Below are 144179 nucleotides of genomic sequence, written 5' to 3'. Positions count from 1 at the left end.
TGCTGGGGTACGTTGTTGCGCTGCATTGCTGTGTTCCGTCGTTGCAATGCGTGGCTGCTGCGTTCTGCCGTTGCTGCATTCCATTCCGGCGTTGCTGCGTTCCGTTCCATTCCGGCGTTGCTGCGTTACGTGGCATGGCTGAGTCGTTCCGTGGCTGCGTCATTGCACTCCGTGGCTGCGTTGCTGCGGTCCGTTGCTGCGCTGTTGCGTTTCTGCGATTCGTTGCTGCGTTCTGTTCCTGTTGCTGCGTCCCGTTGCCTGCTGCGTTCGGTTGCTTCATTGTTGCGTGGCTGCGGTCAGTGGCTGCGATGCGTGGCTGCTGCGTTCTAGCGTTGCGGAGCATGGCTGAGTCATTGAGTGGCTGCGTCATTGTACTCCGTGGCTGCGTTGCTGCATTTCATTGTTGCTTGGTATCTGCATGGTGGAAAAGCGGAATGGGGGAGGGGGACAGAGGAGAGGGAACCTGGCAACCCGGTGCCAGGACTTAGGGGGGGACAGAGGCAAGAAGACCTGGCAGCCCGGTGCCTGGAATCTGCCTAGTGGGAAGAGTATGCGTAGTAGGAAAGCGGCATTAGGGGACAGAGGAAAGGGAACCTGGCAACCGGGGCGCTCTCGGAGGCGATCGGTGGCGTCTGGAAGCCCTGCCTCGGTGGAGTGCGGCCCCGGGCTGTGCGGCTGGGGAGGCGAACGGTTCGTCGTCATCGGGAGGCCCGGTTAGTAGCAGGTCCATGCTGGCGAGGTAAGGGGTTTATTTTCCTTTTCTGTTCGTTGTTTTGCGGTGCTGCAGGGCGTTCTTGCGGTTTGGTGCGAAAGGCGTAGCAGGCTGAGCTATGGTGGCCGTGGGTATTTGTAGGGTGTGGCCGGAAGTGGCCCCGTGGAGGTGTGGCCCTGCTCCTGAAATTCAGCTAAGGTTTATCTCCAATTAAATTTTCTTTCAGGGGAGATGGAGGAAGAGACGTTTCGTTTTTTCCTGTTATTTGACTCTTCAGTGTGGGCGTGCAATTTTTATATAAGTAAGATCAAAAAACTACAGAACATACAAACAGCATTTTCAAATTTACATGCTTTATTTGCTGCATGCAAAACTTGGATTTTGCTGACAGAAGTCACGAATTCGAATGAAGGGTTGAACAAGAGACTGGAGCCGTTGATCCACTGACCATCAGTGGCCCTGGTCAGAAGAGCAAGAGCAAGTTGTCCATGCAGCACAAGGCCATGTCTGCACTAAGATAGGGGATTTGAACCCTGTCTGCTACAAATGATGTTGAGCAGCAAAGCAGGAACAAGTGACTCTTGGCACTTTGTTCGTGCCACAAAAAGAGGAATATGTCAAAAACAGCAACTACATTTCTGTGTTTGGCTAAAGCAAACATGGAGCGCTTGAGGCAAAAGAGTAGAGGTTTAATCTGCTGAGACCAACCAGAGGAACCGCAGGCTTCGATGCACAAGCCTGTTGTTTGCTAACCAAATGAGGAAGAGATTTAGGTATTTTTGTACTATTTTGGTTCTGTTTTATTTTTTTTAATGTGCGTAGATGTTTTAAAGGGTTTGTTTTTTTCAGCTTTATGTGCTTTATTGTGAACATGGCCTCAGCCCTCTCTCTCTCTTTCCCTCTCTCTCTCTCTCTCTCCCTCTCTCTCTCCCCTGTTGTTAGCTCAGCCTGAGCTGGGGGCCCCAACACAGGCTTCCCGTGCCCCTGGCCAGGGCCAGCTCTCCTTGAAGCGAGCCTGCAGCAGTTCTCTGCTGTTTGTTGAGAGAAAGTAGAAAGGAGAACCTTGAACGTGACCCTCCAAAGGGATTTTATTCTCGGCTCACGCAGCACGGTTCACGTGAACTCCCTCCTTTATGTCCCACTCTTTATTTAACCCTGACTATTTGCAGAGTTTCTCCTAAAAATCCAATTAGGTTAATTTGAAACAGTCCTGGTGAGAGAACTTTATCCTTTTGGCGCACAGATAACTAACCTAATTAAGACTAGACCTCTACCTCTGTCCTCTTTGAGCCTGCAAATTAAGGAAAGAAAAAGAAAACTTGTCAGAGATTAGGGCTGAGATTAGATTGCTAAAACAAACAGTGGAGGGGAGGCTACATCTTGAAGTGCCCTTAAATTGTTTAGGGCTCTTTCAACACCAGGATTTTCACAGCCGACTAACTCCGCCTAAGGGAGATAAGGGGAGCAGGCCAAATGTAATATAACAAACGGACAATGATGAGAATAACAATACATGTCATGCCACATTCTGTGGAAGAGAAAGAGGAGCAGGGCACACAAACAGGGACGTGCATGAGACCACCTGTGAAAGTAGACCGTGATTGATTGTGTTTTTATAGAAACCTTTAAAGGTGCTGGAACATGTGAAGCAATAGAGGGGCTGTTCCGTTCAGCTGACGGAAACACACACACACACACACACTCATAGAGTAAACACAAACAACAGGCCTGCTGAGTTTAGTTTACTCCTATCAGCTGGCTCTGGCCAGCCACCCAGACCACCCCGACTCCTCACTCTCATCGGGACAGGAAGGGGGGCAGTGGGGTGGGTCGGGGGGAGATAGCGGGGATTTGGACTGAGGGGGGATGGGAGATGGGTGCAGCTTGGAGCATAGGATTTGAAGGGGGGCCCTCCACCAAATTAAAACCCAATCAATGTGAATCTCTCTCGCCCCGGTCAAAGCCCCTTTTCCAGCTAAAGCCCTTTCCCCCGCGCCCCCTCCTCGTCACCCTTTCCAGTCAGCCTCCACGTAAGCCCCCGCCCCCCCCCCCCTCCCCCTGACCCACACTCACCCAGCACTGTCCTGGGGCACTGACTCCAGGCACTGGCCTCCATTCCATTCCGGGCAAAGCGGGAGCAGCAGCCTCTGCTCAAAATCACTACACAGCGGGCTTTAATCCCTGGACAGCGGCATGCAAAAACGACCTGATTATAATAATTTACAGTTTTTTATTAGTATTTGTTGACACGTGTTGCATACATGCAGGAGAACTTTTTTAGGTTTCTTTGCAACCACTTATGTGCACATGCATTAAGAGCATTGATGTGTTTTTCATTGTGTTGTTTCTGTACATTTCATCTTTAAGGGTGTTTTCACCTATATTGGATCACGATGCCCCTTTTAGCCTTTGGGGGGACTACACATGATAAAGACAACATTTACTACTCAATCTGAAGTGGGTGTAAACCGTCTAAAATAACTATTTAACCTCACAGTGTCATCTCATTTCAAATCCAAAGGTCTGGAGTATGGCGCCAAAACCAAACTGTCTTAATATTTACAGGCTGCACTGTACAATTATGCACCCACAAGCATGCTTTCTCTCTCACACCCACACACACACACACACACGCACGCCACCTGCTGAAGTAGAGATGGAGAGAGTCCTACCTGGCTGAAGCCAAAGACCAGCCTTTGATCACTTGGTCATGTGAACATGACAGGTGACCATATGGCTGATAACATGGAAATGACAATTGGTGCTTCCTGGATGTGTGCTGCAACAAGACGAGGAAAAATAAAATTAATTGGAGATAAAACTTGAATTTCAGCTGAATTTCAGGAGCAGGACCACACCTCAGCCACTCGCCCACTTCCGGCCACACTCCTATAAATACCTACCCACTCTAAGCCTCGGCATGCTCGCGTTTTCTGCACGCGCAACCGGAACTTCACGCAGAGGACGCCGCCAACCGCATCGAGAGGGTCCGGGCAGCAAACCCGCGATCTCCACCTCGCCGACCAGCTGCATCCACCCGCCAGAATCTTACAATACGAAGAGTCGGACTCACGGCCGTCCTCCTTTAACTCACATCTCGGTGGCAGAGGGAGACCCGCTACCTCCAGACGTAGACAACGGAAACGTAAATCCAGCTCTCTTCTTCTTCGCTCGCTCCAGACCCAGCTCGGGAACGATCCTCCGACGACTCTGGCTGCCGGCACGCAGCGCTCAAAGACGCCGCCACCCCTCCACCCCTCCACCCCTCCACGCTCCAGCCAGGTCCCCCATCGAAGACGCACCAGCTGATCTCCAACTCGACCACAGTCCGCCTGCTAAGAGCATCGACGCAACAAAGCAAACCATGCCAACTCCTCACAACTTTCCCAAAGTCACGTTAGGGAAAAAAGAAAAACAAACAAACAAACGTACCTACTACGCATACTCTTCCCACTAGGCAGATTCCTGGTACCGGGTTGCCAGGTCTTCTTGCCTCTGTCCCCCTCTCTAAGCTGTCCCCCTCTCTAAGCGCAACAATGCGGAAAAAAAAGAAAAGGAGCGCATCCACGCATCTCGGCCACTGACCGCAACCACCGAACGCAGCCACACAACAACCCAGCAACTGAACGCAGCAGGCAACGGGACGCAGCAACAGGACCGGAACGCAGCAACGGAACGTAGCAACGCAGCCACGGAACGTGGCTACGGAACACAGCCACGCAGCCACTGAACGCAGCAACGAAACGCAACAACGCAGCAACGGACCACAGCAAGCAGCCACGCAGCCACGGAACGACTCAGCCATGCAACGTAACGCAGCAACGCCGGAATGGAACGGAACGCAGCAATGCCGGAACGGAACGCAGCAACGGCAGAACGCAGCGGCCACGCATCGCATCACGCATCGCAGCCACGCAGCCACCGAACGCAGCCACCGAAGGCAGCAATGCAACACCGCAGCCACTGAACGCTACAACTAATCGCAACAACGCAACGCAGCACGGAACGCAACAACGCAGCCACGGAACGCAGCAACGACGCCACGTAATGACGCATCGCAGCCACGCATCGCAGCAAGCAAACACGCAGTCACGCAACGACAGAACGCAGCGCAACAACGTACCCCAGCAACGTAGCACAGCAACGCAACGACGCAGCAAGCAACAACGGGATGCAGCAACGCAGTGCAACGGGCCGCAGCAACGTAACGACGCAGCAGCGACGCAGCAATGCAGCAAGCAGCAAGCAACAACGGATCACAGCAACGGATCACATCAAGCAACAACGGAACGCAGCAACGGAACGATGCAGCCACGCAACGCATCACAGCAACGTAACGCAGCAGGTAACGGGACGCAGCAAGCATGGAACGCAAAGCAACAACGGAACGCAGGACGCCAGTGCCCCCCGCCGCCTGCTTTCAGAAAACACAGCAAGTGACCATAACCGGGACATCTGGCACCGGGATGCCAGTGCCCCCACCCCGCCCACTTCCAGCGACGAACCCACACAATTGGCCAACAACGATGCCGCTCCCTCTGCCGTCTTTTGGGGGGGTTGTTCGCGGCGGACGACGTTGCCATAGACCAGCCTCGGATCTGGCAAGCAGATGCCAAGTCGTTTCCCCTCATGCTATGAAATCGGACCAATAGTAGCCACAGCCATCACGTGGGGCCGCGGATGGCCCAGAAAGTCCATCCCTTAAAACTCCTGACAACCTAGCAGTCGGTTACCCAATCATCAAATGATGCTGCGACACCCGTCCGCCAGGGCGCGTCCTCGATGCAGCTCACGTCTGGGCCACCGCAACGCCATGGCTTTCTCGTTTCCTATTCCAGAAGTTCAGCCCTCCTGCAGACACCCGTCCAACATCGGTTCGGCCATATCCAAACGCCGTCCTTAAACCCACAAATCCTCACTTGATCTTGCCGACCAGCGCACGGGCTTATTTTGGGGGTTCTGCAAGGCCCGGGAGCCGTAGTGGATCCTCAGCTAAGCCTCCCCCAAACCGCATCAGGCCAAATCTCCATCAACCATTCCTTAACACTCCAAACAACCGACGAAGGCTCGCTCCGGCCGAGGTGGGGGCCTAAGCTAGTGAAAGGGGCAATAAAGCAGAGATGCCTTTTAATGAAAACATCCTCATAGGTTGCTGGATTTTTCCATGCCCTAAGTGTTGCCAAGGTTAATTTTCAAGTAGTGAAAATGTCTGTTTTCCCTTCATAATCTGTTTCCATTCTCATCCAATTAAAGCAAAACTGCCCCTTATGTGGATGAAACCATCCCAAGTAGTGTGTATGTATACAACACACACACACACACAAAAAAAATCACACAAGATCATTAGACTTTTATAGCGGGACGGGCAGACAAGAAGGAAGGTAGGCTGAGCAACAGTCAGCCACCACAAACAATTGCTAGCAGATGCCGGAGCTGTTGTTACCGAGCGGCACACAGGGGTGAGAGAATGGAAGGTGAGGTCACATACATATTTGTGGCAGGATGCAGCAAAAGTGGACCCACTGTGTAATGTGATGTGATGGAGAGGTGGGTAATATGTGCGCGCTGGCTGGCACATGCATAAAAACGAGCATGCAAACTCTCTCTACACATGCACAGACATAGACACGTGCACACGTAAACACACACGCACACACAAAGAGGCCACAGAAGCAGTTTCCATATAGTAGCAGTAGGGGGAGCAGCTCCACTATTGTTCTGACTGGATCCAGGCCCAGAGCACTGTCCTGGGGAGTGTGTGCTCCAAATAGGTTTGTGTTTTTGGGCTTGTAAGCATGTGCATGTATGTTCAAGTGATGGTGGTGATGGTGGTGCAAGAATAAAATAGTCTTTGTCGCTTTTTCTTTTTTTCCCCTTTTTTTAAATGGCACCTTGAATTTTGGGCAAAAGGAGCACATCGTGAAAATGAAAGAGTGTTTTTCTTGCATTGCAATTTCTAGAAGAGGCGGAAGAAGTGGCTGTTAAACTCTGCAGACGCAATGAAAGTAGCGACTGTTTAAGGTAAATGAAAGGCAGGATTGTCTTTTTTATGTTTAACAGCAAATCTCCTCAAAAGCCCCAAACCAGCAATGAAGTTATTTATCCCACCAAGTGGTATTGTCTGTGCAGCGGTAGTCGTCCTCAAAAAAGAGTTGAGTTTCTCCATTACAATTTAGCACGGACAGTTATTATTATTATACTTCTTTTAATGTCGAGAGCAGCTCCACGTCGGGCGGATGTCACTGAGCATGCTCAGGTTCTGTGTTTACAAGCTGAGAGGAGGAAGCCACCCTGGCTGGGTTCTTTTATGTGTTTAGAATAGTTCTTTGGAATAAAAGCATAATGTCACATATATCGTCACATATATCTTGAACATGCACAGACACGTTTACATTATTTTTTCGCACACAACAAAATTTCATAAAAACATTTATTTTCAGGGTTTGTTTTATTCACTCATTGTTTCAGATGTCTGTCTCTGGGATTTCTGCAGCCACCTATCAACAGTTTTGGTGAGGGCTATTTCTTCAGTGGAATGTATTTCCAGTAAAAGTTTTTAACCTTGAGATTTTTGGATTATCCGAAAAGACGTGCTGCAGTGTTGCTGTTACATTTTTTGAAAGTTTATTTTGAATGCCACAAACAAAACTACATTCAAAAACTGGCCAAATTGAATTTAACTATTTGCATAAAGGTGAGTTGTTGTTCATTTGGGTAAAACAACCTTTCATCTAATGACCTACAGTTCAGTAACACGACACCAAACACGTGAACAAACTGGACATAACTTTGCTACAACACAACTTTACCCATTTTGTCTTTCTTTGTGTTGTTAACAGACGGCCCGTGAAAGATATCTACTGTGTATGACTACACTAACTCCCGTTTGCGCATGTGTGTGCGTGTGTGTGTGTGCATGTGTGCGTGCGTGCGTGCGCGTGTGTGTGTGTCTCACACGACCATCACCGGCCTGTGCTTGCGCTCTTTGTCTTTCCTTCACAGTTGTGTGAGGACACTCGTGGTCAATGGCTGTTAACAGCACAAGTGTCAGAGCATCCAAATGCGGACAATTAAAGAGCCGCTCTGCCAGAAAGGACAGATGACTGCTGTTGGTACAGAGAAGAGGGAGCTTTCATTCAGCAGCTCACACTTTCTTTTCTTATGCAACATCCAGAGCTGAAAATAGGGGGTTAACAGGCCACTTCACCTCAAGGGTGGCTCAGCTTACTGAAAACACACACACACACACACACACACACACAGTGTCAAAGACATTTTTACTACAGTTTGTAAAAGGCCTATACAGTGTTTTCTGTATTTTATTTTTTAAAGGATAGTTTTCAAAATAAAAGACCTTCACTTCTACTTTCACGCTCTTCTTACTCCTTGTGAAAATGGAAAGCAGAAAAAGTTAAAGAAAATAGTTTGAGTGACGAATAGATGGCAGTTGAGCAGCTGACGTCTGATTGAAACACACGGCGCCATCAATCTCTCTCTTCATTTTCACCATCGCTCTCACCTCCCTGCTGCTGCACAACACACCAGAGTCATTTGCCATTGGCTTCCTCCATGTGTGTTTGTGTGCGCGTGTGTGTGTGTGTGTGTGTGTGTGTCCCTTTGCCTCCAACAGGACCCATCACCTTGACCACTACAGCAAACCCAAGCCGGACTGACCTTGGCTTTCTCCATCAACCATTAATTCTGAGTCTTTCTGTCTATCTCTTCCTCAAAGCCTTCATCTCTCAACCTTGTCTCCCACGGTTTGAGTGGTATATGTACACACCGTGTGTCTGTGAGTGTGTGTTTGTGTGTCTGTGAGTGTGTGGTCTCCCATGGTTAGGGGAACGTGCACGTGTCAGGTCCAGTGAAGGTGACACCTTTATGCCTCGTGCCGAGATAATGAAGGCTTTAACTTTACAACTCAAGCATATCAGATTGCAGCGCCCCAGTCGCTCAGACACGCGCCCCGCAACATGATGACATGAGTGATCTGAAAGGGTCGCCACCCTCCATTTCGTGTGCACCGAGCAGCGCGCACTGTAAAAGAAATTTGCCAAAAGGCCTCATCATCATAACCACCGCTCGGTTCGGAGCGGGCTCGGGGATCGAGTTTATTGAGACAGATCGCGGTGCACGTGTAGAAAGGCACACCTTTTCGAGGAGGGCGGACACGGGGCAGCATACTGTTTACCAACTGTCACGGCAGCCGGAGGCAAAGAATACTTCTTCTTTTGTTTTAAATAGCAGCCCTGTGTGGACCTCAGAACATGAGAGAGTCAAGATGTCAAAAAATCATTCATGTACCTCACAACTGGGCTAATGCCGTGAATGGGGGACTCCAAAATTCTCTCACTGCCTCTCTTCTATCCTTTCTCCTCAACTCACCTTTTCCTCCCCCTTTTATTCAGGAAGGGTTCTTTCCATAATAAAAGGAACCTGTGGAACTAATCCTTGCAAATCTCCTGTGCTTTCTGTGCTATACCTCCAGCCAACACAGCACACTGAAATCCCCCATTTGCATGCCTAAACTGCACTAACTGTGAATAAACCCTTTTAGCTGCTAATGTAATAACATCTCCATTTCAGGAAAGGAGCAGGGGGTTCGCAAACGCACCCCCTCTCCCCCTATTGCCTACCCCTCTCTCTTTTTTTACCCCTCTCATCCCACTCCTCCTCTGCAGCACAATGGGCCCCGGCATACAGATGCATCTGGCAGGCCCGCCTTATCGGCCACATCTAGTTAGGGTCAGCTTTGGAAATGGAAGTAGGAGTCCTGATTACAAGCAGATAAGCAGGAACACACACACAGCAGCCTGCCGGCCCTCACTTCACCTTCACATTGTGTATCAGAGGATTAGAAGTGATGTTGAACATGATATTAATTTGGATGTGTGTATTTCCTTTTATTAACGGAAGGTGGGGGATCAGAAATGAGCGAGACTTCCCACTGTAATAGTATCTCAATCAAAACTTAATCAAAAAGTGAGATTCTATTGAAGCTCTGTTAACCGGATCATTCTCACAAGCCAGTACACAATTAAGGAACCGTAATCCTCGTGTCATGAATAAGAACAAAACTAGGAAATAATTTAGAAAAGGGAAACCCACTTGCAGTATTTCCATGCCATTTTACAGGATCTAACTGCCGCTCCTGTTCCTGTTTCTCTGCAACAATAACCCACAGAACCCCAACGCTGCCTTTCATCTCAAACTGAATTACATTAACACCGCAAAGTAGTTCAGAGGCCACATAACGCGCTCACTTCGCCACACACGGACAAACTTGCGCGCAGCCACGTAGAGTTACGTTGCACTATTTTCCACAGTCATATCGAGATGAGGGTGAGAATACATTACAAGCTCTCGTTTCCCCTGCCTCCGAGCAGGCAGCGAGAGATGCCAAGATATCCCTTTAATTGTCCAATTACATGGAATATAGCTGTTCCAGCATGCCCTGAACTAGGTACTCCTCCCCAAATCCTGGTTTGTTTTTTTTTGGGAGGGGGGGGGGGGGGGGGGGGTTGTTGCAGTGATTTTTCTTTTTTCCTTCTTCTTCTGTGAATTAGGACTTGAACGGCGAAGATAACTGAGACATCTCTCATGTTTCCCCCTCTGAGAGCTGGTGTTCACTACCTCACAGAGTTCACATGAATAATATTAAGATCAAAGAGAATTTCTTGGAAACCATCTGATCAAGCTGTATCATACATGGCTGTGACATGCCTGTAACACATCTCCTCTCTCTCTCTCTCTTTCTCTCTCTCCCTCTCATCTCCCTCTCTCACACACACACAACTGTATACGCTGACAAGCCTAACATACATTTGTATTCTTCCCGTGTAAGGGGGAGATCCAGTTACTTCAAAAGGACCCATTTCCACTACTACTACTACTACTACTACTACTACTACTACTACTACTACTACTACTACTACTACTACTACTACAGCTACTATTACTGATGCGGTAAGACATCGATGCTGAACACGAGTACTGCTGCCTTGCTGCGCTCAGAGTTAAAGCTCACACGGTACAGGACAAAACGGAGCAATAAAACCTATATTTTAAAACATTTGTCACAGGAATTGTTAGTAGCAAATGTATTCTGCTGACCCATTTTCCTTCCCTTCATGCATCTGATCGTCTTAGCTCACAAGCAGGAGCCTTGCACCAGCACCTACCACTGATTCCACCTGCTTCTCTAAGTTTAACTGTAATATATATATATATATATAGACACACATATATTTTTCTTTATATAAACAAATCGACATGGATGGAATCACACCTAGCTGGAAAATGATTATTCTCGGGGTTTGACGACTAAATAAATAAACACACGACTCCATGCAGAAGCGGGATGATGAGAAAACACTGAGGGGGAACAGCTTGCAGCTCTGCCACTCATCCAACCAACCAACCAAATGCCAAGCGAGCCCCGAAAAAACACACATGAAAAAGATGAACTTATTGAGGTCTCTATTTCCATGGCAACACAGAATAGTTTTGATGATGTTCCTTCCCAGTCGGCAGGCAGGGTTTGGCCGAATCACGGCATAGATTGGTGCTCCGTGCCTTGTTACTAAGGGCGGGTTTAAAACGTGCAGAGAGAGAGAGAGAGAGAGAGAGAGAGGCGCAGATGGTTGGAAGAATTGCCACTTTGAAGAAAACCCCAAACCACACTCACAACTGGGTTCTGCAATATTGATTTGAATAGATGGAAGGGAAGAAAACCTAGTGGCCTATGAATAAGTAAGTAATGGATAATATGGGCTAAATCAAAAGCCATTCAAACTGAATAGGATATACGTTGTCAATGATGCAGAAGTCCAGCGCGTCTGCTTCTCTACATGAGGGCACAGTGAACTATGGTGCTGAACAGCACTGTCAAGCCTCCTCATGTCTGGTTTCTAATATCCACCAACTATAAAGCACCAGAATAGAGACAGAACGGCAAGAGAGAGAGAGTCAAAAAAGATCAAGAATTGCTTCTGAATGAACCTCAGGCTCATGTAAATGGACTAAACCTCTTTGCTCAAATTGTGTAAAATATTAATCGTCATTTTACATCTCAAACGGTAGTGATGTGTATTTCAAACAAGATTCGGATGGACGTATCACAGCGCTCACGCCACCGCTACAACTTACTAGATTGCTGCAAACAACTGCCGGCTATTTTGTTTGGCTTTTTAAAATCGTACAATTACAAATTGTTTCACAGCACTTTGAGAGGCTCCGGTTCCTTTTGAATAAACAACACACAATCATCAAGGGTTTTAATTTACCCAGCAGGGGAAGTTGTGCTAAATACCATCTATTTGGGAAATAGCCCCCCCCCCCCCCCCCCGAAAACGTCCTCATCTCCCCCCTCTCTTTTATCTTTTTTAGAATTCGCTCCTCTCCTCTTTTCCCTCTGCGGAGAGCAGCACCATGAACTGCAGCAACCAGCGTAAGGAGCACAAGGCCCCGCCAGGCCCCGGCTAGCCGTGATCCGTGTTCAACACGACGACACTGCTGTTCAGACAGACGCGGCTGAAGATGCCGGGGTTGATAGCATGGCATCATTTACACGAGCACAAGCTCCCGCACGCCACCCCCTTCCTTCACCTTTTTCAGCAGCCCCCCCCCCGCACAACCCCGCCAACCCCCTTTTTCACTCCGACCCCACAACCCTAAATCCCCCTAGCACACAGCGACATGGCAGACAGGCAGCCACGCAGACAGGTGACCGTAAACAATTAATCAACATGGTGACACCTCTACATCTGCCAGGCCCAACACGGGGAGGGGAGCTGTCAGCTAGCAAAACAAAGCAGCCCCCAAACACACACACTGACACACACACACACACACACAGTTGTGTCGGTGAGTGGCTCACTAGCTCATAAAGAGTGTCACCCACAAAACGTAGCAGCTCTTGTGTATGAAACATTTACCTAACATGCTGGAGAGACACAACATGCAATTTTTAGCAAGTGATTTCTTTCATCGCCGTTTGGATGTCATTGGATGACACTTGACAGTCGTGACACAGCAAGGTACACTCATGTATGATATCTCACAAGAAGTCACTCCTCACTCTTTGTGCGTTTTCCTACGAAAGCCAGCAACACGTGTTAGTATCCAATCGTTACATGCATATGGTCTTTTCAAACAACGAACATCTTAGTTGGGTTGCGGAAAAGGTCTTGTAATACTTAGTTAGATTTAGACAACAAACTCCTTAGTTTGGTTTAGGAAAAGGTCGCGAAATACTTCATGTAGCAAACCGCCTTGGCTCCTATACCACAACACTAATGCAGGATAGCTTCGAGTATTTTTCAATATCATAAATAAAGACACGGTAGGCCGTCTGTTATTGTACGAACGTTTTTCAATAATAGGCTTTAGGCTTTAGGTTTTCAAGCATGATATCAACTGAACCAGGGACAGGTATAGATACTTGTGATACACAACTTTAAATACAGAATGAGAAAATATTATATAATAGGTAACATGCTGGGAATCTACTCCTTCAGATGACACACACAGCTAACTCTGTGGAGATGAACAACATGCAAAAGAAGATACTCTTCACTCAGGTGCCAGTAAATCATAACGCACCAGATCAGTTGCAACTTGTTTGAAAACCCTAAACCCTATGTGCTTTGGCTCAGGTTTACAAAAAGGAGCGGCAAATGTAGGAAATCTGTTATAATATGCGTTACAAAATAGAATACAAAGACAAAAGCGAGTTACCCAAAATGTATTTGTCGGCGGGACCCTTGTCTTGTCGGTTCAGCAGTCTCCCACAGTCTGGGACTGTTTGAACACATCACGATTGCCACTTCTTCATTGACAACCAACGGCTACAACTTCTGGCCTCGTCTATGCTAAATTGATTACGTGAGCAACAATTAAAGGCTGTGACTACTGCTATGAAATCAGTTTAAAGCCTACTAGTTTGAGTTGTTAAGTTTAAGCCCAACGGTAACATACCTGTCAAATGTCTTCATACCAGCATACACCAGAAACCAAGAAGTTTCTGTGGAGATTTACATCAATCATTCGTTACACCTGCCCTACTCAGGTCCCTGGTGGCTACATCAGGTTTAGGAAACAAACTGCTTCGTAAGGTTTCGGAAAAAATCGTCGTTTGGATTGAAATAGCTACGGAAGGGCTGTTACTGAAGTACGCAAGGTACGTGACAAATAAATCAATGTTGACTTCTCGTTTGAATTTGGGAACGAACAGCAGCCTCCTGGCAGCAAGATCGCTGTTTGTTTTGTTGCAGCCATCGACCTTTGTGTGCTTTAGCGGTCTTTATACTTCCTCGTTCATGATTACGTGGATTACATACAAAATCATTTTCTACAAATGAAGGCGTCGTAGGTGTACGAATGCTGGAAGAGACCAGCCTAGACACAACAATGTAAACTGGCAGAATTTAAAAATACATTTTCCAGTATTCATAGAATGTCGTGTCAAGTGGCTTTCACACTTTCCAAACATTGGCCATTCACATCCACCGATTACCATTTTCATCCTTTTGGAACTAGCGGTTAACAAAACACTGCTTTACCATCATCGTCTGTTCAAAAGGTCAGTTCAACCAAATCCCCCCCCCCCCCCAAAAAAAAAAGAATAATTGATTTGCAGTGCTTAAAAAATTAATAATCAAAGTAGCATCAGTGTGTCCCTGTTACACTGAGTAAGCCATCTGGCTGCCAAATGTTTTCAGAGGGACTACTTTTTTGGTAGAAAGTAGTCCGGTAGAAGTCTCAGTGACAGATGAACAAAATCTTAACGTCTAAAACTTATCAAACAAAAAATGTGATTCGAGATGGCTGTGGTTCAGGAGACAAAGTGGGTAAGACACCCAACCCCAACATTTCTCCAGATGATCTGGCCAGCACCATGAATGGTAGTTCGCTGCCATCAGTGAGTGAATGTGTGTGTGGGTGAATGAACTAGTGGCACATTTTAAGGCGCTTTCGATTCTTAGTTTTCGATTGATCCCAAATGTGGATGTGGCCCGTTATCGCTCACTGTTGCTTTCCAGTGTTCCAGGATGTTTTCCTTCATACGGCATTGTTTCAATCCATCCCCCATGCCCTGAAATCATCCTGCAGGCCAGAGAACTGGGGGCGAGTGGCATATTCATATGGGTGAGTGTAGCTAACAGGTGATGAATGTCAGAGCCGCTGGAGGCCTATTGTCACCGAGGACAAGGACAATATGAGGGGGAGATGTGGAGGGGTCACTGGGATGTCTGCTGCTAAAGTTTAAGCCATAGCTGACTTGTGTCATCCGTCAATGGAGACACATTAATACAGGGCAACAGCTCCCCAGGCTATGATGAATTCACTTATGTCTACACGTGTAGTAGGCTACTGCTCTTCAGACAGGACTTTACACATGCAGCAAAGCTTCATGGAACTTTTTGTTTTTAAAAGACAAGTTTTGATGGTATTTCTGCCACATTATTAGTATGTGATATTTCGCCGGATGCGTTATTTTTAGTTGGATCTTGTTGACATGAAGGGTAGAGTGTGCCGGTGCACAATCACTCCTGGGGTTTCTAATAACAATGCAGCGGTCCCGGGGAGCCACAGAGCTGCTAGAGCTGTCAGGCCCTTTTGTTTCAAGGGGCCACTCATTAAATTACAATCCCGAAGATAAGGCCACGGAGGAGGAGGTATTGTTCCTCACTCCATGCGCTCCAAACCTACAGGAAATGCAGTCCTCTAAGAGATGAGTTTAAAAAGAAAAGGAAAAAAGGATAAACGCTCACAATAAGAGGATGTAGGCAAATGGCACTGCTCACCTGGTGTGGGGAGGAAGGAGAGGAGAAAAGACGAGGATGAGAGGAGAAAGAAAAGAAACCCGGGTTTAATTTTAACCTGCCATTTTCGTAAAGGTGATCATTACGCTGCCAGTTGGAAACTTGTGGGATGAGAGATAAAGGCAAATACACAAAGCTCCCATTCGATTTGGTTTGGTCTTTACAGAATCAGTTTTCTGTTGGGGGAGGTGAAACGTACAGAGCTTATTGTTGGTGGGGGGCTTGTTTGTCGTTCGGGTTTGACTGCATCTCACACATCAAATTGAAGCAAAGTGTAACATGTGAATGTTGTGACAAATGAGCCACACATGACAGAAAGCAGACGTAGGTGAGAATTGGAAAGCAAAGGGAAGGCTTCCCTGGAGAATGTGTGTGTGTGTGTGTGTGTGTGTGTGTGTGTGTGTGTGTGTGTGTGTGTGTGTGTGTGTGTGTGTGTGTGTGTGTGTGTGTGTGTAGGTGTGGGAGGTTTCACAGCAGCTGAAATGTATAAAAGCAACAGTAATTTTTGAAGTAGCATTAGGGAGGCAATTTTAACATTTAAAAAGCCATTAAAGCACTCTTCCTTCTTTCTTCTTTCTGTTCTACATATTTGCCAAACACAGTTTGACAGGAATGCAGTTGCTGCATGGGTTATGTACATTGGCACTGATTTATTTTGTTTTTTTCAAGTGAAGTAAATGCTACAGCTTTGTACCCACGCAAGTCATCTGCTTACATTAAAATGTAGTCTGTTCCTTAATACAAAGTTACAATTCATTAGTAATGTAATCCATTGGATTACAGAATGTAATCTTGCCTGAATACGTTTGGATTGCTTTTTAAAATCAAAAACTGGAAATGGAAAAGAATGCAGGGACACATAAAAATGAGTTCCACGGACACTCATGTTTCTCTTTTAACATCTCAAAACATTTTAAATGCAACTTAAATGTCTTTTGCATTTTCAGCATTTACAGTCGGTCAAATCAAATTACCCTAAAAAACAAAATGGTACTATAATAAACTGCAGGTGTATGTGTTCTACAACATGTGGGATGCTGTTTCTGTAAGGTTTCGTTGCTGCTGTTGTTTTTTTATCACAGGCCACATGGAGGACTTTGTTCTGGGAACGAAAGAAGAGTGCTCACTCAAAATCTTCTATTTTCAATGCAATAAAAATAAAATAACACCAACTCCATCATCCACAAACTGTAATTAAGAGACCTGAGAGGAGTAACTTACTTTGATACACAGTAGAACATTTAGAAATGGTCAAATCAAATTTCTCATACAAAAACATGCTGGCATAAACAAAAACAATTTAACCATTATCTTACTACATACTTATGTCTAATCTGGTCTGATTATATTTACTTTTACGTAATCAGTTACAGCCCAACCCTGATCGTAGATGATCGAGTTGAGTGATGAGCATACAAAGAGCAGGACTGAGATACCTGAGACCGGGGTAAGCATCCCGGGTGCAGCGTGTGGTTAACGTTAGAGTTTCAGTTGAATGTCAATGAAGTTAATAATACACATTTGTTTTTACTTTTTCAATGTTTAAGACCACCATCTTCCCATGAGCTTAACGTTCTGTAAGTGCCTAAACATTACCTTGACAAAAACGTTAATTATGCTTTACAAAGAGCAAATACAAATGAAAAATGTTTGCTCTCCTTATGCCGATCAAATGCTAAAGGTGCTGATGGTGAGAGCAAGAAGGAAACGGAAAGTTTGTCATCAGACTGGAACTTTACACATGAATGCAGGCAAACGTAAAGCATAACTGTGCATACATGGTCAGATAGCAAAAAGGAGAAGCTAACTCAGCCATTTTGTTTCAACATGCTTCATTCAGGCTCATTCTCAACAAGTTCTACCTGCATCAGAAGCTTACAGGAGAGATCATTCATAAATCATGAATCCAAATTTAACAGAATTTGTAGGGTTTATATTTGCTCACCACTCGCTTTTGCGTCACCGCGTCAGTAGGAACGTTAGCGAGCTAACGGTGGCAAAACGTTTATCTCTACCTGATGTGTCATGCTTGTCGTGGTGATATCCATAACGTAACTGGTCATCAGGATGACGCGTTTCAACACGCATCTGATGTTTGTTTTTTATTTCGTAAAAAATAAAAAGCGTTTTGTTTTTTACTGAATCTAACCATTTGGCAGTGCCTCTATGGTCCACTAGATGGCGCTCTGAGGCTAGCCAGTGGGGCCCACTTGAGAATAGGCGCTATAGCGAGGCCCGTTAAAGCAGAAATATCAATGAAGCTTAAAACCGGAACATCAACATTATTTCACAAGAAAAATGGAATTATTGCAACAGCCTGTCCTGTTTGATTTATTCGTTTCTTTGAACTAAACTGGGATTACATGAAAAATGTAGCAAAATGACAAACTGATCAGCATTTAAAACACTGTGGTCATTAAAGTCCAAGACAAGTCTGTAAAGAAATGATCCCCCTTGCTTAGAAAAAAATCTGACTTCACTTTCATCAGCTCGTTGTCTCTTTCTTTCTGCAGTCCTTTAATGTTCCACAAATGCCACCAAGACCATCCTTAAAGCAAATATTAAAAATGAACATGGGTTGGAGAAATATTTGATACTTTGATCTATTTGTTTTGCATATCTGTGTAGGACTCAGTATGTGATATCTCCCTTGGCTGGAATAAAGCAACCAATACATATAATGAATGTCAAATACATTTCCTTGGGTGAAATTAACATAGTACCTAACCATTAGTGCATATCTAAATCATTATGAATGGATGAATAATGTACATCTAAATAAGTTATTAATCATTTACTCACACTTTATAAATGATCTTATTAATCATCTACAACTCCTTAATAATTGGTTTGTAAAATATATAACACTTAATTTACAAATGGGGAATCCATCATTTATAAAGTATGAAAACACAATCATGAAACACATAATAGACGAGCTTATTAATCAAGAATAAAAGATGTATAACTGTTGTTATGAACTGCATACTAATGAATTATTAATGTAGGAACAATGCTTTATAAATGATGAATTAAGTGTTTACTCATACTTAACTAATGCTTCATAGTGTGTAGTTAAAGTGTTACCAAACTTAACTTATATTGGTGTCTCTTTTAAGAACATTTGCCTTCCCATCTTGTGCCAAAGTGACGATGGATCAATGTTCTAATAACAGTAACTGGTGACGAGGAATGGCTTTTGCACTGGAACTTACTATTTCTTAGATTCATTACATATTCCAGAAAAATAAAAATGCCAATATGCTGTGCCATGGAAAACAATACTGTTTAATATATGCTTTATAAACACGTATTAATACTGAAATTCATGATTAATTCATGATTTATTAAGGTAGTTACTAGTCCTTAGTAAAGTATTTTGTGTGAGCTCATCTTATTATAAAGTGTTATTATAAAGTGTTATTATAAAGTGTTATTATAAAGTGTTACCTTAAGTTTTACTTCCTTACAGAGGGAGTTAGAATGCAGATCCAAGCTCAGAGCCTCGAGGCAGCTTCAGCGCCAACCAGCAGAGAAAGTCTGAGGGTGTCCACCTGAGAAAAAGGGCTGCTCTCCAAAATGTAGAATGTGCCCCCACAGAAAGAAAAATAAGTGTTGGCCTGACACCTCTCTCTCTCTCTCTCTCTCTCTCTCTCTCCACTCCTGCCCCACTCGGACGGCCATTTAAGTTGTTTAATTATCCATACAGAAATAATTGGCCCTCCTCCATGTACAATGACCCTTGTGTTTTGTGCATATATATATACGCGTGGCCAAGCACTCACGTGAAAATGCGTGTACATGTGCAAATCAAGTTTTCCCCCTGACAATCACAGCTTTAATTAAATTAAAGCAAAGGTGTTAAAGCTGTTGATTGTCAATGCGAGCGGGTGAGGAACCCGTAATACAATGCATATCAATGCAGCCGTGAGTGACTGCAGTCCCCCAGGTGTCAGCCAAATGAGTGTGAATATTCAGCTTTTTTCCCCTCCACTTAACTCTCATTTCACTCTGATGACATTTTATTAGCCTTCCCCTGGCATTGCTGTCGGGGGAAGCGACACGCAGAAAACAGCTCGTTCGTTCCATCCGGATACAGAAAGATGCAAACTGTGGAGGTTACCTCATTTGGTTTTTTATTTTGGGTCTTTTTCCGACCAGTTGAAGGCAAATACAATATATTTCAAATAACAAATGGAGCATGTTTAAGGCAACAGTTGCATAACTGATGGAAATGATTTTTACTTAACATACATGATGTGAAGAGATTTACTTTTCTCTCTCCGCCTCTTCCAGGCGTCCACGCTCAAGCCCACGTTCTTCATGTCAGGGCGGATCGGCGCTCGCCTCTAATGGCCACTCCCCTCCTCAGTCAACTCTCTCTTGTGTTTTTCCCCCTCCACGCTGCGCATCGATTCAAATGAAAACAAGTTGCTAATCCAAATAAACACCATGTCGAGGAGTCATCCGAGCAGACAAATATATCTGCCCAGCATGATACCATGGGGCAGAAAACCACAGGGGCGCCGGTGCTCCTGACCTCACAGGGGGTCCACAGAGGCTAGTGAGGTGTATGTGGACACATGCGTACATTCATGTGTGCATGGGTGCACATATGAGTGGCTAATCATGTGTGGGCTTGTGACTCTCTTCGAGACATTTATCTGGTCAATAAGTGCTTTCACTGTTATTGCGGCCCTGGCACTGTACTATAAGCAATTCCGAAAAAAAAGGCTCTTTATATATAGATTTGCTGATGTAACGACCACTGATCAACTTTTGCCTGCGGAGTATCTCTTAGTTGTCATGGCTCCCATTCAGACATGTTTATTTATCCCCTTTTATTGCGAGTAAGGACTTTTGGAGAGGCAAGCCAAAACAAGGCAAGTTTATTTGTATAGCACATTTCAACAACAAGGCAATTCAAAGTGCTTCACATTAAAAACATCAAAACATAAGGCAAAAGAAAAGGAGATTTAAAAAAAAATTCAGAACATTGATTGAAAGATTAAAAATAGTCAGTAGTAAACTGCAGAAATGCAGGGAATTGATTAATATCCTTGAATCTGGTTCAATTAAAGGCAGCAGTAAACAGAAAAGTCTTCAATCTTGATTTAAAGGAGCTGAGGGTCTCAGCAGACCTGCAGCTTTCTGGCACTTTGTTCCAGATATGTGGACCAGAAAAACTGAACGCTGCTTCTCCGTGTTTAGTTCTGACTCTGGGAACAGAAAGTAGACCGGTCCCAGACGACCTGAGGGGTCGGGATGGTTCATAAGGTAGCAGCAGATCAGAGATGTATTTTGGCCCTAAACCATTCAGTGCTTTATAAACCAACAGCAGGATTTTAAAGTAAATTATTTGTTGGACAGGAAGTCAGTGCAAAGACCTCAGAACTGGAATGATGTGATCTACTTTCTTGGTCTTCGTGGGGACTCAAGACCTGTAAACACACCGTTACAGTAGTCGAGTCTACTGAAGATAAATGCACAGACAAGTTTTTCCAAATCCTGTTATGACATAAATCCTCGAATCCTTGATATATTCTTCAGGTGATAGGAGGCTGATTTTGTAATTGTCTTGACATGGCTTTTCAGGTTGAGGTCTGAATCCATAACTACAGCTAGATTTCTGGCTTGGTTTTTGGTTTTTAACATCACTGATTGAAGCTGAGCGCTGACTTTCAATCGTTCGTTCTTGGTACCAAAAACAATTACCTCTGTTTTATCTTTGTTTAATTGAAGAAAATTTTGGCACATCCAGTTGTTGATGTGTTCAATGCATTTACCCAGCCCTTGTATGGGATTATAGTCCCCTGGTGACATAGTTATGTAGATTTGTGTGTTGTCTGCATAATTATGATAACACACTTTGTTGTTTTCCATAATCTGAGCTAGTGGAAGCATGTAGATGTTGAACAGAAGAGGCCCCAGTATTGAACCTTGGAGAACACCACATGTCATTTTAGTCAGCTCTGATGTGTAATTAGCTACAGACACAAAATATTATTGGTCCTTCAAGTAGGATTCGAACCAGTTAAGTGCTGTGCCAGAGAGTCCCACCAAGATTTTTGGTCTTTCTAGTAGTATGTCATCGTTAACCGTGTCGATTGCAGCACTGAGATCCAGTAATACTATGACTGAAATTCTGCCATTGTCTGTGTTTAGGTTTTGAGAGAGGTGATAAGCAATGGGATGTATAGATCAAAGGTGTTTTGCAGTTAAGGACTATTTTAAGCATGAATATTAATTCTTGACCTTAAACCCCAGCTACCACAAATTATGTTGATATACGACAAAGTTATTTTGCCAATTACATTTTTTGGGGGAAATATAAATGCTACCTGGATAATGTTCCCTGTTTTCTAGTGTAGGAACTGCTAGGTTTATGTACCTTACCAACGTAAGCTCACGTAAGCTCACAAATCAGTTCTTATGATATCTTACAGATACTTACTCCTCATTTTTCATGTGTTTTCCGACAAAAGTAGAGAACCCGTGTCAATTTACACTGGTTACATGCATACAGTCTTCACAAGAAATAAATTGCAACAAAAGTACTTGGTTAGGTTTAGAAAATTACCGTGAAATACTTAGCTAGGTTTATAATACTTAGCTAGGTTTATGAAAAGATTGTGAAATACTCAGTTAGGTTTAGGAAAAGATTGTCATTTACATTGAAATAACTATGAAAGTGTGGTTACTGAAATACGCAAGTCAAGTGACAAGAACATCAACGCCTTGTTTGACGTCCAGCTCCTCTCCCTCCCGCCCTGTGTGGGATTGTGGGGTCTGGTTCATGACTACATGGACAACAAACTATTTGACTTCTTGGTATACGTACAAATTACAACACGTTACATTTCGTAGGTCCAGCTACGATCGCTGGGTGAGAACAGTCTGACCTCACATAATGTGTAAAGGTCCTACAAAGCACGGGCGGTTTTGGCAATAAAAACGCTTCGGTTGAGTTTAGATTGTGGCCTCAATTTAACTGGACTGTTTTGAGCTTTCAGTCACTTTTGACTTTTCCAATAATATTTTCCAATAATGTCTTTCCCTCACCTTAAATGTGTTGGGCTGTGACACACAAAACAAAAAGTTGCATCATGCTTTATTTGCTGTGAGTTTGATGTTGTGTAGCAGGAGGGGAGATAGGCTACTGTAGTAAAACAAAAGAAATATGTCATCAGTAAACATTTTACTGATACGTTCAGAATCAACAAATTCAGCAATTAACAATGTTTCCTAATTATGTAAAAATAAAATGTACTAAAGCCGGCATTGATTTTCTTACAGCACATATACTGTATAAAGCAGCGGTGTGACCTTTGGAAACAATATGTTTAACAAAAGTTCAGATGTTTACTGACTGGCTTTTCAGAGCTTCGAGTGTAGATTATTCATTTCACAAGGATAATGTTTCTGTTCTGCGCTTACGAGCTGCAAGTATTCATTGCTATCAAGTCATTTTGGGGACGTCAGAGCAGGTTGTGGGTAGCCCTTTAGTGCTGCGAGATTTAATTGTCAAAATTTCTTCACGTGCCTCAAAGTGGAGCCATCCTTAGGGGCAACCATTTGAAACCAACAGCAGTCGCAGAACTCCCGTGCTCCCCATTTGAGTAATGATGATTTGGGGTTAGAACACAAGGCAGCTCCCTCGAGCAACCTAGGGGACCTATGACCTCTACCTGTGTCCTGATGCGGTCTCACAGGGGCCCTGTGGAGCAGAGGGGCCGAGATAATCGGTCAGACCCCACTGAGTGTAAGCACAGCCACGGCGCAACAGGGTCAGAGAGAAGGACAGGCAGAGCTAGTGGTCCACGGGGCAAAGGGTGGTGGGGGGGGGGGGGTGAGAGCCATGGCTCTCGTGGTGTTTTTAAGGTCATGCTAATTGCCACGGATGTACAGCGTGCCTTCAGTTAGAGCCGGCTCTGCCGAGGAGGAGGAGGGGCCGACAGTCAGGGGTTGAGGAGGTGGTGGTGCAGGTGTGGACCTTTAATTAAATACCACTGCAAAGGTTAATGCAGAGAACCAGGAACTGCAGCCAGTGAGTGGAGGACATTTACACGGCCGAGAATCTGCCCCACACTGTGAGTGTGCGTGTGTGCGTGCAAGACTACATGAGTGAAAGCAGAGATAGAAAGAATTCAAAAAAGAGCAAAATTCAATCCATTTTCCTTTGCAGGTGCAAGAAGTTGAGCCGCTGATGCTGCACTCTTGACAGCTGTTGCACAGAAATATATCTAAACTCAATCTATGGAGGGCCAGCAGTTGCAGACAATATCCGTCTCTGTAAAATTAACAAAAGACAGCTCACTGAAGCGCTCTCCGGAGCGTCATCAACGAACTTCATCCCTTGTTGCGTGTGAACTCTATCATAAGCAGGATTTTCACAAAATGGATGTCGAAAGCTATATTAGGAAGCATTGTCACCCCCTGAATACCGTTAAACACTTTGTGTGTGTGTGTGTGTGTGTGTGTGTGTGTGTGTGTGTGTGTGTGTGTGTGTGTGGGGTGCATGTGTGTGACCCTTGATAATTAGCACCATCTGCCATATTAGAACACCTCTGGAGAGACAGGTTATCTTCACGGAAGCAAGACGGACAATATGACAAGAATTTCCCTGCTGCTGACAAAGACAACGATGACGCCAACTGAACAGGAACGGGTCAACTGAAAAGGGTTAATTTTTTCATCCTTCTTTATTTAGTCTTCTTTCCATTTTCTGCTTAGAGATGGTTTTTTCGTGCAGGTATACAGACGACAAAAAAAACCTAAACGCTAAGAGGCAGGCAGCTGCATGTGGGAGCGCTTCAATGTTCAAATTAAAAACAAAGATGTCTGACCCCTATTACTATTTTGGCTGGAAATCAGCAGCAGAATTTAGAGCACACGCTCACACATACACACAATGACAGCAACACACAACTTGTTCCTCAGAGTCACCGCCAGGACACCGCGGACCGGAAAAAGAGCTTAGGGACCATCTCAGCACAACAAAGGTATTCGCAAAGCCAAAGAATAGACAGAGAGCCCGAATCCACCAATTCAAACATGTCCTCCTCGGAGAGAGAGAGAAACGCTCTTTCATGTCACATCTCAAATTAGACGAAACACACATCTTATTGTGTTGGTACAAACAGCCATCTTTTATATAAAACACAAAACTGTCTTTAGCGAAAAGTCCAAATTGCACCATGTGCGTTGTCGAAGTCTCCGCAGTGCGTAAAGCCACGGTGCACGATGAACTGCGATGAGGCCGTGGAGTGTGGCCAAGCTGTGGCTTCGGTAACTACAAACCAACCCGAAAAACGTGCTATTGGGCCTTCACTCAAAGCAAGAATTTGGGTATTCATGTGGTCTTTTGTTTGTTTATCACCGTGTTACCACCACGAGTCTCGGTTCAACACATCTCATTCTCATCCAACATGAAAGCCAGAGACAGTGGAATTTCTGCACTGTATTTTAGCCACACAGAATAATCTCAGTTAACACAAGCCGGTCCCAGCTCTCTTTTCTGCTTTGAATTACCACCCGCAGTGGTTTTGTTGTCCCTGCCCACCACCACCATCACCACCCTCCCCCATGTTTCGATAAATAATTTATTCTGCCTTTAAAATTCCCTCATAATATATACCTTTTTGTATGCAGAGGAGTGACGAGGAAGATGGCAAACGTGCTCACCGGTCTTTTGTGGCGAGTGGGTGGCAGTTGACACATGACTAAGCAGTAGGGATTTCCATGTGACTATTTTCTTCTTCTTTTTCGAAGCTTGTGCTCGCCTCTATACTCCTCCAACTCCTCCTTTCGCCTGCACCTCCTCTGCCGCCGCCTTATGGTTCTCCTCATTCTCCGCGTTGTTCCACGGCAGCCCACAAGAGGTTTTTTTGGGGGGGGGGGTTTGGGAGAAGGCCAATCCCAGCAATCATTGCCGCCATTTTGCCAACAACCAAACATGAAGTCCGTCATACATTATGTACGTGTCAAAACATGACGGGATTCTGTCGCAACTCGATTGCAAACTGATACTTGTCGTGTTCATGTTTGGAAGCATGCAGCTGCTGTAAGTACAAAAAAGCATGGGTGTGCAGAAACAAAAAGTCGACTCTTGTTTTCCTCAATCGTTTAGTCGTGATTCTGCTCACGCTTGAATAAGCACACCTGTCACCTTCACGTAATACTCCATCAAAAAGCGCGTACACCTAGGTTTTTTTAAACACGGGAAAACCTTTTGAAAATGGGCGACAGACTTCTTTCCCAGCGCCAGTAGACGAGAATGCCTTTCTGTTTTTTACTTTTCTAGTGTGACATGTTCGGCGTCACAACCGCAGATCAGAAAAAAGAGTTGGTAAACAGTGAAAAAGTTATGGGGTTTTTTTTTTACATATATCTGCTACTTATTCAGTCTATCTTCCCAAACTCTGAAAAACTAGAGTTGGCGATTGTTTATTTGTTGTTATTTTGTTATTTTGGCGAGTTTAAAATAAGTGTTCTATTTCATCCTTACTGACCGCCAGAGGCAGTGCTTAACACTGGATATCTTCCGTCTCGCGCATGCGCAGGTCGAATATTTATATCAACAAAGTCACTCGTGACCTCAGATGACTCCCTTCGTCTATAAGTTCCGGTGTCATCCTGAGTTCAGTCCTTTTTTTCTTCTCGCTACGCAGGTTGACTACCATGGTAGTAGAAAAAATATATATTTTGTCTACGAGCAAGATATGTTAGAGTTTGTTTGTTTGGGTTGCGGATCTTCGCCCTCCAAAGGCTGCGACAAGCGGTCCCTCTTGGGAGGGAATGGCGTCTGCGCCGTGCGGACCATCGAGCCCCAGTCTTGGTCTGGCGGAGCCAAATGGGCAGCAATCGGTGAGATCGACTGACATTGTTTGAACCATTGTTCGTTGTTGTTCCTCGGTTTGCAGAGTGTTCCGCTCTAGCTAATCGAGTGGCGTGCTAACGTGAGCGTTGAGTACGCTGTCGGGCCGCCCTTCACAGATTGATTGTTGTGAACATTACGGCCATATCAGTTAGCGGATATCACAGTTAGCGGAGTGCCCTCGCTCAGGCTAACGGGTAGCACACCAGGAGTTACAGCAACTGTCTATCGGCTATCCTAGTCCCCTCTCACTAGAGGGACTGTGTTTTTGACCCATCTCCAGTGGCAGAGTGCTCTCGCTCAAGCTAACGGGTGGGACACCAATATCTGCAGCAACCATCCTGGTGAAGAGTGTCCTCGCTCCCCTCTCACTAGAGGGACTGTGTTCTTGACCTGTTTCCACAGTGGCAGAGTGCTCTCGTTCAAGCTAACTGGTGGGACACCAATATCGGCAGCAACTATCTTAGTGAAGAGAGTGTCCTCGCTCCCCTCTCACTGACTGTTCCCGGCCGTTCTCAGACATTCAGCAGAGCATCCGCTCAGACTGGCCTAGAGAGTCGGCCATGTTTGACTTTCCCGGCTGTAGGACCTGTATGGCTCCTCTGCAGCCTGATGATGGCCATGACCTCTGCCCCGCTTGCCTTGGCCTCGAGCATCTGAGGGAGGGCCTCTCTGAGTCATGCCTCGAGCAGTAAGGACTGCTAGGCTCGCCGAGGCGGAACACCTGACGGGTATGGTCGACCTCCCCCTTTCGGGTCAGTTGAATCCAGCCCTACCTACCCGTTCCAAGCGCAGGGCCACAGAAACTGCAGGGGCTCCCTCCAAGAGGGCTAAACCCAGCGGGCTGTCTTCTAGAGTGGATCTGCTGACCTCCGAGCTAGCTCAGATGAAGTCGTTTTTACTGGCCCTCCAACCCAGTGTAGGGGGGGCTGAAGCACCAGATCCACCCGCGGCTGAGCTTTGCTCAGAGGAGGACGTGATGTCACTGGCGGCGTCAGCCACGCTCTTTACTGAGTACAGTGAAGAGCGGCCCTCCCATGCTTCTGGACCTGCCTCCCGTTCCTCGGCTCAGGGCTCTTCGGAAGGTGCAGTCGATAGCTCCATGGGGTCTGTCATTCGCAGCCTGCGAGTGCCTTCTTCTTGCGTGTTCTCGCCCCTACCACCTTTGCTGTTCCTGCCTCCGAGGAGTATCTGAGGGAGCTACATGCATGCTGGAGGGACACCGGGGCTCTATCCCATCTTACAGCAGAGGGCCGAACCCTGGCGGCCATGCAGGATGCGGCAAAGTTTGGCCTCACCCGTATGCCAGCTGTTGAGCCGACTATTGCGTCCCTCATAGTTTCCCCTGAGGAGACCCTGAGGCCCGATGCCAGGTGCCCTCGACCCCAATGTCGGGTCACGGATGACATGTTATCCAGGGCTTATGACACAGCAGCATGCATGGGTCGTATTGGCAACTCCCTCTCCCACCTCATGCTTGCCCTCTCAGCTTCTCTGCAGAAGGCTACTTCCGACGCCGGCGCAACCAGCCTCAGTGATGCCTCACTGCAGGCGTTTGCGCTCATGTCGAGGGAACTTGGACGGCTGATGTCCACCCTGGTCCAGACTCGCCGCCAGGTTTGGCTGGCGCAGTCACCCCTGTCTGAGGCATGTATCCCAGTGGAACCGGGTGAGCTGTTTGGGTCAGCTGCTATACAGGCGCTTCAGCGGACTGTTGAGGCTAGCCAGACTAGGCAGAAGTTTTCTGGTCTTCGCAGGGACATGCCCGCACCCCGCAGACGTAGGGGTCCTACTCTATCCCCCCGGGGCCATTTTCAGCCCCCAGCTCACCAGATCGCCAGCTGGGAGGCAGCTGGGAGGCCGGACCGCTACCCACAAAACCCTACCTACGTTCCCCCTAGACAACCTCCGGACTTGGGGACTACCAGGCCCCCCCCCCCCCCCCCAGAGCCTCGAGAGGCAGGGGGTACAGGAGATGATGTCTCCCGGCCGGCTGTCGGTTATTTCTCCCAGCAGCACATCAGCTACTGGGCAGCTCATGCTTCAGACCCCTGGGTGGTGTCCACCCTAACCCGGGGGTACAAGCTTCAGTTCCGACGCCGGCCACCAATCTCCAGCCGGGTCAGAATGACCAGTATCACCGATCCGGTAAAATCCCTAGCCCTGAACCAAGAGTTAGCCGCGCTCCTGGTCAAGGGTGCAATCGAGAGGGTGGACCCCCTGTCACAGCCCGGGGGGTTCTACTCAACTTACTTTCTTGTGAAAAAGAGAGGCGGCGGACTGCGCCCAATCCTGGACCTGAGGGGACTAAACAAGTTCCTGAGGGTCTTACCATTTCACATGCTGACCACAGCAGACGTCCTTCCAGGGGAGACTGGTTCACGTCTGTCGACCTGAAGGATGCCTATTTCCATGTTCCCATTGTACCTCACCACAGGCGGTTTCTTCGCTTCGCCTTTCAAGGCGGTCACTTCCAGTTCCACTTCCCATTCGGGCTCTCCCTCTCCCCACGGGTGTTCACAAGGTGTGTCGCTGCTGCCCTTTCCCCCTGCAATCACAGGGCATGAAAATACTGCCGTACTTGGACGATTGGCTGATCTGTGCGCCATCCCAGCTTCAGGCGGCGCAGGACACTGCTTGCCTTCTTTCTCATGCGGCCCGGTCGGGTGACCGAGAGGACCAGTCCTCTGGGTCAGGATGCCCTGGCTCACACGTGGCCACAGGGGCTTCTTTATGCCTTTCCACCGGTCCCTCTGATCTTGCCAACACTTCTCAGAGTCCTTCAACAGGGCCACAGACTCTTGTTAGTGGCCCCCTTATGGCCAGCCAGGATCTGGTTCTCCCTACTGCACAGACTCTGCTGCAGGACATCCTGGCGCCTACCCGACAGGAGGGATCTCCTGTCGCAACTAGGGGGTCGGATTTGGCATCCCAATCCCAGCCGCCTCCAACTATGGGTCTGGCCGCTGGAGGGCTCGGCCAGCTGCTGACTGGCTGCATAGAGCCAGTCAGAAGAACTATCCTGAATGCCAGGGCACCATCTACCCGGCTGCAGTACGAAAACAGGTGGAGGCTGTTTTCTGACTGGTGTGTGGTTCGGAACAAGGACCCGGTACAGTGCCCCGTACCTGTTGTACTTGAGTTTCTGCAGTCCCTGTTAGATAAGGGCCGGTCTCCCGCTACCCTGAGGGTGTACGTGGCCGCTCTTTCATGGCACCATGCTAGGGTCGACAATGGCACAGTAGGGAGCCACAGACTGGTGTCCCTCTTCCTAAAAGGAGCTCGGCGGTTGCGTCCCCCGAACGCCCCGAAGGCCCCGGCATGGGACCTACATTTGGTATTCGACACCCTGTGCTTGGCTCCTTTTGAACCCCTGGCACGGGCAGAGCCAAGATGGCTGGCAACCAAAACGGTGTTTCTCCTTGCCATCACTTCGGCTAAATGTGTAGGCGAGCTGCATGCCCTGTCGGTGAGTGAATCGTGTCTGAGGTGGAACTCAGATGGATCGGGGGTTACTTTGTGGCCTAATGCAGCGTTTCTCCCAAAGGTGCTGACACGCTCTCATATCAACCAGCCTATCCAGCTTGCGGAGTTTGACCCCCCATCGGGAGAGGAGAGGTCAAGGCTGCTGTGCCCAGTGCGGGCCCTCAGAGTTTATGTTTATTACCGCTTGCATACGGCGGTCGGAGCAGCTCTTTATCAGTTATGGTGGGCCTAAGAAGGGCTGTGCTCTTTCGAAACAGCGCCTGTCCCACTGGATAGTGGAGGCCATTGCCCATGCATACAAGGCGAGCGACCGTCCTCTACCATCCGGAGTGAGGGGCCACTCTACCAGGAGTGTCTCCACGTCATGGGCAGCTCTGAGAGGTGTGCCAGTGGATGATATATGTGCTGCGGCCTCATGGGCCTCACCGAGCACATTCACCAGACACTACAGAGTGAACGTTGCCACCCCTCACCCACTGGGGAGGGTTCTTTGGCCAGCTTCCTCTGCCTGAGCTATACAAGGTGGGTACTTGTGATTCCTCGTGACTCTTTTGGTATAAGTCATCCAGTGTTAAGCACTGCCTCTGGCGGTCAGTAAGGATGAAATAGAACGAAAGTTACGAATGTAACTACGGTTCTATGAATCCTGGATGACCGCCAGAGTTCTTGGTCACTCGGGATCCCGTGAACTCGCGAGAAGATTCCATAGAACTGAACTCAGGATGACACCGGAACTTATAGACGACGGGAGTCATCTGAGGTCACGAGTGACTTTGTTGATATAAATATTCGACCTGCGCATGCGCGAGACGGAAGATATCCAGTGTTAAGCACTGCCTCTGGCGGTCATCCAGGATTCATAGAACCGTAGTTACATTCGTAACTTTCGTTTTCACGATCAGCGATGTAAAACACCTTCTGTTTGCCTGGAGTCTGGTGGCTTTGAGGAGAGCTTATTAGTTGTATGTTTTGTGTGTTGATAAATTATAATAATTGTCCAAATCCTTGTTGATTTTAATTTATATATTCACTTGAATGCACATCACATAGCATGTCTTGTTTTCATCATTGCCAATCAGAGCTGGAGCTGATAAATGCGGAACGCATGTCACTTCAAAACGTGGATGATTAAGAGTTGCGCCTAAATTTACGAGTATTATAAAACAACAACACGGAGGCTCTCTAGTTCGAACCAGGATGTCAAACCTTATTTCAACCTCGTCAAAGGCAGCGCAGACCAGATCCACTCCTTCCATTCTTACCTTTCACAATAAAATACCTTGATGTATACACAAGGTAACTGTTTTCCAGAGGAAACTCAAATTGCTCAAAGTACTCAAAGTATTTTGCAAAAAGGAAACTGAATAAAATAGAGAATGATGATGAATCCATCCTTTCTTGAAGTAGAAGAAGAATGACTTGGCTAGAATCCATTCAAACCTTTTAATGCCGCAAATTTGCTTCGCTATCGGTATGAAACGTTTTGATGGCAAATATTTGCATGCAAGTATTTCGATTTAGGTGTTGCTTATTAATCGTGCAATCGGTGTGTGAAGGCCTTCACAGAGGGATAAAGCCAGAAACGTTAAGTATTCCATGTCTGAAAATGGCTGGACTGACTTTATTTCGCTGCACGTCAAGATCTGAACTTCGGAGCAGAAAAAGAACATATTTTAAGAAAAAGACAAACTCACTATTTTTCAGTCACTTAACCACCTCGCTTCGCATCCAGCACTCTTGCTGCTGCGACCTGTTAAAAAAAAAACCTTTCAAGACTTATTACCTATCTGATTTGTTTTGGTCGAGTTTAATTTGGTATAGGCACACATGTGAACTGCACTAAACAGCGGGAACACAGATGTGCGACACAGTCTACAGAGGAGGACGAGAAGAAGGAGTGTATGTTCTCACATATGTCACATCATGAAAGATGCTAGCATGAAAAAAAAAAATCTTGTCACTGATAAGTGTGAAAGCAATGTCTTTTACTACATCTAAAAAGAACACGGGGAGCCTTTTAATGGTTACACGCTCATCTCCTCTCCACACAAATCCCAACTGCTGTTTCCTCCCAATTAACAGAGTTTGTGGTGCAGAGGAGGCCTCTCGCCGTTTACTCCAGACGTGGATCAACTTAGTTCTCCAAGAAACTCTGCTGGCTCTCCTTGCACATGGGATAAAAAACACAAACACACATGCAATTGGTCATCGAGGCTCCTCCTGGCTGCTGACATTGTTTATACATGCAGATTGAAGGAGCAACATTCAGATGCTGCTTTGCGCTGGCACCCTGGGCAGAATGGCATAATTAAATGAATTGACTAAAAGGGATGCGATGAATATCCCAACACAGTTTCAGGTCAGCCTCGCTCGCAAATTAAAGCCAGGGGCCAAAGAGGGTAAACATGAATTTATCTGAAGCGAGAAAGCCGAAGAATTGCTCAGGCTACTTTTCCATTTTCTGCGTCTGTGATATTCACTCTCATGGATTAACTTTGATTTGATTCGGTCAGAAATCAACATGCCCCCTTGGTCTACCTTCCAATTTAAGCTCAAAATCTGCATATGTTATGTTTCACAATTAATTTTTATTTTTTTCAGTGCGATATATACACATGAGTTAATTGATTCAATTGCAATGTGCATGGTTATATAAGAAGACACGTGCTGCCGAAACTCTGCGGTCTCGCCTCCTTTTGACATAACAGTTATAATTTGCATAACAAACTAAACCTGTATTCGCTTTTCTCAGTTGCAAACGCACACAAACACAAACAAACGTACCTGATGAGCATGTGGTGCTAAAACTGGAGGCTAATTAAGTGACAGACAATGGCCTGAGGGAGGCATATTCCAATAACCAATTGCATCAGAACAGAAGCAGCATTATAGTGCAGAAGCTTTATGAGCCACTTGTTGTCAACTTGTCTTTTCGCTGAGCGCGGAAATATTAAAAAACTCCTCCTTTTTTAATTTACTTCAGAGAAGGACGTCATTTTTTTGTAAACCATGGCAAACTATCAATTTAATTGTTGAGATATTTCATTCTGGGCACAAGTGGTGGACCAACCAACCAACGTACATTGACATCCCTAGAGTCATTGCTCGTTGCACGGATGTACAAAGTTGAATCAGACAAAGACAGAAACAGGAAGCAATGCAGAATTAGACACATGACAAACTGGTGGCTCGACTAATGTGCTTGTTATCTGAAGAGTTCCTTAAATCAATTCCATCCATCCATTTTCCTCCGCTTATCCGGGGTCGGGTCGCGGTGGCAGCAGGCCAAGCAGGCCGACCGAGACTTCCCTCACCCCCGCAACATTTTCCAGCTCATACTGGGGGATCCCGAGGCGTTCCCAGGCCAGCTGGGAGATATAATCCCTCCAGCGTGTTCTGAGTCTTCCCCGGGGTCTCCTCCCAGTTGGACGTGCCTGGAAAACCTGCAGTGGGAGGCGTCCAGGAGGCATCCTAATTAGATGCCCGAACCACCTCAGCTGACTCCTTTTGACGAGAAAGAGTAGCGGCTCGACTCCAAGCTCCCTCCTGATGACCGAGCTCCTTACCCTATCTCAAAGGCTGAGCCCGGCCACCCTACGGAGGAAACTCATTACGGCCGCTTGTAGCCGCGACCTTGTCCTTTCGGTCACGACCCAGAGTTCGTGACCATAGGTGAGGGTAGTAACGTAGACCGACCAGTAAATTGAGAGCTTTGCCTTCCGGCTCAGCTCCCTCTTCACCAAGACGGTCCGGTGCAGTGCCTACTTTACTGCCGCACCGATCCACCTGTCGATCTCCCGCTCCATCTTACCCTAACTCGTGAACAAGACCCCGAGATACTTGAACTCCTTCGCTTGTGGTATATCCACCGGTTTCCGGCAGAGCACCATGGCCTCACAGGTGCTAACTCTCATCCCCGCCGCTTCACACTCGGCTGCAAACCGCCCCAGTGAATGCTGGAGGTCACGCTCTGAGGAGGCTAACAGGACCACATCTTCTGCAAACAGCAGAGAGGCGATCCCGAGACCCCCGAACCTGACATTCTCCACCCCCCGGCTGCGCTTAGATATCCTCTCGATGAAAGTCAGGAACAGCACCGGTAACAAAGTGCAGCCCTGGCGGAGGCCAACACCCACCGGGAACGTGTCTGACTTATGCAGACACAGCTCCTACTGCAGTCGTACAGAGACCGGATCGCCCGTTGTAATGGGTCCGGCACCCCATACTCCCGCAGCACCCCCCACAAGAACCCCAGAGGGACCCAAATGAAAGCCTTCTCCAAGTCCACAAATCACATGTAGACTGGTTGGTCAAACTCCCAGAACCCCTCCAGTAGTCTTGCGAGGGTAAAGAGCTGGTCCACTGTTCCACGGCCGGGATGGAATCCGCTCTGCTCCTCTTGAATCCGAGGTTCGACAAACGGTCGGAGCCTCCTTTCCAGCATAAGCCTTCCCCGGGAGGCTGAGTAGTGTGATACCCCGGTAATTCGAGCACACTTTCCGGTCCCCCTTTTTGAAGATGGGAACCACCACCCCGGTCTGCCAGTCCATGGGCACTGATCCCGACCCCCATGCGACATTGAAGAGGCGTGTCAGCCAAGACAGCCCAACCGTGTCCAGCGCCTTCAGCATCTCAGGGCGGATCTCATCCACCCCAGGTGGGTTTAGCTTGCGGGTGACACCTCGCATCTTGACACCAGGCCGGCTACAGACTTCAACCAAACAGTTGCTGTAGCTACATATAGTGACCAAACAACAATGTGATTAATAAAGACCCCTTCTGTGGGTAAACAGGTGCTCAGTCTGTAGCTGGGGGGGAATAGCAGAGCAATCCAACACTCCTCATCTCCATGCTCCAAGCAACAATAAATTTGCATTGTGGGTCCAATGATGGCTGTGTATTGTGATGTAAATGCTCTTGAGCATAGACATGCAACTAAATCCAACGACGAGCAAATTGTCCAATTCCAATGCTCTTACAGTTTTGCATAGCCGGGTGATTCAGAGAGCATCTGCATTAGAAATTCTTCGCAGTGCTCAGGTGAAGACACATTCGAAGCACCTCTGGATTACTGTCTATTGTTCAAGCCGCGCGCTTCCCCCACATTCAGCCTGAGTGTAGAGGTGTAGAAACACAACTCACTATCGAGCATCCCCACGCTAGACTTCTGAGCCCCCATACTGCAAGTGTCCCATTAACAGTTCCTCGAGGAGATTGCCGAGATTGACTCTCTAAAATCTTCCCTTTGTGCTTCTAATGAGAGATGCTTTTGTTGACTTAGCTAGAAGGTATACCACAAGACTGAACAGGGCAATCAAAACAATTAAGCATTCACACGAAATTAGGAAGTGGAAGAAAAAGCTTTTGATAAAGGAAGCAAATATTGTGGACAATCCAAAGAAGAAATTCAATCGGACAGGATATGGAAAATAAAGAAACTATTTAAAGCATGCACAGGTCTGACCAGAGGGTTGTTGTTTATACCATTAGACTGAAGAGGCCGGTAACAGGTCTGTTGTGCGTCAGGCATGCCTCTTATTGGCGAACAGAGCCCCTGCATGTCAGGCAGAGGTGGAGCACTGTCCCTCGAGTCCACTATCACAGCAGGTTAACCTGGCGCTGCTTTTCTAAGGACTGATTGCCAGGCCCCCCACAGCTCAAGGTAAACTGACAATTTTCCATCAGCAGGGAACATGGCTTTATTAGTAAAAGTAGGGGGATGGTGGGAGGTAAGAGGGAAAAGTGAAATCAAGTTCACAGAGTCGCCGTAATGTAGGAGAGCAAAAAAGTGCAGAACTGAATCCTTAAAGTAATTATGATGTCAGCGTCTAACGGGAAACAATGTATATTAAAGCCATTGCAGAACAAGATTCAATTCACACAACCTTTAAGCAAGAAAATAAAAGTGTAACTGACAATAAGGCATCTGTTCCAAAGCTTTAACACAGATTTCGGAGGAATTTTGCAAATAAGCTCTAGGGTATCTTTCATAGCAGTCAGATGAGACCACAAAAGACAAGTCTGCATCTAAAGACTTACTTTAATGTCAAGCGGGATCTCATCTTGAGTTGACTTTCTGACAGGTGGGGAAAACATTCACCTGAGTAAAAACTGCAGCCCTTGTATCAGAGATGAGACAGACTCTGAGAAACAGCAAATCAATATCATCCCTGGGCTGCATGTGAATTTAGAAGGGGCCAGCTCAGGCAAAGATATTACATTTCTCAACAAAACACCAGTAAATCTACAAACAAACACAAGGCCATGAAGCTATCTGGTTAAATAAAAAAAATAAAAAAGAACAACTTAGAGGGCATACAAGCGGTGCCTTATGGTTTTCAAGGTCTCCATTTGTTTTTCCGTGTTCCACTGTCAGGTACGGGGAGAGGAGATAGCAGTGGAGAGAATGGTGAGCCGTAGAGGGTTAAAAGGCCATGGCTGGGATTATAGCACAAGTAAGGACCCCATACTGTGGCCTGACATGCCTACCAGCTTACAGTGCATTTTTATCTGACAATGCAGGGTCACACACGGTCGGAAAAGCATGAAATGTTTTCACACGCATGTTGAAAGACGGGTGAAAATGCTCGACGAGCCTCCTTCCCAGAGGTTATCCGTTAGCGTTACGCTTTTTTAATAACAAAGTCATGTTGCAAAGTCAAAATCGAATTGTGAGAAAAGGCCTTTTTGTGAAGCTTGTGACGCGCGACCTCAGACAATCATTGGGCACTCGCTTTAAAATCATTGTGCACGACAACCACTATCCTATCCCTTCACTTTTAACGAGGGGCCGCGAGGACATGGCGAGGGCCGGGTGCTAGTTACTGATCAGCATGGGAGCCAGCTACCCCTACCACTGATGAACTCATACGTCTGTCCGTCCACTCCACCCTCAGACATGTGCGAACATGCATAATCGTCATAATTCCACTCTTGCCCTGGGCTCTGTTACCTTAGCCACCTGATTAAGGCCTGAGTCCCAATGGTATCAGTGTTAAAGCTTTAGTAATTCCACCCTTAGCTTCTCACCCGCCCTGTCTATAGCCTTTCCATAAAATATGGCATATCGGAGGCGGCAAGCGAGAGAGGGCTGTGTGTGTAGTGTTACAGCACACAGGGGTGGGGTGGGGGGTCTGTTATTCTCAGTGAAGCTCTCAATGTGCATGTGACAAAAACAAGGGCTGCTTCTCGACGTGTCATCGACGTTGCTCCCTGATGCAGCTCAGGATTATCTTTTATCAACAGCCAGCAATGACACTTTCCAAATGTTTAACACATGGGGGAATTTCTCATTCAATCTGAGTGTGTTTAAACAGCAAACTGTTTTCCCTTTAAAAAAACAAAAAGCCCTCTCCTCCAAATCTTATTTATTTCCACGAGCCGTGAAAAATGCCGCTCCTTTCATGTAATTCCCCATCCTCCTGCATCACTGTCAACAGTGCGTCTGATTTATGTCTCAAGTGTTGGTGGGACAGGGGCTCCCGCATGGCACTCCTGGACCAGGAGGAGTAGGGGGGGGGGGGGTTCCAGAGGGGCAAGCCTCAGTTCGCCCACGACTCGGGAGACTCTAGGTGGGAAGTAAACTTAGCCGACACTCCTGAAGCGGGGCATCGCACACCCATCAACACCTCCTTTGCAAGGTGAGCGGAGAAAACGGGAGACGGGAGGGGATGTCAGTCTGCTGCGGAGCACCGAAAGCAGCCGGCGCGTGTGAGGTGTTTTTTGGAGTCATGTTTATATTCATGTTCTGCAAGACAAATATGAATGCTTCAAATATAACAAAAGAAATAGCATAAAACTGACACTGAGAAGAGTAAAAATGGTTGCTACCCTGACACTTTCTTTTTTTTACCAGGCATATAGACAGACATAACTATCCATCAGTATGATGCCACTCTTTTGTTTTTGGTCTTTAGCTATTGTGACTGGCCTTTCTCTGTGAAACAAATATGGGATTATAACTTTCCCAAAATGGATTGCAACTTGTCTTACTGCTGAAGGTGCCTGTTTACATTGAATACCTCTCGAGCAAAGTGACAGGAGCATTTGAAAATAAATTTCCGAATGTCTGCTCAAAGAAACTTTTATCAACAGTTTTTGTATTCCTGGAGGGTATGGGGCAGGTCAGGTGAGTTTGTTTGGTTTTACATTTCAGGCCGAGATTAAACTGGAGGTGGATGTAGGAGAGACAACTGATTTTCAGGCAATCAGGGTCCCGAAGTTTTTATTGAACCTAACCTACCATCTTGAGGAGTACTGCACAATGTATAACACTGCCATAACCTGTTAGATTGCTGGCAAAGAAATTGATCCCATCAATGAGAAATACACAAAAAACACCAGGATCCACCGTGCATCGGGCATTGACATGTCAAGTGCTAACTGACTGCCAGTCAATACGCTCACTGACCAGAAAGGTCTCTCACTGCCAGGGGACTGTGAGGTATGCGGGAGGGGGAGAGAGAGTGAGAAAAATTGGAGGTGAAAGTCAATCAAATTAGTTCCTTCCAGCCCACTAAACCTGAGAAAACTGAGGCTGGCAACCAGAGACTCTTCTGAGAGGACTGACAATGTGTATGGGGTGCAATCTGAGCGTCACTGTGCAGAGAAAGGCTGATGAAGCTGGAAAAACAAAACACTGACCTCTTCAGATTTCCCGTCACATAATAATCAGGAATATATCAAAAAACACAATCAATGGCCTGTATCAATCTGGTGACCAAATGCTGGTTTTGATGGGAATGCTAAAAAAAAAGAAAGTTGAACGCAGCTGATTTGCATGTGACAAAGCCTACACCAGTGTACTATTTGTTTGTCTCTCCCCACGGTGAACGGAACCCTCTGGAGAGAAGCAGACAGTGGAAATGCTGTTAAGATCAGAGTGATAATGACTTACTGAATGAGAGTCTGTATCCCGGGGACCGCAACCGGTTTGATCCCTCTCCCCTTTCATTTTGGTCTCATTAGACAAAACCTGTGGAAGTCAGACAGCCTTTTACCACCGATGTGTCTTAAGACATTAAACATTCAACACATCACAAATTAAATCATCTCAAAGCGAAGGGAGATTCGCCAGGAAAAACTTCAACTTCGCTGCTTTTTCCTTTAGATCGAGCTCGTGTCGAGGAGCTGTCTTGTAAGATTTTTTAAGGAGAAATCAATAAACGGCTTCTGAAAGGAAGGGAAAACAGAGCAGGTGACAGATGGCTGGGAGGCTACTGTGTGTGTGTGTGTGTGTGTGTGTGTGTGTGTGTGTGTGTGTGTGTGTGTGTGTGTGTGTGTGTGTGTGTGTGTGTGTGTGTGTGTGTGTGTGTGTGTGTGTGTGTGTGTGTGTGTGTGTGTGTGTGCGTGTAAGGGGAGTAGGAGGGGGCATACTCAACTCATTCCTGTATCATGTCACATAAATGTGTTTGAATATGAGCGGTGACTCGTGTTATCTGATCACTCTCCGGTTGAACATGAGTGACAGCAGAAGGGAGTGCCACCTAGATTCACTGACATGAACAGTTGAACAAAAAGCAGCGCTTGTGAAACTTTCCCAAATGTGTCACAATGTATTTTCAGACTGGAGAGAGATCAAACGTGTGGGGGGGGGGGGGGGGGCTGATTTGCAGATTGCATTTTCACATCTCTGTAAACATTTTGTTGTCACTGTCGATAGAGTTGGGCCGTTCACCATGATCAAATTTTCACATAACACAGAATGGATAACGTGTTAAAGTATCGTGGCAGCTCGCGAAATAGTTACAGAATGCAATTTATTGGTTTCCTGCACAGGGACACTTATTGTCTGTCTTTTTTCATGTTGCTCAGGATGAAATGAATACCAATGGAAAGTCAGGTCCGATCCTTTTTCTTGGTGGACACACAAATGAAATGCATCCATGTGACCAAAGTACAGTGAAAGCAAGTTAACACAGCATCTTAAATGGAGATGGATGAGTCCAACAAACACAGGACTTTAAACCATGAGATCGATGTTTGACACCGCCTTGTGGTTTTGTGGTTGAGGTTTTGTTGCCTACAACTAACGTTCGTGAAAGTTTTCCAAAACCTAATGACGTGGTTTTGTTGCCCTTAACCTGACATTCGTTTTGCTGCCTCAACCAAACTTTACCTGTTATTTCAGGCCCAACCATGATGTTTTTTCAAAACCTAACTGAGCGGTTTTGTTGCCTAAACTTAACACTTGTTTTGTTGGCTAAACCTAAATGTACGTATTATTTGAAGCCCAACAATTATGTTTTCCAAAAAAACTAATATAGTGGTTTTGTTGCCTAAACGTAGTTGCTTTAAGCCCAACCATGATGTTTTTCCAAAACCTAACTAAAGTGGTTTAGTTGCCTGAACCTAACTTTTCTTTTCAACATAATGTCATCTCGCACTCTGTCTCACACTCACGCTAAAGCAGCACTTTGTAATAGTCTTCCACCGTGTTTGACCCATGCTAGTTCAGGCCTGATTTGGCCTCTCAAACTTGACTCTAAGTTGGGCCTGACGTCGGTCTTGTTCCAGCTGGTGGTCCATGATGAAGAACCTACGGCAGACTTTTCAAACACAAGCTCAAAATATGAAATGCAAAAAACGGCCAAGAGGTATGTTCCATTACTTGGCAGCATAGACCCTATAAAAGATTTTAAAAACCACACACTGACCAGTCACCTCTCTGCAGCGTGTTCCCCAGGGCACAGCTCTGGTCTGTTTGAAGATCAAAGCAGCTGCTAACACAGCATGTTTACAGGTGTTGGGAAATTGAAAATTTCCTCGGCTGAGTGTGGTTTTCCAATGGGAGAGCAAGTTTTTACGCTTGTACGTGTGTGTTGGCGTCGATGTGAAGGGGGGGGGGGGGCATGACAAGTTTGTTTTTATTCACAAGCACCTGCACCCTCACAGCAACTTGTTCCAGATACAGCATGCATACAGTTCATGCACACCAAAGATGTGCATGAACTCTGAAGACATTTTTGTCTTTTTAAATCCGAGCGGCGCTATTAGCCACTGTGGGCCTGCTTGGTTTTGTGTTCGGCTTTCCAGATAATTGGTCTTTGATGTCACACCTGCTCCCGTCTGTGGAAGAGCCTTGGCTGCAGCAGCAAAGAGTTACCTGAAAAACGTCTCGCATTAACAGCACATTACCCATTGTGGCGAATACAGAGAGTTGGCAAGGTGTTGTGTCGGAGCCATATTGAGAACCTCGCTGCAAAAGCAACAGCAGGGGAGGATGCTGAGTTTGTGAGGGATTAGTTGAATTCTAACACTTTTTTGGGGGGGGACCACAACAATGAGCACACCTCAGTCAAGCTGGAGTATGTCATTTACTCTGCACCGCTCCACTTTGTGTTCCTCTGTGTGCATGAGAGGACCAGTCATGCCAAGCTTTTCTGCATGAAAGGGAGAGTGTTAAGCTTTTTGAGGCTATTTGTGCTTCTGACTCTGTAGTGTTTGTGTCCGATGGGAGGCGCCTGCGCCAGCTTCCTTAAAGGAGTAGGGGGTTTTGTTTGTTTCTCCGCTGTGCCAGGAGAAGTGACAGCCATTCCGGCTCTTTCACAGAAAACACATTCATCTGTGTGAGAAAATGCGCCCGCTGAACTCAGATGAAAGGCCGCGGGGGCTGCGCTTGCACAGGAAGGCAGACTGTACATCGACTTCAGTACAAACACAAAACAGGCCATGTCACAGACAGACGGACAGACAGACAGAGGGAGGGAGGGAGATCCAGACAGAGAGATAAGAAAAAGAAAGGAAGAAAGAAAGATTACTTTCCTCAAGAAACAGAAGCTAACAATGCATTTAAGAAAGGAAAGTATGTAATTGCACTGAACTGGAGTTAATATGTTGATATTTTAATGATATGATTCACTTAGTAATAAGCTATACCATACTGGTCTACTGAACTGACCTCACCATTAACTGCAGAGTTAGAGACACACAGAGATACATATTATTACAAAGGCCCATGTCACTAACAGTATGCATGCAACCAGCCACTATAATTCATATCAGGCCATACAAATCAACATTTTATTTTAGGTTTCTATAGAAACTGCAAGGTAAGAAAACAGCTGCAATATGCCTACAACATTATACGATATGTTTTAGTATTATTTAATTAGCCGAATATTTATAAGTAATATGAATTCAACATTGTTGAATAGTTTTTTTTTTAAATATTTTATAAAATGTATTGTCCATATCAAAATATATTTAGTGCAAGCAGGCCCGCTGTATGAGGTGCTGCTTGTGTGACTATGATAACAAAGGCCGGCGAACGGACACATTCATTTCATTTCGGAACTTCGAATTCAATTAGAGGATATGGCGTTTCTTTTAAAAAGTTTTCTCTCAAAACACAGTGGCCGACAAACTCTTCATGCGCGTCTCTGTTGTTGAGGAGGCCCATTTGGGAAGTATCACATTGAGAAACGAATTTGTTTTAAAGGATACGAATTGTATGTGTCGAAACAAGGCAGGTTTGATTTGTGTATTCCTTAATTTAAATGTGGGTATTGACGGGTTTCACCACGACGCAGCCATTCACAAAAATAAAAGAACAGCGTATCGTCTGGAAACACTGAGCATACTCCACGTGTGATTTCCTCCATGTGAACGAGGACAAAGCGCGTTCAGGGGGAACCGGCGCAACTTTTATGTGCAATATTTATTTCATTATTTATTGCATGTGATTTTTTTTTGTTTGAAGTGGCAAAATTTGCTGTTGACTTGGGAACAATTAATTTTGGCATTTACAAACGTATGCATTTGTGTAAAAAGAAAGTAATGATAATATAAATCTCGTTTTTGGTTCGTTGTAGTTATGATAGAATTATAGGACAGGCCGTTTATTCATCTCTTCATTCATTCATTCATTTGCATTGTGATAATTCTGACACTGTGTAATTATACCTACAGACATTTTATATTATTATTTTACAACACTTCCTTGTAATTATTAAAGCTGTCTGTTATTTAAAGACATGTAAGCCACTTTTTTAGTCCTTAAATGCTGCATATCATTGCGACCTCCGTGTGCATCAAATGGCTTCACACAAGTCAAGTCAGTCTAGAAAAAGGTCAAACCTGTGTCACCGGGCTACAAAACATAAAAACAAACACAATATTTGCCTTTAGCAAACACATGAGGGGGGGAAATCATAATGTCCGCAGGATGATGAATTATGAATGACTGAGAGCAGTTTTCTATGATGGGGTAAGTTAGGCTGCTACTGTAGTATTATACCTACAACCGTTAAATGGGAAATATTATGCAAAAACACAAGATGCATTAATACATCAGTGTATAATTACCCAACATGGCGAGAGAAACAACTTAACCATGCACAATTAGTGTGCGTTTGTGTGCGCGCGCTTGAGTGAGAGAGGGAGTGGAAGCGAATTCATCCATTGTTATCAAAACTGCAGCTTCACATCCACAGTCACTTAATGGACTGATAGGTGCTGCGTGTTGCAGCCCAACAAGTATAGAGCCTGAAACGACGCGCGAAACGGGACCGGTTTCATTTCAGTCCCCGGAGGCCTCCAATCGCCGCGCGCTCTTCCTCAAACTTCAAACCCGCACCACAGCTGACACAGGAACTATTTGAGGTTGTTTAGTGAAAACTACAAAAAAAAGCTTCATGTTTGTCAATGTTTGTCCCGAATATCGACACGCTGACCCCTTGTCAACTGGTGTGGATCAAAACAATGTGTCCACCTCACAAGTCTGCACCTCTTCCTCTCTCACAAACACACACACACACACACACACACACACACACACACACACACACACACACACATTCACACACCAGCGGGGCGCAGCACTCATCTTCACTGACGTGTAGTGGGTAGCCTAGATAAATTGTGTAAAAAAAACAATATATATATATATGCTCTATATTCTTTTTTTCATTCTCAAATAATTGTCCTAAGCTGCATTGAACGAACACACCCGCTGTGCTATCACAAACTGCTAATGCATTGCTTGATTCAGGTAATCTACGTCATGAATCCATGTAAAAAAATAAATAAATGAATAAATAAAAAAACTGCTGTTTTTCATTTTCTCTTATTAAATCAACCTGTCATAAAGGGGGTGATGTTAAAGAGAGACACTGGCTATTCGGATCGTGCTCATGAAAAAAGAGGCTTGAACTAGTTTAATTGTTCAATATCTATCAATATCTATCATACTGTATCATGCCATCAATAAAACATTACGCTCAGATAGAGATTCTTTTGGTGAATAAAAACGTAGACGTTCCAGGCAGGTTGTCCTCTCCTTTAACCCCTCCTCCTCCTCCTCCTCCTCCACCTCCTCTGCGCTGCAGCCCGTGCGCGCAACAACGCCACTTTTAAACACACTCATGCAGAACGGTTCAAATTGCTCGCTGAACTCATTACGTGACCTCTAAGATTTTCCGCCTGAACTTTGGCCTGAGTCCAAGCGTGACTCCTGAAAAACACCACCGAGGCTGTACGAGCTCCAGGCCCGGTGAGAGGCAGGTTAGGGTCTGTGTGCGTGTGCGTGCGTGCGTGTGTGTGTGTGTGCGTGTGTGTGTGTGTGTGTGTGTGTGTGTGTGTGTGTGTGTGCGTGCGTGTGCTCTGACGGTATCCTTACAGTAGCCTAATGCACAAGGAGCTGTGAGAAGGAGAAGAAAAAAAAAGCTTCCTTCTCCGCGGATCAATAACGGCGCAGCTGGAGCCGAACAGGAACCGGCATCGACGCACTGTGTGGAGCTGACCTTTCCCACTCCCCACAGGTCACACCTTCCTCCGCTGGAGAGGTCATATAAACCAATATCTCTCCCTGAGACAAGCTCATCTCACTTTGCACACTTTTGCTGAAAAAAAAAAGAGTTTACCCTCTTTTGATTGGCTGATGATGTAAATACATGACGTAGGAACCCAGAAAACCTATTGAAAGTTTTTTTTAAAGAGAGCAAAAGCTTGGGTTGTACACATAGGTTCTAATTGATTTGAGTAGATATCACTGCCTGGTTGTAATCCGATGATCCTACCAGACTCTTTATTTGCCACATCGGTCTGCAGCCCGTAATGGCAGACAACTATAGCCTGCAGCTCCATGACACAGACACAATCATACAACAGCAACATAAGGCCATGCATCACCCAAAACAACCAAGCAGCCAGCTGACAGACACTGTTATTCTCCTTCAGCCTATTTAATTCCTATATTAACCATAATATAGGCCCACTCGGATCGCACTATTCATTCTACAAAGAGCCTCAGATCTGTGTCTACTTCAGCAATCTATATATTTCCCTACAACGCGGGGGGGGGGGGGCACACGGCCGGCTCCCATCACAGGCTACAAACCAGTGCACGAAGAAGCTCTCAGCAGAGACTGCAGCCTCATAAGCCGAGTCAAGTTCAAGTTCAGCAGCTCCTGTGCAGTGACTGTCTAGGGCGGGTGTGTGTGTGTGATAGGGGGAGGGGTCACATTTACAGGCTGTGTTTTCAAATAAACTCAGTAACTGACCTGAGAAAATATAAAGTGAGTTTAGAGATACGATACAGGGAAGAGGTAGCTTGGCTGCTTTTCCTCTAACGGCAGAATGAAGATGCTTCTTTTGCTTGAATTAAACTCTGCTTCACATCTTTTTAAACTATGCTCTGCCTTGTCACACACAAAGACAATTCAGACTGTGCACAGTTCACTAAACTTCCCCCCAAATCTCCTGTTGTTTTTCTTTTGCACCACAACAACCACGTCGTTTACGGCCCTGTAAGCTTTGCAAAGCTTGAGGTATAAGACACCATAATGTCCTTTAACACCAGGACAAGACTCAAGAGTTTTATAACTAAAAGCCTCCCAAACATGGAACTCACTGAGCCGCGCCAGCAGCAGGCAAACCAGAAAGCAATGGGGAAAAAGTCAAAAGGGAATATTTAGCACTTGCAACACCTTTTATTATATTTGTATGCAGTAAAATTCTTATCACAATAAGGAAGGAAACACCTCTTAAAACTTTGAACAAAAGCACATAACGAAACAACTGCCCATGTTTAGCTCGCAATTGTACATATTTATAGTAAAGAAACATTCTTTTATAAATACAGTTTCATCTGTAGCAAGTAAATACCATAATTTAATTACAAATGGATAAATATGGCAGTTGATATTTACAAAAGGAAGGGAGTGTAGTTACAGAAAATTGAACGGCACAACGTTTATTTTCCTCACAATCCCCCAGATAGTATTTCACAATTCAAACTTGCAAAGCACAAAACATCACAAGTTAAAGCCCAGCAAAACTAAAAAATATACATTCACAAGCGTAATATTGTGGTCTGTTGGAGTTAAATGTTAACTTTGGCACTCGTTCCAGTTTATAGATGTTTAGTATAGTACAATCAATTTGCCTCAGGATCACAATATTTAACATTATAGTACAATTGTTTATTGTAATATGTGCACTAAAAGTCCAGTTAGAGAAATAGCTACCATTGAAGGAACATCTATACACCAAAGACTGACAAACTATCACAACCGATGGGGAAAGTGGGCTTTTAGTAATTATTTACAATATGAAATACACCTCGACTATAATACATATTTTCCTCTGTTGATAATCCTCATCTTCCCTGGTGGAAAAAAAATATTAAAATAAACAAAATGTTTTGTGTGCCCCTCGCTTGCACGTGTCCCAAATCTCCTGCTGAACGGTCCAGTGCTGTGAATTGAGTGTGTGTCGCTTCATTTCAGCTCAGTCCTACACATACCACTCACTGAAATTGGAGGATAGGCCATTGTGACTGGTGGTGTTGTGCACCACCGAGGCTGGGGACAGGTTGGTGTTGCTGTGTGTCTCGGCGGTGGGAGACACCAGGCCTGGAGGTGTGGAGGACTCGTAGCCGGAGCTGGCTGCTGGTGAGGAGTCTGATGGGGGTGGTGGTGGGGAGGCTTCGTGGACCTGGAGGGGGGGGGGAGATAGGATAAATTTGTGTTTACAATCAGGCACAAACGGAAAGAATTTAGATGAGAATGAATGATGCACAATATATATTAATTTAAAAAACACCATAGTAGACGTTATGGAGGCCTGACACACACACATTTCCTGCCATATTTACCTTCATGTGTTTTCGTAGAGAGCTGGGGTGTGTGTAGGACTTGTCGCACATTTTGCAGAGGTAAGGCTTGTCCGACGTGTGAACGTGCATGTGTTTCTTTCGGTCGCTGCTGTTTGCAAACCTTCTGTCGCAGCCTTCAAACTCACACTGGAAGGGCTTCTCTCCTGCACGAAAAAAAAGAAAAGAAGAAGAAATGTCAGAATTTTTTTACAGAGAAATTCCTCTGGCTGAGTGTGTAACAACAAGGAGCTGTGCAGCTCATTGGATGCGTAAAAATTCAAACGCAAACATTGACATAATAACACAGTTATGATTTAGTGTGAACGCGCGTTGCCTTACATTCACAGCAATCGGTGTCAGTTTTAAAACAACTCGTAGCGTGTTCTCCCCCCATGTGCGAAATTCAAAGTTTAAGGCTGTTTTCAGAACAGAGATGAGTCGGAGTAAGGGGGGGGGGGGGGTTCATAAATAATGCGCATAGTGATTTGGATGGGGGTTGGAGAGAGGGGTGTGTGTGTGGGAGGAGGGTAAGTCAGTCCTCAGTGGGCCCTACAGAAGGCGAACCATTTGCCTGGGAGACAATAAAAATCTAATTAGCACCTGACCGATTTCATGGCGCCCAGACCGTAATGTATTTCCCCTAAGAAAAATAAGTCCAGGAAAAAAATATGACGAGCGGGGCCGGTAACGGCCTCCCGTCTGGCACCTTTAGCTCTCATCTTATCTATGAAGGGCGCAGGATACGAACACATTTAAAAACACCATTTAAAAACACCTCCCCACAACACGCAGCTGAATAAAAACTAAATCCATTAGAAGAGTTCGGTGTAAATAATTTATACTACCGACAAATCCCGTTCTGGAGGTTATAGGATGTCGAACGCGAGCTATACGAGAACAAGCTCCACTAAGGAAACCAATTGATGTGATTTACTCCACCAGCCTGTCTGCACGCAACGCGCTCCCACTGTCCCCTTTGACCCATTTCTTTTTTTTTCTTGCAAAGTCCACCCCCCCCCCCCCCCCCCCCCCCCCAAAAAACTGTAATATATCGGCGGGCCCTGTCTATTTATTTTTATTTTATTTGGAGAAATGTTAAAAATGTAAAATGTGCCCGTGCAATGCCCCGCTATTCTAAACTAATTTGTCCCCCCTCTCTAGCTCTCGTTCTCTTGGACGTGCTCCTCAATCTCTTCTGTCCGTTTCTACGAATAGCCTACTATCGACTTCAGCAGCCTGAAATAGTCGCTGATAATTAGATCTTAATTCGTGTTTTCGTTGGCACGGCGCGTGTTTACAGCAGCGAAATAAACGCACAATCCGGCTTAGTAGCAACAAATCGTATTAATCGAAACAAAACAAACTATAAAAAGAAGAAGAACAACATACAGCCCCTCGTATTGTTTTGTGATATTTACCTGTGTGCGTTCTCTTGTGTATCTTCAAGTTTTCCGACCGCGCGAACACCTTCCCGCAGCCGGGGAACGGGCACGGGAACGGCTTCTCCCCGGTGTGCACCCGAATGTGGTTCACCAGTTTGTATTTCGCCTTGAACGGCTTGCTCTCCCGGACACAGTCCTCCCAGAAGCAGATGTGGTTGGTCTGCTCCGGGCCGCCGACGTGCTCCACCGAGACGTGCGTGACCAGCTCGTGCATGGTGCTGAAAGTTTTGCTGCAGCTCTTCTTCGGGTTGCTGAGCTGCTCGGGGTCGATCCACTTGCAGATGAGCTCCTGCTTGATGCACTGCTGCCGCATGTAGCGGAAGAAGGCACCGGGGTGGTGGTGGGCTGCCATGTTCATCCCCATGTTCATATTCATGGAGCCGTACTGGTTGTGCAGCTGCGCCGCCGAGTACGGGTCGGTCCTCGGGCTGGAGACCTGGTGGTACTGCTCGGAGCGTCCGAAAACCTCCCCGGGTAGTCCGAGTCTCATTTGCCCGTTGAGGACGTTCGGGGAGCCGTGGGACCCGTGCTGGTCGTGGATCCCCGGGAAGAGAATGTGGCCTTGAGAGTCTGTATGGGAGTGATGCAGGGACCCCGTCGCGGGGCCAAAAATAGCATGCTGGCTGCTCGCCGGAGAGGACTCTCCGAAGCCGCGGCTGCGAAAGAGAAAGTCCCTGGTGGAGTTAAAAGGCGAGCTCGCGTACGACGTGACATGGGCGGCGTGAGCCCCCAGAGCCGCGGCGGGGTAGCCCGGCGCCTGGCTGGTGAAGGCAGAGCTCTGTCCTGGAGAGAGGTCGTGGTTGAGCTTAAACGCGCCCATGTGCGCGGAGTCCACGAAGCTGTTCTGTGCCAAACTCAAGTCTCTCTCCTGCATCTCGCTCGCCGAGTGATGCCTGGCAAACGACCCCACTCCCAGTCCGGGGAACTGGTGCCCAGCATCCAGTAACATGATTGCAGCAGGGTTTTTGTTGTTGTTTGTTTGTTTGTTTGAATCAGATCAGGGCTGTACGGCCAATAAGTTAAAGAACTAAATCAAATGCTGATGAGCAACGATTCAACTTCCAAACCTTGGAAACACCATATCAGATTTAAACAACTGCTGCTCCACTCACGAGGAGAAGGGGAAAGAAAAAAATTGAAATCAGCTCGGCTTATCGGATCTACTTCTTAGTGAAGTTGTGCCTCAAAAAAAATCCAAACGGAGTGAGGAGTTTCCCCGTGTCCTCTTCTCTTGACTGCGACAGTTGGGCTGCGTTCAACAACCACCCACCCCCCCCCCCCCCCAAAAGAAAAAAATCCTCCCCCCCCCAAAAAAAATATGCACTCGAAGAATGAAATTATTATCTTACTGGGTATCCTCTGCGCGCACAGAGCGAGAGCATAGCTGGAGCATCTCAGTGTAAAAACGCCGTACCGATCGTGGGATTTATTTCTCCGGGCTCGTCTGCGTTTATCGCGGAGGGTCCCTGTTTCTCTGTGGACTGACTCTACCTCCTCTTCCGCCCCCTTTAAACTGGAGCCCGTTCATTCGCTCCTCGCGGTCTCATTGGCCGCCGCGCCTCTTCAATCCCAGGTGCCCCTCCAATAGCAGGTAGCGCTCTGGCGATTTAATAGCGCAACGCCATTTTTTCCACTAATAATTACCGCCTACTTTTAGGAGAGGATTTTCTTTTTTTTTAGAGGGGGGATATATACAACCGGAAGGATCACGACAAGAGAGGAGAGGACATGTTTTGCTTATTTATATTCCAGTAGGTACCAAGTTGTAGAAATAATAGACAGAACTGTTGCATTTTTATGAAAAATAATTAGATTGGAGGTAAATATTAGGATCGAGTATAATAAATTGGTGACTGTTTTTCATTTATTTTTTAAAGCCTAAATATCATGCTGTAGCTCTGTGGATTTTACATTTCTAAATAATATTTTAAAAACAATCACGTTCTTCTGTCAACATATAGAGCCGTGTTATTACATATCAATTAACCACCATGATATCTAAAATTGCACGATTACACGCAGGCCAGTAAAACTGTAAACTGATTTCCAGGCATCTTCACCAAGCATCCTATGACGTTGGAATATTAAATCATTTTATTGACCCCCAATGTCTTCTCAAATACTGGGGGGTGTTTTAAGTCTCCTTGGCAAATAGAAAAAAAACATAAATGCAAGAACACACCGTTTCTTTGTAGAAATGGGCTGAATGTACTGCTGTAACACCTCCCACTTTTTTATTTAATTCTTTTTAAAGCACGAGAACATGTAATAATAAATAACTCTATTAAAACACACCACCTATACATTTCCGAAGGCTGCTAATAACCTGTCGTTAAGTTAAGATGGAGTTCTCTCCATCTGATTCCTCGCAGCTGAAAAAGCATATGTGGCTCCATATGGAGTCCACTGCTGTAGAACCACAACTGGGCCTTTAGCGGTGCTCCACTGCTCGCACCGTAACCAACCGCCCATGATTGTTGTTTGGTTGTTCTTCTTTTTTTTCAACGGTTCCATAAGTTGCTGGTTCGGGTTCTCACGTTCCACCGCAGCCATTCAATGACATGTTCTGGGTGGTGTGAGCTGCGTTTGGATCCGTGTTAACCATTTAGTGACCTGTGAGGTCGAGCCTTGATGGATGTGATGGAGTGTTGGAAGTGTTATTAAATGAGATGTGTTGGTGCTCTGGATGAGGTATTTTAGCACAAACATGTAGTACTGACCCAGGAAAGTCATTAAAATAAAAACAGGATTTGTTTCATTTACTGGCAACTTTCCATGACAAGCATTCACCGAATCCTCCCTGCAAATGGAGATATATACACACACACAGGCCATGCACCACATCTGCTCATTCACCCACAAGTCAAAGGAAGTTTACTTACATTTTCACCAACTCAAAAATCCCACAAGTTGTCCCGTTCTACACACACACACACACACACACACATATTCTCCCTCTGCCTGCTTCAGCCCTCCGGTGCTCCTGTAAGCAGGCGAGTAATGGAGAAGGAGAGGGAAACGTTTAAACTTTTTTTTGGTGAAATTGTGTGCGTCTCTTAGCTCGGAGTGGGACAGGCTGAGCGTTGTGTGCCATTCTTCCCAGTCTATTTCAGCCCGCACCACAGGAAACGCAGGAGCTGATCCAAGTTCAAAGTCACGTCTGCCGACCCTTATAAGAAGCTCTTTATTTCTCTGGAGAAAAAAAAAAAAACCTTCCCCAGATAGAGAGAAAAGCGAAATTAAAAAGAAAGGAGGAGAAAAGAAAAAATCTAGCGTGTATAGAGAGGCACATGGCTGCTTCTGCTTGTAGAAGAAAGGGGGTCCTGCCGATTGAAAACCCCCGAAGACCTAAGATTTCAACAGGTTCTAGCAGCAACACACACTGAGACGTGGCCCCGCGGATTCTTTAAAGCGAAATTACAGGAAATAGGTTGTGATCTGAAGTTACAGCTTTAAGTATGACGCAGAGCTAATCGATAAAGTCAGCAGCCTCGATCACATAAAGGCGCACTGCCTGTGCCTGTGTGCGCGCGCGTGTGTGTGTGTGTTATAGTTGAGGGGCCAAAGGCGTATTCCTCCTCTCTGCTATCATGACAATATCAATATGTTGACACTGGAAGGTTACTGTGTGGCTCCCGTGACCTTGTGTTTCATGGATGTTTGACCCATGACCCGTTAAGACCACATATGTTGCACTCTTGACTCCTTTTGGTAAAATAACCCTGTTTATGACAAAGAGTCTTTGTTTTAGAGGGAGGGAGAGAGAGAGAGAAAGGGAGCGGGAGAGAGAAGCTATAGAAGTCAATCAAAATGAACCCGTTCCTCCCAGAAAGTTCAGATAACAGTTTCTTTAGATCGTTTTAAAGAGGTGCTATAGACCCATTTACGCTGATTTGACAAGGCAGAATATGACGTGTGTCAGCAACGGGCGACACATTGTGACCAGGAATTTTATTTTTTTTAAATGTGCACGTGCACGACAGTCACAGATTGCCACGGTTAAAGCATACGGGACCACGGTGACCCCCCCCCCCCCCCCCCCCCCCCTTACTGCCTTCGCAGCAAAAGTATAATTCGTGTTGTTAATTCTGTGGGATTATGCGTCTCATTTAATGTGGTGTTTCATTTAATGCGTATGAAATACCCCCCCCCCCCCCCCTTTAAACAAATCATAAACAGTGCACCCACTGCTCCTCGTGTGTTTTATGAGTTTCCAGATGCTCTCATTGGAGCTGGGCATGTTTTATTTATTTCACTAAATCACTAAAACACGTGCTCATTTTTTTGGGTGACTTTTAAATCATAAAAAATACAGATATGACAGTCATTGTGGATAATAAAAATGAGCAGCTGTTCATAAACAATAAACTGGAGCAGGCAGAACAACCAACTGCACAGAGACCAATCATGTCTAACTGTTAATTAATACACATTTATTGTTGTTATTATTATTATTTATGTATTTATTTTTGCAGGACAATAGCAGGTTATGTATCCGCTGTAAAAAAAAGTGTTGACACACAGCTTCTATTCTAAGCATTTGTTTCTGCTGAATATCAAGTTCATAAATCAGCTTTTCCCACATGGAGCGCGTGCAACAGGCCCCACAACAGTGTAAAGCCTTCCCTCTCGAGCACGGTGGAAATCAATTACAGAACATGGTCCTGAGTGGGGAAATGTGGTGTTCATTATATACTTGAAGTTTTTACTTTCTTTTTTTTTTTAAATTTAAGGCCAGCTGCCGTTGGAGTTAACGCCGATGACGTGGTGATTTGTAGTTTTGAGCTGCACAGATCGATTGGAAAGGTGTCTGAATGAAGACGACAGATACACGTCCTGCTGTCAACGGGGACCATTCCAATGGTGTGATCCGTCCGATGGGCAACTTAAATACACGTTTGTGTTGCCAGCCTCAATTATAATCAAAATGACAAACGGTTGGTAAATACTGCTGAGAATAAAAAATAAATACACCTCTTCAGGTCCAAGACATTCACCGACACTAACGCTGTGATACTCCTGTCTGAGTTTACTGTTTGGTGTGTAGCACACGCTGAGGTCGGCCTTCACTTGTAATATATTCAAGCCAAGATCAATTCTTTTTTTATTGGGGCATTATGAAAAAGTGCCTGAACTAATAAGAATGTAAGACATGTTTATTGTTTTTTCCTAACTTCAGCATTTTAGTGCGATTGGGTTGACAGCCTACACTGCCCATAATTCATATTAAAGCTCATTTGAATTAAAGTGTAGCAGTAATAATATTTCTATGAAGATCGGGAGGGGTGTGGTATAATAACTACAAGAGGGGGAATAGGGTTCAAATGAACAATAGCTCATAATAAAAAATAGCAAATCAGTAATATTTCTCTGATGATTTAATTTAATTTATTGTATCCAATCACCATTTTACGGTATTTTATTTTCCGGTGAAATAGTTTGTATAATTTAGACATGCAATAACTTTCCACAGGTTCGGTTTTGTATTTTCCTGACAAATCATGTGAAGTCTTATGACCTTTTTTCTAAATCCTTCTCGACAACTAAAAAAAAGAATAATATCCATACGCTTAATAAATATACTTTGCGCCCTCACCGTTGTCCTCTCTACACATCTATACACCGGTCACATACATCTCTCCACCAGCAGCGGGCTTCTTTTACTCTCTCTCTCTCTCTCTGTCTCTCATCCTCTCTCTCTTTCTCTCTCTGTCTCCGTCTCTCTTCCTCTCTCTATTTCAACGGCAACATCGAATCAACAGTAAAGACACTTTACCAGAGATAAACTGGGCTGCATTTGTCACATAAAAACTGACATCTCGGTCATCCACATGCGCCGGTAAAACACGGAGAGAGCCGCGCAAAAAAAAAGAGAAGAAAAAGAAAAACAACAACACAGATCTGCCGGTAACTTTGTGAGTACAACTTTTTGGAGTCAACAGCGATAAAGAGAGTGAGGGGGCGGAACCCTGCTGAGCCGCTGCGCTGAACGACAGCCAATCGCTTCGTTCTCCTAACTGCCAGTCACCAAAATCCGTCCAATACCCGCGGTGCCATTTCTAAACTGTATTCCCCACTGTGTCCTCCAACTGTTGTATGTTCTGCCAATCGCTTGAGGACAGAGTGGGAAAAGGGAGCAAGCAGAGTTAGAAGCCGGACAAAAGAACTTATAGAGCCCCTTATATACATATTTTCCTCATGTTTTAGAGAGCGTGGCGGGGTGAGAAACAATCGCGGTGAGCGCGGATGGATTTGTCAGTGTAGTTATGGAGCCCCCTTTAAGCAAGAGGAATCCAGCGTTAAGATTAGCGGATTTGGCAGCGACTCAACCCCTTCCTCATCAGAATATGACAGGCTTCCCGGGGCTAGGGGGGCATCACCCTCTCTCCCACCATGCCCACCTCCACCCTGGGGAGCTGGGCAACGACCCCGGAGTGGCACTCACTCCATTTGGACCAGAGCACATGGCACAGACAAACGCTCTCAAACTTAGCCCGTCTCAGCACATTCAGAGCCACCACGAAGCCCAGACCGCGGCGTCCTTCACTTCTGCCCAGACCACAGTCGGTTTCCCCGTGGCTCACCCCCACTCAGGCTACTCAAGCAGCAGGGACTTCATCCTCAGGAGAGAACTCTCAGCCTCTGCTATGCATGCACTTGGCGACCAGCATAGTTCCGCCTCCTCCCCTCATCACCATGGCATGTTCATCTCCCCAACAGGTGCTTACGGGCACGCGGAGAGCGGGGCCCATTCCCTCTTCACTGGACTCCACGACCAGGTGTCCCCAGGTGCCCACCACCACCACCACCATGCCCTCAATGGGCAGATGCGCCTGGGTATACCGGGGGACATCTACGGCCGGCCGGAGCACTTCGGGCACAGGCCGGAGCACTATGGACCGTCTTCCCTCCATAGCTACAACTCCATGAACCTCAATGTGAACATCGCGTCTGCTCCTCACGGAGCGGCAGGGGCGTTTTTGAGGTACATGCGGCAGCCCATCAAGCAGGAGCTGATCTGCAAGTGGATCGACCAGGACCAGAGTCAGAAGAAGCCCTGCTCGAAGACTTACAGCACCATGCACGAGCTGGTCAACCACGTCACGGTGGAGCACGTCGGGGGACCGGAGCAGAGCTCCCACATCTGCTTCTGGGAGGAATGTCCGCGGGAAGGGAAGGCTTTCAAGGCGAAGTACAAACTGATAAATCACATCCGAGTTCACACCGGGGAGAAGCCATTCCCGTGTCCTTTCCCGGGCTGTGGGAAAGTGTTCGCGCGATCGGAGAATTTAAAGATTCACAAGAGGACGCACACAGGTCAGTACTTCTACATTGTGTCATCTGGGGGGCTGGTGGAAGTCATCGATCATTAGAATCTACTCTCGTGTTGGTCTTCATATCTTAAACGGATAGTGAGTGGGACTGTGCGTAAATGCGCACACAAGCGGGGGAAAAGTTGTATTCAGTGACACCTTCGCATCCTCAGTTTTTCATTTCCTTTCTTCAAATGTGAACTTTTGTACTACTCGGCCAGACACCGGCGGTAGGCGTGAGGAGGATATGATTTGTAAGGGCATATGATTTGTAAAACGTGCTTACGTATATACGTGCAGGACAGCACTGGAACACGCGTAAATGTAATTATCCTCAGGCGTGGGACATGTACGCCAGTTTATAGTGACCAGTGTGTGTGTGTGTGTGTGTGTGTGCACGGTATGCGATATCTACACGTTAAGATATTTATTTAGTTGCATGCATCTGAGTTACTGTGAACCGACAGTATGTGCTGTAGGCTACAGACGCTGCACTCAAGAAAAATTGCCAAAAACAAGTGCGTCGAGGTGAATTGTTGGCCAGAGTTGCACAGTGCTTAAAAGTTCAAGACAGCGAGTAACGGCACGCTTGCTTTCTACAACATTCGAACCTCACGAAATGCTCTTTTTGAGAGTTGTTGTTTTTGTCGTCGTCATTACACAGATAGAGGTCGTGTTTTGGCTAATGTGGCTCTATTTCTTTGGCCTCACACCCACCAACGACAAGCCTCCACACCTCACAGAACGATGCAAAAAGATAGAAGTCACGAAGAAGTCAGAGCTACACCTTCTTACCGCGTGTCATTTTCAGAACGTACACTGCCCTCCAACATGTCACTTAATAAAATAAAGCGAAATGCATGTTTCCCATTTGAGAGTGACAGTGTGTGTGTGTGTGTGTGTGTGTGTGTGTGTGTGTGTGTGTGTGTGTGTGTGTGTGTGTGTGTGTGTGTGTGTGTGTGTGTGTGTGTGTGTGTGTGTGTGTGTGTGTGTGTCGAGTTGCGACCAGAGTCCATCACGGTATACATAAACGGCTTCTGGTGGTCTCCTTAGTGTCTCCCCATCTCTACCCCCCTCCCCACATACACACACACATGCATGTAACCAGAAGGCCTAAAGGCATGTTACATGTGTTCACACTGGAAAATGCTTTGGAACAAGTGGGTGTGCAGCAGTGGTGGTGGCTGCTGCTGCTGCATCAGGTCCCCCCTCCCCCCCTCCCTCCCCCTCCAGTGGAGCAGAAATCCCCCTGTATGTTTGGATTTAATTTAGGTGGTAGATGGCGTAATTAATCTGCAGCTCTAACCTTTGTGAGAATAGGTTTTAAACACCCCCTCGTGGAGACTCATCCACTGCGTTCTTTGCACGTGACTGCATTCTGCTTTCTCATTTTTGTACCCCCCAGGAGAGAAACCCTTCAAGTGCGAGTTCGAAGGCTGTGACAGAAAATTCGCCAACAGCAGTGACCGGAAGAAGCACTCCCACGTCCACACCAGCGACAAGCCGTACTACTGCAAAGTCCGCGGCTGTGACAAGTCCTACACGCACCCGAGCTCGCTGCGGAAGCACATGAAGGTGCATTGCAAGTCCCCGCCGCCCCCCACCACCAACAACAACCACAACAACAACACCACCACCAACGTCCCCTACATATCCTCCACGAACCCGCTCGGGGACCCTCTGTCTCCCACCTCAGAGCCGCACAGGAACCGAGCCTCCATGAACCTCTCCCCTCAGGTCACCAACCTCAACGAGTGGTACGTGTGCCAGGGGAGCGGCGGACCCCACCACCTTCACACCCCCTCCAGCGACGTGCCAACATCGGACGAGGACGAGGACTCTTTCAGAAATTCAGGCCCGAGGACAATGCTCTGATGCCCCCCCCCCCCCCCCCCCCCCCATTTTTGACCACGTGACTGTCAGACATGTCATCTATGACCCGTTACAGTGTGTAGATCCACGTCGCGATATTGATCACGTTACTCAACCACGCAGATAATTCACTATTATCTGTCTAACTACACAAGGGAGAAGTTCTCCCGAGGTGACCCCTGACCTTTCCTGAAATGTAGATCAAAGCTGTCAAAATAAAACAACTGACGTTAGAACTGAAATTTAAAGTCTTATTTTGAAAGGACAAACAACATTAAAGTGAGCTAATTTCTGAATAGAACTTTCCAGCAATTATTGTTATTGTTATTATTATTATTACAAGAGCAATATGCAGCGTTTAATCAACTGTGTGGCTTTAGACTCAACTGGTGTGCTGAAATGCCTTGTTTCACGTGACCTCCCATCCCCCCCCCCCCCCCCCCCCCCCCCCAAGCAGTTTAATAACTCGCCTGCTATCAATCATTGTCATATTCCAGACGTTTAAGTAAAACAAATGGTACTGGTCGTAGCCCGGATAATGGCAACATAGCAAATGTTGATGGACACAATTGAGAGGATGAGGTTTTTTTTTTATTCCATGTGATTTTTTTAAGATGTGGTACAAACTTAGATAAACCAATAAGGACAACAAAAAAAGAGGAGGCAAACATCTGAGTGTCTTAAGGGGTTTTCATTTACTTTTTCAGATTTATACAACACATGTGTTTGGATGGAATTTTGTAATATTTAAGAACTATTTAAGACTATATTTTATGCAAAAGTACACAAGTGTTATGCTCGTTAAAGAGTACGAGTAAGTCCCTTGAGACCCTAAATGTCTACACTGACAGGCTTTGGCCCTGTAGGATTTGTATATATGTAATTGTACTGATGCTTGTGAATGTTGTGTAGTTTTTAATTACAAGAAGAAAAAAAATAATGTTGTTTTGTACATTGTAATTTATTTGTTGGTATCAATGTTGTACTGGAACTACAGGAACACCAAAGAATAATAATATCAGTTTTGGTGATGCATAGTAGCCTACCCTGCTGATGTGTTTTTTTTCAATTTCATTTTATTTTTCTGTTTTATTTTGAATTTCGTATTGTGTTCTGTAAAAGAAGAAACATTTACTTGAATAGGCTGTGTAATGTGAAAAGTCCCTTTCTCGCATGCCTTTTGTGGTCTTTCTCTTTGAGGTGCATGATGGATAAAAAAAAAGAAAAAGAAAAGATGAACCAGCTATGATTGTGCAGACCCTTGATGTTCAAATTTTTATTTGCAAGATAAATTTCATGCTAAAAAATAATAATAAAAAAACAGGACATATACAGTCAATATTTAACAAGTGTCAACTTATTCTGCTTAATGAGACTGAATACATGGAAATGCAGCTGATATAATGACCTTTTCGAACGTTAAATGGAAATAAGACTCAACAAAACATTAATGCCATTCTCAAATGAGATGAAAAATTTGAAATGTTCACCTTCTATCCAGATATTTCTATGAAATATTCTCTCAGAGGGGAAAAAAGGCCCAATGGGCCCAAGGAGGCTGGTATAAACTAATCACTGAGCTAATGGGAACACTTATAGCCCCCTTATGGCGCTACCTCTGAAAGGCGGCGACAGCACAAAGCGAGGCCGAGGCATGAATCATTCATGAAGAAAATAAAAAAGATAAAAAAGCTATCTTGACAATACACAGGGCCTTGTATAGTAGTGTATAAAACAAATCCCCCCTCCTCCCCTCTCTCTCTTATTTCCCCCATTAAAACGCACAATCTCCCTTTCAAAGAGTTGCCCGTCCAGTTCCATAGAATTTAAAAAACATTTTTGACCAGCGCGAGTCCTGCACCACTTCAAAGGCTGCAGCTTCTGCAGAGGGGAAGGGGCCGGGCCGCTTTGACGAGTCTTCATGGCGCGTTAGGATTTCTATGGTGGGACGCTCACGTTTGAATGTGTCTGGTTGCAACAACAACAAAAAAAAAACGCTAACTGCCTCTAAATGAACCGTAAGCAAATAGCTCAGGGTGCACCCTCTCTCCAGAGTTGGCACGAACACACCGGTGGGCAGGTAGGTGACGCACGAGCCGCACACTTGCCCGCTTAGAATTTGACAAATCCAAATGAGGGGAAAAAAAGAGTTCAAACTGACACATTGTAAACAAACACACACACACACACACAGGGAAAATGATTCTGAGCTTCCACGCTGCATCAATTAAGACACTTGACTCAGGTCAACCTGGAGGATGCTGGGACTGTGATCATAAAATGCAAGCACTCAATCAGCACTGAGTTGCAAATAATCTCAAATGTTACGTGCGTTTCGCAGAAAAAAAACCTCCCACTTCAGCAGCATTAGGAGGCTTCTTTTTTAAAGGTGACAACTGTAGGTTTGTTTAGCTGTATTCATGGGGCTTTATCAATTGTATAGCTGTCCTCTATAAGCATTTCTAAAAAGAACACTTCATCTGCTGCTTCATTCAACGTAGGCAGCACTTGAGGGCCTCCTCTCGCTTTGTGCGCAGACGTTTTTTATAGGGCTCAGGGCCCCCCCCCACCCACCAAAAAAAGCGTATAGCCCGCTCTTGTAGCTCCTGTTTGGAAACAAGAGCTCCATGAATGTTGCAAAATAAACACGGTGAAAAGCAGTTCCTCTGGTATTAAAAAAAGGAGAGAGGAGACTTAATATAAAACAAGGAGTGAAGCGGTCACCCTTCAGTGAGAAACGCTTTGAAGTAGAACTTATTATCTGAGGAATAGTTTTTGGTTGTCCCAACGACGAGGCTGAATGGGGAAAGGCGCTCCCTTTGTCAGCGATTTGTTCTCCTTTAGTGGGATGCCCGTGGAAATCACTTACATGGGCCACCTTAACATACTGCCTGCAAATCAGTAACCGGCAGAGTCAGACATGCAGACGCCACTTCGGGTGGGGGGGGGGGGGGACAAAGCGAGAAGTCGCAGTGAAAACGCCGCTGCTGCTTCTCCTCAATCGCGGGGTTGAACGATAATTCCTCAGACGAGCGTGGAACCAAAACAAATGCCGTCTTGTCAGACTTTACAAGCATTATCCACCTCCTGAATGCTGTCGGCACAATGCGCTTGTGAAGTGATCTTTTTTTTGGGGGGGGGGGTCACAAAAGTTAAGAGGCTCTGGTTATTTAGGGGGGAAACCAACAACAACAAAAATCACATATTTGTGCTCGGCTCACCTTGGAGGCGACATTTAAGTATTTTAAAGTCTTTGCAGATTTTTGTTTTTGTATGAGGTTTATTTTTATGTCAACCAGAAAGCAGGTGTGAAGAAGCAACCAGCATCCCTCCATCCAACACCACCACCACATCACGGCACATAAATCGAATACAGCAGAACAGCAGCACCTTGTGACAGCTTCGGATGCTTTTTATTTTTATTTTTTTTAGCTCGGTTACTAAATGAAAATCTGACATCTCTTCTCTGACAAGTGTTAAGAAGTGGGCGAGGTCTCCTTGAAATAAAGAAGAAATAGTAAGAGAATGTAGATTTGCCATATTTAGTAAAGTTAGAGCCCAATAACGTGAGAACTATGTTGAAATATATGGTGTTTCTTGGGGGGGGGTTGCCTAATGTCGGTAGTTAAAATACAGATTTTATTGCTGCTCTTCACCTCTCCCTCTAAATACACTCTAAATCCCCCCAAAACGGCTTTAATGCATCATCTGTGCACCGTTAAACGTTGCTGTGAAGCTAAGCAGCCTATAATGGTCAGAACAGAAAATGATTACACACGCTACAAATAACGTCTTATAACTTACATGAGGGTGCGCGCGTGTCTCTGCCCCGCACAGAAGTGTAGGCCACACACACCTGTTTGCCAGCCCAGGTTTAAACTGTATCTGAGTGAAGTCTCCATCGTTCCCCTTCTCTCCTTCTTTCTTATAAACTCTCATTTTTAACGGCCACATTTTTGCTATCCAGGCATTCCGCCAGCGGGGTTTTGCGAGCTCCCTACCTGCCTACTGTCTTTAACTTTTCATGATCGAGTCAGGACACAACGCAGCCGGGTCGCTGCTGTTGCTGCACCTGTCCCCGGCTGCCTTTCGGAGCTGATTTTGATTCTCTTCTAGTGGAAATACGCGCATAGACTCGGCTTTTATTCTGAAGTTTTTCCAGCACGTGCACTGGCTCCACACAACTCGACAGCAAGTTAAAGCAGCGGCTCAAAACCTTTGTATTTTTGAGGAAGGACTTCGTGGATTGTTGAAGCTAGGAGGGGACACTCTCAATTCCTTGTCCGGTTTTCCACTCGGACTGACGGACGTCTGCAGGGGGGACATGTCGCTCCTCTCCAGCCTTCAGCGCCGTGGTTTCACCTATTAGCCCCGATGTCTTTCCCCAAAAGGATTGCGGGAGTTAAACATCTGACAACGGGCGCACCGGGGGGGTTACTCAACTGACCTGTACTTGGTTTTAGTTTTATAGGAACTTCATTAAATCAATTACCCAGTGAGCACATCACGATTCTTGTATTTTCAACGACAGAAATATGTTTTTTTCTCCAGTGTCTTCTACAATTAAATATAATCATAACCCGCATAGAACACCGTGTTGTGTAGGAAGATGGTTTATTCTTGCGCTGACATTTAGACAGTGTTGTTTCTCACCGTCTATCTCAAGATAAGTGGCGCTGAATTATAGAATACCAGCAGTCACAACAGCTTATCGTTGTGAGACCTAGTTTCAAATAAGTTTCCCTTCATTTGATTTGAAACGTTTTATTATATAAATATATAAGTCAAAGCACAACTGGAATAACCATCTTGGAATTAGTTTGTGTTTTAAATGTTTAGAACAACAAAAAAGTTGAAAAACAAAAACGGAAATAAACAAATCAGTTGGAAAGGCTGGCCTTTAGACGTGAAGCAAAAATATATTTTAAAACTATGTTTTTTGTGTTAGATGGAACAAATAAAATATATATATATTTGAGGGTCCAACTTGGATTATAAGTATATTTCTAACATTTAAGTAATTATTTAATTGTAACATTTTAAGTAAAAATACTTCCTGCTCCAAAATCTAAATGTAAAGACTTGTCATATCTGATATGACGGATGAGAGTAACACAAGCCATAATAATAACACACTAACTACATCGTTCAGGGATGAGCTTCAGTGTTGTCATGTGCATCCTGCTTTAAAGTCATGCACTGCTCTGCAGAAGAGCATGATACATCACTCACAAACTGACATAATATCTGGTGGCTCAGTAACATCTGTGGGGTAGAGACTTGGTTCCGGTCCAAAGCCCCATCCCAGGACTGGGAGCCACTCCAAGGCAGAAGGTGAGGAGAGCAAGGTCGTCCACGGACAACCGGCATGAGCCGGGCCCGGGTACCTGGCCCTTATATAGCTCACCGGCCAGAAAATAAAAACTAAAGTGCGGATAAGCGCAAGCATGGTGCCCCAGTAGTCTCTGACTGAATGACAGGGCTTTCCTAAAAGCCTCTAAATGCAGGATAGGCTTCAGCGTACCTGGAACCTAGGCCTGACCGGGTGGAGGGAAATGGGGAACTATATTCTCGATCAAAGAGAAGCAGATGGACTTTTTAAGTGTCGGATATTTTTCATTTGTGCCAAGGGATGACACTGCTTACAAGGTACTTCAGACAGAACTAAAATAAACAGCTTCATCTCTGGCACACGAAGAACTCAAACTCTGTTTTGTTCTTTTTTTTATATATATTTTAAGATAAGCATCTTGGCCGTTTTTTTTAGGTATAGAGACAAATGAAAACCGGTGCGATGAGCACCAGAAGCACTGCATTGATGCTTTTGAAGACAAGCTGACCTGAGGACAAAAATAACAGATTGAGGCCTCAGGGATTACTTTCACCACCGCGGACCCCCTAATCAACTTCAAATCCATGTATCTCCCTTCAATTCCAAACCTAACATATCTGAAAAACCTATCTATGATTGATCCAAAACGATTTCCAAAGCATAGTGCCAGTCCACCGTTTTAATCCACCCTTTTTTCTTTGCTTCCTCCTCCTTACCATCAAGATTGGTATCAGTGTTTGTGCAGAACATCAGATGGCGGTCCCTGAGTGCATCTAGCTTGATTGCAGAAAAAGGTCAGCATTTAGAGTGGGGCGAAATCACAGCTGGGGAGGGGGGGGGGGGGGGGCATCCTTGGAAAGGAGAGAGGAGAAAGGGTAGAGGGTTGGCGTCCAGGTGGAGAGAGGGAACATGAGCAGACAAGAAGCGGTCATCTGTGCCAACAGCAGATAAGGGTTTGACTCCTGCACTGCCAACACTTGACCGTCTTTGCATATAGTTCTGTTCATCGTCAGCAAACTGGTGAAGTTGGTCACCAGTCGTCCTCGGCTTGTGCCACCGGAGCTCTAATCCAATGTGATAAGCCAGTGCACGAGCAGTAAAGTATCCGGTGCTGAGGCGCCGCTGCCTCCTCCATACAGCGCCGAGACCTCCGTCCGTCTCCATGGAGGCGGCCGCGTTATTGACAAACATCACAAGCCTCACGCCCATTCACTTCAACAGACTTGGGGTTTGGTAATGACAGATATGGCTCTGGATGGGCAGAAGGAAATGTGGTGTCTTGATGTTTCAAACTGACCAGGGATAAGCCAGAAAGGATATATGGCTGAATAGGCAATGAGATCGCGATATGGGGGTCTCCATCTGACCGACGGCTTCAAAGAGACGTGGTGTTGGTCCGCCGAGGCCCCAGATGAGGCTTAAGGCAAAAACGATTGAATACCGAGATGACCTATGGTATTATGGCATCCAGGAAACAGCTCTCCATCCACTTTGCCATCCCTTGCCTCGAGCTTGGCCCTCACTGGCGCCCAACAAATTCAGTATTAAGCCACAGAATGTGAAACATGTTGAATCAGAGAAACCGCAGGCCTCCACCTCATCTAAGGACATGAGCGGCACACTTATTAGGCTGAGCTCTTTCCCTTGCTGTGGAGATACTGATGACAGCCATGTGTCTGGTTGTCCCACAGGACACTTAGCTCTGGACTGTCCCAATCACAAGACTAATTGTAAAATTAGGCCAGCTCCGTCGGGGACGAGCACCTTTTGGCCCTTCCTAGACACTTGCCATGGTAAATGACAGCATATCTCACAAACCATAAAAGCGTATCCATCTTAGTGACACTAAGCATTGAGAGATGGTCATATTGTATTAACATGACTGATAGTTGGGCCGAAATCGAATATGCTGCAACTGCATTTATCAACTAATTAATGTCCAGTGTCAACTTATCTGCTTGCTTTTAATAGCATTACTTACTTTGTTTAAGACTATTTTTGAAAGGTTTCAAAGCAATTATTTGTATAGGCCTACAATGTTTGCTGCCAGCAGATTATGTATTCATGCATTCCGTGGGAGGCTGCAGAAGTGAACCGGTCCTGAGGAGAAATACAACAGCCCGTCCCCTGCACAGACACGCAGAGTGGTTATTTCCCTACTTTAGCCCCTCCTTCGATTTTCAGCATCGCATGCACATCATTATCGTTGTCAAAAGTTGTGCGCGGAAGTATGAACTCTCGGTGATAGGGGCTTTGGCAGGCGCTGCCCGAGGGGGGAGCCAGGAAGAGGAGGCGGGGGTGACGCGCAGGTGTCGGTGCTTCAATTGTGACCGGCCGTGGCGAGGGTTCGGAGACCTCTCCATCCAGGAGGGCCCCGTAGGTGCCCTCATTACGCGGTCCCCCGTAGCACCGAGCGGCGTGCGCATGTAGAGGAGAGGCGCGACTCCTTGCGCTCAAATATTACCTCTCCCACCTGGCCTCTGTCTGTCTGTCACTGCTCCTATAGGGAGGGCTTCCAATATGAATTATAATAAGCATGATAACAACCTCGTGGTTAAAGGAATTCGAAAGCGCTGTTTGCAATGGCGCATTATTAGAGCCAGTTAGGCACGCATCAATTTTACGACGCCTCTGAGATGCCACATAAACTGAGAGCAATAAACTGACTCATCCCTTAAAATAAAAAAAGTTCAGACACTAATCCTCCTCTGAGCTTTTTTAAATTATGACTGTACCCGCTGCAACATTGGAACATTTCCTTATTTAAACCTCTGCAGCGCAATCATTGCTGTAGATGTCCGCATCATATTTTATGACGCATGCCCAGGAAATACATAAACGAATAAAGTTTCTCCAAACTTCCCCGCTTCACACTGTGACCGAGATGCAAAGGGCAAGTGGTGCTTCATTAACCGTATCCCCATTGACTTCAGATCCCCCCGAGTCTCAGAGAGAGCGGATTAATGTCAATTACCTTTCATTTTGAAACACAATATGTAATGTCGGCACGGGCTTTCTGCAACCACGTCGCCTTTTTTCTTTTTCTTTTTTACCCAGAAGCACTTTCGCATTACGTGTTTGAGATTATTTGAATGGAAACAGAATACAACTTTATATGTCAGTTGTCATTTGAATTAATTTTATTATAATGATGTCTGATTATTTTGTTTTGTGAGCTGCAGTCTTTTAGTTTGTAACTCATGTATATGCCAGAAGTTGCACTGAACATCGTTTGTGAGGGAGAACGGGGAAGGGGGGGGGGGATTAAAACAGGAATGAATGTTATCAGTCATTTTTCTTTTAAAACAGGCGCAGGCCCTAATCTTCTTAAACCCATTTAAACAAACGACTAATTAGGCACACTTTAAACGACCAAAAATGTCGTATAAGTGTTTCCTATAAACCCCAATTAGCAGGCTGTGTGGATTACAACGAGCTTTAACTTTTAAACAAGAGAACGAACACAGACTAGTTGTGATTATTTCTCCTCGTGTTCCAATGATATACAAACTAATAACTGTCAGCAGCTCAGCAGACGTGACCCCCCCCCCCCCCCCCCCCCCTCCAAAGAACAAAGAAAACAGCATCCAACTCGAGGACCAATGAGGGGTTTCTTTCACTTTTCAATCACTCCTGGTCGTGGCCGGGATTAAGAGAGGGCTCTTGACTCCCTCTTTCACACAAAACCAAGAGTGCTTGTCAGCAACTTGAAGGGGAAAAAAGGAAGAGAATAATACGTGAGTCCGGGGTTATCGTGTTTAATTGGATTAGATGGTGTCATGTTGAAGTCCGGAGCATGACAAACAACAGATAGACTGCGATATATATATATATATATATATATATATATATATATATATATATATATATATATATATATATATATATATATATATATACACACACACACACACACACACACGTATATGGCTACATCCTTGAGTTTGGAAAATGTTTAATGAAAGCAAATGTTAAAGATGATGCGTTTGCTGTGTTTTCTTCTTCATTGAGATAGGATATTACTGATAAATATATAAATAGTGCATGTTTTGGTGTTCCTGCAATAAAAAGAGAACCAAAAAAAGAGAAGTGTAACACGCTGAGGCTGAGAGCTGCGGCGCTGGAGAGGTTTATATTGTCGGGATTGTGTTGCTGGCTGTGTGCTGCGCTCATCTGTGCGTCAAGCAGCGGCAGCAATAACAAGGTGCGCGCAGCTGTGCGTGCAGGTGCGCGGCCTCCACCTGCTCAACGGAACAGAGAGGGGAGAGGGGGAGAGAGGGGAAAATAAAGGAGAGAGAGAAGAGAGAGGGGGGAGGAGGGAGAGAGAGAGAGGGTGCAGCTCAAAAGCATTGGTTTTCGATGGGGCACAGCATAAATGGGATCATCGCCCAAATGCACCTCGTGTTTTATCAACCTTTATGCGCTAAAGAGAGTTGGTGATATTGGCGAAACACATTGCAGGTGAAAAGTTCACGAGGAACAGCGTCTATTCGATGATCGGTTTTCAAAAAAAAAACTTGAAACTCTGAACCTTCAGCTGACACGCCCTTCTCAAAGCGCCACATGAAAAGTTATCGAATGTCCCAAACAAAGTGATCTGGTGTTTCGCACCTCTTTGCTCTGAAACATCATCTGAGAATTACATTCTTTTTTTTTAAAGGAGGTTTGATGAAGCCATTGTGGAGAAGTTCATGGAGGATGCTGTTAATCCCGTCCAGGTAAACACGACCGAACAAAGAGAGCAGAGCAGGACCAGACGCGCACACTACATTTGCCTGAAAAGTTACGCTAAATATTTCTGCCTAGAGTGAGAATTTCTTTCCAAGAGCGTTTCATCACGTTTTCAAGATGGAGACAAATATGTAACCCTCATCATCCATTTGTCCCTGGCTTCACGTTCTACTGCCTAATTAGCAGTTCGAGGCAGGTTACAGTCTGTACGTCCGCAGACACTTTATGAGGTGCTGTTACTTTTTCCCCTTTCTTCTCTCCCTTGCAACTGTCTGCGTGGGTCACGTAAACGTTCTATTAGTCTGCCTTGTCTGGTGCGTTCAGGGACAACAAAGGACAACAAAACTAACAAACAAGACTCACGTGAGAGTGGTGCGGCTCCACAATTAAATTAAAGTGCGTTTATTTGTGACAGGAATGTGCGCGACCAAATCGCATTTAGACATCCATCAATAGAATACAAATACACTCTGACATACACGACAGGTTGTTGTTTGTCCTCTCACACCAACGTGCAAATAATGCCGCCACAGGAAATAAATAGCTGGAAATAAAAAAAGAATGAACTTGTGCTGCAGCGAAGTTGAAGACATGTGGAGGGAAACCTGAGAGGGAGACGCGACGACAGATGGACACTTGAGGTAAAAAAACGGAAAAAAAGTTGCAGAGACTTTTTCTGTCGGCCTGTAACGAGTCTCATTTCCATGCCACCCCTCCTCCTCCCCGACACTCTTCCTCACTCCTGACAACAGCAGACAAAGCGGGCGGGTTTTTAGTGGGGCCGGTCAAGCCTTTGATCTGAGCCCGTTAGGAGAAGGGAGTCTCGAGGGAAGTCGGGCCAAGAGGAGGGCTGAGGAGGAAGGTAAAGTGCACCTCAAAATATTTCAAAATACAATTGAATGAAATATCATCTGATTTGTACTCTACTTCTTTTTTATTTTAATGGGACAAATTAATCCTAATTTGCATATAGCAGACACCTCTGAGGGTAAGATAAAAGTCTGCTCTATTTCGGTTATTCTTCTTTTTGTTGTTGCTGACTGCAGATGGTAATAACCCGCCAGTAAACACACACGGGGCTGCCCGGACGTCAAAAGAAACGGACCTTCCAAGAACTGAACTCTGCAAGAAACACGAAGGGCCTTCACAGAGCGAGGCCTGGGTAAATTAGGTGTTGAAAATAAATAGAGACCTTATGATACCCATGTTGCAGTGGGCTGCTGCATCATATGAATACACCTGTCTGGTGCTGGCGATGAAATATTGACTAAATTTCACCTGAAGGGGCAAAAAAAAAAAAAAAAAAAAATACCTGAATGAACAAAATCATTTCTAAGAAAAATATATTTTCTTTGGAAAATGATGAGCTTTACACGAGGTCTGTTGGAGGTGTGGTTTTATCACTGCATCAGCAACAACAACAAAAACACGTATGTCACGATAAGAAGGTGAAAGTTTGGATTGAACATCTCTGATCGTGATCCCGCCTCGCCGCCTGCGTCCCATCGACTCCTCGCTGACGGGGACACTCAGACAAAAGGGTTTTCTCAAATGAAGTTAGTAATGGTCCACATGTGCCCGATCACTCAGGCAGCACAGACAGGTCGCGGTGAATTTCATATCATGCAAACGCACTGGAGGAGAAAGAAAAGAGGAGGCTGGACATGCACCGTCATCAGAGGGGAAATAAAAGGGTCTGCGGGTGTATCTTTTTATTACATTTTTATTAAAAGACAGACTGCTTTTTGTAGTTTCTGAGGAAAATATCAAAGACATATTCAGAGCTGTGTGTGACAGAAAATGACACAAACAAGATGAAGCAAAGTCAAGGTTGGAGATTTTAATAACAGTCCAATTAATCCACCATTTATATTATCATTATTGTTATTCGAAAATTACATTTCGAAAAAAAGGGTATTCAGTTTTCTAGCAGCTTAATTATTTCCTCTTTTTAAAAATTCTACAACCCCAAAAAAGAAAGTAAGAGAATGAATTTATTTTCTTCTTTTAATTCAAAGCCATATTATTATTTTGGGAAGCAATAATTGACAATATTAATTAAAAACCCTGTGCTGCCTCAGGGCTGGGGTATCCTAAAAATGAAGGAGCGACAGCAGCAGCTCCTCAGAACACGACGGCCTATTGGAGCCACTTTGAAAGCGTTCGAACCCATTGAAACAATACTCCTAAATATTGAAACAGAGTTAATTAGCCTAAACGAAATGTTTTAATTTTGATCGGCTCCGCGCACGTTCCATTTCAAGGCATCTCTTTGGGCTAATAGGTTTACACTTTTCAAACTGTGCTGCAGCTGCAATAACGAGGTATTTTTATTGCTTTTGAATACTCTTCCGCAGCAATTACTTTGTCATATATTGTCATTAGAAGTCTATTAAAACATCAAGTCATTATTCGGGGCGTCCCCGGGCGAGGAATTAGAATAAAACCATCTCTGCCACACGGGTCCCATTTAGATTAATGGAAAAATATGTAAAACATTTCGTTTTAATTTTCCTCTGACAGTGTTTTGCATACATGCATTTTCTCCTCCCCCCCCCCCCCCCCCCGTAATTTATGAAAGCAATCTCGACCAGCACATTACCCGTCTCTGAAATACTGCTCGCAGCCTAATTGATTCCCGTCACAATTTCTGGTGAGGTTATAATCGTGTTAATTGTAATTTACTCTCTCGGGTGAGTACCGGATGTGTTTAAATAAAAAAGAAGCAGTGCCGGGGCCGGACTGGAGATGATATGGGGCTCCACGCATAATAGAAATGTCATGTAGAATTACACAGCGGAGGCGGACAGGGGGACGCATTCCTCTAATCTACAGAGATGTCACCGGGAATCTCTCGCGGGAGATTTTTATTCATCCGCGAGCGTTGATTGAATGGCGAAGTCTTCGCGGTGAGAGACCAAAGGACGTTTGTTTTACCTTTAAATCTGAGAAGGGGGGGGGGGGGGGGATATCGCATACCAGCATGATTATGTGGATGGAACGAAAGGAATGATAATAAACACGTGTCAAAGGAACCACTGGGGGGGATGTTGCGTCTTGGTGGGAGTATAAAGTGGACTGATCACTTCCTGGTCATCCTCAGAACAGTTGCCCTTCTCCTTACTTCCCCCTGTCTGATGTCCCCCCCCCCCCCCCCCCAGCTTCCTCCTGCTTCCTCCTTCCTGTCTGCAGGAGGGAGGGGGGAAACACCTGTTGGTGCAGAGTGGCACAAGTTGTCCCATTCAGACTTGGCCTCCTCAACCACATCCAGTCGTTTGCCACTCGAGAGTGCAGCACGCCCTGTGTGTCGAGAGGGACTTTCTGCAGCTCTGCTGCACTGGAATGGACATCTTAAGAGCACTTAATGATCTGACTGCTCAATGTGAGACAACTCTCTTTTTATTTCGACACAATGATAGAGGCAATACCTGGTGTGGAAACATGACAATTGAATGAGGGTGAAAACTGCACTTTAATTCTTTCAAATCAAAAGAGAACTGTTATCCTGCGACTCTCTCCGCATTTAATTCGGATCGGATTGCAGCAAATGATGAATCGATGAAAGTTCAAAATGTCAGACTGAAGTGCTTCATAATCCCAAAACAAGACACATTATGATGTCAGCAGTCGGTACAGGCTACTCACAATCTACAAATGTCATGCACAAGCTGAGGAAACATCTCTTTTAAATAGTACACCATTTAAGCCTCGACTTTGAGATACAGCTCATCCAACATCTATTTCAAAGGTTCAGCAGAGCCTCACAAACTGGCTCTACACTCACAACAATGATTGTGGATTCATTTCATGAAAGTCACACATAATGGCAGTTTTGTCCACCAACCTCAGGGCGTAATGGTAGAAAACAAACAAACAAGCTGGATGTGAATTCCCGACAGACAAAAAAAACAAAAGAATATCAGGGGTGAGAGAAATATGTGGCCGGATGCCAAAGAGACAGCTTACTGTTGGGCTCTTTGGCGAGGGCGCAGGAGTGGCTTCAATCTTTTTTTGTCTGGCCTGGCCTGGCACAGACCACAGCCCTGCCCCAGACACAATAGATAATACAGTACTAGGGAGAGAGAGAGGGGGTGAGTGGACGAGGAGGGTTAGGGGAGGCACGGTGCCTTTTCATTACCATGGTCACCAATGGCACTATTAACCATTCAACACCCCCCCAATTATCCTCCCATCCACAGTCGGAGAGACAAAGCATGGGCCCCGGTCTGCTGGAGCAACATTGCCACAAATCTGTCTCACTCCAACATCACACCCACTTCACTGTCTCTGGAAGTCACAACGTGCATGAGCCCTCCACGGAGCGCCCATGGTACTTGTTCTTTTCTTTTTTTTGTTGACGGCATGACCTGAACTCGTCTGGTAGTTTGATTTTATTAAATATATATATATATGTAAATAAAAGTGACCTTTTTCAAACTGTGGAAGAGGAAGATGCTGATGAAAAAAACAACAACTCGGAAACAATAAGCTTAACATTAACTCTTATGCGCTGAATGAGAGATCAGGTAAAGAACACTGGCAGCGTGTATGCAGTGTTTACTCTTCGTACAGGTCGTGGTGTGTCCGACGCCACACGCCTTCTCCATCAAGACCGCAGGCTCACAGCTGCCACAGGGCGAGCCGCATGTCTTTACTAAGGAGTCTGACACACACACAAAAAAAAGCTAAATCGTGAGTTTACGCACTTCAATCTGGGTTTTTTTGTTTGTTTTTTAGAACTTTGATGTCTACGAGTCAGGCCTATATAGGCAGGAGGGCTGAGGCCTGACTGGAAGACTGGGGGCCTTATGAATAGATCCACAACAGTGGCTTGTTGTGTTTGTTTACCCTTTCGCCCAGCTGCCGCGACCGTGGGGATGGGAGAGCATTCATCAGGACCTTGGAGAAATGGGAGGCATGGTCTCACACACACACTGGAGAATGACACGATAGCACACGCACACACACTGCAGAGTGTGCCAAAGTTGACATTTGAGAGGCTACCGTAACTATATGTGCAGATTTTATGTGGCTGAAAAACATCTGAAGGTATATTTGAAACATAAACAGGACGACAGCAACAAAAGCCAGAACTTTACCACGACTGGCATCGCAGTGAAAACATTTCCACAATTATTAAAAACCTAAATTAAAAGCAGCGTCCGCACAGTTCATAATTTTCGAGGTGTCGTCGTGAAACCTGCAACGGCTCCCGCTTCCCCGTCCGAGTTCAAAGCAGCTTCTTCCCACCGGTCAGCCGCGTCGTTTCTCCGGCACCGCGGCGGACAGCACGAGGATGTTCCGCGCCTGCTTCACCGAGGGCATGTCGATCATGCTGCCGCGGAAGGTGAACGCGCCCTGAACAGGTTCACAACAGTGGCGAGAGCACAAGGAGAAACGTCAGACCAGACAAGTGCGGTAAAATCTCAGATGAAGGATGGGGGTTTGCAGATGCAGGACGTAGATCACTGTGCTAAGAAACGCACCAAAGCCACTTTATACTTTAACTACTTTGTGTGTATGGGGATGTAGCATATAAAGATGTTTTAATCCATGATAATTAACACTAAAACTCATCAACGCAAATATAAAGTTGCAGTAGCAAATGGACCAAGCAGTGTGTAAGCGCTCAAACGCAGTCAAGTGTACTTATAAAAAAAATGGCAAGAAAAATAACCGCATGAAGATCTGTGAACTACACATCATCTGGTATTATATAAAGATCTCCAAGAAACCTCAGGTCAGACAAATGCAGTCAATAGCTGGAGGTGAGAATTATGAAAAACAAGCACCTGTCGTGTTGCGAGACAAAGGGACTGACCCTGCTCGCTGTTCAAACACACACACACGCACGCACGCACGCGCGCGCACACACACACACACACACACACACACACACACACACACACACACACACACACACACACACACACACACACACACACACACACACACACACACACACACACACACACACACACACGCAGAGCAGCAGAGGGATGGGTAGGATATGAATCCCTCGGGCAATGCTTAGTGGGAGCAGCCCTGGCAGGGAGAGAGGTGTGGGCAGATTGTGTATTACCTCAGCAGATAGCCCACAGAGCTCAGCACACAGGATCCAACCATGCACTAAATTAGGAACAATAATATTGTACACTTAATTGGCCCAACTCCACCCCCCACCCCTCTGTCCCCTATGTCGTCTTCAGAGAGTCACCCAGGGGTGTACAGTATGTATTATCTGGAACTACAGAGGTGTGTGAGAGGGCACACAAAAGGATCAGCCCGGGGCCTCAGAGCAGAGGAAGACTCTGGTCATCCCAACACAAGTCACATTTTAAGTTATATATATCTATCTATATATATATATAGATATAGATCTATAAACCGGGGGATTCTTTTATATATATATATATATATATAAAATAATTCCCTGGTTTATCCAAGGTCTCTTCCCTAATAAAGCATTGTTGTTTTGTGAAGTCAGTGTATATTTTAACAGATTTTTGATATATATGTGCTACTCTGTTCAATGATTAAAGTTACATCTCAATGAGGTTGTAGCCGAAGAGTTAAATTACTGGAAATATTCAGTGAACAACCAGGACAAATGCTAACAAAGGGTTCCCAGCAATAAGCATCTACGGGTAGCAATTTCAGATACATTTAAAGAGTTTGTTTTTCTGTGAGATAATGGGATTTTACTTTTTTGACAGAGGAGGTTAACGTTACCTTTCCCTCCTTTTGGTGCTGGTCAAAAGCAGCGATGAGCTCTTTGGCCCACTGGACCCTCTCTTGACTGGGGGAGAACTCCTCCTGCACAGCCTGGATCTGCCCGGGGTGGATGACCTGCTTACCTGCACACACACACACACACGCGCGCGCGCACACACACACACACACACACACACACACACACACACACACACACACACACACACACACACACACACACACACACACACACACACACACACACACACACACACACACACACACACACACACACACACACACACACACACACACACACACACACACACACAGAAGATGAAGTTAAATATGCTGATGCTAACAGCGGGCTAGCAGCTGTTTCAAATAAAATCAAACACAAGAACCAATTGTGCTAAAAAAAAACAACAACAATATTTTGACTTGTTGGCACGGCGCTATCAACAGTATGTGCCAAAAAAATGAATATTATTTTTATCTTAATAAAACTGCAATTGAGCTGTATGGATATAAAAAGAATAAAAAATGAGGGGTCTGAGAATTGGGAGGGACTGCAGCTGGCACTGTTCCTGCGAGAGAGGAGCACAACACAGAGAAGCAGGAAATGCACAAGACTGCGTCAGTACGTCCTAATGGCACCGGGGTGAGTCAGATGGGCGGCACAGGACCAGAGGGTGCTGTGCACCATGAAGGACGTCAAGCGTCTCCCTTCCGCTCGCAGAAACTCTGCTGGACGCTCAGTTAGACTTCACTGTGTGACACAAGTCGTCGACTGATGATGTTAGAACAGAGGCAGAGTAGCCAGAATAAGACAATGCACCCACACACCAAGGATTGCAGTTATAAGGGTGTTCATGCATCATGCATCCTCATTTAAAATATTCTGTGATATGAAGAAAATCCTGGTCTTTTTTTTACATTTTAAACCGCCTCCGTACAATCTCTAAAACTGCTCGTTGTCGGCGGTCACATTCCTTCCAGAAGTGAAACACAATCTTAACATGGAGTTAAGGCTCTGTCTGACACGACCACCCCCCAGCCCCCCCCCCCCCCTTACTGCCTCTTAGTTAAAATGTGGGCCAACGCCGCAGCCATAATCCCATGTACACTTGCAGATCAAACTTGTAGCGATAAGTTAAGGTTATGAAAACGTCTGGGGAGAAACGACGGCTCAGCGTTCAGCCAGCAGGAACTCAACACTTTATGGGCTTAGTTCTGTCGCCGGCAACAAATCCCTCAAGGTGGCCGAACGGGCGGGCAAGAAAAAAGATTTTTTAGCCCAGGAGAGAGAAGGAGAGGAGAGGGGAGGAGAGAACCCAGCTCCGCTCACCCCAGTTAACCTCAGAAAAACACACAGCACTTCACACAATCAACACACTGTATAGTTAAAGGCTCTGGACAATTACTGATGACAGAACATCGACTTGCAGCTTATGATTAAGAGATAGCTTTAAGAGGGAAATGTGCATGGTACAAAATGTGACACTTGGTCATTGTGAATTCATGAATGCCTCTGTGTTTGTTTGTTTGTGTGCAGCAGAGAGACTGTCAACTGCACATTTTCTGTTGGACTAACAGCCTGAGGACTCCCCAGGGCTACGCTGGAGAGTGTGCAAGTGTGTGTGTGTGTGTGTGTGAATTTGTGCACCACCTCGTCTGTAGTGCTTTACTAACAAGTGGTATTTTAGAACTGGTAGAAATAATGTGAATCTGTTTCGACGCAACAACCTGCGCATGTCGTGTGCATGTGCGTGTTGCATTCTACGAGGATTGAGGCAAGAGGAGTGCGTGTTCCCTCCTCCGCCACCTGTTTTACCTCTGGGCTGGAGACAGGAGCATGTTTCCACACTAAAATTGGCAGGCTTAGAAACACTCAAAGAGGGTGTCTCTTTGTGTGTGTATGTGTGTGTGTGTGTGTGTGTCAACAGGAGAATGACGGCGAAGAAACAGGGTGACTCAGGTGCCCTCAGTTGCAACCCCATTGGCTCTCCTAAAAAGGCATCATTCATGCCCTCCAGCCAATCCCGGCCTGCCATGTGGTGCTGGCGTCTCATTGGAGGATTGCTATTTAGCAAAGTGCTCTCAGGCGAATGATGGGCAGGGTCCCCGGGATGGAAGTGAAATGAGAGGTCCCTGAGAGCAGGGTATTTTGTGGAACGTTTTTTGTATTATTTTTGTATTTCTAGAAGGCAAACACTTTGAGAAGGATCATTGAGTCTTAGCAGCAACGCATAGTTTACACTACAGCACATAAAACAAGGCGTATGAAGTAAAAATGCTTTATAATCAAATGAATGACCTTCCTGCCCAGTAGATTTGATTCTAGACTTTTGCGCTGCCCGTCCTGTCGCCCGGTCAGCAGTACCAGGTGTTTGTGTTTCACCGGCGCGTTCTGTGCTCGGTGCTAATGGGTGCCGTACCCGGCTTAGGTACTGCCAAGGTCAATTACTGCACAGGTAGAGGATTTTGGCTGCCCCGTATTATTGCTTAAGCACACCGGGGCCAGTAATAGCTACTAACTAAGATTATACAGAGTGCCCACGGCTTGTAAGCCACTAATCCAGTGCTCTGAATGGTTCGGTTCCATATCAAATCTGACCATGTATTTTATCAACCAGCTGCTTCCGTCTTTTTTATCACATATGAGCAAAACCTCCAGCTTTGTTTTGCTTGTTTCATGAATATTTGCTGAAAAGGATAAGTCATTCTGATTCCCACCAACGCAAACAATTAAAGCAGATTATATTTCTAATATCTGCACACACGAGAGGAACCCTTGATGCAATCTATCACATTGGAGCAGTACTTCGCCGTACAACTGTTCAGTAAAAAAGGCGCAAGTCGTCTAAAAACAGGAGGAAATTTGCACATGATTATAACTGCAATAATTCGGATGTGCACACAGAAATGCACATTCACACACCAGGAAGTAGGAGGTGGCAAATGAGGTCATCTGGATAAAAAGTTGCTGTAGGAGACAGATTTGATGACGTGGAGTGCAAGTAACGGTGTGTAGGCCAGTGCAACATGGAGGGCGTGCTCTGAATTGTCAGAATTCACAGTTTTGCAGTGACAAAAAAACAAGTGGCTTTCCAGTGTGAAAGCGGACTTATTGCTGACTTTGTTCTGCTACATTCCAAGCTCTCATATTCAAGGAAAAAACAAGCTCAACATTACAACATATTAAATAAAACCCGCCGCAAAAAGGATGTAAATACCAAAATAAATATATTTGCTGTAGCGAAGCAAAAATGACTAGAATATCCAGTTTGGAACAGGCTGTCCTGCCTTCTGTGGTCTGTTACATGCAGTGTGCGGGGCACACACACAGATTCTGAAAGCGTTGCCTGGTTACAGACACACAGAGCACCATTAAAGTAGACGCTACCACTACTTAAACTCCCTTTAATCATACTCGCACGCACATTTGCACACAAGCAGGTACGCCACCCGAGTATACACACGCATGCACGCACACACACACACACACACACACACACACACACACACACACACACACACACACACACACACACACACACACACACACACACACACACACACACACACACACACACACACACACACACACACACCCCATTCACGGTGGGCACAACAGAAATGTCAGAAAAGCATTTAAGGACAGCAGCGTTATTCACAATTCACTTTAGCAGCACCCGAGGTGCAAAATTTCTTTTTTTAAAAGACAGACAAAGCAGCCAGTTGTCCAGTCAGACACAATGGTCATTTTGAGGTCAGACCATCCCTACAATGAACAATACAAGTATATTAATGTCAAATGAAAAGCCAGATGTTCTGCATCCTTCCACAGTGTTTTAAAATCAACTAACTCATGCATCCTATCCTCACACGGAACGCAGGAAGAGCAAGACGGAGTAACAGAGGGAGGAAGGAGTGAAAACTGAAATGTCGGATTGCCTGAATGACACAGGAAGTAGAGGGAAGACTGTTATTGTGCCACAGGCCGGAGTGAAGAATATATGGGATACAAATGAAGAGCAACCACAGAGAACGACGGGACGCAACTGCAGAAACCAGTTGGACACGTTGAGGTGAGGACTCAAAGTGGCAGTAGGTAATGGGACAGGAGGCAGATTTTGAGACCCAGATGGCAGGAAGTTTACCTGTAAAGCCCATGAGAGCCCCCTCTCTGGCCTGCCGCCTCAGCCCCTCTACGTCTTTGTAGTCGATGTGGACCAGGTCGATGGCCTGCAGACCGAACGCTTTGGTGGTCACCACCACCTTCTGCCTCGCGTAGAGGAGCTCCCTGGCATCTTCAGTCCGCGTGGCACCTGGCGAACAAAATACAGGGGTACGCTCACGTCAGACAGGTCACATAAGATCTCAGACAGAGGCAGGCGCATAAACTAGGAAATGAAAGGCACAGAGGAGGTGGGGTGATGAACACATGAAAGAAAGAGTTAGAGAGGTAGAATCCAGGACAGCAATTACACAGATATACAGTACCAATATCTTTCTCTACAATTTGTTAAGTGGATTTGATCACTTAAAATCTAGTGTCATAATTTTGTCATTAAATGTAGTTTACTATATGAGATAATTTAGCTGAAATACTTGTTTCTCAGTGTCCATTAAATCCATATTGGGGGTGGGAATCACCAGAAGCCAATACGATGCGATATAATCATGACACTTGAGTCACGATACGATATTATCATGACACTTGAGTCACAATACGATATTATCATGACACTTGAGTCACAATACGATATTATCATGACACTTGAGTCACGATACGATATTATCATGACACTTGAGTCACGATACGATATTATCATGACACTTGAGTCACGATACGATATTATCATGACACTTGAGTCACGATACGATATTATCATGACACTTGAGTCACGATACGATATTATCATGACACTTGAGTCACGATACGATATTATCATGACACTTGAGGCACGATACGATATTATCATGACACTTGAGTCACGATACGATATTATCATGACACTTGGGTCACGATACGATATTATCATGACACTTGGGTCACGATACGATATTATCATGACACTTGGGTCACGATACGATATTATCATGACACTTGAGTCACGATACGATATTATCATGACACTTGAGTCACGATACGATATTATCATGACACTTGAGTCACGATACGATATTATCATGACACTTGGGTCACGATACGATATTATCATGACACTTGAGGCACGATACGATATTATCATGACACTTGAGTCACGATACGATATTATCATGACACTTGGGTCACGATACGATATTATCATGACACTTGGGTCACGATACGATATTATCATGACACTTGAGGCACGATACGATATTATCATGACACTTGAGGCACGATACGATATTATCATGACACTTGAGTCACGATACGATATTATCATGACACTTGGGTCACGATACGATATTATCATGACACTTGGGTCACGATACGATATTATCATGACACTTGGGTCACGATACGATATTATCATGACACTTGGGTCACGATACGATATTATCATGACACTTGGGTCACGATACGATATTATCATGACACTTGAGGCACGATACGATATTATCATGACACTTGAGGCACGATACGATATTATCATGACACTTGAGTCACGATACGATATTATCATGACACTTGGGTCACGATACGATATTATCATGACACTTGGGTCACGATACGATATTATCATGACACTTGGGTCACGATACGATATTATCATGACACTTGAGTCACGATACGATATTATCATGACACTTGAGTCACGATACGATATTATCATGACACTTGAGTCACGATACGATATTATCATGACACTTGAGTCACGATACGATATTATCATGACACTTGAGTCACGATACGATATTATCATGACACTTGGGTCACGATACGATATTATCATGACACTTGAGTCACGATACGATATTATCATGACACTTGAGTCACGATACGATATTATCATGACACTTGGGTCACGATACGATATTATCATGACACTTGGGTCACGATACGATATTATCATGACACTTGAGGCACGATACGATATTATCATGACACTTGAGTCACGATACGATATTATCATGGCACTTGAGTCACGATACGATATTATCATGGCACTTGAGTCACGATACGATATTATCATGACACTTGGGTCACGATACGATATTATCATGACACTTGAGGCACGATACGATATTATCATGGCACTTGAGGCACGATACGATATTATCATGACACTTGAGTCACGATACGATATTATCATGGCACTTGAGTCACGATACGATATTATCATGACACTTGAGGCACGATACGATATTATCATGACACTTGAGTCACGATACGATATTATCATGGCACTTGAGTCACGATACGATATTATCATGACACTTGGGTCACGATACGATATTATCATGACACTTGAGGCACGATACGATATTATCATGGCACTTGAGGCACGATACGATATTATCATGACACTTGAGTCACGATACGATATTATCATGGCACTTGAGTCACGATACGATATTATCATGACACTTGAGTCACGATACGATATTATCATGGCACTTGAGTCACGATACGATATTATCATGGCACTTGAGTCACGATACGATATTATCATGACACTTGAGGCACGATACGATATTATCATGACACTTGAGTCACGATACGATATTATCATGACACTTGAGGCACGATACGATATTATCATGGCACTTGAGGCACGATACGATATTATCATGACACTTGAGTCACGATACGATATTATCATGGCACTTGAGTCACGATACGATATTATCATGACACTTGAGTCACGATACGATATTATCATGGCACTTGAGTCACGATACGATATTATCATGGCACTTGAGTCACGATACGATATTATCATGACACTTGGGTCACGATACGATATTATCATGACACTTGAGGCACGATACGATATTATCATGGCACTTGAGGCACGATACGATATTATCATGACACTTGAGTCACGATACGATATTATCATGGCACTTGAGTCACGATACGATATTATCATGACACTTGAGTCACGATACGATATTATCATGGCACTTGAGGCACGATACGATATTATCATGACACTTGAGTCACGATACGATATTATCATGACACTTGGGTCACGATACGATATTATCATGACACTTGAGGCACGATACGATATTATCATGGCACTTGAGTCACGATACGATATTATCATGACACTTGAGTCACGATACGATATTATCATGACACTTGAGGCACGATACGATATTATCATTTTACTCAGTCCCAATATGATATTACTGCGATTTAAAACATGTTGTGACATGCGGAGTATTGCGATGTATTACCTACCTTCTGTTTTATCTTATATATGCCAGGAATTATCAAAAAGGGAGTGGACCAGCAGTTTAACCACTGTTTGTTTGTTCTCATTCATCACTCACACATCCCACATCCACAAATCATCCGTTTATTTCAAGAAAAAAATACTGGATTCGAAACCACTTTTCCTGCAGTACTTTAAATCATCTAAAACAGGAAGAAGGGGGATCGACCAGTGAGACATGCTTTTACAGACAGATTTTATATTGCATTACAGCCTAACGTTCTCTGCCCCAAATCCAGAAAAAAAAGAATGAGAGAAAAGCACATGTGTGGCCAAGAATAAGTGAGGCGGTTAGGCAGACGGTGTAATAGTTACCTATGCTGGCGCAGAAGTCATCGGAGCCGAACACCACGCCGTCATGGTGGAGACCGGCCTCGGGAGCGAGTCGACGGATTTCCTCACACACCGCCTGGACAGAATATATATTAGCACAACACAGGCTGACTGAAGTGACACAGGTGTAAAGAGGGAGAGAAACGTATTAGCACTAATGCTGCGGAGTTAATCTTGATCCAATATTCAAACAGTAGTTCAGATAATGTGGATTTCTGAGTTTACAAAAACGGCCATCAGCACTCAATTCGCTCTAACAAATATGCTAACGAACACATGTCTGTCAACATCCTAACTTTTATTCAGCTTCCTTTCTCCAAAGACATATAGTAATGTACTAATGTGGTCGTCTTTCTTGCACAACCCAAGCCGCCTAGCTAAGCAGTGGTGGCTATCCAACCTAAATGCTTTTTGAGTAGCATTCTAAATGTTTCTGCACAAGTCAGGAAACGTTTTTTCGTAAGTTCTGTCAAGTATTGAAAGCTAGCATTAAATGTTTCATCATATTTCGCCTTGTTTACTTATTCTACGTATTTCCCATAATAAAGTTGTTGCACGGCTACTTTGTATTAAGACCACTTTGACACATGGAGAAGTTGGTTTATTTTGTTGAATTAAGGGTTTGTTGAGATGGCATTGAAATAGAAGTCGTGTATCATATTGGTAGCAGTACTGAAAAATGTCAAACAGTAATGAGCCCCCAAAAAGACTTCTGGCCACATTTATTATCAAATGAGAAAAAAGAAGAAAAAACGATTCTAGAACGTGAGTCTGTGGTGAAGAGCGGGAAACAATAAGAATGCGTCTCCTGGCTTTTGTTGGCCTCCAAATTAATTTCACCACTAGCTGTGCCAAAGCTTCTTCTTTTTTCTCCTGCTTGTAACCTGGGATTCAGTCTGGGCAAAGATGCAGGGTGTTCTCAAGAAAGCACAGAGGCACCCCCTGCCATCAAAACACACACAAGTACACACACTGACAGACACAACAGACACAGTCACAGAATTGGAGTGGGGAACTAAAAGACAAATCAAAAAAAGGGCGGCGGGACAGCTCGTTTCTCCCAGAATGCCCCAAAAACGTGCCCTTTCCCCTGCGTAGCTGAAGGTCGATGCTGTACCAAGACAGGAGCTGCCTTGATGCTTGCCAAAATATCATTAAGAACTCTTCCACTATGAGGATATTAGAGCAGTTAGTAATTTAAAAATGTCAGCGTGTCTGGAGAGGGATGGAGGGAGACTCACACACGGACAGAAAGAGAAAAGAAACAAAGCTCATTTTGAGAGCTTTTTAATCACTTTCATTTCGGACGCGTGGGGCGCTTCCGCTCGCTGACACAGTCTTTAATCTGCAGTGAACAATAGAGAAACTGCAAAAAAACGTCTGACGCAGGCACTTTTTTGGAGCGTCTGTTTGTTTGTGATTTACCTTAAAATTGAGCAGGCCCACAGCGGTTTCCACAAAGGTGACCAGGCGAATGGGCTCCGTCAGTGCCCGTCCTTTCAAGTTGTGCTGAAACCTGCCAACAAACTAAGCAAACAGGGACGATGTCAAGCCCGACTCATTAACAACACCCACTGCTCCTGCAAATAGGAAACAATAAAGCTCGGAACAATCATAATACATTCATTTGTTCCCGCTACTCCGACAGTAGCAGTCATCCCATTCATTAGATGCTTATTATAAGCTTGAATCCATTCGTGATATTTTGTACACGGTATTTTATATATATATTAGGGGTGTAACCATACGCGTATTCGTATTGAACCGTTCGGTACGAGGCTCACGGTTCGGTACGCATGACGAACCGAATACGTTTTTTTTTTTTAAACCTTTATTTAACCAGGTAGTCCCATTGAGATTAAAAATCTCTTTTGCAAGACGTAAGTAACAATACTACATAACATTAAGGAGCAGTTTTTGTTTTTTATGCTTATGTGTTGCTAAGAAGACACCCCAGAAGATGGGTCACTCAGGTATAGTTCCATCATTGTTCAAAGTCAAAGAATAACTTTATGATGTTAGTTGTAATGAATAAATATATTTTAAAATCAAGTACATTTCTCTGGCATTTATAGTTTTCTACTGTACCGAAACGTACCGAACCGTGGCTCCACTGTATCGTACCGAACCCAACCGTGGATTTTGTGAATATATAAATATAAATATATATATATATATATATATAAATGTATATATATATATATATATATATATATATATATATATATATATATATATATGAGGTATATTGTGTGGACTGTATTTAAGAGTTCCTGCTCCGATGTAGAATGTAGAATGTGTGGTGAAGTGCAGCTGCCACCCTCAGAGGAACACTTGTCAATGCATTATTAGTTATACGAATGAGAAAAAACAGGGCGCTCTAACTGAGATGCTGAGCTATTGAGTCAGAGCGAATTTAAAACTGGAGGGGAAGAAAATGTTCAGCATTTAGAAAATACATAAATGATATGACATCCTTCAAAATCCACTGTGGGGGTAAGAGACAGATAGGGGGACGAGGAGGATGGAAGGAAGGGAAAAAAACATTAACACGCAAAAGCTCACTTTTGATTTGAATCTTGACACCTTTATTACCTGCACCGTTCCCATTTCAGTCCTTACTGAGAAACACGTCTGCGAGGGTTCAAATAGCACACAGAGAGAGAGAGAGAGAGAGAGACAGAGAGAGAGGCGACAAAAGCGGGTGAAATGAAATATTTTACATTATCACCAGGGTTCCCCCTTTCATCTGAAGTCTTCTGCTCTACCTTCTTTCACAGAGGCTCCCGCACAACTACAGCTTGTGCTCCCCGAGAGTGTGTGCACAGACACACACACACACATGGAAATGCACACTCACGCACACGGCAAACCGAAAAAGAAACAAAATAGCGGGGGGGGGGAAAAAAGTGGAGAAGAAACAAGATTTGGGATGTCTTTGAGTGTGTTTTACCTACTACATTATTCTGTTTTGACCCCCCCCCCCCGAACCCCACCCTCCCCTCAGTGTGATGTGACACTTTGCCGAGGCCTTTATTCCACGCGACTCCTGCTAATATGCAACCTCACCAAAGTAGGGTTTTAAAACCCGAGTTTAATTCTTTGAAGACCAAAGCGATTACATTTTTTCCAACAGACCAGTTCACAGCGAGCCCTGGACTGCCAGTGGGGTAGCCCAAATTCCAAAATCTATCATCTGGAAACACACAAAAGCCCCCTTCCGTCAGATATTTCCTTTCAAAGCCAGTCAAAAAAAAGAAAAGAAAAGGAGGGCGCAAAAGCTCAGAGTAGAAATGTCTAACTCCATGTGTCCCCCCCCCCCCTCTCCTTTTCCTTAGCTCCCTCTTTGACACACCGAGGAAAGAAAATCGACAGACATAAATAACCTCAGGTGCAGCGCCGCCATTTCTCTAAATGAAGAGCAAAACAACCTGGCGCTCGGCACTCACCACTCTTGTTCTCTTGAAAAACCCAAAGAGTGGGGCCTCCATTGAAGGATTTCAAAAAAATAAATAGGGGCAATTTTAATCATATCTCCATTCAATCTCAGTTGGATAAATCATATTTGAGAGATTTGCATAAATACAAACCATCAAAGACTTTTCATCTTCAAAGAGGTTTTCAAGACCCAATAGGCTTTGTACTGTAATCATCTGAGGTCACAACCCTGTGGGAGCAGGGCTGCTATGGCAACATAAAAACTAACGCTGGGGGCTTAGCATAATATGCCCCCCTCCTTCGCGAACACAGGAAGGGGTGGGTGTTGGGGGGGAGTTGTCCGAGAGGGGGTGTAAAAAAAGAGGGTGTAGATAAACCTATTTCTGTGACAGAGGAGACCAGATAGATGTGGCCCCGTCGTTGGGGGAAACCTAGCTGATATTACACACACACACACACAGATTACCACGGCGAGGCCGCTGCCACGCAAACCCCTCGACGAGGCCGCAGCGAGCCGTGCCGGGCTGTTTTGGGACCGGCGGTAGGGAAACAAATGACAGCTCAATGCGGCTAAAGAGCCTCGTAGCCTCCGATTACATGTTTCTGTCCGTCGGCTGTACTCTCCTCTTCAGCTATTGTGCACTTTGAAGGGCCTGATTTACAGCGCATAAGAGGTGCGGCGCTCGTGCATTGTTCCTCCGGTGCGTACAGCAACTATTAGCCGTCAATGGCTCTCAAGAACCAGGGCCCTTTAAGATGTTGTTCACTCCTGAATTGGAAAGAAAATATAAGAAAAGGGAAGAAAAAAAAAAGAAAGAAAAAGAAGAAATAACACCTCTTCTTGCCATTCAGACCCACGCTACAAAACAAGACCCTCGGACAATTTTTCGCCACCCAATCCTGAAAAGAGAAGGAGGGAGAGACAGAGCTGGAGAAAAGGAGGCTATAGTGGGACAAGTTTCAATTAATTTTCTTCAAAAGGGGGCCAGATTAAATGTTTCCGGCCTGCTGAAGTGTTCATTTCACAGAGGGGAAGCAGAGAGAGAGAGGGCCGAGAGGGAGGGGAGGGGAGGAGGAGGAGTAGGAGGAGGAGTAGAACAGGGGTGGGGGCGCGATTCTTTCAGTGCCAGTGCACACCAAATAGTGCGGTGGGCAAAGAATGCGCACGGCTCCGAGTCTGTGTGAGAATTGTCCCCCGGACAAAAGGGGGGAGTTACGCCTGTTAAAGCCCAATAAGGCCTGTCAGTCACACAAGGGCCAAGGGGAGTGGAGGAAGGCAGAGCTAAAGGTTCTCCACACAAAGGGAAACAAGCAAGTCCATCTTTTAGCGACAAATCAGTCCTGGAGGTTCCCGTGCTAATATCAACAACAAAAAAAGAGGGAGAAAAATAAACAAGTGAGGGATTTACAAGAGCGGAGAGAATCGGACGCATGCAACACAAAGCAGACGACACACCATGTGCAAAAGACGACACAGAGAAAGTTTGCGGATGAGATTAGAGAGAGCACAAACACACACACACACACACACACACCAATGAAATCCAGGTTCCATCCAGAGCCATGCGGCCTCAGCTGGTTCAGGAGCACACATGCACCTGCTGCTGCAGAAACGCACCCCGACAAAACACACACACTGCAAATCCACAACGTGCAAACAGATTTACACTGCACACGAAAGCTGTAAAAGGAAAAGAATAAGCAAGGCAATTATTGTACAGCTCTCAATGGGCTGACTGCGATTTCCAGCGTAATAATAATAATAATTATAACAGTGAATTTTTTTTTAAAGGAAATGAATGCAGAATAAAATTGACTGAAGTGAAGCAAAGTAGCACTGTGAGGAACAGCTGAGCTCAGGGAGAGAATCGGTGAACACCTGTCAGCAATTAGACTTGGAAGAAAGAAAAGGGCAGCAGGAAATAGATGTGTTCTAATTAAAAGCACGAGTTAAAAACTTCCTGCTCCCGCCCCAAGACCATGTATGAGAGTGTGCGTGTGTGTGTGTGTGTCGTAACACTGAGGGAAAAGCCAGACGAGACACCTTCCTTTCACCTCTCTCTCTCCTCTAAACACATTTTCATTGCTCCTCTTGTGTAATCACCAAACGCAGTTTGGAATTTGCAGATTGACAGAGTAATAAAAGCTTTATTTATTTATAAGAATGCTTTGGTATGCTGTTTGCCCGTATCAAAAACACATGCAAAGAGAGCGAGAGAGTAAAAACCTAATCTGAATTAGCAGACAGTACTTTAATACGGAACCTTTGAACTGTATTCGGACACAAGCTGTGAGGGAGGCGGACAGTAACCGGGCTCCTCCTGGTAAGTGAACCATATGGATCTGATCAGAATGGCCTGCATTAATGATGCCACTGTCTCATGACCTTTGGGGACCTGACATCCGTGCAGCGCCCCTTTATAGGGAGCCAGAGGGATGGCCGAGCCCAGACAAACCCCTCTCTTAACTAGGGCAGGCCCAGTTAGCTGAGGACAAACTGTAATTCATAATATCATTGGGAACAATATCAGTGAGCGATCATTTTGTATGAAAAAGTGCAAGAGCTTAGGAAATCTGACGTCAGATCGGGTTGTGAAACGTGACGGGAGCTCTTTTTAAGTACCAAGTCAAAAGCAACTGTGCAGTCTCACTTGCTTTTGACTTGGTACATCAAGATATCCGTTTGTGATCTTCCTCAGACACTGACAGGATAGCCTTTTGATTTAATATTGGAGAATATTCAAAGGCCTGCGTGATCACTGGAATGGAACGCATGTTTGAGGAATATTTCTTTTTATTCAATTCTGTCTGGCTGAGTGCTTTAAAGTCCGATTAAATTCATTCTTAGCCACAACACGCCACTGTTCGAGGCAGATTTCCAGTAAGTTCAGCAGTGGCAGAAGGCACCGTTGTGTTGTTACAGAAAGCTATCGGGCTTCTGAAGCTAATCCCAAAGAAATGTCATGCGTTTCTTGAGCAGCGGCCAAGAAAAACACGCCGTCTGTCCCAGAGTCCAGCCACAGGGATCGATTCCCACTTTTACTGGGAAATGGAAAAGTTTGTTATGATTGCTTTGAAGATTCCTGTGGTTTCCTCTTACTCCATGAGTTTGTGTAAGAGCACCACTGTGTGATTTTTTTAAAAGACACCCAGAGGTGAAAGAGAGAAAACTCACGGGTATATGTAGCCTTATTTCATTTTTGCATGGATTGCAACTTGTGTTTTTTTTACAAAATTGTTACACACAATAAATAAAAAAACTTTCTGATCATTCCATTCCTCCTTTTCTTTCTTTTTTTTTTACTTCTAAAGTGGGGCCAATATTTGGAACTTACCCACTGCACCTCCTGCGTGTCCTCCACTTTGGGCAACATGATGGCAGGAGGGAGAACCTCAGCCTGCAGGATGACCTGCAGGTCAGCCTCGGCTAAGCCACTGGACACAGAGTTCACCCTCACACACTTCTCCGTCCGGCCCAGGTCCAGCTCCGCCAGCATCCTGGGAATCATCTCCCTGGCCTCAGTCTGCAGCACGGTGGGAAAAAAACACAGAGAGAAATACAGATTGTTTAATGCGATGCATTTGGGGATTCAAATTCAAAAACATCTTAGAATTCAAAATAGAACATTTTAAAAAGCTAGCTGTGGAAGATGACTACCCAAGAATAGACTAGCAATATGCTATACGGATCAAAAAACAAAGGTTGAAAACTGGTGACGTGTTAAAAGAGAAATGCACTGATGCAAATCAGTTCCACCCCAAATACGAGATAAATTGCTAAAGAATGAAAATAAAAGTCCAATTTCCTCCAAGGAAATGAGGCTATATAAATGATATTGACCATCAAGCATGATCATAAAAATACACAAATAATGTGTCATCATCATCATTGACAAAGCATACCTCAATCTGGAATAAATAATAGCAAGATGGAACTTTAACATTTCAAAAATAATTAAATAAAATACACAAAATAACAAAGCACAACAGCACTTCAACCTTAACCTCAGTTTATCTCTATACAGTATGCCACCAATCAACAATACGGTCGCCTCACACTCAACCTTGCTCTCTCAATGCGGGGCATTGTGAGCCGAGCAGGAAGAGGGACGAGGATGGAAAAAAATCAAAAGGGAAGCCTACAGTCCCGACTTCTATCGGTAACACAGTAGCACACGCCGCTATATTCAAACCAGATGCTGGGCCACGGGAACGGCAAGAGAGAGAGGGAGAGGGAGATATGGAGGGATGGAGTGGGGAGAGAAGCCCGGGCTGGCGAGAGGAGAGAGGCTGTCTGGGAGAAATGTGGTCCGAGTTAAGCAGCAACGAGGAAACGGTAGCTTAGGAGATGTCAGGTCGGATCAGAGGCTCGAGTCTTTGAGTGCTTGTGTGAGTTGTGGAGATGCTCAGATTGGGACTTTTCTTCCCCCCCCCCCCAATTTCTATATGTACTTACGGTACTTAGAAAATGCTCTCAAAAGAAATACTTTTAAAAAACCTGGACGTGCAACAAATGTTTTGGAAATGCTTATTCTTGAAATGAAATGGGGTTAATGAATAAAAATGCGTTGCCGGTGGATGGTGTCATCCTGCAACGTGATGCAGACGCTTTGGATTGAATGCAAAAATAAAAAAGCCTCGAGTGAAATATCTAAACAGGCTGATCATTGGAAGAGCGAAGTCATGTGGGTGTTCATGAAAGAGAGACCGCAGACAGATATAACACGGAGAAGCCATACATCACAGTCCCATGTAAAAAAAATAAAGTAAAATACTACAGCGGACTACAGTCAACCTAGGATCGGTTGTACGAGAGCTCATGGGGCGCCCTCAGGGGTCACGGGACGAGCTTCTGAGACAAAACAGCCCTCGCTCTGATCTCCTGGAATGCAGAACTGCACTTGATACGACCAACGCCCCTCCAGTATCAATACAAATACCGTATCAAAGATTTGCACAGATTTAATGGGGGGTCACGAGCGGGCTGTGTCGTCTGTGTCCGCCTTCTACCTCATTGAATGAGACAAGAGGGACCGTCCCGCCGCACGATGAGAGCGCTGTGATCTTTGACGTCATTTTTTTTGCTGCGACGTCGCTCTGGTCGAGGCGAGACGGACCCGTAAAAATGCACCGCGGTAACTTAAAACGGATGGGGCGCTTTACACAGCAGTAATTCACTCGTTCATAAACCTGCTACTTGGTGGATTACATTCTGTCTGTCCCCCCCCCCCCCGCGCCCAGTTCATGGTGACCGGAGTAAATTGATCTGTGAGAACCCGCTCGGCCACCTCGTAATGCCGGGCGTCACATTGATCCCCGACCGAACTAAAATAAATAGCGAGCCAGAATGATCAAAAAGCATGCTTTATAACATTCGCAGGATCAAATAGCCTGGGGAGGGCCGGGTATCCTGCTCCAGCCACAGCTTCTGCGTGTATTACAATTATTTTAATGTAACCGGAGACCGCTCTTTGCAAGAATTGTCTCCTGCGCTTTTCTCCTTTTCGCGACGGTATTTCTGAAACCGTGACGCCTGGGAATGGCTAAAAAGGAATAGGCCGGGTCACTGCGCACGCTGTCCTTTTCTTTTATCTCGCTTTCTCTGGAAAAGGTGAGATATTATTCCGACAGACACCTTGACCCCTACGGGCTCTGCTACTCCGAGCTTGAATAAAAGCCCTTTGAAAAGCAGATATTTTACATGAATGGACAGCCATCCAACAAGTTGCTTCAAAGCTCCCTCCCCAATCACCTGGTGTCCCATGGCGAGCTCGTCCCAGCGTCAGCTCCATCTCCTCTTTGATTCCACCCCATCCTCCTCCTCATCATTAGAAGCTGACACACATGCGGACGGGCAGGCGATCAGTTGGCCAGGGCAGGTAGGGGCCCTCATAAGGTGTAGACGAGAAGCTATTTCAAGTGTGCCAAAAGGCTGACCTCTGCGAAGAGCGAGGTCAGCTCCTCGACACGCAGTCTGAGCCTGGACGCTCAGGACCCTAGTGAGTGCTGTGTTGTGTGTGTGTGTGTGCGTGGCGCAGCGTGGCCGCTGCCTAGCAGACGCCATGAGACCGTCCTAACTGATGCGTGTACGGTCCGCGGCGGGACGGCCTTCCTCTCCAGCACCGGATGGTGGATGTCCGATGTCAAACATCGCCTCTGGACACACTCACTGGGTATAGACTCACACTCTCAACTTGAATTAGATCACAGGGCGACGGTTGTGAGCGTCTATACTGGATAGAAAGTGAGGAAAGATAACAAGGCAGGAAATGTGTATTCGACAAGACACAAGAAAGGGGTAGAATCAATTTTGTGTAGAAAAAAAAAATCGTGGGCATCAACAGACTGAGAAACAGCAAAACACATAATAGACTAATGAGATGAATGTCTCACTCAAAAACATCTTGTACCGTATGTAGATCATACCTTTTGTCGCTGACACACTGCCTTCCAACAGCAGAGTGATGTGTCATGTGTTCTGGAAGTCTTTGTAGTTTTGTGTGAAAAGAGTGGGAAACTCACAAGTACTTGGTTTTCCTTTTTTTTCCCTGGCGTTTTGCACCCCGCTGTGCTACTCACGATGCCATTTAAAATGAGCTGTAGACTATCTCAGGTGAAGTGCTGCCTGCCTGAAGTGTGACTGTGTACACATTTGTTCATCTGTCTCTGTCAGAGAGAGAGAGAGAGAGAGAGAGTGTGTGTGTGTGTGTGTGTGTGTGTGTGTGTGTGTGTGTGTGTAGGTGTGTGTGTGTGTGTGTGTGTGTGTGTGTGTGTGTGTATGCGTGTGAGCAGGCTTCAAGTCATCGAGGATGGGTTTTGACAAGTGACACGCTGCACTCCAGAAAGCTGAAGTGAGATGACTGACTAATTCAGGGATACGTTGATAACTGAGACGTAGCGGAAAGGGGATTTCAGGCCTTCACTCCCGTCAGTCGGAGGCGCGGCCGTGTTATCCGCTATCCTGTCAGGACAGACAACGAGCAGGGTGGAGGAGGAGGAGTTAATCAGGAAAACCTGCTTGTCATTGTGGGTCAAAACTGACAGCCTGAGGTAGAGGAACAGCTAGTTATTACACACTGTTTATTCACTTTAATTAGCCATGAAAGGAGCTCATTACGGCTCTTTGGTTACACTTCGTTACAAGCTGCACTGCAATGGTTTGGGGAAATGAATTCCTTGTGATTCGGTATCTTTAGTATATTCTCTGCATAATTGAAATGATTTACAGTTTTTATTCGTTGGTGATTATGCATCAGTTTGTTTCCCAGCAATTTAGTCCCATTTTGCAACTCCCAGTACAGCTGTCTCCCCACAACATAGAGGAATAATTACGCTTAACTTGACATCTCTATTAGCTTTATTTTAAAACAATTATTGATTTTAAGACTGTAATTACTATCAAGGTCTCTAGGTGACTTACATTTGGCTTTTCTTACTGCGCTATGAAGCCTGTATGAGCTTCAGGGCATTGTCAAATCCTGACCCTGTCAAGTATTCATGTACCATACAATATCCAGCACACTACAAAACGTTGTAAAACGATGACACAACATCATATCCAGGCAATATGATTCCAGACAGTTAATTGACGATAATATTTCCAAACCCTACCAAATGACAAAGGAACAAAACCATCTTTATGTAAACTCAGAACAGCAGAGCATTTTACAAAATTGCGCAAATTAACCAATTAAAATGTGGGGAAATACGTTAATGAAGCGCAAACAACCATTTCAAAAGGTGCACAGCCGTGTCCATGACTTCAGGATGGCAGTCTAATGTAACCTAGGAATCCGCTACAATGTGCTTGAGGGCAAATGAAACCGAAGAGGCTGCATAATGCAGGGAAATAAGAAGTCCTTGTAAGGATGGACTTCTTCTCAACTTGGTTTCACGATCCGTTAATGTGGTCACGATGCTAATAAGGTGAGGAAGGTGTGAAAACACGACAAGTAAAGTGCAAACATGTGTCTTAAGGCGACATGTGAAAAGTGCAACCACTGTAATTGTGCGATGTCGACAAATGGCCATTGACACCTTTTCTGATCAATGCTAAATGTAGCGCTTTATTTCAATATTTTAACAATAAAGAAAATCCTAGAGGTTTGTTTAACTTGATTTATTCTCATTTTTACATTTAAATTTCTTACTTCAACTAATATATAACCCGTGAGTATATCTTGATAATATAATTTTTATGTCAAACTGATTTGATATTGAATATGTAGAAAATGATTTTCCATCTTCTCTTTCATGCAAATTGTTTTCATCAGTGTTAGAAGAGCATTTTTAAATGGTATATAACAGCTAGCTGGGGTTCCGTCACTTTAACGTGCCATTAAGACAGAACAATATAAGTGAAATTCTTGCAAAATAAGAGAGGTTGCTTATATCTCCCCCCCCCCCCCCCCCCCACCAACATCTGCTCCATTCCTGTCCTCCCCATTCTTTCATGTTTTTCCTCTCCTCATCGCCTTCTCCATCATCACTCCTCCTACTGGGGGTTTACTCTCCAAGTGTTGCGTTGCGCGGCCCACGTAGCACAGAGCGGCGCGGGCTGCGGCGCTGCCAGTGAAAACACAAGAGTGTAACAGGATAATGAGAGCAGGAGAGAGGGCCTCTCTGTTCTCCGCGTCTCAGCGTTTTCCCGATTCCCCCGCCCCTTAACCCAGGGTATCTGGATCGGCTGCATGAGTGTGGGTTTCAAAAGATCCTCCAAAGACCAGAGAAAGCTCAAATGTTATCTATGGCTTATATTGTTACGTGAAAGGACGTGAGAGCTCGAGTTTAAAACTGTCCCCCCCCCCCCCCATTGAATCACTTTCTATGTGGTCTAACAACAAGCCACGCCCTCTCCACAACGAATGCTAACCACAGCGATGTCATCACTCTCCTCTGCACCCTGACCTCTCGTTCGCCCTGCCCTCCCAAAAGGCCTCCAATCGATACCAGACACATGACCCTTAAGACACACACTGTGACAGACGGTAAGGCTTTGATCTGCAGGTCTTTCTGATCTGGTTGGGACGGGGTCTATTTTCTGGCTGAGCGGGCTCACATCCCGTTTGTGAGTCTTGGCAGTCTGACTGGGAGTTTCTCTCCAGTCTCCCGGGTCCTCTGAGGTGTTGAGTGCACAAGTATACAAACGCGCGCACACACGAGAACATGCCTACGGACGTAAATGAACGCACACGCCGACACACGCTAAATACAAATGTTCAGTATTCATAATTCAACTGGCTAACATTATTTCCCAGGAGCTCTTTCTGTCAAGAGTTTAGTCACTTGAATCCACTTAAATGGAGAGCAGATCTTTCAGTGTCCTCTGGAATAACACGGCGAGCATTGAACTCAGGTCACGTATCAGTTTAGACAGTTAGCTGCATAATTTATGTTAAGTTGATAAATCTGTGGTGTCAGGCGCAGTTCATGCATAGACCATGGCTCTTATATTGACTGTGTTACAACCAGCAAAAGTTAATAGACCATAATAATGTCATCCACTCTAAGAGAGAGAATGGTATCAGTGTGTGCAACCTGACATCAGGTTAAACAGTCGGGGTTAACAACTCTATCAATGAACCACTACCACATACACAACAGTCGCTTGTTATAGAGCTCAAAGTAAAGCCGGAGACAGAAACGCCTTTTAATAAAAGAATAGGAAACTTTAAATATGATTTAAAAACACTCAAAAACCTTCACTTTACTGTTGTAAATTTGAACTGAAACACAAAATTGTCAACTCAACAGACCAGATGCGATGTAGACCTATGATCGCCTTTACTTGCATTAGACATTATAGTTAATGTTAAACTACGACGTGACACCTGTCCCATAGAATACTATTAAACCTAAACTGAGTGCCTTCGTGAAGTTTATAATTGTTGAGAATTGTTCAGTCGCCGCTCAACCAATTGTTCAAGCTGTAGTTTGTCTTGCTGAATAGGATGCATTACCATACTTCCCGGACTACAGAGCGCACCGGCATATAGGCCGCACCAGCTGATCTGCAAAAGAAAAATAATTTGTACATAGATAAGCCGCACTGGTCTATAAGCCGCAGGTGTCCCCGTTGAACAGCAAGATGCTTTTAACAGTACCGTACTAAAGTTGTCTTCTTCTCTGAACATCATAACATGTCGCTAGCTTCTAAGCTAATTTTAACATTACGACCAATGGGGAAATGCTAACCGCGATTAGCATTAGCGAATATATAATATATCTTTGTACATCTTTTCATGCAGACATACTTGCATTACAGACTAAGGTCTCTCATGGCTACCAAACGAAAAGCAATGAGGCAATAACTGTTGTTGCTCATAGCTCTGAATAGCTGTTGTGCTAGCAGCAACTGGCCAAGCCAGTTAGCCGTAAATGCTATTCAGAGCTATGAGCAACGTAGACACGCTGCATGAGAAGAGCAGCTTTTTCTCAAGTCTGCCAGTGGATCCTAACAGCGCGGAACAGTGTGAAAGAATCCACCATCACCAACGGGTTCCGAAAGGCTGGACTACTACGATATGAAGAGGACAGCGCAATGAGGAGGACAACGCAAGCTCAAGGGCGGATTTGCCTCGGGAGCAAAAAGACATCTGCAATCTCTACAATCAAACGAATGTCTCTTCTAAGCTCTAATTACTGAAATTTTGCTGACAAGAACAATCAAAGTTACCCTGACGAGTCAGATAGTTTGTTACACAGAACCATCTGAGAAACAGTCATTGGAAACTGTTTGGAAAAAGGGCAGGCACTTTCAAAAGATACTTGGCAGGTGATTGGATGAACCATCTGTCAATCAAACTCTTGCCGATGCCAATCGGGAGAAGAGAGAAAACATATTTTTCCATCGAGAAAAGCCTTCAGTGAGGTTCTTTGCTTGTTCGATGAAGAAATGCTCTCCAGTTCTGATATAACTGATGCTATTGCAGCCGCCATTGTTGTTTTGAACAAACAGTCACCTCACACACCGAAGACACGTTCGTAGCTGCTCTTAGCTCGTAACATTGTTAGGCCAAAATGTTACCCTTAACTTTCATGAAATGAAAACACACTCTGGAAGGGGTTACATCCTGTGTTCACAACATTCAGCAACATTCTACTCTAAGACATTTTCAATGGAAGCCGCTAACATGAAGCTACAAACTGATGCATGACACTTGTCGATCCCTGACAGACGTGAAGCGCTACAAATCAAAGTTAAGTTTGACTTCTTTCAGCACTCCAATGACGCTGTGAAACGCCAACCGATCATGTGTTTCGGTTTCACCCCGTTCCATCTGAATAAATGTCGTTAGCCAGTTCCCGGTGCAACTTATCAACATAACTAGGTCAACGAGCACTTCAATGGCGACAATGTCGCAGGCCACGCCGGCCAAATAGTTGCTTTTGTACATGCTTTATGGTCTATTTGACTCTAAATGGACCATAATGTACTAAATGAACATCATGCTGTATTGAAGAAGACTTGACACTAGAGATTGAGATCATAAACTCATGTTTACAATGTTTACTGAGGGAATGAATCAAGAGAGAAGTAGAGTCATTTTCTCATAGACATCTACACAATCTGACTTCTTTTTACAACCAGAACGCCCCCCCCCCGATGGACATTAGAGAGAACGCAGGTTTAAAACACTTCTGTATTGGCTTCACATTTCAGACGCGGAGGTTGCCGCCTGCTTGAAGCCTGACAACTTTCCACAAATTGCATCAATTAAACATGCCGAATCGTGTATGTCTGGAGGTTGTAATCACATCCGTGTACTCATAAAAATGTGAAATCCCGGAGTGAAGGGTCTCTGGCTTCCACATGGACCCAATAAAAACTAATGCTACTCAACTACTCATTATGTTGGATGGATTAAACGCCTTCAGATGGAAAAATACTGAAGTAACTCATTTTAAGCACTAACAAGTGGTCCTGCTTCTCTAATACACTGATGGTGAATGCAGGACACTGGTCCTCCATCACACTTGACTGATGCACAGTGAGCCTGATGCACAGTGAGACTGTAACAATACGTGTATGCGCTTGCATGCATGTGTATTTGTGCGTGAATGTCTGTCTGCATGTGTCTCACTTGTGTGTGTGTGTGTGTGTGTGTGTGTGTGTTCTGCATGCCTTGTGTACCCATGTGCATTCGCGGGCACGTGCTGGTGTGTGAGAGGTGCTCCCCGTCGCGTCGGCCGCGCCACCATGCCATCTGGAGAGGAAATCGAGTGTGAAGTACAGTATAGTTTGGGACCAAGCTCCGTGGCAGCGGCTCAGCAGTTAGTTCATTAGTTCCAAACTTCCAGGGATTAGGAGAGAATCTCTATGGCAGAGAGGCAAGGGAGGGGGGGGGGAGTCGGGGAGGATGGAGGGACCCATGTGGGGAAAAGAGATGGAGAGAGAGAGAGAAAACACCAGGAGGAACACTGGACCATAGGGCACAGAAAGACAGAGAGATAACATGAGAGAGAGAGAGCTAAGCAATCTTAACCCCGAGGACCCCGGCGAGGGGAGATGAGCGAGAGAGGGGGACAATGAGAGAACAAGACAGCGAGGGAGAGAGGAGGAGAGAGGACAGGTGTAGCCGTCAGTTCCGCTCCGGGGTTTCAACCTGCCCTCCCTCTTCCTCCACCCCACTGATCATACAGATATGATGATATGTGTAAGAGTGTTAGAGCAGTCAGCCTAGTCTTCCCTTCCCTCCCCTCCCCTCTCTCTCCTCCTCCTCCTCTCCCCTCTGGGTCTGTGGTGACAGTTAGCAAGCTCTAGGTGGCTCCTACCCTTTACTCCTTTATCTCATCTCCCTGCCTCGTAAGCAGCCGGCGTTACTGCCGAGCCGGAGCGCGGACATTTTTTCGGAGTCAAAGCGGCAGGCAATTAAAGCGGGCACCGCCGGATTTCAATTTTCAAGGGGAGGGGGTGGACTGACCTTCATGGCGTAGCTTTTTTGTCATGAATATCCTTCCCTGTTTTAAGGTGAAGGTGACAGATAATGAAAAGAATACATTAGTGAACACATAATAGGAGGGTGGTTGTGGGCAGTAGCCCCATTTAAGGCCTATCCACGCATACCCATAACCCTTTGCTGCCTTTCACCTGAACAGCGGTTCAGCGTGGCATTTAGCGAGCTCAGTCTCTGCTTTGCTTCTATTCTATCTCCCTAGAAAAAAACAAAACAGACATGCATTATGAGACCATTGTTGAGGCCTGGCATCTCTTGACGTACACACAGTGCTGACTGTGAGGTTGTCATGGCAAATATAATCGCAGCTACGGTATACGCTGTGGAAATTGTCAGTGCACAGGCACACTCGCAATGTAAAAGCTAAATCTCGTCTACTTACGATTTAGCTGGTCCCAGAACAGATCTTAATCTTACATACGAGGAGGAAGGGTAATATTTTTGACTAGACATTTCGGAGGATAATGACAAAGTCTACCACAAATGACAATCCGGCTGAGTACTTACGCACACGGGCAGATGTAAAAGTGTCCTGCAACATGTGCATCTGATTTGCATGAAGTGCAGCCATGTAGGATCTTTTACATTCAATATATTCGGGCAGATGCTTAAGTCTACGGCGACTTTAAATGAAGTACTTTGAAGTGCATCGACGCTCAAAAGATAGACGAGGAAAACTGGAAATGCGAGCTATTGTGAGCAGATTAACTGGAGGCCGAGGAAGCAACAGGAGATTCCTCGATGTCTTGGGCTGAAGGTTTATTGAAGCTTGAATTCAAGGAGAATCCAGTAACAGCAATACAAGTATTATCACAACTATTACAACTGCACAGCCACCCCTCAATTCTCCAATGTACAGACATAGATGCCCAATAAGGTAATCCTCCACTGATGCCCAATGGCTACACGTGGAAGCAGTTGTCGCAAAGCCATAAACGCATACATACGCACGCCAAATCAGAGGTCAAGATTTACATGCTCAGACAATCCGTGAGTCAGAAGCCTCTGGGGGAGGATGTTGTCACTGCAACCAGCATGGGAATGTGTGTATGTTATGAGCTCCAAGCACTTATGTCCTTGATGAAGAAACTAAGAAAGGCTAAATTAGTGCATGTCTAGAGCCGTGACCGGGGTGCCTACTGCTCTAGCAGCTACTGTATTTCTTGACCAACAACTGACCTCAAGTTTGGATTACCCCCGGCTGTTGGGGGTCAATAGGTGAACAGATGAGGGGAAGGAATAATTCTCGACACGAGCACCCTAAATAAACGTTTTCAGAGATCTACGCTGCAAGTGCTTTTTTTAAATGACAAAGCGTGGAAGTGCTGGCAGCGGTTAACACTTGTTTTTTCAATGGCACTTTTATCATCCGATCATGCTAGGACGCATGAAAGGTCAAGTCTGTCACGCTTTGAGATCTGATCTTGCTCAAAGTGGGATCCGAATCAGCCAGACCACATGCAGAGGTGGACTGGGTCGCGTTGAGTTTGGATCTCAGTGAGGTGGAGGGCATGTGGGCACAATCTGGACAATCTATCAAACAGAGGTCTACGTCATCCCCCCCGACTAGCGGGCTCCTCTAAAGCAGGGGCCCCTAATATGCGGACCGCTGTCCGGATCCGGACCCAGACGCCGTTGTATCCGGACCCAGGATCTAAAACCGACAGAGCGCTTCCATTTTAACCGGCGCAGCTTTTTCAGCCTTTACGGCACTTGTTCAGCGGTGCAGGAAACACGCCGACCAATGCGGTGTAAATCACATCACGTGATGCAGCTCAGCCAATCAAATATGGGTATTCTGCCGAGTTTCCTGACTTGAGTGAGATGTACACACACCGGGACACACGGGGCGAGGCGAGGAAATATGTATATATATATATACATATATATATATATATATACACATATACATATATACACATATATACACATATACATATACATATATATACATATATACACATATATATATATATATATATATATATATATTATATATATATATATATATATATATATATATTATATATATATATACATATATATATATATATATATATATATATATATATATTATATATATATATATATATATATATATTATATATATATATATATTAGGGGTGTAACGGTACGCATATTCGTATTGAACAAATTTTTTTAAAAACCTTTATTTAACCAGGTAGTCCCATTGAGATTAAAAATCTCTTTTGCAAGATGTAAGTAACAATACAAGATGTAAGTAACAATACTACATAACATGAAGGAGCAGTTTTTGTTTTTTATGCTTATGTGTTGCTAAGAAGACACCCCAGAAGATGAGTCACTCAGGTATAGTTCCATCATTGTTCAAAGTCAAAGAATAACTTTATGATGTTAGTTTTAATGAATAAATATATTTTAAAATCAAGTACATTTCTCTGGCATTTATAGTTTTCTACTGTACTGAAACGTACCGAACCGTGGCTCTACTGTATCGTACCGAACCCAACCGTGAATTTTGTTCATGTGGTGCATTATTCTTCACTGGTGTCACTTAAGTGTTTTCTATTACCTCAAAGAAAAAGGACAGAAGTTGTCTTAACACTCTGTCACCATTTTCACGAGGCAATAATCTCTCTACATACCCAATAAAACTGTTTCTCCAGATTTGACACCGTGTCTACATATGCAGCGTAGTCAGCAGCATGTCAACCGCAACAGCTCCAATATTCCATCAGCATCTACTCAGGATGCGTTCAGAAACAGTGCTGTTGTGTAGGGCACTGACATTTTGGCTGCACTATGAGCCCAATACACATTGTAGTCATATTTAAGAAAATAAACTTAAAGTGTAAAATATGTAATGGATGCTTTGGGTTACGGTTAAACACATGACGAGTGATGTGATATTTAGAATAGAATCAGAACAGAATCTATTCTGTCAGACTAGCGTGAGACGGACTACTTACAAATATGGCTGAAGCACCTCCTGTCTTTCTTGACTTAGATGGTAGATTTACTCGACTACGTTTAAAGCAGGTGGAGCGAACATTTGTATACATTTCGATTCCCTCACTTCTTATTTTGCATCTCTTAACAGGAACAACATAAGATAGATATTGCAAGATTACAAAAACTTTTAGTAAATTGGGACAAATGCAATTAGACAGTTTCGCGCCTAAAGAGGGGCTGCAAATACTTAGTAAATATCCCACAGTATATGAAATAAAGAGGACAAATAAAAACAATGACTATTTGAAAATAGAATTTTTTAACATCTAGCAAAACGTGAAGAAAGAAAAGGTATTGTGCCAAAGTGATTTCAAAACATGGAAATTATTATCCAAAACAAATGTCGAAGCAGTAGTCCTGCCAGCCTACACACACACACACACACACACACACACACACACACACACACACACACACACACACACACACACACACACACACACACACACACACACACACACACACTAGAAGCACAGTTCATCCAACAGAAAAAAAAATATCATCTTAAGGGAAGGTATAACTACACAACAACCCACATGGATTTCCAATTGCCACAGTGGAGCAAGAAGCTGCGAGTGTGGGAAGTGAAGAAAGGGTGCCAGTAGGAAAAGTGCATTATGTTATTGAGTTAATGACTCATTTCTACATTACGCAGCATGACCTAGCGACCACATAAAAGGTTACAGGATTTTTGCACACTGTGCCGGACTCTTTTAAAGCCAAAGTGGACGTCTGTCGTCTAAAAAAATGGCTGAAATCGGATGCTGTGTGGTGCTGATGTAGCCAGATCAGAGAAGGAGAACGCAACGTGGATATTAGGCAAGGCACTATAATTGAGGTGGCATACTATTTTCCACAATGTATTGTTGGTATTGTTCGAGTGCTACTGGGAGAGGGAGGTAAGCCTGCTGAGGGAAATTATTCAGCATTTTAAAAAAGGGAATGGAACTGCCCTGTTGCTAATATAATTCACCCCTTTATTTTTAACAGCATATAGCAAGGGCCTAAACGGCCTCCTCCACAGGTACAAGCCACAAGCTAACATGGAAACGCCTTTGAAAAGAGAAGGAACAAATGAATCATACCATATTCAAATTCAGACGTTTCCTATAACCCAAGACTTTACAGCTGTAATAAATGCCTTGTGTTATAAGTGAAATGAGTGGGTTGGTGAGAGAAAATATAGTGAGTTTGGAGCAGGGTGCTTTTTGTTGAAAACAAGATAGAGACATGGACCTGTCACATGCTGACATCCACCGTCTGAGTTCTCCTCAAGCCTGAATGGCTGCTCCAGCGCTGCATTCCTCTCCATAGTTCCCCCTCTCACACATAATAAAGACAGGAGCTCCGACATCCTCCAACTCCATCGCGGGGTCACAGCTTTAGCCCGTCAGTCACAGGGCCATCGTCTTATTGCCTTTGTCTCCTACAGGAACAGCCTCGAGCCATATCAATCATCTTTATTATCATGACTTAAAAACCTTTGTTGGTTAACTTCTCTTTTTTTTAACCCCTTCTTTATCCCCACACTCTCCAATCACGATTTCATGGGCAGCTCAGCCGGGCCAATGGGGAGGTCGCGTGGGCGGGGGAAGAATGCTTTTAACCTGCTGCATCTGGTGCTTTCCCGCTGCTCGCCCAGCAGGACGTGGTCACCTTGTTTTAAAAGGACTCTGATCGGGGGGCAGCGCAGCCTTTATGCACATCACAATAAGAGCCAAACGTGCTTGTTTTAAACATCTCACTTAGGTGGTTTTCCTGTCAGTGATTAAGACCGAGCACCTGTCCCCAATTTCAGTTCCAAACACCCCCCCCCCATTTCCTTGAGTCACGATCGCACAGCTGTGCATGTGCGTTTACGTTGCTGACCCTCAAGCGAAAAAGCTGTGTCTCACTTGTGCGTCGGTGTGTATTTAATGTACCTTTTTGCCGAGGGCCACGCCATCCTCACAGTCCAGGACGGCGCAGTCGACATCCAGCGACGCCAGCTTCCTCAGTTTCCTCTCGTCGTTGCCGGGGCAGTAGAGAACGGCCCTGCGGGGTGTGTAGCGCAGCGAGGGGCCCGCCGAGTGATGGCGAGGACGCCGGGCTACGGCATGCGCCCACCAGGCTGCGGGCAGGAGCCCACCGCTCTCCCTGTCAACACAAATATAAAAACACACATAAGCACACGTGCATTTCACGCTCAGACTGTATGCACAAATACATTACTCATTAGAACACACTGCATCCATGCAGGGCTAAGGGCGATGAATCATCAAAAGGTTGTTGCTGCATTCATCTTCATAATATCTGCAGTGTTTTTATCATAAAACGTGAGGATCCAGAAGGGAGGCCTCTTCCTCCAGACGGGAGCGAAAGTGTGGAAACGTTTCATTTGCGGAGCCCTGTTTGCCCTTCAGCTGTCCATTGAAGTGGATGAGAGACGCTGACCTGTGCTTTGGCAGCCTTTGTTGAGGACAAACTCACCCAAACACTGAGCCACTCATATGCTAATGCCGCCACACTGCTGAATATCGAGGCAGGAAGTGAATGAGTAAGGGTGTCAGTCAGCACAGAGGTTGGAGCTGAGTCATGGAAACGTTACAAAGTTTGGGGAAAACAGAGTAGCTGTGTTATTGTAGTTCATGTGTTAAAAAAAGCCAACTTTTGCACATTCATTCACCACCACTAAAGGTGCAAAACCCTACTACAGTATATATGATTCTGCTCCTTCAGTCACACAATGCCGAAATCAAAATTACTCGACAAAAAGGTTTAGGCAACAAAACTACTTGGTTAGTTTTAGGAACAGATCCTTGTTTGAAGGGGTGTAACGGTTCACAAAATCCACGGTTGGGTTCGGTACGATACAGTAGAGCCACGGTTCGGTACGTTTTGGTACAGTAGAAAACTATAAATGCCAGAGAAATGTACTTGATTTTAAAATATATTTATTCATTACAACTAACATCATGAAGTTATTCTTTGACTTTGAACAATGATGGAACTATACCTGAGTGACTCATCTTCTGGGGTGTCTTCTTAGCAACACATAAGCATAAAAAACAAAAACTGCTCCTTAATGTTATGTAGTATTGTTACTTACATCTTGCTTACATCTTGTATTGTTACTTACATCTTGCAAAAGAGATTTTTAATCTCAATGGGACTACCTGGTTAAATGAAGGTTTTTTTATTTTTATTTTTTATTTTTATTCAAACGTATTCGGTTCGTCATGCGTACCGAACCGTGAGCCTCGTACCGAACGGTTCAATACGAATACGCGTACCGTTACACCCCTACTTGTTTGTGATAAAATGACTACAAAAGTGCCGTTACCGAAGTACGCAAGTTACTTGACAAATAATCCACGTTGAACGAAGGAAAGGCTGAAAGATCTCTGTGTGTTGGATACATTCATCTCCCCTTCCTTTTGGCCCTGTGTGGGCTTTGCCGGTCTTGATGCTTCCTTGTCCGCTATTACGTAGATAACATACAACATCATTTCGTGGGATATCTACGAATGCTGGACAAGCCTGACAACTTTCAGTGAACAATCAATGAAACATTCAAGTTACTTTTATTTCAGTGTGTTGAAAACCAAACCTCTCTGAGTAAAGCGTCACAATATCAGTTACCTTTTGATGGAAATAATTACTTTTTTATGTTGGGTGTTTGGCTCAAATGTTCTGTGATGTCTTTGCTCTTTAGCGGATGCTTCCTACAAGTATAGAAAATCGTGCAACATCTTTCTATTTTATGTTTATTTAAGCAAATTACTGTAGTTCTCCAGCCCGACACCATGAAAATAAAAAAGCTATTTACTCGGATTGCCACACAATGAAATACCAGGTCGACCGGTTGTTGCCATGCTCCTCATCACGTGCACGTGTCAAAAAAGTACACGCACGCACGCACACACACACACACACACACACACACACACACACACACAGTCAAGCAGTGAGTTTGGCCCGTGTGCCCCCTTCCATCCGCCCACACACACAACTGCGCACACCGAGAATCACAATCATTGCGCACACGTCTTAATTATTTGTTCTGTCTGGCCTCCGAAACGACTGGCCCTGATGAGTGACTCAATGTTTAGGATCAGATACGTCTAATTACGGCGAGGAACAGCTTCTCCCGCCATCCAACTCTCGCCGGGTATCAGAAGCCCTTCAAGGGATCATATTTGTAATTAGTGTCCTCCTAAGGAAGAGGGAGAGGGGGTGTGTTCCTTCTGTTGAAAGGGGGGGGGGGGGGGTGCGCTGAATGAGTCTCTTTTCTTGTCTTTCACTCTCTTAAAAAAGGAGCAGAAAGTCACTTCAATAGCCACTTAATCCCGTCAACTACGCTCCCACACACCCTCCAGTCCCAATCAGGCCTAATCTGCGCTGAGATGTCGCGGTTGGAGCGGAGCATTTTTAACCCAATGCAGGTTGCTCCCAGCACTTTAGTGCTCCCAGGTATACAGAGACTGGGAACAGTGCTCGCAAAAGGCTTGGGGGAGAAAATATGGCAAAAGGTTGACACCAGACAAATGGTAGACTGCTGGAAAAATTAAAAAAGGGAGAGCTCTCAGTGATTTTCAGGGAGACAGACAGACAGACAGACAGACAGACAGACAGACAGACAGACAGACAGACAGACAGACAGACAGACAGACAGACAGACAGACAGACAGACAGACAGACAGACAGACAGACAGACAGACAGACAGACAGACAGAGAGAGAGAGAGAGAGAGAGAGCTGTGCTTATACCGCTCAGGGGGAAATGTTAAAAAGCCATACTAAGTGGCCACTTAGGAAGGCAAATATATTATAATGTAATTGAAGTACAAAAAGGGGGGTGTAATTTCAGAGTAGGTTTCACTATGAGGGAAGAAAACTGAGAAGCGGGAGAGAGAGTGGAGGCGCCTTGATGTTGGGTAGAGACAGGACACGAGGAGCAGAGGTCGATAACAGAGACCAACAATCAGCGTTTCACCATGCTACCTTCTCTCTGCTCTCACACAGGAGCTCGTTTTACAGTAAACTGGCAACCATGGGGTTAAAAATAAAAGTGATGTGTACTATCCACCGCTCTAAAAGTCTTGTTTAGACCAATCAACAGTGAGTTCAATATGTTTGGGTGGTAGACAATCACACGTGTGACAAAGATAAGCAGCACATTGTCACATTTCGAGATGCTGCAACCAAAGAAAATTGAATAAAAACGATTATTTTCTGTCAATCAAGTCAGCCCTACATATACACGACATCACGATACATTGTGGTGTTTCTGTTTCCCTTTTTGACCCCAGAGAAAAGCAATTATGGAGGTCACGTTTCCAAAAACAAAAAAAGGTGATGTAGCTGAGCTGCACATAAAAGACATCCCATATTACCTAGTTCCACTGAAGCTATAGGAAACTTGGAGAACCTTACATCCTTACTGCCCAAAGCTGGACCCAAGAATGCAAAGGACAGGCGTACCCTCAACAATACGGTGAGTAGTGTATGATGTAATGTTTACACAATCTGCTCAGACAATCACCAAGCTAAAATAAAACGGGGTGGTGGTAGGGTTGTACCGCAGTATGAAGAGTACGGTTATCATACCGTGTACATTTGCATATCTACGGTATTGGTAAAAACTGATACGAGTATAAGTAGTGAAAGTAGTTAGACAGGAGTAGAGTCGCTGTGCTGTCACGCACCTGCAGCTAAGTTATCATTTAATAGTAAATTGGACATGCTAATGCGCCAACATGTAAACTGAAGCGCCGCCGTTAATTAACATTTTATAGTTACATGTTATTCTTTTAAGTCAGGTTTTTAATTATGTTTAATGTTATAATTATGTTGTCATTTCTAATTGTAACTGATATATAATTTTTTTTATTATTAAAAAAAAGAAATAACTACTACTTCATAATAATAATATATGATATAATAATACAAATAATAATAATGTAAGGCGTATACCATGCTATTTTCTGAGACAGTTATAGTACTGTGAAAGGATCATAGTTGTGTGTCCACATCTATGAGCAGTGTATTTGCTTTTCTTTATTCAATTGATTTCCTTTGAACTTGTTTAATCTGCTGTTGTTTTAGCGTTAGGGTTTGACAAATGACTAAATTAAAGTGTTGGCTAATATTAACCATTTCAACAATCCCACAAAAACCCAAAAGGAGCAGTTTGCGACGCCAGGCAGCGATACACACCACAGATACACGGATTGGAGCAGAGCTGCAACGATAGGGGATCACTTCCACATAATAAACACTATCTGGATATCTCTATTTACACCAGCCCACATCTGGTGGACATTTCCCCATTATTAGATCACTATATATGTGTGTTCTATATATTTAACAGTCCCCAAAGTGCCATATGCACCTATGTTAGCAACTTCTTTTCCTTTCTTTTTTACATGAAAGGTTATGATAACACAGGGCTGTGTGGCTAAATTTGCAGCTGTAAAGTGGTGGGACCTGGCCGCACTGACTACGTTTACTGGTCTGAGATCAGAGGCAAGTGTGTGTTAGTGGGTTTATATGGGGCTGGATGGGACTGGTTCTCATTAGCAGGGAGGCAGCAGTAGACCTGGGCCCAATGGGGGTGGAATGCGGTAAGAGGGTGGTGAGCTTTGTGTTAGACTAGACCCAGGCCTTCCTGAGGCACGTGCATTCGTTTTCGCAGACTCAACAGTATGGTACGTCATATTTGGACCTTTCCCGTCAACAGCCCAAAAAATATATTATACACTTTCAGGCTTTTTTCTCTCCACAGTATTAGGGCTGTGTATTGGCGAGAATCTGGTGATGCGATACATGTCACGATACAGGGGTGACCAGTCAATATATTACGAAATATTGTGATACTGTAAGCAGGCTGGGCTCATCCAGCATTCGGAGCTCTACCTATGAAAAACAATGAGCCGAAATTCGTAGATATCCCACGTAATAGTTGTTACCCATGTGTTACCCAGGAGATCATGAACGAGGAAGTGTAAGAGGGAAGGTAGTGGAGTCCAACAAACAGCGATCTCAAATAACGACACTTCCAGTCATATCAACCCAAACGAAGATCTTTTCCCAAAACTCAGTAGTTTTGTTTCCAAAAACGAAATAAATAGTTCACGATCTTCTTCTAAACCGAACTGAGTAGTGTCATGTTCATGTTGAACAGACCGTACGCATATAACGAATGGAAATTGACACGTGTTGCTGTCTTTTGTAGGAAAACGCATGAAAAATGAGGAGTTACTTTATGTAAGATATCATAGGTATGACACGTTGTTGTAAGCAAGGCAATATTTTAAATCTGCTGAAAATCATGGTATGAAGAACACACCACCATGTGCATAAAATCTGAGTAAAGAAATTACCGTTGCGATGTAATCTGCATTGGCATTAATCCCTGAAACATCCCACATCACAGCGCTACTGTGATCGGAGACATACACTGAGGAGACACATCTCTTTACAAAGGAAGTGAAGTCTTGATGGAGTTCATCTTTGCAAGCAAACTATTTATTAAGAATCTATAGTGTTATGAAAATCAAAGACAGTATCACAAAACACAACACTCGATATTTTCTTACACCCCTACACAGTATATGGCACGTGACTTCTCCATGGCGGCTGAGCAGCATTTTACATGCAGATGTGTGTCAGACTTCCACCAGAGTGTATTTTGGACAAAGAAGTTGACTGGTATAGAGCTATCAACTGATCTTCAATCTAACAGAACGGCCTCTGATGATCTGACACTCGCCGTACGGCTCTCTGTAGTGTCCGACTACAATAAATCCACCTTGAGCCACATATCCTTGAACTGCACGTCTTATCTCCGCCGCTCTCGCACAACTACTGTCACTTTTTCAATATTCAGCTCCGGTTGGCCCCAAGTTTCATCTCTGAAATCCCCCGTCATGTAATCCAGACGGGTGCACCGGTTTTTCTCAAGGTAACGGGTAATGTCAATAAGGAAGGATCTTATAATACACATGCTCGCTGACATTTTGGGGGTTCCATGAACATGTCAAATGTAACAGAGTTCATCAGTTCATCCCAGAGCTTTTTCGTTATTTCTCGCAGTTCACAAGTTTACACCAATTTTGTCTATCAGTGGTGATATGGGAAACTCCTAATGCTAGTGAAACGAGCCAGATTTTGTAAAAAATAACAACCTTGTGAATGGGTCTGAACAGCGACTCACTAGTACGATTTTCAACTGGGACGTTTTGAGACGGTCCTCCCAAGAAAAACATGGTTTCAGCAAACACCCAGGGGCGACATCTGGTCACGTTCAAGTGGTAACTATGAAGCACACTCATATACCAGTATTATTCTGAACATGACAATACTCAGAATTTGATATGGCTCATGAAAGCGGTGTATTTCCGAATGGATTGGGTGTTTTACGCAGTGAGCCCACATGGGCTGGATGCCTCAGGCCTCTGCAGCGTACCACAGTCTGTCCAGCAGAAGCAGGGAGGAAGAGTAAATGAGATCTTAATAAATATTCCACTCGACATAACAGCCATGTCGTATCTAGCCACTGCTGATTGCAGCCTGGTGGTCAATATTGTACCATGAATAGCCTGTAGTAATTGCTTCATTATCATGACATGATGATCACTATTTCCTGTAACTCCGCTGGCCTCCACCTGGCAGCATAATAGCCTAATTCAGGTGGCAATATTCATCGTACCACATGAATTACAGCAGAACAAGAGGCCCCACTCCAAAGCAGACCGCGACGTTAGCCTCCCTCTCAATATGTAGATTTCCACAATTATCTCCAGCACGGCGGTGCAAGGCAGGAAGCTGTGTCGAAAATGCACTAAAATTAAAGATCTGGGTTTCTACCCCACAATAATCAGCTACTTCTTAATACGTGCCGCATACCTTAAAATGTGGTTTGCTTAAGATTCCAGATTCAATTTGGTGAAAATAAAGAATGAATAAAGAGTAGGCGGGAAATCGATGCTTCCTGAGGTGTGAACGGGCTCTCCATCTGCAGAAGGCTGCCTGTGGGTGGGATATAAAATGGTCAAAATGTCATCAATATTCACCTAGCTTTGTGTCCACCTGCCTGTTGGACACTTTTTTGTTTTGTTTTTAAGAGTGAAAAACATTCCCCAAATACGGCCATCCACTCAGCATGATGCTGTGGGGTTTTTTCCACACTGCCTCAGGTGTGAGGACACAATTGGATGGCAGAGAAATGCTGAAAAATTAACCAGAGACACCCAACACAGAGAAGGGAGAGAATCAAACACTTGTGTTCTACTTTTTTTTTCTCTTCTCCCCCCAAATGCTTCCTTTGCTTGCCCTCCAGCAAATTGGGTGTCGGGATGAGCAATCCGTCACACGTCCCCCCCAAACCCTCAGATTAGATGAGATGGGGGGCTGGTCTCTCAAGCACACTGGACCTGCTAACAGTAATACTGGATTGACTGTACTGAAGTATTCTGCAGTTGATTTAAAAACACCAAACATTCAGTTTGCTCTGAGCAGTTAAGTCACAACACATATATGTTCTACTGCCATCATAAAAATGCAACACCATGCTCCTCTGAGATCCCTGTAACCTAAATTACAGCCATTTACCTAAATGTAGCATTTCATTTCGGAGCATGCTCTCTTTTTAATCTCACTTCCTCCGATTATATCACCTCTGGGCACACGTCTTCCTCTTCTCACTTGAAAAAAAAGCTTATTCCGGCGACAATGAACAATACCCCTCACTCCTCCTCCCATCCATGTCTTCTCCCCCCTTTCCCGTCTCATTAGTTTGGGTTTTATGCCTTAATCTACACAATGAGGATGAAGTCATGGCGGTTATCTTCAGCAGCCAATGTCTGCCTACCTGTAATCCTTCCCAAAGTCCCCGGCTTTCCCTCGGCTCACAAATCGGCACACAATGCTTTTATGCAAGGCCTCCGCCGTAATGCCCGGAGACAACTGCAAGACTTTTTCCTCTTTTCTTTTCTCATCCCTTGACATAAAACTAGTTTAATCCCACTCCTGTAGAAGGATGGAGATGTCTTCATAGGTCTGATGGGGGGGGGGGGGGGGTCCGAGTGTAAAAGATAGAGGAGCTATCATTTGTGACAGGTGTGATGGTAGTTGAATGTCCAGCTATCTCTCTTTCCCTGTCTGTAGACAACTCCATAAATCCACTCATTAGCTCATACATATGTATATATGTATGCTGTATATATACACAGTATGGGCTAAATTAGTTTGAAATAAACAAATTCATTACGAGGATAAGGATGTTTATTGTCATTGTAAAAACATGCAACAAAATTAAATGCAGCACTAAATGTGTGCAGAATAGTATGCTTGAGATGAGTTACAAAAAATGAATTGTTTTTGCTATTGTTTTAAATCAATGAATTTAACATTAAAAGTTAATTGAGAGGGGAGGTCAAACAAGTTGCTCCATTCGAGGAGGGCACAAGGGGGTTAGCTTTTAACTTTAGCATTTTTATTGACTCTGGCAAAACAAAATGAGCGGGCTCTGTAGGATTGTGCGCTCTGCATTGGCCATTCAGGCCCTCAGAGCCCCATTGTAGTACTTTGAAGAGAATGAAAGGAAACCCCACTGGTGGAAATGCAGTGGAACAGCCCCACAACAGGCCACAACTGTTCCCTTATGCATGAAAGGCAGGGACATAAAAGACAAGATGGACTTCTGAGGTAGGGCCAAAAACAAAGGCAACAAAAGTGCTGATCACGAGGGGATGACACGACTCGTCTCGGCAGAAGGAGCGGAGAGAAAAGGGGCCGGGAACAATGGCACTGCCGAGCCCAAATGACACGTTGAAGAATTGAAAAATCCACACAAGAAGTGTCTTCTCAATTCACTAAACCCACAAGAGCTGGGTGACTGTCAGCTGGACCCTGGTCAGTCTGAGAGGGGGAGGGGTGGGGGGGCCTGTTTTGGCAAAGCGACTTGGCAAGGGCACGAGGCGGACTGGGGTGACGGCTTTAGTCTGCACACACCAAACCGAAAAACCAAACCAAACCTAATCAAAGCGTGGTGGGTTCCGCTCCCGCAGCTTCAGTTTTGATCTGCTGGCTGTCTGCGCGTCTGATCTGTTTCTGTTTGTGCTCTAAACACAGTTATGCTGCCGCCGAACCTCCATGGAAACAGTCCGGTGGACAAAAACATGTTTGCTCTCACTCAAAAAGGCCTCCTTTGACTTTACTGACACAGTGTAATGGCTGCCGGTGTTTGTGCCAAGGTCTCACAAGTCATGCCGAATAAAGCTTCGTTAATAAGACACACTTCCTGCCGATTTTCACCCCGTTGGTTTCTGGGCTACGGGACAACTGTGAGTTTGTTTTTTTATTATTTCCAATTGTAGAAAATACAGTACACGTCAATACACACAGCTGTGTGTGTGTGTGTGTGTGGGGGGGGGGGGGGGGTGTGGGGGGGGGTGTGGGTGTGTGTGTGTGTGTGTGTGTGTGTGTGTGTGTGTGTGTGTGTGTGCGCGCGATACCTTAAACGGATGGGCTTAATTAAAAATCCATCCATGACATTCCGTGTACCAAGGAGAGGAATTTGTGTGAAAAGATTGCAATTTAAGAAATCACCTTCATTTTGCTTGCGTTGATGAATTGTTTCTCACGCAAATACATACACGAGGTTCACACATTGCATATAGAGAAAAACACATTGTCTCGTGAATAAAAATAACCTACAGACACCTGGGCCCTACTTGTTGTTAGCCAAACGCTGAGCGGTGCACTCCACAGGTGAAGGCCCTCCTCCACGATAGCCCGAGGCCGATCCCGCAATTCTTCACACATACCCACGGGCCCTTTCACTGGCCATCACCACTGTCTGATTAATGGATCGATGTGGTAATTGATTGGTGAGGAGGAGGCGGGAATGAGAACATAGGTCAAACGTCAATAATGTCCCCCCCCCCCCCACACACAAAAGGCGGAAGACATAAAATGTACCAGTGATAGCCTGCAGCCAGACCTCGACCCATCAAAGCCCTGGCAAAGCTGACATAAAGGCCCCGGCCCGTTCTCCGGCCGGCCCTGCCCCCCATCCCCAAACGCTCCTTTTCTCTTGGTAATGCGGTCTGTTTAAGCGACAGGAACCATTATGGGAGCTGCTTGTCGGCTCACCTTCATAAAACAAGCCGTAAAGCTGCAAATAACAGGCTTATATGGCTTCATTATGCCGGCTATGCAGGATCACAGTCCTGGGCTGAGGGCTGAGGTGGGGGAGGGGCGTTGTGCTAGCAGCGGAGAGGCGGGGAGCATGTTGGCAGGACAGCCGGTTCTCGTGGAGGTTTGTTGTCCCAACGGCTGTCACCATGTCCGTGTTTGCTCAGGATAGAGGGACCACTTGACCCCCTTCAACCCTGTATTGCCCCGAAATCAAAAGCAGGACAAACAAAGGCTCACTTTGGGGATGCCGTGACATCTTTGACTTTGGTGTCCCCCTGCTACATACTTCATCCTGACAAACTAATGCCATCTTACACTTAAAAAGAGCATCATTGGAGCCCTCTATCAAACATCACCTGCGATCAAGTGCACGATGGCGTATCTGACCATGTTGCAGAGTGGAGATGAGGGGAGCGGGGGCCAGATGGAGCTCGCATCTGCAATGGAAAAAACCTTTGGCCGTGGCAGAGCCGGACGTGAGAGAGAGATTCTCATTTATTTCATGCAAATATATTTTTGGGCTTCACGACCCGACAGCAAGGGCCGAGAGGCGGTCGATATCTCAGGTGGTGTCTCCAACCACCCCCCCCCCCCCCGTGTTTTTCATGAGTCGGCATGCAGGTGCCTGGCGAAGGAGGCAGCAGCGGAGGCAGCAGCGTGCTCACGCAAATAACTCAACACAAGTGTTTCCATTGCTGCCAATTGAAATTCAGCACCGTCTCGGTTTAACAGATTACATTTTCAAAGAATGGCATTTAACGTGGAGATTCATCGTATGTACATATATGATATACAAGGATAAGGCCTCAATTAGGGTGTCAAAGCTTCACCGGGAACTATAAACAGGCTGGATGATATTAGCAAGTCAAATATGAAGCATAAAGCTTGCAGAACATCTGGTAGACAAGCCAACACTGTGTTACACCAAAAGTAACCGTCCCTTTATGTACTTATCTGTCATCTGCCCAGTCGAGATCAGTCACTTATCTCTTTAGCAAAGGCTGCGAGGCGGCGGCATGAGTGCCATCCCTGTGATCATTGTATAGTTAATTGTCACCTCCATCAACATTAGCATTCTCTAACATGTAAACCAGAGGATAAAATGGGGGGGGTGTTGACGAACCAGCGCTCTATTCTGAGGCTGACACTTGTTCTCTGAGGGGCGGTTTCTTTTCGGTGTCGGGATTAGAGTGAGCAGGAGGAAACGAGGCGGAGGAGAGGTGGGGAGCTTTCTCCACAGCTCATGTCGCTGGGTCTGTCTGTATAGTGGCAGTAGAGAGAGAGAGAGAGGGAGAGGGAGCGAGTGAGGGAGGATTGATCTGTATTTACTTTTCGGCAGCCTCTCAGCCAATGGCAAAGCAAAGGGCCCACGTCTTCCCTCGACACCAAATCATTCTCCTATCATCATGGCTGCTCAATACAGACTCTGACCATGAAGTCACGTGACAGCAAACAGATCATGTGACCAAGAAAAAAAAGGTGGGTTCAATGTAAAGAAGGAGTGACACACACACACATCTATGTCTATTACATTCATTCGGCACGAGGCCAGAACGTTTCAAACATGTCGCTACGGATCCATATGGATACACACATCCGTGCCTGATCTAACAAACACACACATTCTGGCCCGCACACAAATACACAAACACACACATATCCGGACTGTAAAAAAACAACAGCATTGCCATCTTGAGCCTCCTGGATCACTGAGGGCCCACCTGACACCGTGGGGCCCGAATGCATTAAGACTGGCGAGGTGGCTAGCACCGTTACATAACCCTCAATGACGTGAATGCATTAACGGCATTAGTCCTGTCGGTGAGAACACTTCCCACTGCTCACAAATGGTGCCGCCTCACATTTACAAAGATAGATATATAGACTTTATTTCAGACTCAGGGACCAGAGAGTCAAATACATGAAATGACATACACAAACAATAAAAGTGCATAGGCCTAGCAATGCTTTACAAAGAGACAGCTGTACCAATGGCACCACAGCTGGGACTGGTAGCGTGTGCTACTAAACCTTATGTTTGTTAAAACCAATATGATCTCATTTTCAGAGTCATTAAGTTGACAAATTAATTTATACATGAGATTTCTTAAAACAGTTTTGCAGCCACAAACATTTCACTAGCACTACTCCATCTTGTTCTCTTTAGCAGTATTCTCATGGCGTCATTATAAGCTACTTGAAGTCTCTGTAAGCTCTTTTTTTTGTAGTTTGACCACAAGTGTGCAGCGTAGAGTGGAGTACAATATGCTCTGAACAGAGACATCTTCACTCCATCTGTATACCAAACTAGTTTGCTTGTGCATACATCCTACATTGCCTAGAAATGTCATTATCATCGGTCATATGTTCCGTTATAAAATGACCAAGATATTTTACTTCATCACAGACGCCAAGATTTTTGTCAGACAATTTGAAGTCAGACAAGTTTAGAAATTTGTCTTCTTTGCTTCTGCAGATCAAGATAGCACTCTTACTGGAGTTGTATTTGATGTCATGTTCCACACCATACACAGTACATATAGTTAGGAGCTGTTGAAGACCAGCCCTACATGGACTATAAATCACCAGATCATCTGCATGCATGATATGGTAACCAGAGTATTACCAATCATGCACCCAGTATTACAGGCTTTCAATTGCTTGGACAGATCATCAATATATAAATTAAACAGAACTGGGGACAAAATGATGGATGTTGGAACGCCAAGCCAGCTTTCATTGGGGTAATTATGCGAGGTAAAACAACACTGATACACACTTGAAGCTGACTCATCATGGTGGAGCATCTAAACAGGAGGCAATGAAAAGTATTTTGTTCCCCAGAGTGTAAAATCAACTCAACTTTTGGATTCAGAGTTGAAGCACACGAGGCAATGCCTGATCGACTCTACAGGTGTTCAGGGTCTTCTGGTGCGAAGAGAAGGTGGATGTGAGTGAAGGGGGGCTGATACAGGTCAAAGCAGATGCACTGATTAAGTCAGAAGTGGAGTGAGAGAGAAAGGGTGGAATGGGCGAGCTAAAAAAGAAAAGAAAAGGTCTTTTAACTTACACTAGACGGGACAATCTGGGCTGATGAGCCCTGGATATGGATATGACTGGGACAGCAGATCAGATGGTACATCAGACTATTAGGATATTTGGCCCGCGATGTGATATGTGCCACGTCTGATCTCCTTCCCCCACCCAGCCGGGACCAGACACAAACACCGCCCCCATACCCCTCCTCGGACCTCCGCAAAAAAAAAAACTGTCTGACAGATGGGTGTACTGGTGAGATCCACTCGGGAGACTAAAACATACTAAGGCGCTGTCTGCCTGACGTTTGGATTTGGAGGGAAACAAACAGGACGGAGAAAAAGGGACATCTGTGGCATTTGTCTTATTTCCTTTCTTGTGGTACATGATGTGTCATGAGTGAGCGCAGCCCTTTTGGATCATATTCCATTTAATTAATGGAACACACACACACACACACAAGCTCATGGCTCCTCATCTCTTCCCTGTAAGTTGCCTGTGCCCCCAAGTGGTTGAAAACGATAACTGCATCTGTTTAAAACATGTGACAACTGCTTCAGCAGCACTCGTTTAATGTCAAATTTGCTTTAAAAATGAAGCTTCTAACACTCTTGAGCCTTTTTCTTTGACATTTTAACAAGCACAGAGAGTAAGTGACTATCAATGAAATGCCTTCAACATGGTGTACTTCAACAAATCCCTATTTGGGTTATTCAAAACATCTTTAAGTATACATAACTCAAGTATACATAAATAATAGTGCGAGCAGAGATGAATGGATATTTGCCTCTTCACAATATGTTTATGATTAGAAGTGAATACAAATCTGTTCTGTAAACTTTGTGAGCTGAAAGATGGCTGAATGATATCCAAGCGGGCCGACAAACTACTGAGCAATTAGTTGATGCTGGAATTGTTACTTTTCTGGTCATTGCAGGTCTGTTGTGTCACTTTTTTGAGGTTAATACCACAAAACAATAGAAATATATGGGAACTTTTCTTAAATTAGTACCATAGTGTTGCCTTTTCCATCAAATTTATTTTCGGCAAAACAAATATAATCGAAGCATCATTTGCGTGTCGTCATTGAGCTGCAAGAGGAATTTTAAGGAATAAAGCTGATGCTCCCAATCTCCCTATAGTGTCGTAATGACAGACGCTTCATTCTTCTAACCAACAGGGATGCCTTTTGCCCTCGACTTCTGCCCAGCCCCAAGCCTTTAATTAAGACTGGCTTAGGCCCGATTGATCCTGACACACCAGGAAGTTTCTCGAAAATCTAACTGCCAAAACCATGGAAGTATTATATAGGCCACAACCCCCCATAGCAGAGCCCAGAGCCCCTCCCCGCACCCCACATGAAAAAGGATTGTAAGCCGAAAGCCCCTTCTAGTCAGTGCATGAGGCCTTATAGCGTCGAGGTACGCCTATACGCATTCCGCATTAACCCTTCGCTGCTACGCCGAGCTAGTCTCTTATCTACATGAATTATTACGTATTATAAGAAGTAAGCTGGTAGGGGCGGGAAAAATGCACTTCTATTCCCCTTTTCTGTGTGTCTTCAACACACACATACAATATGTACTGTCTGTTTGCACTTAGTTTATAAAATGGCTCGACAAGAGTAATTACGTTCATGTTAATTCACTCATGTAGAGTTGGTTGTATCCGAGTTTAATCCAATTTGTAATGGCTCTACATGTCGGGGGGGGGGGGAATACAGCAAAAACTGTATCCACAACAAAAAGGCCTACACGCACACACATCATTAAATCAACAACACATTTCCTGTGGCAAAAGCTGCGATGCGAGTAGGAGGCTGGGATTGTCAGACTGTCGGAGCGCGGTGTGCTGCGGGTGTCGCGCACCACATGGAGAGAATTCTTGTAGCGGCTTTCACCACAACACAGCCACCGGTGACGTGTTGAGCCAGTGAGCCCCACGCAAGCGCGAGAGCTACACAAACACTGGCTCCGTTTTATTGGTGGTCCAGGACTCCAAAAGGGCCACAGTGGTATGATGATGGTGGTAATGTGTGCTACAAATCAAAATCAACCTGTGACAAGACCAAAACTATGCAGGATTATGGTACAGACCTGGGTCATATAAGGTGTGGCAACCCATTGACATCTAGAGATTTTATTTTTCCTGGGGAGAAAAAATAAATAAATGTTTTCCATCGATGGAATGCATCCATGACCCTTTTCCCAACCCAAGCCCCATGAGGGCCTGGTTTGCTTTAGTCAGCAATACCAATCGTTACTGTTGAAGCACTACGCTAGGTGTTTGTAGTGTCCTCGAGGCCTCTCACCCAGTATATTAACTTCTCATTGAAGAATCCTCTTATTTTGTCCATAACATTAGATTCATGTTACAAGATGAGGTAGTTAGGTACAACAACACAAACTACAGTATCAAAATGAACATTAACTCGAATCAACAATTCCGTGACAATTAACTTTAATGACTTGAAAACACACCGTGAAAGGGTTCAAGTCTTAAAGCCATTGCAACAACCTGTCAATCTTTAAGTAGCCCTGCTTTAAAGCACACCCTGCTTTATGGTCTGGTTGACTCTAAATGGACCATAATGTACTAAATGAACATTATGCTGTATTGAAGAAGATTTGAAACTAGAGATTGAGACCATAAACTCATGTTTACAATGTTTACTGAGGTAATAAATCAAGAGAGAAGTAGAGTCATTTTCTCAGACTTCTACACAATCTGACTTATTTTTGCAACCAGAGGAGTCGCCCCCTGCTGGTCATTAGAATGAATGCAGGTTTAAGGCACTTCAGCATTGGCTTCACTTTTTAGAACCGGAGGTTGCCGACTACTTTTTATTGGCTTTGAAAACGTCTTATTTAATCCAGGTCTATTAGGTTGTATTAGAAATGTTGCACAGGTGCTCCTGTTAAAATAATTGACTCACATCCAGTGTTTCATCAACAGCTCATTAACAGGCAAGCAAACTATGTTTAGAAAAAACAGGACTTTTTTATTACGGAGCAATATCTTAATCTGCTAACTGGCATGTGCTATTCTCATGTAATTTTGACCATCATCAAACCAGTATTAGAGCTTTAATTATACAGTTGCACACGATACCAACAGTTTTGTTTTCCACACTACAGACAATTTGAGTCTGTTCCATCCAGTGACAGTTCTAGAAAGAGACAAATGTTGATATGAAGAACAGAGGGTGTTTTACTTGTCACACTTCCTGTGACATTCCTGTGTGTAATATTCCTGTGCGTTGGTAGATGAAACATTCAGAAACATAAACACAGTATGGAAAGTGACAGGGAAAGAGCAGGACCCTAGCTTGGCCTATCTCTCCATTAAGGGTGTGGTGTGGGCGAGGTGGGCAACTGGGCAATAATCAGTGCCCCTTCCTTCCCTCACCGGGAGGATCATGGAAAGTTGTCTGGCACCGACGCCATCCAGGACCAGACTGAAACCATTGTACTGAAGCACCCAATATGTTGTGAAGACCTTGGCAATCACGAGGTTTGAACTTGGAGAAGAGACGCTTACTTTCTCAAGAATGAACTGTGTTACTACAGACAGATATAACAGCTGATGAGATACAGTACTCGCATGGTTGTTACTGTTATACTGAAAAAGATTACTTTCACTTTACCAATACTTGATGGAGATTTGGGAAAACCTGAATGTGTTGCGCCCACACATTACTGTAATTTTAACAATAAATGTACAACTAACCATAAACTATATACATGTTATTAAAGCAACTCCCATCCCCATCAGTCATAGAGTCTGGTCTTATCTATCAAAACAAAAACACGAATAAAAACATGAAAAGAAATCTATGAAGTTAAGGGGTAAGTGGTGCGAGGTCATAAAGCTGTAGTGGTGAACTGCATAGGAATCTACTAACAGCCGGTTAGATGTTTTGTTTTGCTTTTTCCTTTAAAGCTAAGGTTGGTAATCTTGAGAAATTTTACATTTTTGAAAGATTTTTAAAATGATCCAACTCAGTCGGAAATATCGACAGCCCTTCCCTTGAGGCCTCCCTCCAGAGCCACTCCCCAAAAATATTCATTATGAACGTAAACAACAAACATGGTTATTGTTAGTATTCACAGCTGGAAGAGTTTGGTGATGAGCAATATGTGCGCAGGTAGACAGGCAGGTAGACAGGCAGGAAGACAGGCAGGTAGACAGGCAGGTAGTCCAATCATTACACTCGGGTCAAATGTAATGATTGGACGGGCTTATTACAGTCCAACGACATTCACAGATACCAGATTTTTTTTCTTTTTTTTTGTCAGAGCATTTGATTTATTGATTGCTGTCAGGATGTTATGAGAATTTCAACGAAAATATAAAAAAAAGTTTTTGAAGATTTCCAACCGTACCTTTAATGTGCCAAAATACATGAATAGCAAAGAGTCTTGTTTAATTATATTGTCTAACAGTGATACTCGAAGTCCAACTAAAGTACAGCTGAGAACCCAACGCTTGTGTGAATGGTGATTATTGACGTGTGTCTGTGAACAATCAAATGTGTGTCTCTGAGCTGACCCACAGCTCTGCCACTGCCACTAAAACAGCCGAAATGCAATATGAAGGTCAGTCAGACTGGTACCGTTGCTGGAATCCAGACAGCATCAGGTACGGGAAGTCATTAAGAAGATTCCATTTGGAGTTAGTAAAAGGCTTCCTGAACAGAGTGCAGAGTGGGAGTTGGCACATTGTTGCTGGAAATGTCTGCTGATTGACACGGGGCATGACGGGTGACATGCAGACTGTTTTCACTGGAGTGTAGCCTAATGACCAAAGTGTTTTTGAAATGTTTTGATGTTTTTAGTTTTTTTATTATCAATGCACGCATACACATTCCATGAATAAGAATAAGAATGCTTTGGATACTTATTCAGCTGCTAAAACAGGGAGAAATTATGATTTATATGGCAAAGATATCAGAGCATTCTTTGACTAGAAATGTGGACTAAAACTCAAAGTCGGAGCTGAGAACAAAAAGAGAGCTGGTTGAGTTTCCTCTCCAGTGTAGCAGCGGGCTTCGGTTCTGTAGTAAAGCCAGACTTCAAAAGAAGCTTATCGCCGTCACATTCTCTCAGAAGAGAGCACAGTAATGGAGACCGGATGCGCGGGCTTACGCTAGGGTTAAGCTAACACAAGGAGAGGAGTGAAGAAATGCTTTGAATGTTGCCTTGTAAAAAGGGAAGAGCTCCTGTACAGGCCTCCTGACCTGCCAGCTACACTTCCTTCCCGAGAGGCGAAGGAATGCTGTGTCAGGATTTAGAAATTAGTCGGGACGTGCATTTCAGTGTCCCCCTCAGTAAATTCTAAAAGAGAATTTTCAGCAACAACAATTTGATGTATTTAAGCTCGGCAATTGTCTGTTTGCTGCCCCCGGTGATCAATCCATGGGAACTCTGACACCTGTGATGACCACGAATAAACCTGAAATAAAGTTGAAGGAATTTGGCCTACGACTTTGTCCATATCTTTATGTCTAGAATGCAAACTTTGCCTCCTCTAACCGCTGTAGGGCTCAACACTGACTCTTAAACGCGGTTGCCAGGCTGGCAAACAGGTAAAACTGAAAATAAGGTTGCCCTTTTTTAGCCACCATATTTATTTTGAGTAATTAAGATACTACGCAGTTATGCTTTTGATAATGAAGATGTGACACAAGAGAATGAAGAATGTATTACAGTCACCAAGCAAAGCCCCATCGTCATCGTCTCTAGCTATTTAAAAAGATATTTGGGGGTGCACGTTTTCCTTTCCATGTTGTTGTTATTTAACTTTATTTTAGTTTGTCTCTTTGCCTTTTTCAGCAGACTGGAAACGGGGGGAGAGAGAGAGAGACACATGACATGCAACAAAAGGTACCACGGTGGGGGCGTTGCGGTTATGTTGCATGTGCAGTACCCATTCAGGCAACAACAATATTCAGAACAATATTCTTTGTGGTTTTATTGTACGTTAAAAAGGCTGCGGCTGATGGCAACTAAAGGACAAGAATCGGTTGTCAACTTCTAAAAATGATTGACAACGGCAACCTTTATATTTCTATGTAACATGACCACCCTCTCTGAAAATGACTTCTGAAGACACAGGTTTGTCAAAAGTTTACAGCTTGGATTCTGTTTGCATTTTGCACACAATGCAATCAGAACACAGAGAAAGCCCTGAAACAATGCATTTGAAATGCATGTATTTTATGTTCTCTTCCTACATCTCTGCTTGTTTTCTCTCCTCCATCCTTGCTATGGCTAACTCAGTCTAACACAAGGTCCCCACTTCGACTGTGGCTTCATCCTGTATTTTCCAATTATCACCTTTTAAAGGCCAGCTGGGTGCATTCCAAACCATCAGGGGGCAATTCCATTTGCATTGCTCAGAGACAAAGTCATGCCCAAGTACTTTCGTGCTAAAGTTCATAACAGACAGTCTAAAAGGACACCATGGCTGTGGCTAAAAAGTCCAAAACACCTTTTGCCAGTTACAGGAATAAAAAAAATATTATTTAAAAATACTTTACTTCAAACTTGAGTTGGTGAAGAACATCCACAAGCTGTGAGGTAACACGTTTGCTTCGTAAACACGGCGAGCAACTCAAACCCGAACTTTCTCGTTTCAGACTGATCAATGCGGCTCACCTGAGTGTTCGGCTCTGTTTACAATTACTGCTCATTATGCAGATTTTATTCTCTCTTTTTCAATGACTGGATTTCTTGTAAGCAGCACCGGGAATATTTTACATCTATTTAATCTAGGTCAATTAATTTTATGCCAATTGAAATTCCCTGCAATCAAAAGGGCTCTTCCCTCTATTGAAATGACCATTGCATTCATGTTGTGTGTGTGTGTGTGTGTGTGTGTGTGTGTGTGTGTGTGTGTGTGTGTGTGTGTGTGTGTGTGTGTGTGTGTGTGTGTGTGTGTGTGTGTGTGTGTGTGTGTGTGTGTGTGTGTGTGTGTGTTGTTTTAGAGGGGAAGGGGGTGGGGGGTGGTAACTGTTCCATTTGCTTTGCACATTAATGAACGCTGCCTTCAGGCTCTATTTCTTAATGTTGTTCACTAGTGTAAACCTGTGTTTGAGTTCTCCTCTCAAGACTGCATATAACAGCATTTAGCTGTGAATTAATTTTCATGTTTGGATATACCCTGCTGAGGTGTGATGCCGGTGGCCGCATAATCAAAGTCTGCAACACGACATATAGGTAACAAAAAAGAAAAAAAAGGCCTTGTGGGTATTTTCACAGTGCAGATCTGTAGCCGGGCGGGAAGGGGGGGGGGGGGGGGGGGCACTCAAAGTAGAGAGAGGGGTCAACGGGCAGCAGACGAAACATTAGTCGGTGACGGGACAAACGGGACGAGTGACACAAAAGAATAAATCCATTGTCTTTATAGGAGGGTGTGGAGCAGAGGAGAACTTGTGCAGTGTGGTGTGCAGCTGTTAGTGTGTGTTTGCAGTAATGCGCCCGTCTCTGGCCCATTGGGCAAGACACGCACCCACAGCCACAGCTCAAAACACCAGCAGCCACTAACACGGTGTGTCTAATGCTCCTATTTAGTGTTTGGGGTGCAGCGGCGCGTGGCCTGAGGTTTTCTTTTTTTGGGGAGGGGAAGCGTGGATAGCACCTAGCCCCCCAGCAGCTGCGCCCCCCAAAACTGGAGACAAAAGCCAGAGGAAGTGCCGCATCATCGAAGATGAGACAAAAAAAATAGAAAAAGGCACGGCGATTTGCTCGCGGTTCTGGCCTGCGCCGCCATCTGATTCGGCACAGTCTTCATGGAGAATGCATCCACGATAGCAAACACTGCTCTTGTGACACAAGGTAAACCGGGAGGATGTCTTTAAAAGAATACCAAAAAAAGGGAAAAAAAGGACTAGCCATCATGTGGTACATTTAGATCAAATGCAGAAACTCAAACTAATTCACAGTCTATTTGCAAACCTTTGACGGGAGGGAGTCTCTTTGTCAATCGGGACACATCAAAGATAAGCCAACTTAGCATGCTGCTTGTGTTTGTGTGGCCGCGCGCGCATGTCTGCGTTTTAGTCTTCAGTGTTGCAGCTCGGCATCTTTTTAATCTATTGATTTAATAAGCTTATAGGTGGCAGGCTGTTGGCTAAACAAATGAGCCTCCAGTCTAACAACCTGGTGCATGTTTGAAGAAAAGCGAATGGAATTTACAGCAGAGGACGACATACCTTGCTGTGAAAGACAATGCATTTTTTTTAAACATAATTCAAAATCTTTTCTCATAAGGTTTGATCATGCAGAGGCATGAGACATACATACACACACACACACACACACACACACACACACACACACACACACACACACACACACACACACACACACACACACACACACACACACACACACACACACACACACACACACACACACAAATGGGAGATAAAATACAGCAACAGCGAACGCTGGACCAAAATTCTGAAGTTGAGGGATCAAGTTAAAATCCTAATCAAATCATTTTTGCATTTAGCACCCAGGGTCAATTTTCACAAACACCAACCCTTTATTACCATACCCGGAGGAGTCTGCAGTCATTGGTTGGGCTAATAGAAGCAAAAGGAGAGAGTAATTACTTGCTTGTTGCCACATCAGCTATCAGGTTATAATTAGGCCCCAGCGATGATTTTAACTCTTTTAAATGGTTTGTTTGATCTGAACGCGTGTTCCCAGATGGATGTCGGAGTATCCTGCATTAATTACTATTGCAAATTAAAGGCCAATCAAGCCTGTGCAACAGTGGATCAGATGGTTTAATAAGCCACCGACTGCACGCCTCACAATAAAGGTGAATTGTACTGTAACAAGTCAAAGACTGGAGGTCAGATGTTTTCCCGACTGTGGTGGATCTGACTGAGGGTTTTTTTGTGTGGTGTGAATAGATACGGACTGTGTGCTTTTCCTGGGGGCCCAAGCAAGGCAGATGAAACGGCAGTAAAATGTGAACAGCGGATCAGAAAGGGTGGTGCAGCCATTCCTGGCATCCATATCAATGACTAGCCTTGTTATAAAATGGAAAACTAAATATTTAGAATACATCTCAACAGCAAAATAGGAAAACCATCCATCCCTCGCATGAAAGGAACTTCCTTTATTATGCCCCTGTGTCCACACACACACACACACATCAGGGGATTGAAACAGCTCAAAAATATCCACTGGTTTAAATTAGACCATCAAACAGCCAGCTGCTCATTTGTTTCCGGTGTGTGTGTGTGTGTGTGTGTGTGTGTGTGTGTGTGTGTGTGTGTGTGTGTGTGTGTGTGTGTGTGTGTGTGTGTGTGTGTGTGTGTGTGTGTGTGTGTGTGTGCGTGCGTGCGTGCAGAGGTTGGATGGTGAGTAGAGGGAGTGGACTGAGCAGGTTTCTGACCTGAACAGTATATTAGTTTATTAACAATAATTTCGATGTAAAATTTGAATTTGTCCCAGAAAAAATGGGTTGTCATAAAAAGAAAAGAAAAACCAAGTCAATCAAATGAATGATAACTGAATTTGTTTGAAATGAATTTCCCCATGACACCTTATGAAGACAACAGCCTAGAAGTGATGTTCCTCTGTTAGCTCGTGGTGCCTCACTATCCTCACAAGATAACAGGTGACTTCTCAGGTGTGCCGTCATAGTGAGGTTACTGTAATGTATTTGCATTTTACAAAGTCAGCAAAAGCTTCAGCTCTATTCACAATTTGTTTTGTTTTTACACCATCGAGTAATAAGAAAATAAAAAGAGGCTTACGTTATGGCTCAGTGTGGTGCAGATACCTAGGGAACATAAAATATGTCCAGTTCGAAATCATATCACATACAAAAACACTGCATATAGGTTAAAGACCTGGAAAGATGATATTTTCATAAAACTTGGCTGTCAATGCAGTATAAAGTCAAACAAATTATCTATTTATTTAGATTGGTGATACATGACCAGCGAAAACAGAGAAATGGGACTGCGGTAGTGGCGTTTGCTCAAAAAGCAAACACAGGACTTTCCTCCAGTAAACGCTGTTCGTGTCCTGTGCAAAACTAAAAATAAATGTTGTCACTTTGTCATGGCCATAGACTGTAAATAAGAAGTAGACATACTTGGTTTGTGGACTGCCATTTTGAAGCCTCGAGTTTGGCGTTTTGGCCGTGGCCATCTTGACTTTTTGCAACCAGTGAACGGAAGTGACCATATTTGGACAGAAGAGGAATGACGTAGAGACGCTGTATACGGCTCTGGTGGCGGTAGCAACCTGTCAATCACAAGGTAGCCCCACCCTAAATCATACTCTGCTGTATGGTCTATTTTAGTCTGAATGGACCATCATTTACTAAATGAACATCATGCTGTATTGTGACTTGAAACTAGTGATTGAGACCATAAACTCATGTTTACTGAGGTAATAAATTAAGAGAGAAGTAGAGTAATTTTCTCATACACTTCTATACAACCAGAGGAGTCGCCCCCGGTGGACAGTAGAGAGAATGCAAGTTTAAGACACTTCCTCATTGGCTTCACTCCTCCGAACCGGAGGTTGCCATCTGGTTATGGCAGCGTTAATCAAAGTGTCGTTAGTCACGTGAGTCAGGTGGCTCACTAGTAAAGTCGTTGAGTCACTCGATAGTGATGAAGGTCGTTAGTAAGTAAAGTTAACATCAACTATGTTCTTTTACTAAATTTAACCGAGTGATTTAGTTGTCTAAAACTTCTAGACTAGTAGCTACTTGAGATTACTGGGCGATCGCAGTTACCAGTTTATTGGGTACACTTCTACAACCTAATGCAACCATTCCCCCTGCAATAAATCATATCTAATAAGCTTGGAAGGTGATATATGATCCCACGATCTTGTGACATTGCGAGAATCCGACTTCTGTGCAAAGAGGCTGTATAACGTTAACTAACCAAGCACACTAGTTTCTAAAGGAAAAGTTAGAAAATCCAAACCAACAAGAAATCCTTCTATCACACTCTTCCCATTTTCCTCTGACGGTACTTGTTTTGTCCACCATTGCATACAGACAGAATATCACTAAAACGGTTACAATGCAAACCCAGTCTACACCTCATTATCGCTCCCCGATGTTCTCATGTGAGATGATGCAAAAGCGCAGACCCTCCTTAGTGAGAGTGGCTGTGTCTTTAGAGGGCATTAGTACAAGCATTATCTTGTTGTGCCAGACAGTCCAGTGGTAAACACCCTGGCAAAGGGCCTCATAGTAAACTCTGACGGAGCTGCGCGGTGGAGGCGGAGTGTTGTTAGCCGTCCTGGCACAGAGATGTGGGTCATGCTAGGCTGTCCTCTCCCTCACCCCGGCACCAGAGCCCAAACCCTGAAGAGATTAGCCGGCCGGCCAGGCGCTCAGTGTAAAGCACAAACACCACTGATTACGTGGACATTAAAGTCGGATCCCCTCACACTTCAACTCGGATCCCCTCGTGCAGGGGTCAAAAGCGGGTTAGTCGGAGGACGGCGCCGCCGTTATTCCCAGCATACATACACTGCTACCTCTGCACCGTGGACCCTGATGGACCCTAAATAAGCACGTAGATGACATAGTGGTAAGAGCTGACATAATCTGAGACACACACTGCTGTCTGACTTAATGCATGAAGAACAGCGACGCAGCTGGCAATCCTGGAATCCTCCGCATGATGCCTTTTAATTGAAAAAAACCTGTGTCCGCTTCGCCAACATATTTGCGACAGAAATATTAAACCAAACAGGTTGGCATTTCCTTCCAGCGACTAGTTTATATTTTTTTTGGGGGGGGGGGGGGGCAGTGCAGTGAACGCACCTTGGCCACTGCGACTCTGTTAAATCACTGCTCGAAATGGGATTAGGCAGGTTGGAATGCCAGGGTAATCACTCATTCAGCAGCAGCCAGGAGAAAAGGTCTCCTTAAGGAGAAGGGGGGTGGGGGGGGTTTATATAGCCGAGCTCTTTGATTACTGCTCCGTCTTAAAAACTGCATCCGATGAGTAAAGACGCGCAATGGTTCCTCCCCCACACATTTACTGGGCCGGTCGACCTCCTGTGTTCCTGTAAATAAGCGATGTCACAGCGCTTAATGATGCCCAGACTACACTCAGCAAAGTGCTGAGAGAAAAGTCAAAATGTCAACAAAGAATCACGTTTTGTGCACATCCTATTTCTCTGTGGGACCGCTGATGCTGCAGTTGAAGTTCAGAGCAGCAAACACAGTCGAGGGTATTCCCTCTTTCATTCTATGGGGGGGGGGGGGGGGGGGGGGGGGCGGTCGACTCATCTGTGGATCGACTGCTCTGTCACTAATGAAGATGTTCAGATGGAGAGTTGTTGTTGTTGTTTTTTTCCTGGGCTCTCTCCTGTTCTCAGACTGGTCGTGACAGTTCTTTCCAGTTGCTACGTATTAAAAAAAAAAAAGGGCCCATCATAAAGCCCGGCTGGAGGAAACAGGATAAGCGCTTGAGCCAAGGCAGTAAAAAGCTCTCTGGAAACTTGAAAGCCACACAAATGAAGTCTGCGTCTGCCATCTGGAAACAATAAACAAACAAAACCCAGCAGCCAAACAAACACAGCGAATGGCAGAGAGAGGGAGAGAGAGAGAGAGAGAGGGCGAGAGAGAGAGAGGTGGTGGGGGGGGGTGCAGAGATAGAGTGTGCGAATGAGTGATGGGGAGATGAGGGTGTCGATGGTAAAAACGTGTGCGGCATGCATCATTAGCAGACGCTGATGGGAAGACAGAGACGAGCCTTTGTATAAAAAATAAGAAGAAATGTCCTTTGATGCTCAGGGAGATGGCCCTGCTGTTTGAATGTGTGTGGTACCACTGAAACCTGGTTCTAATGAAGTGTAGTGCTAACAGGAGGCCGCCTATCTGCAGCTTGTGCCACGGGGATGTGACGGGGAAGTTGTAAGACAGTTCCATAACAAGCCAACTCTCCTCTGCACGCCCGGATGAATCAGAAATTGGATTATTACAATGAATCCAGAGAGGCCGTCACATCACAGTTGTCTTGTTTTATGTGGTAGTGATCTGTTCGATATGCAGCGATCAATGAGAGAAGTTGTCTGACTGTACAGAAGCTGCAAAAACTTCAAAGTCAGTGGAGAATGGCAAGAACAAGATCCATTACACCATAAAACTATAGGAGTATTGAAGTGTTTTCACCTTAGGGCTGACGGATATATAATCCCCCTCTCATTGGAGATCTAGCCTTATCATTTGTGTTACAAGAGCCCACACAATGCACATCGAACAGCAGTAATTATATAGCCTAATAATAACAACAGATGCTGCTGAATGCCATGTAGCTGCAACTGATGAATACCAATTTATCCATTGATCATCAAGTCTGTAAAATGTCAAAATGGACAGATGTCCATCACAGCTGCCCATGCAATGTCTTGCGATTGCAGTGGAAAAAAACCCTCATTTTCAATGATGTGGAGAAACTACATCTATATCTGAAGAGCTAATCCCAGTGAATGTATGGTTGTTTAACCAATAAACAACAATTGTCACCCCTTCATTTCCTGTCAAATTACTTAATCTTTAAGCATTAAATGTAGTTAAATTAAAGCAAGTTTTTTTTAGCCTTTGTGTTGGCTTATTTTTTGTTTACTGTAACAATGCTACTACAGTTCAAACACTAGTTTTAATAATACTAAAAGGTGCATACGATTAATAGTACTTTCATTTTTACTGTTGTAAAAAAAAAAGCCCAACACAACCACATTATGTACACACAGTGGCTGATGTTCCAGATGAGGTTTCCTGGACAGTCACTTAGCGACAGTGTGGGACTATTTAATGAGGGACAGTCAAGAGATGAAACTTCACTCTTTGCCGGAACAAACACCACAAGCTGCTCTCCAGGTCCCCAGTACGGAGCACGCTGTCAACACTGACACCGAGCGGTTACACCAGGAACTGCAGCCGTGGGCTGTTACAGACGGTCCCACCTATAGGTGTGCATGCGATTAAACAAATAAGGCCGAATGGCAGAGAGAGAACCACAAACACACACACACACACACCCTGCTGTGCCTGGTTAACAAACATGCTGCTGTAAAAGCAGGCCTCTTTCTCATTAGGGTGCTGTGTATCAGACAGGAAATGCTGGGTAAATTACACCTCATCGCCCTGGAACTAGCCGAACATCACCATGGTGATGGGCCAACCTCGGTGCCGTAAGAAGACCAAAACACCACCGTGGCAGCGGGTAAAAGTGGGAGAAAAACAAGACGCGGCTTCGCCCAATGACTGACGACACTGAGCTAATGTCAGGGATGCGAGTGTCCTCCAACAGGTTCCTGAGGTGTAAACCGAACCCGAATCTGTATCTGTGTAATAGCCGAAAGAGCCCCTTTGGCCTTTTGACGGTGATGCTGACTCCAAGTCTGGAAGCAATATCCTGCCCACACACACACAACTCTGACGGCTACCCAATTAATGCTGCATGGGTTAAACTGTACCAGCCCCCCAACACACTCTTTATGTGAAATCTTTAGTCATGTCTACAGTAAATGCTTTAATATACAGTTCAATAAACAGATCAACATGGGCTATGACTTGTCATGACATTCAGGAGGAGATTGGGTGGTCTCTCTCAGGAGGTCTGCGTGTAACATCTAAAATAATTTGATCCCTATAGATAATGATCATAATGTGTCATAGCTTAAGGATAGGTGGCTTGGACAACCACAACAACAATGACTTTTGTAACAGTTTGTGTAAAAAAAAACTAAAAATACAGAAGAAAATGTAATTACGTCAAAGATCGCAACAAAAGAAACTGTTACTCATACATTGCTGTGTCAATATCTTTGACACGCTGCACTATACTTTTTTTTTAGAAAAGGATAATTTCACTGCACTCGGCTCACATCTGTAAAAAAAAAAATATGCAAAAACAAGTTCCCCCACTCGTGTTATCATTAAAAGCAGAGCATATTCCCCCAGCATCTCATTCAGTACGACCACTGCGCTCAAACACCAAAACCACATAAACCACCCGTTAGCCAAGCACAGCCCGCGTTTCTAGAACCAAATTCTTTCGTTGCATTGTTCACACATTCCTCCCCACACGGCCGTGTTTATACAGATGCGATTCCATGTGCGCTCTGGGGTCCTGAAAGCAGCCCTGCTCTGATGTCAAAAAAGATGTGCTGCGGATCAAAGGCTCTCGGTGCCGGAGCAGAGACACTTGTTTTGGTTTTGGGGATGCGGGGTAACGAATCCATCTGTTGGCCGCATGTATCCGCCTCCGTCGGCGCTGAGGACAAGTGTAGGCCTCTCTCTCCGCTGCCATCTCACAACCACGTTTACTCAGCTGGTTTGCCACGCCAGCTTTGTTTTCACACAACAACATGTGTTAGCTTAATGCTCTGTTACAAATTTCAAAAGGCAGGACTGTAGCCGGGTCAACAACAGGTAATAGAGCGAATTACTGATTCATTGGCTCAAAAGACAAAATAATCTAAAATGAAAAGCCTGGTGAATGCATCTACGGGCGGTGATGTTGTGGTGTGGGTTTTCTTTACTTTCCCATCATGTGCTTTGCTACTTTTGTTTTATTCAGTTTGACAAAATCAACGGTCTACATAATATAAAAAGGGAGGAAAGTAGGAAGAGAGTGCCAAGAAAGTGAAAAGATGAAATACAAAGTTTCTGAAAAGGCACAGAGCGTGAGGTTTGAGGTTACTTGGCCGCCGCGCTCGCCCTCCCTTTGCTTAAGAATTTGGTTACACAGTCCCCGTGGTTGTTTTCCTGCTTGATTGGATTATGGCCACACACCTCAAGCTTGGCTTCCACCACCAATCAATGAGGAAATGAGGTGTCAACACGCGGGTGTTTATTCAACACTCATTTATTTATCTACCGGAAGCTGCCCAAGCAAGCTCCGCTACAGAGGACACCAGATGATCGGGGGGGGGGGGGGGGGGTCTGTGAGCCTTTTAAATCATTGCTTATTTCTATTTGCATTACAAACAAAAGGGCTTTGTGGTGTTCAAGTGGCAATTATGTTAACAAACAATAATCTGCTCCTTTTTATCTAATTGTCTTTAATTGTATTGCATGTAAATTCCTCTTAGTGTAGGACAGTTTATATGGTAATTTCCCAATGTACTGTGAAATGACATTGGCATTTATGACACGTTGTACTGAAAAAAGAAAATTTGCACACAAAAGAAGTGTGTAACATTAAAAGTATACATCAAATTTCTGTCTTGTTTCTAATCTCTTTTACAACTGAGAAGACGTAGCTTTTTAAACTTCAGGCTGCGTGTCCATATGACCGAGCTGAAAGAGCCGGTAATGGGAAGACACCAGGAAGTCTGTAATGCTTCCAGTCAGCATGAAGCACCATCAAAATAAAATTCCGCACAGTAGCTGCTGCTTTAAAACAACTGGGGCAATTGAAAAATTCCCCTCCCAATTTATGCCAAATGCCACTTTATAAACATTCTAGCATGACTGCCAAGTGTCTGCACTGCTTTATGCCCTTTCTCTTAATTGAAAACGTTATAGGGGTGCATTACACTTGGGGTTTTTTTTTATAAGCTGTGCTATAAAGCCCTAGCAGGCCCTGGGAGGGGAAACTGCCCATTAACTTATAAGGTCCAGGCCTTGGCTGGCTTAATTGACAACCTCTAGGCTACTTTCATCACTTGTCGACTTCATAGCGGCAGTCAATGCTTCCTCCAGGATGCTGTTGCATCTTTGACACGGGGGTGTTTGTGACAAAGAGCAGTCTGCCGCCAATGCCAGGGCGAGGGGCTCTAGGCTGTCCATAAAACAAGCACATTCCTCTCCTGGTTCCAGCCCTCTGAGAGAGCCGCATTTAACCGTGTAGGTACCGCTTTACCCGGAAACACCAGGCAAAAACTCAGTATGAATTCCATTAGGGAGGTAGAGATTTCATCTGCATATGCAAGACATCATTAAAAAAAAAGATATTTTCAAAATATCCGGAAAGACATTTAATATGTACTACAAGTTAATTGGTAAATATTAAAATGCTACAAGGAAAAAGTGAGATGCTAAGTTGAAAGAGGGATTCCTGAGATGAGAAGAGATTTTGTTTCTTATTTGTTCAGGCTATCACCACAAGAACAAACAGACAAAGACTCTCTCTCACTCACACACACGCACACACACACACCAGACTGGTGTGACAATCACTTCACACTCTAATTTGGCAGGATCATCAGCTTTGTGCCTCTGGAAATTCATGCGCCTTGAATTAGAGCCACATGTCACAACGCAGTTGACCAGTACGGACACGTTGCTAGAATATTAAACTCACTTACGTTCTTTGTAACACTCAAACTGTCTGAGGTTTCTCATTATGCCAGTTATTAAGAGACCTGCGTGAGAGTTTACCAAAGGTAGAAGAGCACTATAGGCCACTTTGACTGCTGACCATCGGTCACTGAATCTCATGACGAAGCCCTGCAGAAATTCACACAAGACTAATATGCAATGGAAGAGCTTGTATTTTTAAAGTAGTCCAGCAATTTCATTTTGCATTTCCATAAAGTTGGGAGACTTTCCAGATTTTCAAAAGAAAGAAGTTACCAAAAACACTGGATCCCACATTGACTACTATTATGACTGTAATTTGTCCACCTTAGGGGCAGTACTGTTTTAGTAAGTATGCCTTATTAACATCTCAGACATGTAGAAGGCCATCGTATGCCATATTTTACAGCAATATTGGACGTTTTAACCACACTAGCTGTGTGGATGAACTGAGAGAACCACGGTGATCCCTTTTAATCCATTCTTTATTGTACCTTTATTTAACCAGATAACTCAATTTGTAACCAATTCTCATTTACAATGACGACATGGCCAAGAAGCAGCGACAGAAGGCAAGACGATGCAAGAAATTAGAACATGGACACAACTAGTGCAATATAACAACTTGAGACGAAATGAAAACATGACATGACATGTCATTTGCAGTGTAGATTTATGTACCGCGTTCCAGAGAAGCAAATTCAAAAGCAGGTGCAATGATCAGAAACCTATTATTACATTTATGGACAGGAATGAAGGTGTGGAGTTTTAGCATCTCTTTTTTGTTTTTGCAACTTGTCCCAGTCACCAGGAGCGGCAAACTGGAACGAGTGACGGCCAGAGGAGGTGCTGACTCCTTGTCTTGTTGTATCAGTTTTTTTGCATCACTGTGATGAAGTACTGTGAGACGACTGATAATAAAAGACAAAGAAAGATGACTGAAACAATTAACCGATTATGAAAAACGTTATGAATATAAAACATGCAGATTGTATTATTTATGTGGGACCACATGGTCACACAGACAAATCTCCTCCCTGCCATTCAAACACTGACCTTTGCTGCACGTTACTGATTTAACCCGTGTAATTGGCATATGTTTGGGTCAGTTGTCGAATTGGTTTAATCTTGGCTTTGCTGCATAGTCTCACATGCAAGCGATACCAATAACCTTCATTACCATAATTACATTAAATCTGAGGATCCTGCTGATATAGTTTTTGTAATGTACCACTCAAGTCTTCAGAATAGGCACATTGGATAGTTAATGTGTTACTGCAGAGGTGTATCTAAAATGTTGACTGTCCTGTTTTTATCAGTGAGTGTAGATTATATATCAGAAACATCGCTAACAGTAAAACAATACAACTCAACAACACCCAGATCTGTTTCCCTGGAGTCCTGATTGATGAAACTCTAAGCTGGAAGAGTCATGTTCGGTTTGTTTACAATAACATATCGTAATGTATTTGCATCGTCGGCAAAAGTCATAGTTTGGATCATCAGAAGTGTTTATGCACTCTTAATTAAAGCTTGATTTATCCTTTCCTCCTATACTACATTATCATTTGGGGAGCTTCTTATCCCATGTTCGCAAGCTTTATATCCTACAAAAAAGGTTTTGCAGAATTGCCACATTTAGTACCTTGTCAAGTATTTGTTCCAGTGAAATAGTGAGGTCCAAAACTATAAAACGATAAAAAACAAATGGTTAAACTTCCCAAGGTTTCTCACTGGCCTCTGTCTATTCTCCATTTGTCATCCGGGGACTTAGTTATTGAACAGCTATCTTTTTAAATTGCATTTCAGTCTACCTCATTTAAGAATTCCACATGTAGGCTCAGATCCTGTCTGATGAACTCAACTATTCAAACTGAGCATATCTGACTATAATTAGCACTTCCCTTTCATAAGGACTGATCAGAAGTGTGCTTTTGTGAACACACAAACACACGTGTAAACATGCACACACACACACTCTTACTACGTTATATTATCTGATTGATTTAAGATGCTTGCTTTATCTTTGCTTTTTGGAGTATGTTTGCATGTCCATTTTCCTTTTTATGATATCACTTTTGTATTTGACTGTAATATGTATTGAGGGGAGTTCCTCCCAAGAACTCAGGGGATTTTTCAAATCTCACCTGCACAACTTGATTTGTTTCTTCTGCTTTGTTTTCGTGTGCACATAGGTGAATCTCACTTTGCAGTGTCCTCGGTGTGTCTTTGGTAGCAGTAACGATTAGCACGTTCTCTTCATTCTGAGCCAGTGCAGCACAGTGGAGCTCAGGACGCAGCAGTGTTTCTCTTCTATCTGCTGAGGTATGCACAAGTTCTGTGCATATTTCCAGCTTTTTATAAACTCGTAGCAAACAAGTAGTTACGAAGGCGTCTCCACTTCGTCATTTAAGCTAACATAATGGCGATGACAAACGAGCAGAATGTTAGCAAACACTGTTGACATCTGCTATAAGTCTACTTCTCCCCCAGCCAACAAAACAAGTGACATTGGACCGAGAGCTGCTAGCTGCGACATGGCGGGAAAACCTACCGACTAAAACTAGCGCCGTTACATTTTGCAGGCTGTGTTTCTCTAGAGCACATTTAAGAGAAGGAGCGATAAGAAAAGAAAACATGAAGTGACTTACTGAGGAACAAGACGCTTCACGGCTCTGGTGATGTGCGCCGCCATGTTTCCTTCGATGACGCGCTATCAGAGCAGGCAGCAATTGGCTGCAGACGTAGTTCCTTCGCACTGCCCGAGCTGCGTGATTGGCCAGATCATGGAGAGGGGCCGGGCTACGGAGGACTCCGAGCACATGGGACAGTAAACAGCGAGTAGTAGTAGCTGAGGTGGTGCATCTGAGGGGAGAGGAGGATGTTTTGAAAGGGAAATTAGCCAAACAGTGAGTTATGATAAAAATGTAATTTAATTTACAAGATAATTAAAAATGAGTATTATAAATGACTTTAGATGAAAGTTATATTAGGTAAACAGTGGCATGATTCTTTGCCTCACACATGGTCTCTGTCTACATTACCACTACTCTGGTGTCCTTATGCTGTGTGTGACAGAGGGGACGGGCTGAGGCGTGCAACGGAGAGTACCGGGGGGGGGGAGAGAGCGAGAGAGGGGAGAGAGAGAAGAGAGCACAAGGCGCAGCGTCACCGCGGGGCTTCTCTCTCGCAGTGGTGGTGAATTACTACCACTAACATCAGCCAGGTCCAAGTATGCTGCACAAAAGACACGCAATATTCGCCATGATTAAGTCAGCAGGGGATTTGCTCCAAATGTCAGCCATTGTGCTGTGGGTGCATTCGAATGATGCGAATGTGCTGCTGAACTTTATCACGTCAAGGTTGTAGAGCCGAGTGTGTCCGGTGGTCGACCTTAAGTCCATGGTGACCATTTCTCGGTCGTGCTTCAGTTGGAGATGTCCTGCCTTGACATCATAAACCGTTTTTTTATTTTGTATTAAATGTAACTCGTGTTCTGACCAGAAAGTGTACACCAATAGACTTTACACCAGTGGCTCAGTTCATGCATTGGTTCCCAACCTGGGGGTCAGGACCAGCCCAATGGGTCACTGAATAAGTCGGAGGGGTCATGTGATTTTCAACAAAATGGGGGACACAATTCTGCTCATCAAATCATTGGTGTCATATTTTTGGACATTTATAATTTCCTCTTTAAATTATCACTCCTGTAAAATTTGCCTAAAACGCCTATCCAAGGCGTACCCAAAGTAAACTGACAGCTCTTATTGAACCATTGAGTACATGTATGGTTTTAGTTGCTATTGAAAGGTAACACTCTGAAGTTTCAGAATCACTGTAAGTGCTACTAGCATTGAGCTGATGAAGCTACAACACACTGAAACAGGTTTTTATTTCCACCTGGATGTTTTTTGGCCAACAGATGCCTGCAGATAACTATGGCTGGGACTTATTAGCTGGAAAACACAATGGCACCAGAGCATGAAGTCATAGTACCTAGCACACATTCAAATTTGATAACAATACCACAGAAAATGAATATTTTACACATGGTTTACTAAGAGTACATCTGCGTAAAAGCGCATTTGGAGGCTCATAGTAAGCACGGCAAAACGCATAGACTACATGTCCGAAATTTGAACTACAGCATATTTATGTCGATGTATGGTTAACTATAACATATTTAACCATTGTCAACTTCCACAGATTCCACAATATTGTCATTATTAACCAGACTTTGCTCTTCATAATCGGTCTCAGGTACTTGACTCACGGTACTAGATTTGAGTTCCAAAAGACTTTCCCAGCATGCACCTTGTGAATCTGCATAGCGTTCTCTTCGTAATTCCATTGGCTATACGAAGCGTGAGTTTCAGAAAGATCGATTGCAATTGTCTCGCGCATCACCCAAAGCTAGAGAGGCGGGTATTGTCTTTCAAAGCGGACTCTCGTTGGCTGTTCCAGAATATGCCCGGGCTATAGAAGCTCCCATTGGGTCAAATGAGGTGGCAATCTAACCGGCAGAATGCAGCCGTCATTTTGAGAGAAAAAAAACACTTTGCCGCATGGAAAATGAAATTATGATGGAAAATATATTGCTAGTTATCATATCTGCCGGCTAATTTGAAATGATGCAACAGGCCCCCGTGGGTGTTTATGGACGTACTAGTGGTGTTTTGGACTAAATCATTTACTGGATTGGATCGTGTGGACCCTTAGCAATCTAGCAAGACCGCTTTTGCCGGACTATCATGGATGAGGGAAACGTTATGAATCATAATCGGTGAGTGACGGCGATATTTTATCGGCTATTTTTGGAGTTTGTTTGACAGAGACTGTTGAGCATATTCCTTATATGTGTAGCAAAGCCATGTTGAGTGGCCTGTGCAGTGATGTCACATGGGAGGATGTGTGCCTGTGTGCACTGGAATGCTGTTGTGCGCATGCGCAAATAAACGGTCGTGAGTTGTGTTCCCAGACCAAAGAAACAATGGCGGTGTGTTCCTTTTCTCCCGTGAATGCTAGCTACTAGGAGCTACTAGCTAACTACTTTGGCGACTGAAATAACGTAGAGAGCTGCAGGAGTGTCTAACGCTACAGAGACGCTAACTGTACCTGCTGTTGTGATTGTATCTTGAAAGGGTTTGCATACATCGGATTACAGGAACCGTAGCTTTCTAATGAGATATCGCAGTAGTAGCTATCTTTACAGAGCAGTTGTGTAACGGAGTTGTACCCCAAACCGGACAGTTTTTAGCTAATGTTTCAATACAATTCACTTACAATGTTGATAAAAATGATCGTGTAATGTTTTCAGTTGATTTAATGGTGTTAAACTGAAGTTAAACTTCCTACCTTTCAAACGAAATATTGTTGTAATTATTACAGATAGCTTTGCCTTTACCAGAGTCGTTAAAACGATGCTAACACGGGTGAATTAGCCGTGCACTGCTCTTGGCCTAATCCGTACAAACACGTTGTAAACACTGGCTGCTGCTGGTTTTTCGGGGATATTCGCTTGTTCGAGGGTCGCAAAAATGACCATCAATGCTGTCAACACATCCGGGACCGTAGTTCTGTCCTTCACAATAAGATATCACGCTTCAACAACTCCAAATGATGCAATAAAAGCTCCTTAATTTCCGTTTGAGCTGTTTTAGCCCGAGCGTTCTTTCTGCTTTCTCTCATCAAAGTCACTTTCCTATAGTATTTAGACATATAAACGTCCATATATATTCATGAAATTTGACACATAGATTATTTGATATGTATGAATTAATATTATTTACGTATGGTTGGCGATCGCCGAAGAAAATGACAGCGTAATGACCGGAAAGGGCGTCACGACGGAATCGTTCGAGACAGGCCAATAGCAGCTAGCGCCGACCGAGGCAGGCCATCGTTACGTTACATGACACAAATGTACACTGAACACTCGATGAAACACAAATGTTTTAAGTGGCCTTAAGGGGCCACTAAAAATGATTTAACTTGAACGATCTGAGAGGGAAATATTTGCCTGGTTGAACTCATAGACATATGGAACCTGTAACAAGAGGTTGCATGCAGGCACTGCTTATAATGTGACTATTTGCCATTTACTCTGTCATTTTGATGACAGATCGGCCTGTTCTTAACAGATGATCCTCTCTTCCAAAGGCTGACAACACATAGAAAACATATTTAAACGCAAATGGCAGAAAGACGAGTTAGCCTCAAAGGATCAGAAATGACTTCCAAATAGGCCCTCGTTTTTTATAAAGTCTACATCAACATATCTCAGTGTGCTGTTTCTGTGGGTTGTTTTACATTGTATCCCTAAATAAAGATGGTTTATGTGTGCAACCTTTCCAGAAATGCGACGGAGTTGGAAAATTCCATCCACGGGTTACTTAGAAACTACATCTTTCCCTCCCCCCTTCCGTTCATCGAACACAATTGTTGTCTGCTAATCCAGTTTTGATAGCATTTGGCACACTTTCTTTGGATCACAGCGAGATGCTCAACTTCCATTCTGGTCTCCCCTAGGAACCTCTGAGCCCAAGAAAGCAGCCGACACCAGGTCGCGCCAGAGCAGGGGGGGTTCTCTGTGTCCCCGTAAAGCTCAGAAAATTGTTTTTTTGATTCAAGTCACCCCTTTGCCACATGCACACACACACACACACACACGAGATCATCAGTCTGGTTGTCAATTCCAGATATATGCTGAATATATTGAATATATGTTTATTCTTGTCAATCTGTTATGTTGTTAAATGTTGCAATCACCTAATGACCCCCCTGTAAGGCAATAGAATATAAAATATTATGTCAAAGGCAAAAGCCTCTCGCCGTTGTCCCCCCTCTGTACGCCCTGATCCAAATGGACAATGCATCACTAGGCCTTGATGCCTCAGAAGTCTGGGTTCATTAAAATCTTGAATGAGTGCCAAAGCTGTAGTCATAGATAAAAGGAATATGAAAGGATAACGAAATTTATGGATGGCAAGTCACCACCTCACCCTGGCATTTATAATAAACAAATGGTTTCTGTTTCCAATTTAAATTTCTCATTATACTGTGACTTTTGGAAAATGTGTTTTGATTTACCAACATTTTATCTGAAAAACTGTATAATTGATTCGATTTACATGGCTCTAATTTTAATGCTGATCGCCCGCATTTCCCCCCACTCCCCCCCCCCCCCCCCCCCACACACACACACTCCCCAGCACCGACACTCAACAAAAAAAGAATGATCTGAACAGCTCCTGAGGCACATTATCACCATATAAAACAAACCTACATATCAAACAGGTTTGTTTTCTGATAAAAGAATTGGCTTTAACCAGCATAGAATCCAATCCAATTCCCTTTGAATGAAACTTCTGTGAGGGCACCAAAAAAAAACTAAGAATGGTAAGATAGACTTCACAGCCCGAGTGAGATGGACATCAATGCGGTGTGCCAGCAATGGCTGTATTAACCCATGGCTAAATCCCATCACACAAATGTCAGTGTATCCGTTATGAAACCATGACATTTAGATCCAAGGTCTCCATTGTGGTTTTAGAGGGAGCTGATGTTTGTCCATTCTTTGCATCCATCAAACCTGTACACAGCCTCACAGCCAACTGTACTCTCAACACAGAAAGGTTAAAGATCACAACGGTGCATGTGTCTAATTTTATTGCATAATACAGACTGTGGTTTATGTCTTTATGTCAATTTGTGATAGTTTTCCTTCGTGAATATTATTCGATTTTCAAGTATGACCGATGTACTGTACACAAACAATGGTTTTAATGACAATGACAATTTGGCAATAAAACAATTGAGTGTAATGTTTTCTATTGACTGACAGTTACATGATATGTTATAAAAGAGGCCTTTTCTTTTGAAAGTATTTTATTTAAAAAATTGTTACCAATTTCTATCCAGCATATATTGTCTGTCCTATTTTTTTCAGTTTACATTTTTTTAAATGATAAGTAACACGACGACTGTATGTGGATATTTTAGCACTTCTTTTTGCATTGTGCTCAGCAGCTGTAATGTTTCTCAAACCATTTCACTAACTCCTCTGCCCAGTCTCCCCAAACATCGCCACCATCGCCGCAGCACACCGGGGGAAAGGAACCAACCTGACACACCACGAAGACCACCACGTCATGTGCAATGAGGAGCAAAATCCACATTCAAGAAGCGGACATGGTGTCACGAAGCTCACATGTTACGAGTCCAACACCTACAACTCACTTGGCTTAGAATCACGAGATGCTTAATTATTGCCTCCTTATATGAGCTTGGATCCCCCCCCCCCCCCCCCCTCCCTCAGGCATCAGTTTTGGGGGTCAGGCTGTGGGGTGGTGGGGATGAGAGTTTGTGTGTGTGTGGGGGGCGAGACTAGTGGAGATGGCGAAGAGGAATAAAACTCCTTCATAACCACATCTCTCGCCCTCCATCGCCCCTTCTCCTTACCAACGGCAGCAGATCCGGAATTACAAATGATATCATGACAAATTTTCACGCTCTTCAAACCAGTGATGTTTTACCGACTCATTTGCTATGATACCTTGTTACGGATCCAGCTGTGAATCAGGGACGTGTCATGGGGCTAGAAGCCCACCTCCCGCTGAGCCTGGCCAATGACCTGGAAGGCAATAGGGGATGCCAGTGCCTGCAGCATGTGCTGCACTGACAAAGCAGCAGGGCACCGTCAAAAACCCTCTCATACAAACTTTGCAGATCACTCCGTTTTTAACAGATGAGTAAGCACTGGTGCTGATTTTTTTTTTCCTTCTCTGCCCACAAGGTTTATGGATTTCCCTCTGCGAGTCTGCAGCTCCGGTTGTCGCGTAGCAAAACCCCTTGCCCACAAAGGGAATAGTGTAGCGGTAGATCAGGGATGGAAGGCTGCAGATAGCATGTGGCAGGGTCACTGCGCAGGCTAAGCAACAATTCAGTTGAGTGCTTGTAAAGGAAGTGTAGTATGGTTGGAAAAGACCAGCACACCAGCTAAAGATGCCACGCAATCCAGATTCAACTTTGGCCTTTGAACATACATTACAACATAGCCTGCGCACACTCAATACTGTATGTTTATGGATTTTAACGTGAGCAAATATGTTGGCATGTTCCTCTGCGATCACTACATGGGAACACTTCGGAGATGTTTCTCCAAAATCGCAGCAATCCCAAACAATATTGTGTAATCCAATGAGACAAAGCAGCAACTTAATCCATTCATTAATTTTTGCATTCTTCAACAGGAATTCAATGAGGTTAAGGTTGTTTGGGTTTCCAGATGAGAGCCCTCACGCAATCCCAGGCCCCGATGACTTCGGCATTACTGGAATGATGCGGCTGGGACTGATGGAGCTGAGTGTGTCAGGAGGCATTAGCCTTCACAACCCAAAGCTGGTGGACAAAACCCGACTGCGCCCCCTGACCCAATCCACCGCCAAGTTACTGACCCAGCAATCATGAGAGAGAGAGAGAGAGAGAGAGAGAGAGAGAGAGAAATGAGCAATGCCGCAAAAGACAGGAGAAGATATTAGAGCAAAGTGAGGGAAATAAGCAGTGGCGGCTGGTAAGTATCAAACACGCATTATTACTTGGCAGTTAAATATTTAACATGTATTCCAACACGAAAACAATCAGTAAATAACACTTATATAATATAATATAACATGTTAATTTATTGAGATGCCCCTATGGACCTTGTTATAGGAGGTAAAGATCAGGAGAAGTAAACATGAAGTGCAATTATGAATACTGATGTTAAATTAAGCTATGATGAGTTTTCACTGTTAATTTAACATCTCTATTACATGTTGATGCCTCCATGACCAAGTTAAGCAGATGAGACTGAGGACAACTGTGTAGAAGAAAAGATGTTCACTTTATCTAATATGTTGACAGAGTTCTCCATGTGTGTCCTGTTCTCATGTTTCCTTACCTCCTCATCCCTCACTCCCGTAACTGTCCGTGCTGGATCCGTCCCCGTTGTTTTAAAAAGCGAAATAAATGATTAGCATGACGTCATCCAGCTAGCCAAACCTGTCTGGTGTACAGCTAGTAGTGAAGCTTCGCATGTAGTCTGCTATCT

At 44.6% G+C, this 144179-nt stretch overlaps 3 protein-coding genes across 3 annotated transcripts; 1 reads left to right on the top strand and 2 right to left on the bottom strand.

Annotated features, from left to right (window-relative positions):
* Positions 1 to 45808: 45808 nt before the first annotated feature.
* zic2a (zic family member 2 (odd-paired homolog, Drosophila), a) lies at positions 45809 to 49606 on the bottom strand. Its single transcript, XM_079277030.1, has 3 exons — positions 48413 to 49606; positions 46995 to 47158; positions 45809 to 46834 (listed from the first exon to the last, which is right to left on the bottom strand). The coding sequence occupies exons 1-3, from the start codon at positions 49383 to 49385 to the stop codon at positions 46634 to 46636; spliced, it is 1338 nt and encodes a 445-aa protein (XP_079133156.1). The 5' UTR covers positions 49386 to 49606; the 3' UTR covers positions 45809 to 46633.
* Positions 49607 to 54702: 5096 nt separating this feature from the next.
* zic5 (zic family member 5 (odd-paired homolog, Drosophila)) lies at positions 54703 to 57624 on the top strand (the record flags this gene model as incomplete). The annotated part of the gene is made up of 2 exons (XM_079277500.1): positions 54703 to 55753; positions 57155 to 57624. 2 exons carry the CDS (start codon positions 54703 to 54705, stop codon positions 57622 to 57624), a joined length of 1521 nt encoding a protein of 506 aa, XP_079133626.1.
* Positions 57625 to 70844: 13220 nt separating this feature from the next.
* Positions 70845 to 136788, bottom strand: clybl (citrate lyase beta like). Its single transcript, XM_079277627.1, has 8 exons — positions 136741 to 136788; positions 103481 to 103694; positions 88944 to 89132; positions 83596 to 83697; positions 82153 to 82246; positions 78562 to 78729; positions 74417 to 74541; positions 70845 to 73042 (listed from the first exon to the last, which is right to left on the bottom strand). Exons 1-8 carry the CDS (start codon positions 136782 to 136784, stop codon positions 72938 to 72940), a joined length of 1041 nt encoding a protein of 346 aa, XP_079133753.1. The 5' UTR covers positions 136785 to 136788; the 3' UTR covers positions 70845 to 72937.
* Positions 136789 to 144179: the final 7391 nt, after the last annotated feature.

Source organism: Melanostigma gelatinosum (assembly GCF_949748355.1).
Source record: "Melanostigma gelatinosum genome assembly, chromosome: 10".
Taxonomy (NCBI): domain Eukaryota; kingdom Metazoa; phylum Chordata; class Actinopteri; order Perciformes; family Zoarcidae; genus Melanostigma; species Melanostigma gelatinosum.
This window is presented reverse-complemented; position numbering and strand designations above follow the sequence as displayed.

Excerpts from the sequence above, each read along its gene's own strand:
- zic2a (XM_079277030.1), bottom strand. The coding sequence starts at position 49,385 with ATGTTACTGGATGCTGGGCACCAGTTCCCCGGACTGGGAGTGGGGTCG. Across the intron at positions 47,159-48,412 it reads ACACAAGAGAACGCACACAG|GAGAGAAGCCCTTCCAGTGT; the intron begins GTAAATATCACA and ends TTTTTCGTGCAG. Across the intron at positions 46,835-46,994 it reads CTCTACGAAAACACATGAAG|GTCCACGAAGCCTCCCCACC; the intron begins GTAAATATGGCA and ends CCCCCCCTCCAG.
- clybl (XM_079277627.1), bottom strand. The coding sequence starts at position 136,784 with ATGGCGGCGCACATCACCAGAGCCGTGAAGCGTCTTGTTCCTCA. Across the intron at positions 83,698-88,943 it reads ACACGCAGGAGGTGCAGTGG|TTTGTTGGCAGGTTTCAGCA; the intron begins GTAAGTTCCAAA and ends CTGTTTGCTTAG. Across the intron at positions 78,730-82,152 it reads TGACTTCTGCGCCAGCATAG|GTGCCACGCGGACTGAAGAT; the intron begins GTAACTATTACA and ends TTTGTTCGCCAG.